The sequence below is a fragment of the Chenopodium quinoa genome, unplaced genomic scaffold (assembly GCF_001683475.1).
Source record: "Chenopodium quinoa cultivar QQ74 unplaced genomic scaffold, ASM168347v1, whole genome shotgun sequence".
NCBI lineage: Eukaryota > Viridiplantae > Streptophyta > Magnoliopsida > Caryophyllales > Amaranthaceae > Chenopodium > Chenopodium quinoa.
In genome coordinates this window covers 387,656-531,834 of record NW_018742733.1, presented here as the reverse complement: position 1 = coordinate 531,834, position 144,179 = coordinate 387,656, and the positions used below count along the sequence as shown (strand labels likewise).

At 34.7% G+C, this 144,179-nt stretch overlaps 10 protein-coding genes and 1 long non-coding RNA gene across 16 annotated transcripts; 8 read left to right on the top strand and 3 right to left on the bottom strand.

Annotated features, from left to right (window-relative positions):
* The first annotated feature begins 7,041 nt into the window (after positions 1-7,041).
* Positions 7,042-10,553, top strand: LOC110723704 (receptor-like protein kinase THESEUS 1). The gene has a single exon (XM_021903053.1). The coding sequence runs from the start codon at positions 7,707-7,709 to the stop codon at positions 10,227-10,229; it is 2,523 nt and encodes an 840-aa protein (XP_021758745.1). The 5' UTR covers positions 7,042-7,706; the 3' UTR covers positions 10,230-10,553.
* Positions 10,554-10,644: 91 nt separating this feature from the next.
* LOC110723705 lies at positions 10,645-12,358 on the bottom strand. The gene is made up of 2 exons (XM_021903054.1): positions 11,992-12,358; positions 10,645-11,577 (listed from the first exon to the last, which is right to left on the bottom strand). The coding sequence occupies exons 1-2, from the start codon at positions 12,248-12,250 to the stop codon at positions 10,781-10,783; spliced, it is 1,056 nt and encodes a 351-aa protein (XP_021758746.1). The 5' UTR covers positions 12,251-12,358; the 3' UTR covers positions 10,645-10,780.
* Positions 12,359-18,351: 5,993 nt separating this feature from the next.
* LOC110723703 (lysine-specific histone demethylase 1 homolog 2-like) lies at positions 18,352-23,339 on the top strand. Its single transcript, XM_021903052.1, has 2 exons — positions 18,352-20,603; positions 22,148-23,339. The coding sequence occupies exons 1-2, from the start codon at positions 19,070-19,072 to the stop codon at positions 22,888-22,890; spliced, it is 2,277 nt and encodes a 758-aa protein (XP_021758744.1). The 5' UTR covers positions 18,352-19,069; the 3' UTR covers positions 22,891-23,339.
* Positions 23,340-35,456: 12,117 nt separating this feature from the next.
* LOC110723476 (protein ULTRAPETALA 1-like) lies at positions 35,457-38,242 on the bottom strand. Its single transcript, XM_021902832.1, has 3 exons — positions 37,831-38,242; positions 36,542-36,869; positions 35,457-35,631 (listed from the first exon to the last, which is right to left on the bottom strand). Exons 1-3 carry the CDS (start codon positions 38,240-38,242, stop codon positions 35,457-35,459), a joined length of 915 nt encoding a protein of 304 aa, XP_021758524.1.
* A 15,090-nt stretch (positions 38,243-53,332) lies between these two features.
* LOC110723702 lies at positions 53,333-61,363 on the bottom strand. Of its 3 annotated transcripts, none has more exons than XM_021903049.1 (8): positions 61,243-61,363; positions 60,927-61,055; positions 59,551-59,603; positions 59,411-59,456; positions 57,732-57,809; positions 57,244-57,366; positions 55,285-55,352; positions 53,333-54,076 (listed from the first exon to the last, which is right to left on the bottom strand). In XM_021903049.1, exons 2-8 carry the CDS (start codon positions 61,032-61,034, stop codon positions 53,989-53,991), a joined length of 564 nt encoding a protein of 187 aa, XP_021758741.1. In that variant the 5' UTR covers positions 61,035-61,055; positions 61,243-61,363; the 3' UTR covers positions 53,333-53,988. The 3 variants fall into 3 exon arrangements, with proteins under 3 accessions (XP_021758741.1, XP_021758742.1, XP_021758743.1); XM_021903050.1 differs by having other exon boundaries at positions 60,927-61,020; positions 61,243-61,357; XM_021903051.1 differs by lacking the exons at positions 59,411-59,456; positions 59,551-59,603.
* Positions 61,364-62,797: 1,434 nt separating this feature from the next.
* LOC110723700 (uncharacterized protein At1g04910-like) lies at positions 62,798-67,366 on the top strand. The gene is made up of 6 exons (XM_021903048.1): positions 62,798-63,698; positions 63,816-63,984; positions 65,438-65,527; positions 65,614-65,897; positions 65,990-66,248; positions 66,684-67,366. The coding sequence occupies exons 1-6, from the start codon at positions 63,118-63,120 to the stop codon at positions 66,921-66,923; spliced, it is 1,623 nt and encodes a 540-aa protein (XP_021758740.1). The 5' UTR covers positions 62,798-63,117; the 3' UTR covers positions 66,924-67,366.
* A 1,984-nt stretch (positions 67,367-69,350) lies between these two features.
* LOC110723699 (uncharacterized protein YnbB-like) lies at positions 69,351-78,174 on the top strand. Of its 4 annotated transcripts, none has more exons than XR_002511748.1 (12): positions 69,351-69,664; positions 71,990-72,103; positions 72,732-72,980; positions 73,132-73,245; positions 73,376-73,525; positions 73,934-74,011; positions 74,082-74,303; positions 74,439-74,525; positions 75,176-75,295; positions 77,021-77,113; positions 77,260-77,679; positions 78,080-78,174. XR_002511748.1 is itself a non-coding variant. In XM_021903047.1 (12 exons), the coding sequence occupies exons 1-12, from the start codon at positions 69,515-69,517 to the stop codon at positions 77,320-77,322; spliced, it is 1,365 nt and encodes a 454-aa protein (XP_021758739.1). In that variant the 5' UTR covers positions 69,351-69,514; the 3' UTR covers positions 77,323-77,732. The 4 variants fall into 4 exon arrangements, 2 of the variants coding, with proteins under 2 accessions (XP_021758739.1, XP_021758738.1); XR_002511749.1 differs by lacking the exon at positions 78,080-78,174 and having other exon boundaries at positions 77,260-77,375; positions 77,455-77,732; XM_021903047.1 differs by lacking the exon at positions 78,080-78,174 and having other exon boundaries at positions 72,732-72,842; positions 72,918-72,980; positions 77,260-77,732.
* A 4,544-nt stretch (positions 78,175-82,718) lies between these two features.
* Positions 82,719-86,341, top strand: LOC110723475 (protein FAR1-RELATED SEQUENCE 5-like). Its single transcript, XM_021902831.1, has 3 exons — positions 82,719-82,812; positions 85,319-85,478; positions 85,597-86,341. Exons 1-3 carry the CDS (start codon positions 82,719-82,721, stop codon positions 86,339-86,341), a joined length of 999 nt encoding a protein of 332 aa, XP_021758523.1.
* A 3,322-nt stretch (positions 86,342-89,663) lies between these two features.
* Positions 89,664-90,660, top strand: LOC110723474 (protein FAR1-RELATED SEQUENCE 9-like). The gene is made up of 2 exons (XM_021902830.1): positions 89,664-90,360; positions 90,647-90,660. Exons 1-2 carry the CDS (start codon positions 89,664-89,666, stop codon positions 90,658-90,660), a joined length of 711 nt encoding a protein of 236 aa, XP_021758522.1.
* A 10,908-nt stretch (positions 90,661-101,568) lies between these two features.
* LOC110723697 lies at positions 101,569-110,867 on the top strand. Its single transcript, XM_021903045.1, has 7 exons — positions 101,569-102,124; positions 105,030-105,107; positions 106,186-106,220; positions 106,515-106,570; positions 108,574-108,675; positions 110,371-110,459; positions 110,590-110,867. The coding sequence occupies exons 1-6, from the start codon at positions 101,684-101,686 to the stop codon at positions 110,427-110,429; spliced, it is 771 nt and encodes a 256-aa protein (XP_021758737.1). The 5' UTR covers positions 101,569-101,683; the 3' UTR covers positions 110,430-110,459; positions 110,590-110,867.
* A 12,030-nt stretch (positions 110,868-122,897) lies between these two features.
* On the top strand, positions 122,898-126,022 carry LOC110723544. The gene is made up of 4 exons (XR_002511739.1): positions 122,898-123,302; positions 123,703-123,760; positions 124,625-124,717; positions 125,743-126,022. It is a non-coding gene; the product is annotated as an uncharacterized LOC110723544 (long non-coding RNA).
* The last annotated feature ends 18,157 nt before the right edge of the window (positions 126,023-144,179 follow it).

The window sequence follows — 144,179 nt, the reverse complement described above, 5'->3', positions numbered from 1 at the left end:
TATGTGAGCTACGATTTTTATGCTATTGGGCTCATTTTTGGCGTATTTCATTTTACGTGATTATAAATTATTCTGTGTATAAACTCCGTAAGGGTAGGTTTTTTAATATACAACTATAGGATAATTTATAAATTGTATTGGTCTCAAATTGGTATTATATATCTCTATGTAATAAAGAAATTGAATTAATCAATCTCTATCTATTCTAATATGTCTAATTGAATTGTTAACAATATGTTTATGTTTTTAATTATAAATTTGATGATTGATTTTGGATTATTCCTCACAACAACTGATAGAGATAAACAATTCTCATTAGGGTATGCAATCACATACAAGTACATAGTATGTACTCTGTACTTTGTATCATTTTTGACTTGATTGTGTATAATTATTTCAACTTGACTTGATTGTATTTTCCGTTGACTTAGAAGAAATCAAAGAATAAATTTCATAAAATTTGGAAAAGTAAGTTTCTAGTATGGCAAAAGTATACTAAAATATTTTCTATGATAAAAAGATTTGAAATTGTTTTTTTTTTCCAACCTTCGAAATCTTTTTTTTTTTTTAATATTGATCTTTTTATCTCATCTTATTTGTATCACTTGAACTATTCTACATTACTCCGTAAATTATAAAATTCTACAGAGTTTTGTTTTGTTTTGAAGTAATACAGAGTATCTTCTTAAGCCACATTATTCATTGGTCAATCATAATAAAGAGTACCAACATGTAATAAAATGCCGTAGTATAATCTATAAGAGGTGGGTACTAGTGGGATGAAGTACTTAATTATTATTTTTTTTTTTTAAAAAAAAGATATACTACTTTGTATCTTACAGATGATCATTTTATTATACACCGCTAAATATTTTTTTCAAGATCTGATACATTATATTTTTTTTTAAAAAAAGGAAAATTATAAACATATGGAGTAGTGTATAAAAAGTCAAAAAAAAAAAAAAAAAAAATTAAGGATAAATTAACGAGGTGTTGAGTGAAAATGAGAAATGGGGTGGAGTGCCAAGGAGCGAGAGGTGTATGGATGGGTCTAGGGAGGCTATTGATGTTACCCGAATGCGTGACTTGGGGTATAGAGGAAGTATTTATACATGGCAGCGAGGTGTTTCCCAATCCACTATCATTCGTGAAAGGTTGGATCGGTTCTTAGCCTCGGATCTGATCATGCTCCTCTTATTTTGCAAGCTGGCCAAAAGGTGGAGGAAAAAAAGGAAAAAGAAAATTTTCAGATTTGAGGCACTTTGGTTATCAAAACCGGAGTGTGAGGAGGTGATTAAGGGGACATGGAAGGATAATGTTGCTGCCCATGTAAAAATTGCTTTATGTGCAAATGCTTTGAGTAAATGGGTGGTGGTATTAAGAAGAAGATAAGAAATGCTGAAGAGAGTTTAAAGGCTGCCCAGATTGGTGTGATGGATAGTGTAGCACTAGAGCAATGTCGAGCAGCATCGGATGAGTTGGATGAGCTTCATATGATGGAAGAGTCGTATTGGTTTGCTAGAGCACGAACAAATGCACTGAGGGATGGAGATAAAAACACGTCATATTGCCACCATAAAGCAAGTCAACGTCAGAAACGCAATACTATTGCTGGGTTAGAGAATGAGGCAGGGGAATGGGTTTGTGATCCAAAGGGTGTACAGGAGTTAATCACAAATTATTTCACCAATTTGTTTTCATCAAATGCACCATCAGATTTTGAGGAAGCATTAAGTGAGGTGAGTAATGTGGTTACTGAAGAAATGAATGATGAGCTCCGGAAGAATCCAACTTCGGATGAAATTCGAGAAGCGCTATTTGATATGCACCCAAATAAAGCTCCCGGTACGGTATGCATGCTTTATTTTATCAAAAATTCTGGCATGTGATTGGGGATGACATTGTCAATTTTATTATGAACTGGTGGAATGGAAATGTTGATATCTCTGAAATTTGTAAGACTTGCATTGTTCTTATCCCAAAATGTGACGCCCCTCGGAAGATTACCGAGTTCCGGCCTATTAGTCTGTGCAATGTGATATATAAGATCATATCAAAAACCCTTGCAAATCGTTTGAAGCCGATGTTGAAACAAATTATCTCTCCGGAACAAATTATCGGGCGACTTATCACTGACAACGCGTTGGTGGCTTTTGAGGTTTTCCATTCAATGAAGAGAAGAGGTGAAGGGAAGGATGGTACGATTGCTTTAAAGTTGGATATGATGAAAGCCTACGATCGAGTTGAGTGGGAATTTCTAGAAAGGGTGATGCACAAGTTAGGATTTTGTGATGAATGGACACAAAAAATTATGGGGTGCCTTTCTTGCTTTTCTTTTTCTTTCAAGCTCAATGGTGAGATAGTTGGGAAGGTGGTACCGCATAGGGGCCTTCGACAGGGAGACCCAATCTCCCCGTACTTGTTCCTTCTAGTGGCGGATGCTTTTTCAGGACTACTTTCGAAAGCTGCAAAGGATAACATTATTCATGGTGCGAGGGTTTGTCAAGGAGCTCCTCGGATTTCACATCTTTTTTTCGCTGATGACAGCATTTTATTTGCTAGAGCAAATGCTACGGAGTGCTCAAAAATTGCGGATATTCTCCGTATTTATGAAAGAGCTTCAGGGCAAAAAATTAATTTTAGCAAATCGGAAGCAACTTTTAGTAAGATTGTCTCAGCGGATAGAAGGAAAAGCATTTGTGAGTCTCTTGGTGTTGAGGAGGTAAATCGTCATAAAAATATTTGGGGCTTCCTACAATAATTAGCAGATCAAAGAAGGCTACTTTTGCTGGACTTAAAGAGCGAATATGGAAGAAGCTCCAAGGTTGGAAGGAGAAGCTTCTTTCAAAACCGGGTAAAGAGGTATTGATCAAAGCGGTCACTCAAGCTATTCCACCCTCTTGTGTCTGACAGAATGTATTGGGGACACACTACGGATGGTATTTTTTCTGTAAAATCGGCTTGTTGGTTGGGCATTTTTGGTGTGAACAATGCTGCTAATAATATTGATGATGATTTGTGGAAATTAGTATGGAATATTGAGGGACCACCGAAGCTTTGTCATTTTCTTTGGAGAGTTTGTAGTGGGGCAATTGGAGTTAATGATGTACTGAGGCGCAGACATATAAGAGGGGATGGAATTTGTCCTGTTTGTGGGAATGCAGAGGAAACAATTATGCATGCCTTATTTAGATGCATATCACCGCTTTTGATCTGGAATTTAAGCTCATTTAAGAATTTTCTGGATGAGTGTGATGACTTGTCCTTCCAAGATTGTTTGAAAAGAATGGCTGGGAAACTAACAAAGCAAGAATTATCTACCTTTGTTGCGTTAGCGTGGGCTGCGTGGACAAGCAGAAACAAGCATATTCACGAGCAGGGGTCGCATGATGCTCGAATGCTGGCAGCTGGTTTCGTGAGGTATGTACATGACTATAATGTGTATTCTGCTAGAGTTTTTGGGAGGGTGGCCTGTGGTGGGTTAGGCTCTGCTGCAACGTGGATTAAACCCCCTGAAGGAGTGATAAAAATTAATGTTGATGCTGCCATCTTTAATGGAGTAGATGTGGGTTTAGGAGTGGTGGTGCGAGACTCAAATGGGAAGCTACTTGCCACTGCTGCTCGAAGACGCAAGGGTGGGTGGGACCCAAGCATTGCTGAAGCTGCTGCTATGAGTTTTGGGATCGAGATTGCTCATCGTCTTGGCTATACGAATATCTGGTTGGAGAGTGACGCTCTTGGAGTATTCCAGAAAATTAATAGGAAGCATGAAGGGTTAAGTCATATATACTTGTTCATTGATAAAGTCTGTAGTTCTATTTCTTCTAATTTCTTTCATATTAGTCATGTTAAAAGGGGAGGGAACACTGTGGCACATTCTGTAGCTAGATCGTGCCCCCACAATGTGGTGGAGCTTGTATCTTTTGAGCCATTCTCGCAAGTTGTCAGCACCCTTGCTGAGATGGATGTTTCTTGATCTTAATAAAAGTTCCTTCCTTCTTTCAAAAAAAAATTAATATTAATCACACTAATTTTTTTTTTTTTAGTTCATTACTTCCTTAGTCCTAATGAGTTCAGTCGCAGCTGAAACAAATCAATTCATTAATAAAAAGTCATCCGATATCTACAAATGAAATCTAAATTAACAAATACATAAAATTGAATCAAATTAGGTTTTCCTTCATTAGAGCTACGATCGTTGAAAAGATCTTGCACTGTGGTACATCTCACACATCGCTGGAATATACAGCCTTTTCGGAGAGATTGTCTAACAATTTGTTGTAGCTGTAAGGATGATTCTCATTTGATTCACCTGAACGCATTTGAAAATTTGACAACCATTGCGATCCCGAACAAATCTTTACCAAAGAACTGACAATAGGGCAAAAGATGATTACTTTTTTTATGAACCCTAACACACAAACAAACCCTAAACAAAAACAAACAACTAAACTAACGAAACTAACAACTCCACCATAGGGAGACACTCCACCATAGAGAGACGGACGAATATCTACTTGTGTAGATTTATTGAAATTCAAATTGCAAAACTAAATAAAATTGAAGGAAAAGGGTCGGAAATAATTAATTTCCGAAAAAATTAGACTATTTCCGACCTAAACGGTCAAGATTTTATTAATCACACTAATTTATGCATAATTTTATCATGAATTATCAACTTAATTTTATTTTAGAATGTATACTTAATGCGTATACATATCTCTGAGCACTAACATATATATTACCCTTAAAAAAAATGAAAATTTGTGCGGAGTAGGAAATTTATGGGAAACGCAAGGCTGAAGTAAGAGGACGTGAGCCCCAAGCCATGTGCTGAAATGCGGCGTAGGGATTCTACGACAATGCCAAATATTGTTAGAGAATAAAATGAGCTAATGAACGTCATCTTTAACGGTTTGTTTGGTAAACCATTGATAGCAAGTTATAACAAATTAAAGTAATGGTCTCTATTGACTTGATGACTAATGGGGATTGAGATGAGATTGGCTTACTAATTTCCTATTATTGCACTACAGTATTACTTCAGTGCTAATTTAGGGACTTCAATCAATTATCAACGACTAAAACTTTTAATTGAATTGATCATTTGATTGAGTTAAGGTTTTGACATAATGTATTGATATTAAGAGTCATAACATCACGCTAATCTAACACACAACCTTCACTACAATTGAGGTTTTTATTTTCACCAACAAACGATTGAGGTTTTTATTAAAATCATTAAACTAAAGTATCAATCAATTGGTTGTTGGTGTAGTTTGATCGGGGTTGCACTTGGTAGGGATGATTACATATTTGATCCACTACAACAATAATTGGGAGGGGCTGAAATCTAACCACCTATAAATAATCCCCAACCCTGATTAGCCTCAAAAGGCGAATTGGGTGGAACACCAAAAAAAAAAAAAATAACATTACTTCTTTCTATTCAGCACAACATATTTAGTATACTACGTCAAAGGGTTATTTGTGTGAGGCCCCCAAACAATGCAACTTTGAATAACTTTGGACTATGTGCGATTTCACAGTCGTTTGCATCGCCTAAAGGTCGGGCATGCAAACAAGTTGAGCCGTGCTATGGGTGGAAACAAGTTGAATCATGTATTATGAAAGCTTATGTGTTGAGCTAGAGATATTGCTTGAAACAAACTAAGAAAAATCTTTGTCATGTCAGGTTGAGCTCGTGTTGATAATTTATCAACAAAGCTCATGCACAACCCAATTCACATGTTGTTTTGACTCAAGTTCGTTTTACCATGCTAAGAAGCCTTTACAATAATGTTTCATACTTTTCCTTCTAGTATATTGCAATAAGGATGAACTTATGCATCCCAAAACATATTTTATATGTTAAACGTCTATAATTATATAAGAGCAAAGTTTATAAAAAGTTGACATGAACTATTCTGGCAATAATATACTTCGTATTACTGGCAATTCACACTCAAGTTCTGGCAATTATATAATTTGGTTGACATGAACCCAATTCACACTCAAGTTCGTTTTTTTTTTCCCTTCTTCTGGCAATAATATACTTCGTATATAATTTTTTTCTTATTACTGTTACACATTTATTAATCAGACTTTCTTTAATATACGGCTAGAAATATGATAGGCCTAGGTTTAAAGATTTTCTAGTTGTGAACTTATTTATTTAAATTTTTTCCAACTTGCCTGTTTCTTGATCTGTATTCAATATATTAAACTCATAAATTTTGTTCATACATTTATTGTTATGAAATTTTGCAATTAGATCTTATTTTAAACTGTTCAAAATATCTTTTATATCTATGTAAAATTAATTTATAAATAGAAGAATCTTATGACAACTAAACTAAAAATCAAAACTAGCAAATACAAAATAAATTGGATCAAAATAAGATTTTAATTGAGCAAAATCAAGATAATTGCTCAATATTGTATTTCACATCGCGGTTTAATATAACCTTTTACAAGGAAGTCTTTTGATCAATTGTAGTTTTAAAATTTAATGTAATTAATTCTAAATGTAGAATTGACCTCTTATACCTAGTTATGAATCTTATTATTATCTTATGAACAAATATACTACGGAGTAGTAATTAGAATTAATTAGACACAATTTATTGACATAGAAATATGGTCCAAATGTAACTAATGACATGAACTATTCTATACATAAGTAAATAGTTTAACATAAACTTTGTCACTAGATTACATAGTGAAGTGATATCAACTCAAACTTAGCATGCATGCACTTAAATGACCACGATCATGCCATAAGTGTTTTTAATGACCAAGTTCATGTTACATATATTTTAGTGATCAATTTATATTATTGAGTGTATCTAACCAGAAAGCTCTATCAGATTAATTATAAAGTCAAGTTCATGTCAATAGTTGTAATCGAAACATAGTTTCAATTCAGTAAGTAAAATTTCTTCTTAACACCGCGAAATCACATTAATGGACAAAAGATGGTTATGAACGGAGCATCCCTCGTACTAACCTCGCTCAACTTATCTAATCAATGGGGGCATCAAATCTTCTAATCACACCTAAATCCCAAAACATAAACAGCTGGTTTTGGTTCAAATAATGTCAATGTGATTTGGGTTTTGTAGTTTCACATCTTTTTCCTAAAATAAAGTGGGTCCTTTGCTCCTTTCTCTCTCTTCTTCTCTTCCTGAATAATGACAGCCTAATCAACAGCCTGGAAAGGGCTGGTAATTCTGGTTAGCTCAATTTCAGCTCACTTTACCTGAGTTTTCATGGTAGTTGGTACTTCTACTACTTGGTATTAGTATCCTTTCTTTCTTTCTTACTTGCTGCCATTGATGCTCTCTCTCTCACACTCTTTCTCTCTCCTCCATTGTTGGCTCAACTGAAACACAAAAAGAGGTAAAAGTTTTGTACTTCAATTGCATCAACTTTAGCTTAATTTAAATACCCATCTTTCTTATTCAATTTATACCTTGTTTTACCAATTTGGGTTGCTATCAATTTGTACATTCTTTGCTGTAAGCTCAGTAAGTTGGAACATTGTTTGATAGATCTGAAGGGTGTTCGACGAAATGCCTCAGTGAGTGTAAAAGTGCTGCCAGCTTGGGTTTGCACTATTTGGGTGTTATTGGGTATATTTTGTTTCTGGGTTTTGAATTGTTTTAGGCAATTGATTGATTAGTCCATTTTTTGGGGTTAAAAAGATGAAGATTATGAAATGGGTGCCTTTGTTTATGACTTTGATTTTATATGGGATGTTTGTTTGTAGCTCAAATGCAGCCTTTAAACCTGTTGATTCTTACTTATTAGCTTGTGGTTCTTCTAATAATGTCACTTTTCAAGGCCAAACTTATATTCCTGATTTAGAGCATTCCTCAGTTAAACTCAGTAGTCAAGCCAATTCTCTTGTTGCTACCACCAATTCTAGTGCTCCCTTCCCTATTTATCAATCTGCCCGAATATTCACCCGTAGTGTGTCTTACGAATTTGATATCAAACAGAAAGGCCATCATTGGGTTCGGCTTTATTTCTATCCGGTTTCGAGTGCAGGGCATGACTTGAAATCGGCTTCCCTTACTGTTGTTACTGAAAACTTTGTGCTCCTAAACAACTTCACATTTGAGAACTTTAAGGGTTCTTATATGTGGAGGGAGTTTGCCATCAATGTAGACTCGAAATCCTTGAGCCTTACTTTTATTCCTTCGAACAATTCAATTGCGTTTGTGAACGCGATTGAAGTTGTCTCAATCCCAGATGACTTGGTCCCTGACCAGGCTTTGTTCTTGCCATCAACCTCTATTAGTGGGATATCAGAGCTAGCACTTGAGACTGTGTACCGAGTAAATATGGGCGGTCCATTGCTTACTGCTCAAAATGATACTCTAGGAAGAATGTGGCAGAATGATGTGCAATATCTTCATGTGAATAGCTCTGCTACAAATGTTTCTGTTAGCCCTTCAACTATCAAGTATCCAGCTACAGTTACTCCTGATATAGCACCAAATTGGGTGTATGCCACTGCTGAAACTATGGGAGATCCGAATGTGGCCAATAGTAACTTCAACATGACCTGGGTTTTCAATGTTGATCCAGATTTCACCTACTTTTTAAGGGTTCATTTTTGTGATGTTGTCAGCCAGTCGCTGAATTCTCTTGTTTTCAACCTGTACATCAATTCCGATGTTTGGGCAAGTGTAGACCTTTCATCCTTAACTGGCGGTCTTGACGTGCCTTACTACAAGGATTTTGTTGCAAATTCTTCAGACTCAGGTGAGTTGACCATAAGTGTTGGTCCAGATCCTGTAGCTGATGATAGTAATGGTATTATGAATGGCCTGGAGATCATTAAGATGAGCAATGAAGCAAGAAGCTTGGATGGAGTTTCTCCTGTTGAACATCTTCTTCCTCCTTCAGCATCGAAAAAGAAACACTCTGCAATTATCATTGGTTCATCTGTAGGTGCAGTGGCTGCAGTAATGATGATTGCTCTCTTTTATTGCTGCTTTGTTTCTCACAAGTCGAAGACTCCTCAACAAGGAAATTCATGGTTGCCTTTGCCATTGTATGGTAACTCCTTGACGTTGACAAAAATGTCCACTGTTTCTCAAAAGAGTGGTACTGCTAGCTGCATTTCATTGACTTCCACCAATCTTGGTCGGTTCTTCTCTTTCCAAGAAATCATGGAAGCGACTAATAAGTTTGATGAGACCATGCTTCTTGGAGTTGGTGGTTTTGGAAGAGTTTACAAGGGAACACTTGAAGATGGGACTAATGTTGCTGTCAAAAGAGGAAATCCAAGGTCTGAACAAGGTATAGCTGAGTTTAGAACTGAAATTGAGATGTTGTCTAAGCTAAGACATCGTCATCTTGTCTCTCTCATTGGCTACTGTGATGAGAGATCTGAGATGATATTGGTCTATGAATACATGGCCAATGGACCACTTAGGAGCCATCTTTATGGTGCAGATCTTCCATCTCTGTCTTGGAAACAACGGCTTGAAATATGTATTGGGGCTGCGAGGGGATTGCATTATCTCCACACAGGTGCAACTCAGAGCATTATTCACCGAGATGTCAAGACAACAAATATTCTCTTGGATGAGAATTTTGTGGCTAAGGTAGCTGACTTTGGCCTCTCTAAAACCGGACCTTCTCTTGATCAGACCCATGTTAGCACTGCTGTTAAGGGAAGTTTTGGGTATCTTGATCCTGAGTACTTTAGGAGGCAACAATTGACTGAAAAGTCAGATGTATACTCATTTGGGGTAGTTTTGATGGAGGTTCTCTGCACTAGACCAGCTTTGAACCCTGTGCTCCCGAGGGAGCAAGTCAATATTGCAGAATGGGCAATGACTTGGCAAAAGAAAGGCATGCTTGATCAAATTATGGACTCAAACCTTGTGGGGAAGGTAAATTCTGCTTCACTAAAGAAATTTGGGGAGACTGCGGAGAAGTGCTTGGCAGAGTATGGGGTTGATAGGCCATCAATGGGAGATGTATTATGGAATCTTGAATATGCTCTTCAGCTGGAGGAGATGTCATCTGCTCTTGCGGAGCCTGAAGATAACAGCACAAATCATATTCAAGGTTTACCATTAACCTCTCTTGAGCAATTTGACAATAGTGTTAACATGATGAATGGAGCTAACTCTGGTACTGATGATGACGCGGAAGATGCTACAACAAGCGCCGTGTTTTCTCAATTAGTAAATCCCCGTGGAAGATGAGGGTGATGGTTTCTATTTAATACTGGTGAACATTGTTTGGGTGCCCCATCCAGAGATGTATCAGAAGGTTAAGTTAAGTTTGATTGCTTGTTGGCCTCATTGCTTGCTTATTTTGATTTGTAATATAGAGAAGAATGAATATAATGAAGTTCGTCCGATACTGTCCCCAAGATCGTTATAGGAAGCCCATTGTTTCCTTTTTGTTCTTATATAATTGGATTTTGCTTCCCATTTTGTATTACACTTCTTTAGGATAGTGATATATGTAATGGATTCACAAAACAATTGTTCAACAATGCAGAAAATAATGCACAGGTTCTGCAATTATTATCTTGCATATTGGTGTCCTTTTAAGATCACATTGATGTATTTTGCTTCCTATCCTATTTTTTCTGTTGACTTATGAAACCAAATACAAGAGAAAAGCATCTCTGTGCTAAAATTGGTTGCTAATATTAAAATACAAAGGCATAAATTTCTTATTCTACTCCTGGATAAAAAAAAATAAAAATTGTGAAAGCGATGAAAGAATGACAAAGAAGAAAGAGATTTCATGCATGAAATCTGCTAATGGATACAAATTCAATCTTTGTGCTGCCCCTGCAGTCTACAATGCCCAGATCCTTCATAAAAGCGAAATTCTGATGTAGTACTCCAATTGGAGAGAACAGGCAGGATTTGCAGTCTGTTGATAAAAGGGTTGAGGTTCTATATCTGTCTTCTCCGCCTACAACGGGCATAGCAACACCTGGCTTTGCCGGGTTCTTAAAGTCCGGCTGGTATGTCCTTCCGAGCACACCTTCAACTTTTGGTGAAAGTCCGAAAAATCGGAATTGCACTTCCAAGTGAGCAAAACAGTCATCTGGAGGTATTTGATAATTATGTATCCTGTTGTCTTTCTTTGTAACTGGAACCACATTGACTGATATCTCTGCGATTTCTTGTACAGTCACAATAACACTGTTTTTGCTTTCTGTTCTTTCTATTTTCAGGTCTTCATTAGCTGATGTCCAGCTTGATGAGTATCCTGTGGGTACATTTAGTTCCTGTCCATCATAAGAAAACTTCAAGTGCTCAACTTCTTCATCCCATGCTGCAGCAGGTGTGGCCTCAAGAGAGAGAGTGTGGGAGTCGAACATGATCCCTAGGGCTTGTATCCACGTGTAATCTCGCTTTCTTCCAGAAGGTCGGAGTCCAATGAAGCGGGCATTGACTTGGAGCTTAGGATCTGATACTAAACTAAAGTGCTCATTGCTCTTACCATGGAAGTAAAAAACTATTCCATCTCCACCAATGAAGCGAGGGTCCAAGCATGCTGCTCCCCGGCCACTGCAATTTGGCTTGCGATCTATGATTGTCACCAAACATATTTTGTGAGTATGCATAATATGATAATCTCATAATCAATACTTTGCATGTTATATAGCATAAGACAATTTGTTGTTCTTTAGAGTAAACTATAACATAGTGTTAGAAGATCTCTGCTGGTTCATCTTTTATAGTTTATAAAACCTTCAAAGGAGCATGTTTAACCATCTTACACTAAGTGTGAGACATTAAAAGTCTTTCCCAAAAGAAGTATGAGGTCACCCCTACGGTAAAAGAGTCAATTTAGCTTCACATAAAGTTATTAAGCCCATCTTTAACAAGACATTGCCTAGTGTAAGACAACCTAAGTTATGATTAAAGACGTAAATAAATGAGAGGAAAAAAAAATGTGGATGTGTAACTGTGCTATACATGGAGGATAAAATACACTCACTTCTGCATTCAGCCTTGCATATTGGTGAGTAGCAGTCTATATAGCAAACTTTAGCTTTAGGATCTTTCGGGTGTGATGTTGGGCACTGCCTTGGGCAGGTAATTCGCTTGAGGAAGCAAGGGCTTCTGCGACTGAAGCAAGTCCTGGTCTCTGTGTGTACTGGTATCACTTTTGTCGATGATTTTGAATGTGCTTGTGTTGAACTGGAGATAAAAACCAGAAAAAGGATCTGTAAGCAGTTGATTATAGACACCTTCATGGCTTACTCTCTATTATAAAGATCATACAATGACCCCTTAATTCCGAGTTTTGTTGTCTTAGGGTAATAAGCAATCGAGTCTTGGTTAATATAGTGTTTATCTCTGTTGATTCTGCACCCAATTTTTGTGAGTTTCAGGTATAATTCAACTCGAAGTGGAGTTCTAACTGTATAGAACATACAACTTTGGCATTTTAGCAAAATAAATGTTATATTAGGTCCACAAATTACAGGTGTTCTATGAAGTATTTGACTCTCAGAAGTCTTTTTGGCTATGCTGTGATCCAACCCAGTTGGCCCTTTTGCACTGCTGGAACGGAGACCTGCAGAGTAAACTATGTGGACAGTTGTGATGCCTAATGAATGTTTATATTACCGTCTTTTGGAGTAGCATGCTCAATGCCCAGTTACCTGACCCAATATCAAAAGTGTACTCGTAATTGCATGATTCAAATCAAAATTAACCCGACTTGAAAGTTAATTAAGATTAACAACTTTTATTTCTTCTCATGATTAAGTAACATGATAACAATTCTTTCAAAAAAAAAAAAAAAAAAGTAACATGATAACAATTATCACGGAGTTATGATAATATATCTCAAACAAAACTGATTAATACAAATCCGATTCGAATGACCTGATTTCCACCTACAACTCTACAAGTAAGAATAGCCACCATACACAATCAATATTATCTTAGATTCTTTGTTACTCCCATAATATGTTAGGCCTTTTGGTATTTCTTTTTTTTGACATTCATGTAAAATGGTTGACTTCCTAAATAAGAGAAGTCTAAGTGAACATGTAACTTTTGAGATGGAAAGTGTTGAGCAATTAGGTTTTGATGATTATAAACTAATGATGATTATCTATCTAACGTGTATGTTAAGTTGTGCATAGAAAAAGCAAATTATGCTTGGAACAGGATACAAGGAACCTGAGTAATGACAGGTATATATGTAAGGAACTTGAGCAATATAGGATAAGCAATAGAGGAACAAGAACAACGATAAGTGTTATGGTTGATAAGCATGATGATGGCTAAGGGACCATGAAGGTAACTATGTAAACATGTGTTTACATATGTTAGCTTCATAAGGTAAGTATCCTATACATATATAGGTTATGTATGTGTAGGAGTCTTTTAATTTAGTTTAGTTTTCTTTATTGTTTTTATAAATAAAAAACTAACCTTCTGTTTTACTTTGTTATTCTCAGAAGTTTGCTCAGTTCGTCATCATAAAAAAGGGACAACTTGTTGATCCTTATGAGGTTTTGATGATGATGTTAAGAATTGAGCAAACTTCCATTTAATAAGGATTTTCTAGTGTTGTGATGTTTGCAGGTTCAGTAAGCGTTGAGGGCTGAAGTAGGAATTGAAACAGAGGAACTTTAGAGGATCCATGAGGATACAAGTAAATTTAGAAGAAGAGTTCCAGAAATGGAACTTCCAGAAGTTTCTTAACAGGAACTTCAAAACGGGTTGTAACGACCTGGTTTCGGTGTAATGCTGGGGAAAACCCTAAGATCCAGAATATATCAAGACTACAGGATTCCAGAACAAGAGTTTCAGAGAAGCAACATGAAGACAGAGAAATAGAAGTATATTGCTCTAGGATTCATGTAAGTATGTTGGACATAAAAGTCGGTCTGGAACAAGTCTATATAGAACCAAGGTGAATTCCAAACAGTCAATGAAATTAGAGTAACTGACTTGTCAGGAACTCAGAGACTGTCAGAGTTCAGGAACCTAATAGGAACTTAAGTATGAACGTCGTTAAAAGTCGGTTTTAATGATATATATATTTACCTTATACGTGCATATCTTTTAGGGATTTGGTTTTACTGAATAAAGATATTTATCTTCTAATAAATCCCTTTTGGAAAAAGATAAGATTGTTTAAAAAGTATTTTAAACAAAAAGATAAGTTTTGAATAAAATCTGATTTTATGCTAAGTTTATCTTATTATTATTGACAGTTTTTATTCTTAACAAAAAGATATATTTTCGGAAAACTGATTTTTAGAAAATATCTTTTAAACTTATCTTTTCAGAAAATCTATCTTTTTCAAGATGAAATGAATAATTCGAGTGTACTATAAATATGCTCATATGCATTCATTCAAAGTTGAGGCTGACGAAGTGTAGTGGTCGTGCTTAATGGTTTTATCCTTCACCACGAAGCTAAGTCAGTCCTCCTGGTCAAAGTTCCTATCAGGTTTTTGGTTACAGTACGTCTAGTGAGTTCCAGACAGATCTTGAGTGTTCAACATATTAGTTTTATCTCTTTATTCATAGATATGTATTTAGGGATATTCGATGAGATCTTGTAATGGGAAAAAGGGTTTTGAGTGTTTTGTATTTTGGGGTGAGATTGTGAATTCTCTTAAATTCACGCTTGTGTATGAGTTTGAAATCTGGTAAAATTCGAGTGGTAGCTGTGAGTGCACAGTGAGTGAAAGGAACCTGAGAAGTGTCTTGGGTCACCTAGGAAGTTTCCTGGGTAAAGGGAGAAAAAGGGTCCTGAGAAGTGTCTTAGGTCTGGTAGGAAGTGTCCTATCATAGAGTCAAGTGTCCGTGGCGGAACTTGCAAAGCAAAGGTCTGTGTAATAGGTTGTACTAGGAGAGTTGCCTATTATAGTGGAATTTGTTTATAAGTCCCAATAGGGCCGAGGTTTTACTTCCAGTTAGGCACTGGATGGTTTCCTCGTAAAACTTGCTTTGTGCTTTAAGTTCCTTTACGTTTTGTTTTTAATTTCCGCATAAGTTTCGCGATTGGAACCTACTACCATTCACCCCCCCTCTTGTAGTAGTTCATCTAAAATAACAGAAAGATATGAATAAATGCATGAAGATCTAACTTTTACTTTATGGACTTTAAAAGTCATAACTCTTCCTGGCTTGCACATTATTGTGGACTGTGTTGGTTGGAATGGCGCGTAAATGATGTACAAATAATTGTATAGTCAAGTCAATTCTAAGTCTAATATTTTTTTTTTTTTTTGAAGAATTCAATTCTAAGTCTAATACGGAGTATTTATTCATCATCTTTGACTAATTTTGATTATTTTATTCTATACATTTCCATGCATAATGCACAAATTAAAGCTAATGATACTGATGAGTTTTTACCAAATTATTTGGTTCAATTTGTATCTACTTAATATATTCGTGACGTAATTGACAAATTTGAAATGGTGGCTTTAAAACGGCAAAAGAAGTAGTGCAAAAACATAAAGGTTACAAATTTACTACTTGTAAAACTCTAAAACGACTTATTTTCAACTTTTTAGCATTTTTGATATTGCAGAAAGGCAAATAGGAAAATGTAGTAAAAGGGAAAGGTTAAAAAAAAAATGTGTATCAAAACTTTAACTTCAGGAGTAACCGAGTAATATTTATTACATAGTATTATTTTGGTGATGAGTTGATTAGCTAGTTCATTCTATTAAATCAGTAGCCTTTTGGTATGTGAGGCGAGTTGTTAACAGTAAAATTAGAAAAATAAACTAAATAAGTAACGACCTTAATGTTATACAATTTTATTTTTTTTATTTTATTTTATTTTTTTAAGTAAACGATTTTTTTTTTTTTTTTTACAATAGCAAAACCAAACCAAACATCTATACTACGGGTAATCTGACAATGTCATCCGGCATTGCCTCCATGAGCCTTTTGAACCTGTTCTCTTTGAACTTTGATGATTGCACATTTCTTGAAGGTTGCCCCAACATTCTTGATTTCCTTTAGTGTCCAAATTGCCTACACTTTCTTGTAGGTTGTTGAGAAGCACCACCGAGTCGATCAATATAAGGACTCCTTCTTTTCCTTTTGACTTTGCCCAAGTAAGAGCTTCTAAACACGCCCATGCTTCACACTGCAAAGCTGAGCATGCAGCTCCATGTTCCCCCCCCCCCCCCCCCCCATCGAACATCTCAGATTGATCGTTGCTATTTACCATCCAACCGATCCCAGCCCTAGTAGACTTCTTTTCCCATGCTCCATCCACCTGTATAGTAAAAGCATCGCACCCATTCTTTTCTTTTCCTAGTTGTACATGATGGAAACCTGGGGGAAGAATGGGGTCTTCTCCAGTTTCATTTTCCATTCTCATTGCCTCCCTTGTTTGGTCCGCAAAAATTTCATGATCCTTCATTGCTATGCCCATGAATTCCTTCACTAAGTTTATAGTGCCACTAGCCCCATTGAAGCTTCTTTCATTTCTAGCCTTCCATAAACCCCATAAACAAGCTATGAAATTAACAATGCGGCCGCTCCTCTTACCATCCTCGCTATAAAAGAGCAGGATATAGTGTTGGATCCAATTGCTCAAAGAGCTGAACCCAGGAGAGTCAGAGCAAATCGATAGGGAGCCATCTTCCCATACCTCCTTTGCTAGATTACAGAACCGGAAGAGGTGTTGGCTGTCTTCCGTGTTCCCTCTACATAAATCACATGAGTCATCAATTTGAATTCCCCTCTTAGTTAAGTTTCCCTTAACTGCAATGCCATCATGGAAGAGTTTCCATAAAAATATCTTCCATTTGGGTTGGACATTCAACCTCCAAACAAGCTTCACAAATTCTTGTTCTCTGCTGCTCAGAGTAGACTTCTCTAGACTCTTTTCCTTCGACAGGAAATAATATCCTGTTTTAACTGTGTATCTTCCCGAGGGGTGTTGTTTCCAGTATAGATAGTCATCCTCTGACCTCGGGGGAAGCTCCATAGCCAAGATTGCTTTCGCACTATCCCAATCAAAGCAATCCCTTACCTTTCCTGCTTTCCACATAGAAGTCCCATTATCAATGAAATCACTAACCTTCCATTTTGTAGCCGCCCACAGAGTTTGTTGTGAATTAGCAACCGGAATCTCCCCTCGTACCCATGGCATGCTAATGGCAAAACCTTTTTTGAAGGTTGCAATGGTCTTCTGTAGACTGGTCTTTCCCATCGATGGGTTCCCTTTCCTCTTGTATGGCTTATCCATATTACAGATGCCGCAAGGTTGAAACCCCTTAAGCACCCTAGAAAGTAACAGCTGTGGATTAAGGTGCATCCGTGTTGCTTGTTTGAACAGTAAAGCATCATTTAGCATGGAGGTCCCTCGAATACCTAAACCTCCCATGCTTTTAGGAAGCTGGATGTTATTACGATTTACCCAGTGCATCCCATTTTTCCCATTGTTGGACCACCAAAATCTTGTGATCAATGAATCAATTTTATTTGCTATACTCTAGGGCAGCTTTAGACATTTCATGACATGTGCTGAAGTTTTGAAGAAGGGGAGGGATTGAACATTGAAACAAATAAATATATAAATGATATTAAGGGTATGTTCACTTTAGCTTAATTTCAATTCAGTTCAGCTCCAATCAGTTCAGTTCAGTTCAGTTCAATCCAGCTTCTAATTTCCTTCTCTTATAAAATATTCATTTCATCTCCGTTGAGTTTAATTCAGTTCAGTAAATGTGAACAGACTTTAAGTCAATAGGAATATAAAAAGATATAAATAGACATATTATTATTGAAGATAATCTATGGTCTTGCCAATGGTTTAACAGAGATATTAATAAAATACTTGAAAGTGGGAAAAAAAAAAAGTGAAAGATCAAAATGGGTAGGTAAATTGATAAGGGACTAAGGGTAGGTCTCACTAATGATTTCAGTTTATATATGTTTCGTAATAGATACGTATAGATAAATTAGATTAAGCATAAATATGGTAAATTTCTCTTTAACATTGAGATGAAATTTTAAAAAAGAAAAGTTAAATGAAACATGTTAATATGAATAGATTAATCGATAACAAATGATTAGTTTTGAATAAGATCACAAGAGCCAACTTGTGGTAAGCAAAAAGATTTTACTAATTTAGAGCCAACTTGTGGTAAGCAAAGAGATTTTACTAGTTTAGATATATAGAGCTATAGGGACTAATGTACAAAGTTTTTAAAGATATTCTTTTGTTTGAATTACAAAGTTAGTTCTTGCAATTCAAGTTAAGAACTTATTCATGTATGCATACTATGCCACAAAAACTTGCAAACATTAGGGGCAAATTTTAGAGAGCCAAAATTTGCAAGACCACCCCAACTAATTTGGACTAGCCCCATAAATATGGGAACCTTCATACCAAAGTCCAAATATATGATCCAATTAATTAAATTGGACCCACTTCAATTATTCACACTTCCCTCCAATCAAATTTTCTAATTTTTACTCTCACTTCCCACACACTTCGAGGTTCCCACTTACATCATCGTCATCATCACCATCACAATTGCAAGAACCCTAATTTCAAAATTAAAATCTTTCAACCGCTCCATCACTAAAAATTCAAATTACCCACCACCCCTTTTCAACTTCTCTTAACTACAGTTGGATTTAATTTCTAATTTTTTGATTCAAAATCATTTCAGTTCTTCCGAATTTTTTTTTTTTTACCCTTTTATTAATCCCTGTTTTCTCTCTCTTCACCCCTATTTCAATTTTCTCTAATTAAGGTATGCCCATGTTTTCCCTTTTCAATTAAAGGTTGAATTTACCCTTTTTTGAGCCATTTTGCATGGGGCGTTTTGGCCATTGTTGTAGGAAAGAATTGCGTTTTAAAATATTGGCTAGTGTTAATTTACTTTTGCTGTTTATAGTGTAGAAATGAATAAGATTAATGTGGGTATTATGTGATTTGATACGTTTATGACATTGGTTTAGTTTGATATGCATCTTGGTGTGATTGATGAAACATTTAGTTTTGTATAGTTGTTGTATTTAGCTTGTTATTGTGGTTAGTTTTCTGGGTTTTGTTTGTGGGGTTGAACATGGAAACCCCGGTTTCGGATGGGGTTGTTCCGAAAAGGTCTTTGAGGAGGAAAGTTAGTACCAAAAATTATGATGAGAAGTTGATGGATGATCTAATAGAGGAGCATTTAGGTGGCCCTTTAAAGAAAAGGAATAGAACTAGGGATGACTTGGAGAAAGAAACTGAAACTGAGGCTATGATAGCTATATCGCTCGGTTTCCCCATCGATGCGTTGCTCGATGAGGAGATTAGGGCGGGTGTGGTGGGGGACCTAGGTGGGAAAGAACAGAATGACTACATTGTTGTAAGGAACCATATTCTTGCAAGGTGGAGAGGCAATGTTCGAGTTTGGCTGTCTAAGGGGCAGGTTAGGGAAACCGTTAGTAGTGAGTGTGAGCATTTGATCTCCTCTGCTTATGATTTTCTTTTGTACAATGGGTACATTAATTTCGGTGTATCACCGGCTTTTACTTCTCAGATACCAGAGGAGGCATCTGAGGGGTCAGTTATTATAATTGGGGCAGGACTTGCCGGTCTTGCTGCAGCAAGGCAGTTGTTGTCGTTTGGCTTTAAGGTCATTGTCCTTGAAGGAAGAAACCGTCCTGGGGGTAGAGTCTATACGCAGAAGATGGGTAAAAAGGGTGAGTCTGCTGCAGTTGAATTAGGTGGAAGTGTTATAACCGGCATTCATGCTAATCCTTTGGGGGTTTTGGCTAGACAATTATCAATACCGTTGCATAAAGTGAGAGATAAATGTCCTTTGTACAAGCCAGATGGAACGCCAGTTGATCATAAGATAGATTCCAGTGTTGAATTTATTTTTAATCGTTTGTTGGATAAAGTAACTGAGCTGAGAAAAATCATGGGTGGATTTGCTAATGATATTTCTCTGGGTTCTGTGTTGGATACTCTTCAAGATCTTTATTCGGTGGTCAAAAGTAAAGATGAAATTCAACTCCTTGATTGGCACTATGCGAATTTGGAATATGCTAATGCCGGATGTTTATCAGAGCTTTCAGCCTCATATTGGGATCAGGATGATCCCTATGAGATGGGGGGTGATCATTGTTTCCTTGCCGGTGGTAACTGGAGGTTGATCAAGTCCTTGTGTGAAGGAGTTCCTATATTGTACGGGAAGACTGTTAACACTATTAGATATGGAAATAACGGTGCTGAGGTGATAGCCGGGGATCAAATCTTTCAAGCAGATGTTGTCTTGTGTACTGTGCCTCTTGGGGTGCTGAAGCGAAAGGCAATCACATTTGAGCCTGAGTTGCCCCAAAACAAGCTAGCGGCTATTAATCGATTGGGTTTTGGGTTGCTGAATAAAGTTGCAATGGTTTTTCCTCATGTATTTTGGGGAGAAGAACTTGACACATTTGGTTCTCTTAGAAATCATACACATGAACGAGGAGAGTATTTTCTATTCTATGGTTACCATACTGTTTCTGGTGGTGCAGTACTTGTAGCCTTAGTTGCAGGAGAAGCTGCCAAGGACTTTGAACGTACTGACCCATCCACTTTGTTGCATCGAGTTTTGAATCTGCTCAGAGGTATGTTTGCAGTTTCAATTACTATGCGCAGTATAAAAAGCTAACCTGAAGGTACCCTAGTTTTTAGTACTTCCCACATAATGACAAAACATGCTCTTTATGTTTGGGTGTGTGTGTGCATTTGAAAAGGACCATCCATGGTTTTTCTATTTCCAGATCGTAAGATTTTGCTGGAGGTTGTCCTTGATTTTTATTGAAATTATAATTTTTTTTATACCTTTTTTTTATACCATCGTCCGTTTGTTTGAATAATAACTATGAAATGTTAGGTTATTAATATGATTCTATCTTATTGCAATAATATAATATGATCCAACTTGTCTGGAAGTTAAAGGGTGTTATGTTTACTGGCCTACTGTTAATGATGTATTGATGATGAAGAATCTAAAAGATATTTTATATCTATAGTTGTAGACATCAAGATTGTAATGCTACTCGTATGAATACATAACCTCCTTTCATTGGATTATTGCCACCAGCTCCCATTTCTTTCTGTAAGAATCAATTGTATGATCCAAATTCCTTCTAGTTCTAAACATATATAATATTATAATCTGCTCGAGATCATTTTCTCCGGAGCACTGTAGTAGGATTGTGCTCCTTATAAAATTTTTAATGGGTCATTCAAGATCATATATGATTGTACTATGGGTGCATCACGTATGACAGTTCACAGATTTGTGTAGCTGTTGGTATCATTGAGATTTCACCCTTTTGGATGTCAATTCTCTCAAAAATCCTGACCATAACTATTTATCTAATCATTAATTGTGTGATGCAGAATCCGTAATCCTTTGTTTCCAAAATTTCAAACTACCCATTTATTCTAGGAAATTATTTACTACTTCCTCTGTTCTTTTTTACTTGACCTGTTTCTTTTATCACGCTTGCCAATGCAAAACTTTAACGATAAATAACTTTAATTCTCGATAAGCAAAAATTATAAAAGTTATATATTATGATAGTACTTGTTGAGACGAATTTAAAAATATCTTTCATGAATATGTTTTTCTTTAAATATTATTCACAAAAGGCGGTCAAAGGAGGAGTGGCGAATAGTGTAAAAGTCAAAGCGGGTCAAGTAAAAAAAAACGGAGGAAGTATGAAATAGTGTATATCGGTTGCAAAGTTATCAAAGGGTATTTAGAAACAGTATTTACTATTATTGCAATGGCAAGGCTGCTTGCATTTGGCCCCTTCTCCTTTGGTACCCCAGATTAGCTAGATCGATTTTTAGGCATTGTGGAAAAGTTGCTAATTGATGTCGATGTAACCTTTTTGCGAGAATTTTAATGCCTGATTAATTGATGAAAGACTCTAAATGACTGTAAATTCTTAGCCAATAAAACATGGGATTTACAACTGAGATTTTGAAAATAGGGGTGACTTGGTGCAAGTTGACACATATAAGAGGGGATTCGGACATATTTTCCTATTGTATATCCCTGTTACATCACAATTTCCTTTAATCGTTTCCATTCTCATTAACAGGCTTCTGATTCATATTGATCTTGTTTGTTTTACTTTTGTGGGTGGCTTAATAGGTATATACAATCCAAAAGGTGTTCAAGTGCCTGATCCTATACAGACAGTTTGCACAAGGTGGGGCACTGATCCTCTTTCCTATGGCTCATATTCTCACGTCCGAGTAGGTTCAACTGGTATAGACTATGATATCTTATCTGAAAGTGTTGAAAACCGATTGTTCTTTGCTGGTGAGGCTACAAGTAGGAAGTACCCAGCCACTATGCATGGTGCATTTTTGAGTGGCCTAAGAGAAGCTGGCCGCATTTATCGAGGCACTAGGAGTTTACAGTTGCATGGAAGGAAAAATGGGCAAAAAAATCTTGGACCGAGCTTTGATACCCTTCTTGATCTTTTTAGGAGGCCTGACTTAGAGGTTGGAAGGTTCTTATTTATTCTCGATCCGTTGACAGAAATTGGGAGCTCCCTCGGGCTTTTGAGGGTTGCTTTTGAGGACTTCAGCAGTGAACTATGTGATAATTGTAGTTGTTTAGTTGACCAGGGGACAAAATGTGCAAAACACAGTAGCCTTCCTTTGCAGCTTTACGCAGTAGTATCTCGTGAACAAGTAGAACAGCTGCAACAAGTAAATGGAGGAGACCGAGATAGGTTGTTGTATTTTTTCAACAATCTTGGGCTAAAGCTCACGGGACCGAGTGCTTTGGGTGCTCTAGGTAACACTGTGATCACTGCCATTCAAAATGCACGAAGAGGTAGAGGCAGGTACCGTTTTGGAAGTGGAACTCCTCAAGGAGTCATATAAATGCTGCTGGTCAGCATTGTCTGGTCGTGGTAGTGTTTGTAGATTACAAACTCAAGCTTAGAAGGTTGCTGTTTACTCTTGTTTCCAGCTAGTGGTAGATGTTGCAATGATGAAGTCGTGAAGCAGTCAATGTAATTTTTTTGTTTGGTGCTGTTTCCCACTGGTAAGAGCAACTAAAGCGAGTATGTATTTGTCAGGGAATAGGTTAAGTGTAGTCTGCGGTGGTAGCAACTAGCAAATGGGAGTGAGGAAATTGGGTGGTAGATGAGTAGACGACTAGTTGCTGCTGCTATAACATCTTTTGACTTCACAGTTACAGTTATGCTGGTATTCTTGGGCCCTTGCTCACTTAATGTAAATTTTGTGTACACTAAAATTTTTGATGCTTTGAAAATGCAACACTTCTGACCTTGTGACATACCAGTAGCAAGAAAAAAACCTTTTGTTCATGTTCTTTGCTAGTGAAAGTAGGAATGGCTGATAAATTAATGTGGCATTGTGGCATCAAATAGCAACACACAATCTTGGCACACCATTTGAGAAAGTCATTAGAATATTATCCATGGTAAAATTAATTCAAATAATTTTATAAGAGAAGGAAATTAGGAGTTGAAGCTAAAAAATTTTATAATTTTATATAGACGGATTAAAGCTAAAAAATTAAAAAATTTAAACATTAACAACTTAACAATAGTTTATTATCCATGGTAAAATTAATTCAAATAATTTATCCTGTTTACCTAGCTAGTCTGTAATATATATCTTCCTTGAAATGCATGTTAAAATGACGTGTTATAAGTAAATAAAAACAAAGAGAGTATGATCTAATATACGGAGTAAATATAGATGAAAAGAAACCCATTTTTATACTAAGGGTCTGTTCTCATTGACTGAACTGAACTGAGCCGAACTGAACTGAACTGAAATGAATATTTTATAAGAGAAGGAAATTAGGAGTTGAGTTGAACTGAGCTGAACTGAACTGAATTGAACTGAGCTGAGCTGAACTGAACTGAATTTCAACGTAAGAGAACAGGCCCTAACTCCGATTTTTATTATTTGGAACTTTAGAATATTTAATATCTCACAAATAATACCCCAAAGTTGCAATTAATAAAATTCGGAGGTAGTATTATTTACTTATTACGCATTAATACACATATATTGTGGTAGAAAGGAAGGAAATCTTTTATATAATTGCAGAGTCAGTTAACTACAATCCTCCAAAAGCCAAATTCTCAAATCTCATGCATTTTTTTTTTGCTATTTCCTTCGATATAATAACTTCCACTTCTCCAATTTTTTTAATAACATCCACTTCTCCATTATTTCTAATAACTTTCACATCTCCTATTGTTTTTCTTTCTAAATACACATGTTATGTATAAACCGTTCGTTAGCACGGATACACTCTAGCTACTAATAATGGTAGAGGTTACTTGTATCATTTGGAAAAACCAACCATTTTAAAAAAAAAAATTAAAAAAACTAAAATGTTACTATATTCTATTAATGTTTTGTTTAGCAATAGCGTTTATGATAGTGAGTAGCGTTTTGACCAAGTTAAAACACTAGTGGGTAAATAATAATTAAAAATTTAAATCGATTGAGGGAGACATGGAGTAATACAAATATACAATTACGCCTTGTTATTTCAGAATAAATAAGTTCAGATCACATCAGATCAGATCTGAAAAAATAATTTCAGATTAGATCAGAAAAAATAAGTTCAGATAAGAACATCATTTTATTTGCGGTTTTTTATCGCTAAATATCTTTGATTTCGTAATGAAAAAAATTGTGAAAATTACATATTAATAAAATACACATTATTACGAATCTAACAAGATTCCACTTGATATAATTTTACCTTATATATTATTGTACACTTAAGGTCAAAGTTTGATCAAATTAGACAATCATATCAGACTAAACCAGATTTGATCAGACCAAGTTTGATCTAATCAGCAAAAATAAGGTGAACCAAACAAGACCTTACTGTTACATACAAAAACTATTAAGCATGCATGCCATATTACTTATACTTAGGGCCCGTTCACATTTACTGAGTTGAATTGAACTGAATTGATTGGAGCTGAAATGAACTAAAATTAAACATAAGTGAACAAACCCTTAGTATATAGAGGGGGCCAGTGGGCCGGGTTGGACCCAGCCCACCCTAACTCGCACGGCTGGTGGGTCACGTGGGTCCGACCCGGTTTCAATCCGGCACAGCTCGGATTTAATCCGGGTTGTGTCGTGGGTCCAAAATTTTCGACACAACCCATTTCAACCCAGCTCAGTTTAACCCGTTTGATTCGACCCAAATCGCACAACCCGTTTTGACTCATTTAATTCGACACACCTAGCCCGTGAACCCACCTAACCCGACCCACCTGGCACAACCCAGCCCGCACGGCCCACCCGCACGAATGACCCACCCAACCCGCACGAGCCAACCCACCTAACCCGCACGCATGACCCACCCAACCCGCACGCATGACCCACCCAACCCGCACGCATGACCCACCCAACCCGCACGGCCCGCACAACCCGCACGGCCCGCACAGCCCGCACAATTCGCACGACCCGCACGGCCCGCACGGCCCGCACAACCCGCACAGCCCGCACAATTCGCACGACCCGCACGGCCTAACATCCATTTTTAAAAAAAAACGGCTAGTTTTTTGTATCTAACGGCTAGTTTTTTGTATCTAACGGCTAGTTTTTTAAGTGTATGATCATCCATTCTATTTTTCCTATAAATACCAATTCCATTTCACTCAAATTTCCACACAAATTCAAGCTTTCTTTCTCTCTTACTTAAAAATTCTTATTGTTCTCAAATTCTCAAGTGTTATATAGAGTTATATTTTTGTTAAAAAAAATCTCCTTAATATTATTATTAGTATTCTTAAGATTCTAAAAAAAAAAAAGTTCTTCTCCATATTATAATTAGTAATCATACAAAAAAAAAATGAGCTCAAGAGGAGGAATGGGAAGGAGTCAAAGTGGTGGTCGAAGTGGTAGCCAAAGGAGTGGTGGTGCAAATTTTTCGTATGAAATTAATACGGAAAATTTAAACCAATTTGTCAATGAATATGGAGATTATGGTTTAGGAGATAGGCAAAATATTCAAACGTCTCCACCACAACATTTCTCCCACGAGTCCCACCAATCATCAAGTTCAACTATGCCACCTCCATCGCAACCAACATCTCAACCTTCATCTCAAGGTAATTTCTAATTAAATTTTTATTGTTATGAATATTTAAAAAAACTATTATTAATGATTATAAAGTTAGTTTAGTTTCCAATTTTCTATGATTTACAATTAGTTAATTACCATGAAAAATGCGTTTAAATAAGTATAATTAAAATATTTAAAATTTAAAAGCTTATTTTCATGAATAGCATTTAAAAATTAATTTTAATAATTTGATTTATGAAAGGTGGTGGCGGTGAAAGTAGAGGTCGAGCACATTTTTCTTGGGTGTGGAAACATTTTGAACGAGTTGAGGTCACACCCCCGGGATGGCAACCTGGTCAACCAAAGAGGTTCACGTGTACATGCCTAGTTTGCAAGGCGCTAGGTGCAAATGTCAAGTCATATAATTGGAAAACGGGAGATGGAACCGGAACCTTGAGTCGGCATTTGCAAAATAAACACGACTTGTTCGAAAATGGCCCCCGTCCTTCGGGGGGTGGCGTCCAAACACAATTGGGTGGATACATGAACCAACCCGGCGGAGGTACACCTTTCATTTATAATAAAGATAGAATGATTGATGAAATGAGTACTTTAGTTATTGCTAATGAATACCCTTTTAGTTACGGTGAAAATGCAAACGTTGAGCATTTTAATAAAGTTGCATTACAACTTGCATTTACTCGTGTCCCCCGAAATACCCTAAGACGTTATACACAAACTTCTTATTATAAGTATAGGAGTGGTTTGATTGAATTATTTCGTACTTTTGATGGTCGTGTTAGTTTTACAAGTGATACATGGACTTCTAGTTTTGGCGAACCTTTTCTTTGCATTACTGCTCATTGGGTGGATGATGATTGGTTTATTCAAAAACGTATACTATGTTTTCAAGCTATGGAAGAAAGGCATACCGGTTTTAACATCAAAGTTCGTATTTTGGATTGTTTAAAAGAATTTCACTTGAATAATAAAGTTTTTTCTTTGTCTCTTGATAATGCAACTGCAAACACAAAGTGTATTGACTATTTGAAAAATGACTCCGAGTTGAATTTGTTGTTGGGTGGTAGTCTCTTGCATGTTAGATGTTGTGCTCATATTTTGAATTTGTCTGTTCAAGAGGGTCTCGCTGAGTTGCAACCATTGCTAAACCCAATTAGAACAGTTATAAAATAGATTAGGATTACTCAGTCAGTTAGAAGAAAGTACATAGCTATGTGTAAAGAGAGAGGTCTTAAGAAAAGACAATGGTCAATTGATACCCCTACCCGTTGGAATTCTACTTTCAAGTTGTTGAGTGATGCTATAAAGTATCGTGATATTTTGACCCAACTTTACAATGAGACTCGTGTTGATCCTACTGAGTTAATAACCGAAAGTCATTGGACTAATGCTTCTTTTGTTCGTGATGTTTTAAATGCTTTTGATAGTGCAACTCATATTTTCTCTTATATTTATGAGCCTAACGTTCATTTAGTCATAATTGAGTGTGTTAAAGTTGTTCACACCATTGAAGAGCATATGAAGATTGATGGACTTCGTCCCGTTCTTGATAGCATGAAACGTAAGTGGCATACTTATTTTAGTGAATTTCCAATCATTTATGGAATTGCTGCTATTCTTGACCCCGGTGTCAAAGCTGAAGGTTTGGAAAATCTTTTAGAATTTTATTATACAAGTTTAAGTATCGATTATGATGTTAGTGAATATATTAACAAATGCAAATCTGTTTTGGGAGACCTTTATGATCATTATGCATCTATTTATGGTTTTGATTTGGCAACACCAACTACTACTAGCACTTCCGATTCTAGATTTGGTTTTCTTGATAAAGTTATGAAAAAAAAACACAAAGCATCTACATCATTCTCATCATCATCTTCTTCAACACTTGCTATTAATGATTATTTGTCATATCAACATGAGACCAACAACAACTTTCAAATTATAAAATGGTGGCAAGAACATAAAAAAAGTTTTCCTATATTGGCGAGAATTGCAAAAGATATACTTGCAGTTCCCGCTTCATCTGTTGCTTCCGAGTCTGCTTTTAGTGCAGGTAGAAGAGTGTTAGATGAAAAAAGATCTCGCTTAACTCCGGAAAGCATTCAAATTTGTGTTTGTAAGAAAGATTGGGATCAAGCTGAAAGAAGAACTCAAGGTTTAAAGGAAGACGAAGACGATGAAGATGATCCTGTGATGATATTGGAGTCGTCAACGGATGATGCAGCTTCCGGGGATGATGATGCAACAAACATGGGTGGCTAGAAAAGTCTAAATCAGGTACGCTAAGAACTACGTGGGCTTTGATTCTTTCGGGATACGTAGGCAACTTATTTTTCGAAAATTACAATTTAATTGCAAAATTAAATTTTAGTTTTCTAAAGATAGGTCCAAGCCCCCCCCCCAAATTTCAAAAGAAGTACAATATAAGAACTACGCTGGCTTTGATTCCTTATTTTATAATATAAGGATACGTAGGCATCTTAATTAAGAGCAAGCCATCAAATTGTTAATTTTGTAAAAATTAAAACACCACACAACCCACCCGACCCTAACCCACGAACCCACCCGACCCTAACCCACAAACCCACCCGACCCTAACCCACCTAACCCACAAACCCACCCGACCCTAACCCACTAACCCACCCGACCCTAACCCACCTAACCCACAAACCCACCCGACCCTAACCCACTAACCCACCCTTCGACCCACCCTAACTCACTAACCCACCTTGACCCGTCTAACCCACGAACCTAGCTCGACCCACCCATGACCCGTCTAACCCACAAACCCAGCTCGACCCACCCACGATCCGTCTAACCCACAAACCCAGCTCGACCCACCCACGACTCGTCTAACCCACGAACCTAACCCTGGTGTGTCCAACTTCTCCGACCCAACCCACGACCCGGCCCACCCTACCCTACGTGTGTCGTGCCGTGTGTCATGAAACCCCAACCCGCGACCCACCTAACCCTAACCCAGCTCGCTCGACTCGCACGGTGGACACCTCTATTAGTATATAAGGATTTGTGATTAAAAAAAAGGATTTGTGATAATGGCACAAGTAAAGTCAGATGCATGAAATAATATTATATAAACTATAGGTAAGAGCACCTCCAATGGCAAGCTAATTTGACAATTAGCTTGCCATAAGAGCAACTCCAATGGTTGTTGTTTAGGGTAATTTTACCCCGCCACGTGGTCCAATCAGAGGATGACACGTGTCAGCCCCATGATGGTCCAAAGTGGACTTATCCCTGCTTGACACGTGTCACTCCAGAAACCAGGGGGAAAATGGCGGCCTTCAGGCCCAAATCCCGAGAAAGCCGCAATGCGGCGCAGCCCACCAATGATTAGGGTTCAGTGACCTAATTAGGGGCACAAATCCCGAGGACCCTATAAATAGGGAGATTCCCCTCTTTTGGAGGGCACGTTTTACCATTTATTACAAATTGTCCCTGTGATAGAGACATCTGAGCTTGGAATCCAAGCAGATACCCACCTAGATTTCCGCACCTTTTTCTCTCCCTTCAAGCTACTAACTTGTTCGTCGGAGGCGGAGCACCACCCAACCGTGTCTCCGTTTGTTTTGCAGGTACAGGCCGCACCGGACCAGTCTTTGTGTTGTAACTCTCCCGAGGGACAAAAATACCCAAAACATTTGGCGCCGTCTGTGGGGAGAGTACCTCGAAGATGGTTCAAGAGTCTGTACCACCTCCTAACCGTCTGGGCGATGACCTAGAAGTTTTTACAGACCAGGAGGATGAAGATCCTCAGGTCGAAACCTATATAGCCGACGATGGCTCTCTGATAACCAAGCGCATCCGGCGCAGAGAGACTCTGGAGCGGGGTGCCTCCCAGGCGGGTGCAAATCGACCCCCTGGGCAGCCGGAAGGGGAAACCCATACGGCAGCTGGATCAGCACCTGTCACCAAAGACGAATTCATGAGATTCATGACAAGTTTCAACGGTGAAATTAAAGACTTGATCACTAAGAGCCGGGCTGGCCCAAGTAGGGGTCAGACGGTCAAGAAGACTCCTCTGGATAGGGGGAAGTCAGTCAGAGATCGGCAGCCTACTCCTCATTCAAAGGAGAAGGCAGCCGGGACCATTGATTGGTCCAAAATTCTTCTACCTAAGAGGAATACCAACAATACCCGCCGGACCCAACAACCGGTAAGAAGTTCTAAAAAATCAACTCTTGATGCCCGGGAGATCATCAACCGGAAGAGAAACCAACAGTTGTCTGAGTCGGCTTCTACGTCGAATTTTCCAGACAACTTCAACAATACCTCTGCAGGGAATGCACTTTCCTTGCATGAGAGTCAGACAGGCGGTAATACCGTCCACTCTGGCCCTCAGATGATCGGGACTGCACCATATGTACCTTCTCAGGTCTACGGTTAGTACCCACCTTACTATATGCAGACGACTCTCTTCGGAGGTCAGGCGGCATATCACAATGTCCACCCACTGGACTGGCAGCTCCATCTGCTCCGCCTGGGTGAACAACCTTCTGCGTTCACCCGGGAAATAACCAAGGCGGCACAGTCGGCCAAGGTTAAGAATGTATTGGTCAGTACCTATGATGGTACCACCAACCCGGAAGATCACCTCATGGCTTACACCAACCTCATGTACTTACAGGGGTTGGATGATGCCACTTGGTGTCGATGCTTCCCGGCTACGTTGAAGGGCATTGCCCAAAAATGGTTTGGAAATTTGCCAGCCGGGTCCATTGATAGTTTCAGGAAGCTTGCCTTCCTGTTTGCTTCCAATTTCTCAATGAACATCCTTGCTAAGAAAACAAGCCTGGACTTGAGTACCATTAAGCAGGGGGAGAGAGAAGGATTGTGCTCCTATGTCAGGCAGTTCAATCTGATTAGAATTCAGATTCAAGGACTTTCTGATGAGGTAGCTTTTACAGACTTTTTCAAGGGTCTGAGAGACGGGTCAACTTTTAAGTTTGACCTAGTCAGAAAAGGGGCTTTCACTTTACAGGCGGGCCTGAGGGAGGCGGAAAGCTATATTCAAGCAACCGACCTCTACTCGCCTGGTAATCAGTCGGACTCCAAGAAGTCTGACAAACAGAAAGACAGCCGGCCTGCTTAGTCGGCCAAAAATAAAGAAGAGAGCAAGAAAAGAAAAGAAGTTTGGGCAGTTAGTGACTCTGACTAGAGAAGCTGAATCCAATGAAAAGTTCCATTCAATCAAGGAACAAAAACAAATTCTGCCAATACCATGAGGAAGTTGGCCATGACACCAACGACTACTTCAGCCTTCAACGGGCGTTGGACCGTCTGACTGACAAGGGGATGTTAAAGTCCTACATTTCTAAGTCCCCAGCCGGGGCAAAGAAGAAGAACAAGGGTCAATCCTCCAAGACTACCCCCAGCCTGCTAGTAGCTCGGATACCGACAAGGAGCCGGTCTACACAATAGCAGGCGGGTTCTCATGTGGTGGCCCTACCATCCGGGGCACCAAGAGCCATCTTCGAAAGATGGACAAAGATGATGATGAGCAGGCGTCTGCAAGCTCCTCCTTCCCAGACGTTCTGATCACTGAGAAGGACAGGGGCATCGTCCGCCGTCCGCATGATGACCCGGTCGTCATTGAATATAAGGTTGCCAACCAGCTGGTTGCACGGATCCTTATTGACACCGGCAGCTCATCAGACATCATCAGCCTCCGATGCCTGCAAAAGCTGAAATACGGTGTCAACAACATGCATCCGGTCACCCACCCCTTGGTTGGTTTTGGGGGTGGGATGGTCTACCTAGCCGGAAGGATTGATTTACCCATCCGGCTGGGAGAGAAAGGCCAAGGACGACATATTGTCGTCAGATTCTTGGTCGTTGAGGAGTTGACCACCTACAACATTATCCTTGGTTGGCCAACTCTCAACGAAGCCAAGGCGGTAATCATCCCGTCTCTCATGCTCATCAAGTATGAAAGGAATGAAGGCTATGTTGGTTCCTTGAATGGGGATCAGAAGACGGCCGAGAGTGCTATCTCTCAGCCGTTAAAGATACTGTGGCCCCAGGCAGTCAGGAACCAATAGACCTTGACAATGTCAAGGATGCCGACCCAGTACCTGTCCCACCAGCAGTCGGGAAGAAAAGAAAGGCACCTCTGCTGGTGGAGGTGAAGAAAGAGAAAAAATAGCAATCACTGACCGGTGAACGGTCAGACGAGCTCCGTCCCCAACTGGCTGGTGAAAACATTGATCTCGTTCTGGATGACAGTCGTCCAGAGCATACTGTAAAGGTTGGGACGGTTGCTCATGCTACTCTGGGTGCAAGCTTGCACCTTCTGCTGAAGGAATTCAAAGAAATTTTTGCCTTTGAAGTGGAAGAGATGCCAGGCGTCAGACCGGATCTCGCTGTCCACAAACTCACCGTGGACCCCAAAAAGAATCCCATCCGGCAAAAGAAAAGAAACCACGGCGAGGAAAGAAGTCAGGCGGCAGCTGCCGAAGTCAAAAAGCTGCTAGACGCCAGGTTCATTCGGCCTTGTAATTTCCCCGACTGGGTGGCCAATGTGGTCCTTGTTAAGAAACCGAATGGGACCTGGCACATGTGTGTTGATTACACAGACCTCAACAAGGCGTGTCCTAAGGACACTTACCCGCTTCCAAAGATCGACAGTCTGGTCGACTCTACAACCGATCACTCCTTGATGGGCTTTATGGATGCCTATTCTGGCTTTCATCAGATACCCCTCTGGAAGAAAGATCAAGAGAAGACGGCCTTCGTCACTGATTTGGGGTTATTATGTTATACTGTGATGCCATTTGCCTTGAAAAATGCGTCTGCCACTTTCCAACGGATGATTAATACGGTCTTCATTAGTCAAATTGGGAGGAATGTGGAGGTGTACATTGATGACATGATAGTCAAATCCAAGCAACAGGCGGATCACCTTGCTGATCTCCGAGAAACGTTCACCACCCTCAGGCGGCATAAAGTCATGTTAAACCCCAAGAAATGCGTCTTTGGTGTTGAGTCTGGGAAGTTTCTCGGATTCCTGATTGATCAAAGGGGGATAGAGGCTAACCCCGAAAAGATACAGGCGGTGATTGACATGAAGTCACCCCGTTCTGTCAAGGAATTTCAGAGACTCACTGGTTGCCTGGCCGCCTTGGGGAGGTTCCTCAGCCGGTTAGGCGACAAATGCCTTTACTTCTTCCAAACAATCAGGAAGAAGACCAGGTTTGAATGGGGAGACGATGCTGAGACGACATTCCAGATTTTAAAAGAGCACTTGCATTCTCTACCTAGGCTGGTCAGTCCTTTGAACTAAACTGAACTGAACTGAATTGAACTGAGCTGAGCTGAGCTGAGCTGAACTGAAATGAACTGAATTTCAACGTAAGAGAACAGACCCTAACTCCAATTTTTATTATTTAGAACTTTATAACATTTAATATCTCACAAATAATACCCCAAAGTTGCAATTAATAAAAATCGGAGGTAGTATTATTTACTTATTACGCATTAATAGACACATATATTGTGGTAGAAAGGAAGGAAATCTTTTATATAATTGCAGAGTCAGTTAACTACAATCCTCCAAAAGCCAAATTCTCAAATCTCATGCATTTTTTTTTTTGCTATTTCCTTCAATATAATAACTTCCACTTCTCCATTTTTTTTAATAACATCCACTTCTCCATTATTTCTAATAACTTTCACATCTCCTATTGTTTTTCTTTCTAAATACACATGTTATGTATAAACCGTTCGTTAGCACGGATACACTCTAGCTACTAATAATGGTAGAGGTTACTTGTATCATTTGGAAAAACCAACCTTTTTTAAAAAAAAAAAATTGAAAAAACTAAAATGTTACTATATTCTATTAATATTTTGTTTAGCAATAGCGTTTTGACCAAGTTAAAACACTAGTGGGTAAATAATAATTAAAAATTTAAATCGATTGAGGGAGACATGGAGTAATACAAATATACAATTAGGCCTTGTTATTTCAGAATAAATAAGTTCAGATCACATCAGATCAGATCTGAAAAAATAATTTCAGATTAGATCAGAAAAAATAAGTTCAGATAAGAACATCGTTTTATTTGCGGTTTTTTATCGCTAAATATCTTTGATTTCGTAATGAAAAAAATTGTGAAAATTACATATTAATAAAATACACATTATTACGAATCTAATAAGATTCCACTTGATATATTTTTACCTTATATATTATTGTACACTTAAGGTCAAAGTTTGATCAAATTAGACAATCATATCAGACTAAACCAGATTTGATCAGACCAAGTTTGATCTAATCAGCAAAAATAAGGTGAACCAAACAAGACCTTACTGTTACATACAAAAAATATTAAGCATGCATGCCATATTACTTATACTTAGGGCATGTTCACATTTACTGAGTTGAATTGAACTGAATTGATTGGATCTGAACTGAACTAAAATTAAACATAAGTGAACAGACCCTTAGTATATAAGGATTTGTGATTCAAAAAAAAAAGGATTTGTGATAATGGCACAAGTAAAGTCAGACGCATGAAATAATATTATATAAACTATAGGTAAGAGCACCTCCAATGGCAAGCTAATTTGTCAATTAGCTTGCCATAAGAGCAACTCCAATGGTTGTAGCTAGAGACTCGCTTGCAATTTTATTAATTCCCTAGCTACTAGATTGACCATTGGAGCTATAAAACTCAATTAGTTGGGCTAAGCAAATTAGGTTGGCCAAGCTAATTTGCTTGGGAATTAAACTTGCCAAAAGAAAAATGCTCATTGCACCAATTAAGCTCTTTCAATTCCATGTATTTTCTATCCAACAACTACTACTAAGCTAATAGCTAGCCATTGGAGCAAAAAGTAGCGAAAATGATAATTAGCTTAAAAGCTTATGTTGCATGGCAAGCTAATTGTCAAATTAGCTTGCCAATGGAGTTGCTCTAACACATAAGCTTTTAAGCTAATCATCATTTTAACTACTTTTTACTCTAATTGATACAATGAACATTTTATTTTGGCAAGTTTATTCCCAAGCAAATTAGCTTGGGTTAGCCAAACTAATTGAGTTTTGTAGCTCTAATGATTAAGCTAATAGCTAGGATTTTATTGAAATTATAAGCTAGTCCCTAGCTACAACCATTGGAGTTGCTCTTAGAATAATAAGAAAATTCTGTAGAATTTAATTTCAGCTCTTAAAAATAACAGAAAATGGACTTAAATAGTTTAGTACAGAAAATGGACTAAAATAGTTTTAGAATAAAACTTGAAAATAAAATCCAACCATGTAGATCAATTCTACGATTATTACATGGGTAAAGTTTGATCTTGATTCCTCAATAATCTCCAATTCAAATTAAACTTCAATATTGAGAATGTAATCCAGGCAAGTACGACAGTCGCAATCGTCGAATCGGCACATATCGCAACCAAAGCATACACATGATGAACAACCCTCGCATGTTGGTTTTAAAGGACATCCCCTTACTAGATTTTTAGCTCCCCTTCTTTCATCATCCTCACACCTTAAGCTACACATTACAATAAATCGATCTCATATTAGTTCGTATACATGTTACATGGATTACACTTCAAACAATCGATCATATATTATTAGTAAGACACAGCACTGGTCTCCAGGATGGTAATAATTAGCTGGTAGCAGATTAATTTAGATGGTTGTATTAGCTTATTTAACTAGCTGATTATATTGGCCCTGTTTGGGAGAAAGCTGAAAACTGAAGCTGATTGAGTTAGCTGATTTTGACTAGCTGATTTTATTAACTGATTTGACTAACTTATTGTATTAACTGATTATATAAAAGTGTTTGGTAAATAACTGATAGCTTAAAGGTGATTGAGTATGTGAAATGACCAATAAGCTAATTGTGGGGTAGGTAGTTTAGATAGGATTTTAAATTAAATGAGATTATAAGTGTCATTTCACAATAATTAATGAATAAGCTAATTGAAAAAGCTCCTTTTATGAGCTTTTTCAAAAATAGCTTATTTAGTGGAATAAGCTTACTACCAAACACTTGTATTAGCTTGTTTGACTAGTCAATCAACTAAAGTTAGTCAAATAAGCTAATATACCCCCAATAAGCTAACTACCAAACAGGGCCATTATTTAGTTTGACTAACTGGTTGTAAATAGCTGATTGTATAAATATTTAATAAATAGTTGTTTATTTTTAGCTATTTTAGTATATTTAATATTTAGACGGTCAAACTTCTAATAAGACAAAATAAGCTAAAAGCTCTCCAAAAATCTCTTTACTAAACAAGGTCAGAACGTATCTTTGATAGTGCTGTATTTTATCCAAAAGCATATAGAAATGTAGCATGTGTAAATATGCATGTATCGTGACATGTTGTACGCAAATATAATTTAGATTTAAGAACGTATGGAAGTGACGAGACATATGAAGATAGACTTACAATTTGTAAGGAAAGTCAGAGCAAGTCCAAGTAGCACTGTTTTTGGTAGCTTGGTGGTAGGCCTTACACTGGTCTTTGTTTCGACACATAAAGAGCCGGCGCTTGCCGCAAGCAGTGCATTTCATGAACTCATCACGGTGGACGGTTCGACTTCGAACCGGCTTAACTGGATCACAGCGGTCTTTAATTGATCCTTTGTAATACTTGAGCAGTTTTGTATCCCTTAGAGACTTTTTATGTACATCAACAAAAACCCATATATGTCCCCTCCAATTGCTCGCTCCAGTAAACCCTGCTTCCTTCTCGAATTCACTTGGACATATTTTGTCTGTGCACCAAGTAACGTAGGGCATCACTTGTTAGATTTTACACTACAGAGCATGATGTAAAAACATGTTCTAACATTACGGGTTAAACAGTCTGTCTACATAGGTTAACATTTGAGAGTAGAGGGGAAGATCATGTGATGTAACAGTACATTATTCTCAGGGATAATAAATTTACTACTTCTCCCGTGTTTTAATAAGTGTTATATTTTAACCGACACATAAGTTTAGACAATTTAATTGACTCAGATAAAATAAGAGTTAAATGGGGTAGTTAGAGTATTTAAAAATTATAAAAGAAAAATAGCGGGGTTAATAGTTTAAGTAATGAATGTGAGGTATATTACTTTTATATAAAAAAAAAGTAGTAGTGGCCTGGGTTTAGGTGGGGACTATAAGAGGAGAGAAATAATATCTAAATGTAATTTTTTTGGCAAAAAATAAAGTGTAATACTTATTATAATATGACCGAATTTAATTAGTGTAACACTTATTAAAACACAGAAGAAGTAATTAAGGTCAAATAGTTTCAAACAACTATACAATGAACTTGTTGTACAAAAACTATACAATGAACTTATAAATACATGCATATAGATTAATTACAAGAGATCCTGTTATCAATTAAAGAGAATTATTGGTGTCTACAATTAATGTCACACATCTAAGATAATTTCATAAATTATTGTTGGCTATTTATAGTATGAGTAATGATTTTCTTTTTCTTTCTTTTTTTTTTTTTATGAGTAATGATTTAGATTAAAATTTCAATATACATAACTAAAATTGATTGATTGAGAAAGTGCAAGAATGATCAAACTCTTACAAAAAAAAAAAATCATTCAGTACATCTGTATCATATCCATAACTATAAAGGGTTAGAAAAATGTGACAATTACAAATTGCGCAAATTCATGAAACGTCACATGTAACTTAATAGTAATGAAAATAACAAATGGCTTTAGGAAAAATAAAAATAAAATAAAATAAAATTGTATGTACCTTTTTTGCAGCCAGGATAGCAATCACAATCTATTTCAATTCTACCATCACGATAAATTGAAATCTTGCCAATAGAATCACCATACTTAGGATGGGTAATACCACATAGAAGTTTAATGACTTCGTTATTACTTTCTATCAAAGTCATTCCCTTCAATTCTTCAGGTTTCCAAAAGACATTAGATGAAATAATCTCAACTTCATCATCATTGTTAACATCATTCTTGCCATCATTATTAACATCATTCTTGCCATCATTATTAACATCATCATCATCATTGTTAACATCATCATTACTATCACCAATCACAATTACATCACGTTCGGGTTCTCTGTTTCTCTTCTTTCCCTTTGACGTCTCAATATCTTGCATCGTATTAATTTATATTAAAATAAAATATAAGCGGGTCAAACTCTTTGAAAGTGATTCGAGAATGACCGATTATTTAATAGTAAATCAACACAACAAAATTAAACTAGAAAGACTGGTACTTTTGTTCATATAAAATTATTATTGTGAATAAAATAGTGATTTTATTCACTTGAGCTGTGTAATAAAAAAAAATCTATAGGCTTAATATATAAGAGTACATATTTAAAAAGCAAAAAGTGAAAAAAGGTATTGAGATATGAAGAAAGCCTAAAACCTCAATTTTATCTCTTTTCTAATCAAGATTTGAAAGCAATTAAGAAACATAAAAGCAAGAGTTTTTTTAAAAAAAATACAAATAAAAAGAAATAAATGTATCATTTTCAAGAATATAACTTTATTTTTTAAAAAAATTAATCTATTACTTTGTAAAATTGTATAAAAGACGAAATTAATATTCAGGATTACGGAGAATGCCACATGTCGTATTATAACTTCCAATTTGAATTGAATTCAAACGAGTACAACTAATTGAGTTGTTTGAATAAATTTTACACACAAGAGTTATAGTGAATTAGTTAATGTTACACTCATGAAATGCATTTCTCACATTCATCAATAATGTTGTACAAAAATGAATAAAGAAACACTTAATAACTAATACAAAATGGCATGAACTTATCAAAGGATTAAATAAAATATAGAAGTGAAAATTTATCCTCATTCTTTTGTTTTTACCTCTGAATCTTACTTTGTTGGCATTCATTATCGATATCAAGTCTGGATAAAGGAGGAGAGTTGCGATAGGTATTTGGCAGCCAGCGTGCAAACCTAATCACATCTTATGAACATGAATCGAAAAGCCTCTATTTATTTTCTCCCTATGAATGTTACTTTGTGGGAGTTCACTCTTTTTTTTCCCCCTGTGATTTCAACAATTATTTCAGAACTTAAATAGGAGAGAAAAGGTGAAATAAAAATAATTGGTTGTTACAATAACCAAGATCATTATTATCCAGGCGCCTTTTTCAATTTTTAAATAAAATTGGATTTAATACGTCACTTAACATATGAAATGGGAGATCCGTTATGATTTATTACTTTCTTACAATATACTTACCTAAAAATTGAAATTGTCTCCTTATTTGTTTGGATTCTATGTCCAATATCTTACATGAATGATGAATGTATGTGATGAAATACATGATATATTTAACTTTTGAGAAGGACGCACAAGTTGTTTGGTGCGAGAGGCTTGGCTGATATATTTTACTTGTTGGCTGATATGTTTCATGTGTTGTCTGATATATTTCAGTTGTTGGTTGATATGGTTTTTGGGTTGGCTAATATATTCCTATCGTTGGCTAATATGTTTTTTTCCCTCTTTTGTTGGCTACTATTAGACATCATTTGGTTTATTATTTTTTTAGTTGGTTGGATATATTTATTTTGTCGACTGGTAAGTATATTTTAGGGAAATTCTCATTGGTAGCCTCGTACTTTTGCTTATTTCCATTGGTAGCCACTTTTTATATGAATTATCTTTGGTAGCCTCAAACTTTTAAAATTTTACTTCCGTAGCCATATTTAGCTGAAACTGTTAACTGACTGTTAACTTTAACTGAGATTAGTTTTATAACAATTAAAAAAATACTTAACTAAGGTTAGTTATATCTTAATTGAATTAATCTTACAAAAATAAAAATTAAAAACAACTTTCCCCTAACCAGCCCATCCGCCCCCTCCCGTCTCCACCTCCACTACCGACGACGGCGTCGGTGCCCAAGCTTCCCCTCTAGGGATGGCAATGGATCTTGACCCGACCCGGATCCGTGGATCCAGATCTGTTTTTCACGGATCTGGGTCTTCAAATTTTGGACCCGACGGATCCGGGTCGGATCCGGGTCCTGCTGACAAAAACGGATTTGGATCTAGGTCTGGGCCCTAGACCCGGATCAAGATCCGTGGACCCGTTTTTTTATTTTTCCTATTTAAAAAAACTAAAATTGTATGTTTCTTTATTAAAAATGTTGATAATGTTAGTAATGATAAAGATTAACCCTTTCAATAAATGTATTTTGGATGCTCATATTATATACATCATCGTTGTTTTTTCACTAGTTCATATGTAACATCGTATTTTTTTTTTGTTTATAATTTTAATTCAAAATATGAGTGTATAAGTTGGTTAATTTGGGGTTGAACTTAATAACCAACAACGTAAGTTTGAAATAAATTTTTTGACCCGAACATTACATATATTGCAAAAAATTAGGCAAAATATATTGGACCCGTTTTGGACCCGGATCCGGACCCGGATTCATTGGACCCGACGGATCCGGATCCGGGTCTTCATTTTCTAGACTCGAGGGATCCGGGTCGGATCTGGATCCTATATACAAAAACGGATCTGGATCCGGGTCCATCCGGACCCGGTCCAGATCCGACCCGTTGCCATCCCTATTCCACTCCCACCGGCGCCCAATTCACGACGAACCAACCCCAATTCCCGATACCCCAGCCCAAATTCTCGAAAACCCCATCCCCAATTCCCGAACACCTCAGCCCCTGCTCCCTCGCACAGTCGCACACGAAACCGGCAAACCCCTCAACACTAGCCGACAAGTAAACAACGAAGGTTTTTGATTTTTTTTTATGATAATGTTGACTGAGTGACTGATGGAGATGGTTGGTGAGGACAAATGGTGATGGTTGAATGGGGTAAGATCGTGAGTAGCAAAAGAAAGGAAAGAGGAACATGGTTGGTTGGTTTTAAGGGTTTTCATAGTAAGTGGGAAAGAGAAAAGATGTGATTTTGTGGTGTATTGGTGGTTGTGGTGGATTAAGGGGGACGGGAGGGACGACTGAGGGTGGGGAGGGTAGCGGCAGCGCTGGCAGAGGAGGATGGAGATGGGACCAGGTAAGGGAGGTGGATGGGGGCCTAGTGCGTGACTGCGTGGGGGAAAAGAGATGATTAAAAAAAATATTTTTTTAAAACAAAAAAAAAAATTAAAAGGGAAATTCTCAATGATGCTCATCAACTTTTTATTTTTCTCAATGGTAAACACTAGAATTTTCAATTATCTTTGGTAATCATAAATTCTTAATATATATTAAAAATAGCATTAATGATATATTTTAGGATATAATCTTTAACTAGGGTTAGTTTTATATTAATAGTTAAATAACTTTTTTTTTAAAAAAAAAACACCACCCATCCCCCACCAACCCAGCAGGCAGCCACCCCTCACGCCATCCGTCGACCCACCACCCAATACTTCACCGGCGCACCAAAACCCCTTTTCCTCAGCACCATCGCCGTGTTAAACCCCCTCCCCAATCGTATCTCCCTTCCAGAAACCCCCCTCCCTCTCCACGTATTCCCCTAAAACCATCACACCATCCCTTAAAAACCTTAACCGGACCTTCCCAGCCATGGCTAGGGTTCCGATTGGGGTTTTTTCGAGGGTTGGAGATGGTTTTTGGAGTATTTCGCGGGGATGGGAGGCCGCGCTGATGGGCTTCAAGATCCGGACCGACCGGCGTTGGGGTCTAGCGCGATAGACGCTGAGTGAGCCGCATCGGGGCTGGCCGTTTGGGCGTAGGTGGAGGCGGCGGGTTGGGGCGGTTGGGGTTATGAATTGGGGGAAGGGTTTCAATGGGGTTTCGGTGAGAGAAAGAGGGGGTTTGGGGGATGGGGCGTTGGTTTAGGGGAGGGACGACTGCTGGGAAGGCCGGCGCGCCGGCGAGGGTGGAGTCAAGGTCTGGGTGTCGGCAGATGTGGCGTCAATGGTGGCAAGGGTGGCACCATGGCAGGGAGGAAGGTTGGCAATTGGTGGTGGCTGACTTTTGTTTTTTTTTTTTTTTTTAACTTTTATTTGATTGTAAAAAATTAAAATAAACCTAACCATAGTTAACTTTTAATACAAAACTATCATTAATGTTATAAATAACTTTATGTAATAATTTCATGATTACCAAGGATAATTTATTTTTTTGCTGTTTACCATTGAGTAAAAGAAAAACCTCAAGAGCACCATTGAGAATTTCCCAAATTAAAATTACTTTATTTAGTTAAATTTTAACACCCACTTTACGGTTTATAGTAAATATGGCTACGGAAGTAAACTTTTAAAAGTTAGAGGATACCAAAAATAATTCATGTAAAAAGTGGCTACCAATGTAAATAAGCAAAAGTACGAGGCTACCGATGAGAATTTCCCTATATTTTATTTGTTGGCTTATATGTTTCATTTTGTTGGCTTACCCGTTGCTTTTGTTTGCTGATTTCATCCTATTGTTTGTTGATATGCTTTCTTTGTTGGCTAATATGTTCCTTATGTTGGCTAATAAGTTCCTCTCGTTGGCTGATATGTTTTTTTGTTGGCTGATATATTCCTTTTGTTAGCTAATACGTTTTTGTTAATGTCTAATATGTCCATAGTTTTAGCTAATATTAGACATTTATTAGCTGATATGTTGATTTTTTTGGCTTATATTATCTTATTCCACTTTCTCCTCTTCCTAAAGAACTCCACTCATGCAACTCCCTTGTTGAGTTGTTTCCCCAAAGAACTCCACTCACGTAACTCCACCGAACCCACCAACTGAACCACCATTCCTTACCTTCTTTCCACTGCCCCTGTCGCAGCCCCCACCCACCACCAACACAACCACCATTCCTTATTCCCTTCCTTCTCGCACTACTCACTCCCACCAATTGCAGGATTTCGAATTGCAGGTCGCAAATCGCAGGTTAAGGATGGTGGTCGAAGGTTATCGCAAATCGCATGTCGTAGGGAAGAAATTGCAAGTCGAAGGGTAGAGTTCGCAATTGCAGGCCACAAATCACACCATGATAGGTTATCGTCCACCTGTCAAAAATAAATTCCTAACAAAACCAACTAACAATGTAGTAGGGTAAGTAGGATCGAATCCACAGATAGATGGTTATTCAATCTAACTTCTAAGGTATGGAGAAACTAAACTATGTCACGAAATTGGGATAGAAAAATAGTCTAAATTAAAATAGAAATAAAACAATTAATAAAAAGACCTAGGGTTATGGTTCACCATGTTTATAGCTCTAAATCTATCAAATATCAAAAACAATTCAATCAATCAATTATCTAGAGCAATTGCTAAGCCTACGGTCGGGTCTTAACGCTCTCAATTCAACATATGCAGTACGGTCGCTAACATAATCAGAATTGCTAATTGTAGGGAAGCCTCTAAAAGTTAGATCTTTCAATTCAAACTCCTATTAACATGAATTAATCAAACAATTGATTAGGTTGCAAAATTAACAATAAAACACTATCAATTAGAGAAATTAATAACCAAAATATTAAAAACATCAATCAAGATTCATTGTATAAACATGGATTCCCAAACCCTAGAAATAAACTACTCTAGCATGAAATAAATAATAAAAACTAAATCTAATGTAGAAAGCATAATAAAAATAAAGAAATAAAATTACCTCTATAAATTAAAGTAAGCAATTCAAGAACAAATCCATGGAGGAATCCATGGAGTTGTCCATGAAAAACTAGGGCTAGAGAGAAAACTAAAACGGACGTAAAATAAAAAGTATAAAAAGGCATATGGGAAAAATAATATCCCTTGGAGTATTTATATTATCCTAAAACTAATCTAAAAATAATTATAGAAAAGAAATAAGAAAATAATAAATACATAAGTTGCATTACTATTGGGCGATAGATGATAACGTAGCACGAAGATGATCGATGCAATCGAGGAACGAGTGAAGATGTGCAGCGGCAAAGCCTCGTGGGCTGCTTTGGCTGCTCGGATGAACCTACGGCCGCAGGGTGGTGGCCGCGCCGTGGCAGTAGCAGCAGAGAGGATTGAGTGGGCGCGGGGTTTGGTCGCAGGGTACATAGCTCGAATTAAAACAGACATAACTTTTGTTCTAGAAATGTTCTCGGGGCGTGTGACCTGTCAATGGAAATCTATTCAAGTCTAGTTTCCAACACAATTTGAATCACTTCAATCCGATCTGAAAACTCAAGTTATGATCAAAAGAGTGAATAAGAGTCAGTTTTACCACTTTGTAAAACATTGTTTAACTTCGTTTCTAACTCAAATTCAATTCCGAAAAGTGCATAACGATCATTGTGGATGCTATTTTCATTTCTCATGCATAAAATCCTCATAGTCAACATCCACGAACATGAGATCTTCGATTAATAAGCTCAATTCATCGACTTCCATCCAAATATCATTCGAATCTACTCCAAACACTACGAAAGCGTCCAAATGACTATGAAATTACCTGAAATATTAAGAAAAACACAAACGGAACGTAATAGAGCACAAACAAACAACTTATGCATTTGCAACCTAAAAAGAGACAAAAAGACCTAAAAAGAAACTATAAAACTAGCATAAACGTGCCTATAAACTCTATATAAATGACTCATCACACCACCAAAATCGTAAATAGAAGTCTTTGATTCAATCGGCAAATCATCAATTTTGATTAATTTATGATTGTTTTATGCAATATAAATGATGTGAATTTCTGATTTTGATTTTAATTTTAATCTATTAAAAGAGGAGTAGAGGAGAAAGAAAGAGTAAGGTAGAGAAGAAGGAGAGAGAAAGAGTAGAGTTGTGCAGCAGCCGCACGAACTGCCCGCACCCAATAGTTTGTGTTAACTTTTTTAGTAGTGATGCACTCATTTAATTTGTTGATCGATTTAGTATGGGCCAAATTTTATTAGCCCAATAATTATATCTTACGGTTTCTCAATAATTCTAACATGTTAATTAACTTATCGGCAAAAAATTATGGAAGATACTAGAATGGTGATTGCTGAGTGTTCATAAAGTTAATTTCTAGATATATGTGACAAATTTTAAGAACATGTGTGCAAGTTTAGTTTTTGCACTAAAAAAATTTTCACAATTAATCCTAACTTTGCCTCGTCTGTCAATAATAATCCCTACTTTCGATTATTCACCATCACTCCCAACTTTATACCCTATTAGTTTCTATTGCACCCAACCAGTCATCCAACCTAATATTATAGTTACAAGGCACGTGTTAGCCTACAATTGACTTAATTTTTTTTTTTTTGTAAAAAAAAAACCCCAAAAACCACCCATGCCCAGCAGCTACCACCACACCCAGCCCCCACCCCTATCTAGGAAAAAACCACACCCCACCCCACCCCGTTGGAAAATCGGCCCCATCCCCGAAAACCCCTCCCCCGCTGTTGGAAAACGGCGCCCAGCCTTCCCCCTCCTTCGAAACCCACCCCTTCGCTTCCCTACCCCCGAAAACCCCTATCCCGCCGTCGAAAAACCGCGCCCAGCCCTCCCCTCCCTCGAAACCCACCCCTTCCCTTCCCCCACCTCCGAAAACCCCTCCCCCGCCGTCGAAAAACGACGCCCACCCCTCCCCCGCCCTCGCGAATTAAACCCACTCCTTTCCTTTCCCCCACCCTCGATTTCACCACTTTCCCCTACAATCAGCCACGAAAACCGACTGTGTGGGTGGTTTCGAGGGTCGGGGATGGGTGGTGGAGAATGGTCATTGGTTTTTGGTGGAAGTTGGAGGTTGGCCAACCGTTTTTCGGTGGAATTGAGGGTTGGGGTTAGGGTTCCGGCAAGATCGAGGGTGGTTGTGGGTTTTTTTTTAAAAATTTCTTGTTTATTTTAAAAAGTAAAACCTATATGATGTAGCATGTGTGCAACTAATCACAAGTCAGCAAAATTACCTCTTCAACTGGTTCCAAGTCATTTGGGTGCAATAGAAATTAATCCCGTACAAACTTAAGAGTGATGGTGAATAAAAGATAGTAGGGATTATTATTGGCGGACGAGGCAAAGTTAGGATTAATGGTGACAATTTTTCCTTTACACTATTCATCTACCCCATACGTTATTGAGAAATATGAGATATAAGGCGTCTATTAGGAGTGATCCACCACAACCCACCTACCTCATCATCAATATGATCCTTCGAAGTTCTAACCTCCCACATACTCCATGAGTGTTCCTTGTACACACAATCTCAAGTGTTTATTTAGGATTGATTCTTGTATTCTCCTATTTTCAAACTAAATCCTTTGTAATACCTACAACCCTTCTTTCAATATGATCAAAATTGAACTCCTCACAACCCTTTGTCATTCTTCTTCTAATCCAATGATCCTTATTTAAAATTTCCATCTTAACAAATTCAAGGTCAATAGACTCTCTCTCTGTGAAAAACCTATATAGCACTTGCACAACTAGATTACCAACCTATGTGCATGCTATATACTACATATTAATATATGTGACTTATGTGTGGCAATCTTTTATGCTCATGTCATGCACGCATGGAAATTTTTTTGCTCATGCTACAAGTAGCCAAGGTTGTCTAAATCCTAATCATAGAAACTAACCATAATAATCGGTTTTGAGATTAATAGTAATCGACATATAGATGTCTCAAAAGGAAAATGTAACTTTATAGTCAATCATAATAATAAGGAAAAATAAACTTTAATAATTCGAAGTATTGCAGATTTATTTTTAATAGTCTCAACTAAGGTTTTTTTTTTTTTTTTTTTTTTTAATAATCCTAACTATGACCCGAGTTTGCCTCTAATAGACCAAAATCCGATTACCTGATGACATGGTAAACTTTTTTTTATATTTGTTTTTAAACGCCACATGTCAGCAAATGATTGGCTTAATATTAAAAAAATAAAAAAAAGGGAAAAAAAATAACAATATAACAAGGGGGTGTTAAATACCGCCATCCAAAATGATCACAACCGCCAACATTTAGTGTAAATTGACAACCATACCCTTAGTACGTCACCACTATCTTCCCTCTTGCCACCAATCACTAACACCTTGACACCACCACCCCAATTGACGACTAACACCACCACCACACTGACCAAAAACGACGATCACCACCACCACAACCACCCTGACCGACGTTGACCACCACCACCACCCTGACCGGCGACCCACCACATTCTCCTTCAAAGATGATCCACCACCTTCCCTCTTTGGCGGGAAGGTGGTGGTTTTTTTTTTTACAACTGTACCAACCGGAGCTCAAAACCGGTTACCGGGCACGATAACCGATTTTGGGCATCGGTTACCATGGAATCGGTTAAGGTGCACGGTAACCGGAGACCAAAACCGGTTACCATGCTTGGTAACCGGAGACCAAAACCGGTTACTGTGCATGGTAACCGGAGCCCAAAACCGGTTACCGTGCGCGATGACCGGAGCCCAAAACCGGTTACCATGCACGGTAACCGGTTTTGGGCTCCGGTTAACGCGGTTACCTGGAATAAAAAATATATATATTAAACCACCATCTTCCCGCCGGCGAGGGAAGGTCGTGGGTCGTTATAGAGGAGGGTATGGTGGGTCGTCGATCAGGGTGGTGGTGGTCATGGCCGATCGGAAGGAATTATGGGTCTCCGGGAGGATAAGGGGTGGTGAAGAAATAAGGGTACGTGTAGACACCCATTTTTGTCTCCCCAAAACCAAACCCAGTGATGAGTACCTTTCACGTCGAATCATAATCGAATGAAGTGAAAGTGTGGAAAGTTTAGTGTTGCGGATAGTTTTAATTTCTTTTCTCTTCTCTCTGTTTTTGAAAACCTATTTTAAGAAAACAGCTAATCCAGTTTGGTTGGTCCATGATATGGGTCCAATAGTAGTGTAGTTGGATAGGGCTTGAAAAGAGCTTTTCGACGATATATTATAAGCCCAATTCCGATGAATATTGAGGAAGTTATGGCCAAATTACTGAACTGGGCCCGGTTTGAGCCTCATATGCGGCCCAATGATCTAGAGGAGGGCCTAATATAGATTTATCATTCCTAATTCAATTAGCATTGATAAATTGACTTTTGTTGATTTTTAGAGTTTTAATCAGAATAAAAGAATGTTTTTGAGGAAAATACGATTTTATCCTCCTGTACGGTAATTTCTATCTGATTTTTAGAAAACGCATTAAAAAGTTAATTAGCGCCAAACGCCAGCATTAGCGCCTGACGCTACGCTTGGCGCCTGGAGCTAACCCTCGTTTTACGCGTCAGAACTCTGTTTTGATTTTCTATCTTTTTGGCTGATTTTCTTTATAAATAGTCTCCTAAAAACCCCGTTTTCATTCACCAACTCTCATCAAGATTCTCTTGATTACTCTCTCTCTTTTCTAAACTAGCCTTTTCACAAATATAAAAATTCTGCATTCGCAAGACTTAGAAACACCTAGCCATATTCGAAGTTGCCTTCGCCCTAGACGTGAAAGGTTTAATTTCTGAGGGTTTGGTCCCAAATCTCTCTTTTAATTATTTTATTTAATTGTTGTTTAATTATTATTTTCCTTGAAGTTACTAACGCGTGTATTTTGTTATTAGAAAGAGGTACGAGGCATCCAAGTAAGTACTTTAATGATTTAATTGATATTATGATATAAAAATCATGCTTAGATTGCTATTATGATTCCTAGTATCATGACTAGGGTAACTTTAATATCAAGTATGGTTAAAAGTATGATGCTTTCTATTTTCTTTCTAATATTTATGATTGTTAGTATCATGTTAGGGTTTAAGATTTGATTTTTAATGTTTAGTGACATGCTAGGGTTTGTTATTAATCTTGTTAGTATCATGCCTATGATCTTGCTATTATTATTCTTTAACATAATTATTATGATAATTATAATTGTTATTATGATTATTATTATGTTGCTTGATGATTTTATTGTTATTGCTTGATCACACCTTTTATGCATGTTTAAAGGGAATTGGTACTTGTAATCACGCTTAATAAGATAATTAATAATCTTGTTTAGGGTTAATTTGATTATAACTAAAGTGATCGCCAATAATAGTTTGTTTGTGCATTAATATTCAACCAACATAGATAAACAGGTTTAGGGTTAAACCTATTGATTGCATGTTAGTCAGAAAGCGCACGTGAATACGATCAGAATAAAGTAAAGGCCTATTATTAGGGCAGGTTCAATCTCTTTTAGGTTGGAATTGTACCTTCATCCCCGAACCCTATTTGGTTCAATACCTTATGGAGTTGATGATCTCTTGGATCGTTAAGGGGTGTAACCTTCTCCCTATGAACGGTTTACAAGTTCCTAAAAAACTTGTTGGCGACTCTTTTGCTCTATCTTCTTTCCTTTTGGACGCCACCATACTTAAGTGTATGATCACAGTGGGGTTCAAGCTAGGGGTAACGCTTGAAATATTCCCTACAGTACGATTGTCCATTCACACCGAATGTTGGCGGTGTTTAGCAATTCACAATAACAAAAACCATCCCAACCAACCCCTCATCCCTTCACCCACCGTGAAACCCTAGGCCAACCCCCAAAAACCAGCCACCCCAATACCACCAACCGACACATCTCCATACCCCCAAAACCACCAGCCACCGATACAATAATTGATCCTCCCGCAGACTCACACCGCTAGCGACAGCCCTCCCAACCCCCAAAAGCACCAACCACGATCCACCCCCACCAACCCCTAATTACTCGCCGCTTAGTCGCAGCAATTCGACCTCAAATCACTAGTAGAATAAATGTAAAGAGAAGCTGTTCAAACCCCCCAATGGCAAGCGGTTTTAAACCGCTCGCTCTTGGGGGGCTTGCCATTGTCCATTTAAATGACAAGCGGTTCAAAACCGCTTGCCATTTGAAGAGAAAGTAAGGGCAGCGTTTTGACGCCAAACCGCTGCCCATTAGAGCTATAAAAAATAATTTTTTTTTCAACTGAAATTGATACACAAACAAAACAAATATAAAAATAACAATATTTTTAATTAATTAATGGAAAATTTGCCAATTACTACCGCAAGTTAATACTACTTTGTAAATTACTATCGCAAATTAAAATAGTTGTGAATTACTACTGCAAAAAATTTTAAGATGTGCAATTACTACCAAACCTCCATTAAACCCAACTATAACGTCATTATATCACTTTAATCCATGGTTAAAGCCCTTAACCATGACGTCATTATATCCCTAAACCATTTTCTTTTTTTTTGGGGGGGGGGGGGCTGGTTAAAGCCCTTAACCATTGTTAAACACGAGTTAAAGGGATATAATGACGTCATAGTTGGGTTTAATGGGGGTTTGGTAGTAATCGCATCATCTTAAAAAATTTTGCGGTAGTAATTCACAACTTTTTTAATTTGCGGTAGTAATTTACAAAGTAGTATTAACTTGCGGTAGTAATTGGCAAATTATCCTTAATTAATTGATGTAAGTATTACATTTTCACTCACACACACACACACATATATATAAATTAATACAACTAATTAAATTAATATAAGTTGTCTAAAAAAATAAAATAAAAGAGAAAGCTCTTTATCCACCACCAGCACCACCACCGTCCACGTGCACCACCACCACCACCATCCACGCGCACCACCACCACCAAGATCCACGTGCACCACGCCCCAGCACCACCACCATCCACCAGATCCCAGCCCACTTCGTCCACCACGAGTCCACGACCCCCACCAAAACCAAATCGGCGGCCTGAAAAAAACCAATTTAACCACCAAATCACCATAAAATTAAAAAAAAAAACTTAAAAAATAAAAATAAAAAAGGGAACATACATGAATTCCACCAAAACCTCGAATTTGGCTTAAAATTTGGGTTTTAAGGGTCAAATTCGACCATGAAAACTCTACATTTAGAGTTTTTATGGTCGAATTTGACCTAAAAAAATCAAAAACCCACATGCACCGGACTTCAAGGGTACTCGTCGGTCGTCGTGGTAAGGCCTGAGAAAAGTTGGTCGTCGTGCTTCAAAGGTACGTCGGTCTTTGTGCTTCAAGGGTTCGCTTGAGAAATGAGAGGAGAGAGAAAATGGAGGGAGGGGAGGAGAGAGAGCGTAAGAAAAATGAGGGGTAAGGGGAGGGGAGAGAGAGTGAGGGTCGTGAGATTGAGAGGTAATGGAGGGAGGGGAGGAGAGAGAGAGTGAATGTCGTGAATGGAGGGAGGGGAGGAGAGAGAGCGTGAGAATTGAGGGGTAAGGGGAGGAGAGAGAATATATAGATGGACCTTTTATTTTTTAGGGTTTCTCTAACAAATGGCAAGCGGTTCACCAAAACCGCTTGCCATTTGCTTATTTCAGGTTTTTTTTAAAAAAAATCGGGTTAATGAAAAGCGGATTTTTAAAACCGCTTGCCATTTGGGGCTTCCCACTACGTTTATTCTACAAGTGAATAACCACCCCTCTTTTCCCTCCCTCGCCTAAAATAAAAAAAAAAAAAACCTTGGTTGGGGAGTTTTGCTAGCAAGTCTAAGGGGTAAAGAAGATAAGGAGGGAGGTTGGGGTGGTTTAGCGAGAGGAGCTAGGCAGAAAAGGAGGGAGGTTGGGGTGGTTTCACGAGTGGGCAAGCAGGTGAGAGGGTGGTGATTTTGCAGATAATTGGAGGTTAGTTTATGGCAATTTCAAGGATGGGGGAAGGAATGGGGGCAGTTTCGGGGGTAGGGCTGGGGAAGGTGGTTATTTTGGTGGAGTGGAAGGGGAAAGGGGAGGTTTCCAGGGAGGAAGCAGCGGATTCCGGCTGAGCTAAGGGGATGGGGGTGGCTAGTATGGAGGAGAGGTTTTTTTTTATTTTAATTTTTTAGCTTTTTAATTTTTATTTATTAATATTTTTTTAACCACTCACGTGATACCACGTGTCAAAGCAACATGTTATATTAGATTGATTACCGATTGGGACTGCTAGTGGCAAACTGACATAAAAATTAGGATTATTAAAAAATAAACCTTACTTGGGATTATTAGAAATAAATTACTCATATTTTGGATTATTAATGTTTATTTTTCCTAATAATAAATAAAGGGAAATTCTCATTGGTACACCTGTTGTTTTGACTTTTCCCATTGATACACTCCTAAATTTTTGCCTTCCCATCGGTACACTTATGGTTTGGTCTTTTTCCCAACCGTGACAACACCGTTAAAAAATATTTCACTAAGTTAAAATAATTAAGGAAAAGACTATAATACCCCTTTTAAACATCTAATGTCTCGATTTGTGTGTCGAAAATTATTCGGTTAAAGTTTTGAGAGTCATGTTAGTTTATAATGATCCAAATTAACCTCAAATTAGCTTAAAAAAAATAACGCAAATGTCTCATATACGTGTCAAAAAATGTCTTGATTTGCGTGTCTTTACTATTTTGTGATAGTAATTGTTCGGTTAAGGTTTTAGGGGTTATTTTGACGGGTGTACCGATGGAAATAAATGAGAATTTGATTATCAAGCCCTTATAAAGATTCCACTTAGGGCCTATTTTTTTTAAGCTTAATTTCAGTTCAGTCTAGTTGAGCTCCAATTAGTTCAGCTTCTAATTTTCTTCTTCAGTTCAGTAAATTAGAACAGACCCTTAATAATTAATATAGTATATAAAGATATATTTTCAATTTCCATAAAACATAAGAATTTGATTACCAAGCCCTCCAATTCTGAAGATTTGCAAATGCCTTCATAACATCCAAACAAATTAAGCCATTTCTCAAGAAATTTGATATGGGATTTAATTTCAATGAACAACAAATGCATATTCCTCTGTAGATTCCTCCATCTAATAAAATACAAATGCTTTTGAAACTTTTATTCCTATGTGAATTGTGAACCAAACAATGCCTCACATTCCTTCATAGATGCAAACCTCTAACCCTCCAAAATAATACACTAAAGAATATTGAAAAATATTCATTAATACAATCACGTCTCTACTTCAACTCATAACCTTGTGCAGTTGTGCTAACGTGGCTCATGGAGGGCTTTTTTTTTTAGTCTTTATTTTCTAAGCCTAACCCATAAACACAAAATCGTACTCCTAAATTCAAGACAAATCCATGTTTGTGCGCTTGCAAAGATAAAGTCTTCATAAAAGAAAGATTATATATAACTACCTCCGATTTATTTTAGTTGCAACTTTGGAATATTTTATATCTCACAAATAATACCCCAAAGTTGCAACTAAAAAAAATTGGAGGTAGTATATGAAGAATTTAACATTGTATGAGAAAAAAAAAACATATTCAGAACAAATAGAGTGCAAATCTTTCCTAAATTTCATAATTGCATTATAATCTCATTTCTTTCTCTTAAAAATCAAGAACACTTTTTCGAGGGAAAACAAGATTTCCTTCATCTTTTCCTCCCATGGCATCTTTCTATCATATCACCTAAAGCTATATGACTATATCCCATGGTAAGTGGTCGAAGTATATATGGCACTTTTCCTCAAAAAAAAAAAAAAAAAAAAAAGTATATATGGCACTTGGAGTAGCTAGGATTGAAGGAATATTTATGCTAACTTAAATTTACAAGATGAATTAGAACGATAATTATGGGAGAAATTCCCAGCCTCTAATGCTCCTACCTCTGTACAAAATTACTGAAGATGAAAAATACAGCATTCTCATAATACAATCCGACTGCTAGAAAATCGCTTAATAAGTGATACTCCTATCAACTGCCAGATCAATGACTGATTGGAAATTTCCTAAGTAACTGTTTCAGGTGTGAAATAAGTCCTTCAGGAAATTAACAAGCAAGTAAAAATTTAAAGGATAGATGAATGGCTTTAGGTTCTCTGCTTCATCAAATACACTCAAAAGGGCAGATTTCATTTGCCAATAGATAATGCATGATAACAGCAGACCTGGTATAGCATTGAATTGAATCATGGACCATTGATTGTATCATTCCTGCATATTTCTGTTAGGAGGAAGAAGAAGAGCAAGCCTACTTTTGTATCTGTCAATTCGTTGCGATCTTTCTTCTCTAAATCTGCAAAGAGGTGCAAAAGTTTGACAAAGTTAATCCATATTTTACCGGGATATCACCTAATACATTGAAGCACTGACAACTGGAAACTCCAACCACATTAGCTTGATGTATACCCACAAAAGCAAACAAAACAGAGAGGAGATTTTTCTACGGTATAGAGGAGATTAAAATTTAATTATCATTTTTTCACATTCCACTAGAAGTTTTTTTATTGAGATAGGAGGGCTAGAGTGGTTTTTCGTCGAATCTCACCAAGCTCGTTCTCGGAGGTCACTTTTCCTAAAATTCCCCCTCCTACGATAGGCCTTCTCCTTACCATTTTTTTCTTTAAAAATAAAATGAATTAAAAAACCACAAAAAATAAAATAAAAATAAAGTTTCTCATTAATTAGGTCACATAGCTGAAAAAACTGTTCAAATTTCTATTATACCTTAGGGGAATGAAAGTTATAATCAAGCCTATCTAGAAGGAAGACCAAATTGTTATAATTATGATGTAAAAATCAGTTCAAAAAAAATTACTACGTATAAACGGGAGTTAAAAATACTTTTTAAAACAGTGAAGCTATCTAGAATCTCTTCATGGTTGCAGTTGTGGTTTTTAATTGTTGATAAGGCTTCAACGTGGTGATTGTCTGGTTGAGAGGTTGTGCATTCCAAAAGGAGTTGGCTGTGGTTTGCGGCAGATAGGTGACTAGGATTTTGATGTTGAGTTACATTGTGAGGCGGTGGTGACCAATGTTTTAAGTGGTGGCGATGGTAGGCAGGAAGATGGTCGTGGCTGCCTGGCTGGTACATGTAGTCATGAAGCTGTGATGAGGTTGGAGGGGGGTGGAAAGTGGGGGTGGTTGGCAGGTACAACAGGGCGGTGGTTGGTGTTGTCACATTAATTATTAAGTTGGCTGGGGTAGTGGGGTTATTCTAGTTATTTGGATTTTAATTATGTCTGTTGAGGTGGTCGGGTTGTTTTTATCTTTTGGTTTATGAAAGGGATAATTTAGAAACAGGTATCTAAGATTTCAGAATGTTTCAGTGATGCAATTATTTTAAGACGTCCAATAACATTAAGTGTTGCAATAATCTACAAATCGAGAACGCATGTGATTCAGAGATGGCATTTGATGCAGAAAGTCAACTTGAGTTTTCAATCATGGCTAATAAATAAACCATTTAAGCCACACAGAATCACGAGGGATATTCGGATATACCTAGCTCGAATTCTTTTAGCTCGCTTAATATGCCTGGTTAGCAGCACTTCAGCACATGGAATCTCAACCTGCATGCAGAAAGAGGGAAGTGGGATGAACACAATTGAAAAATGTCACACCATGAGAATCTTCTTATCCACTTTGTTTTTAATAATATAATTAAGAAAGTTTTTTTAGAAAAATAAATAAAGAAAAGAAACTAAGGAAAGACGATAAACAGGCTCTAAACATAGAAGCCCCTCCCCTCATATTATAATTAAAAAAAATACACAAAACCACTACAGGTTGAGTAGCCTGGCCAAATCCACTTGTCTTTTATTCAATTCCCAATCAAAAAAGAGTAGCTCCAACGAGACCCATCCTCAAACCAAAATAATTGTTTTTTTGCATAATAATGGACTAGACACAGCCCAATGCCCAAAAGATTCACATCACAGAGTTAAGTCAGCTACTTAGGTCCTACACAGCTAGTAGACACCAGTCGGCCAACAGAGCACAGAGAAAGTAATCAACAACTCCAGACAGAAAAGAGGGAACCATCAAGCAATTTTAATACAACAACAATACCAAAGCTTAATTTCAATACAATGGGGTCAGTTGTATGAACAAAGATTTTACCTCTAGTGATCATCGACATAGATCCTCTCCTATTCCCCTTTAATTAAGTGCAATTGTCATAGAATAGGAATAACATTCAATAAAATAGAAAATGTAAGGAAATCGACAGATTGTTGTATTATTGATGCAAGTAAATAACCAGGGACTTAATACAACCAAGGCCTCAAAGTAGCTAATTGATCTACAAGGACGAAAGAAAGAATTACTGAATATATCAGATAATTCTCCCTTTTAACTGTCCTCTTTATATTAATACAACCAGTCCAATTTGTTGGCCTAATAGACCAACTTGGCCTGAGAAACACGCATATTTGACCCAACTTTGGCCCAATCCGACATATGATCAGCTCTAAACCAACTCCTATTATTCATTAAATCCTTCCAACTTCATGGGCAAGGCAATAACAGGATTCCTAACAACACCAATCTGCATTCCCCAAATGGTCATTCTGCTTATGTCTTCCACACGTTAACTGAATTGGAAGTCTATAGTAAGTAGGTTGATTTACTTAAACCAAATTTCTTCTGATCATATTTAACCCCTATATCCAAGACATATAAAGCCTCCTTACTCCCCACTTTCCTTTATGTTGCAACTCCACTTAATACATTGACTGATTGACTCACCTCGTCTCCTGTTCCTTCACATGGAAGCTTTCACCGTTGCTTACCATCCGATTAACAGAGCTAGAGAATTCCCTCAAACCCCAAATTTAAAAGTCACCAGTTCCACCATTTTCAATTCTCTCTCTTTCTTTTCCCCTTTATTCACACCTCCACACTACTAACACTAGCTATAAATGGATGGTCACCCCATAGTTATTTCCAAGTTCTCTGAATTATCTCAGCATTAAAACTCAAGGTGCCTACTAGAATATTCCAATTCTATTGAATATAAAAGAATGCTACAGTCATGTCAAAAACAGAAATGAATTAATTCTACACACTACAATACTAAATTATTTTGAGTAATCTAATGTTATTCAAGATCTATCATGGATACTCATACAATATCCAAATAATATGATTAATTCTTCAACAACATCCAAAACTCGTCATGAATGCTCTAAAGGCATCCAAAAATAGCTACTGATTAGCTTGCTAACTGAATTGCACTTACCAACATATAATGAATTATTAAGTTAAACCATCTTCAATCTTCCACAATCATAAAGTAGTTACTATCTTGCACAAAAGAAAACTGTAAAATAAAATATCAATATGACAGGTATTGGAAGATAGAATGCAAGAATACCCCTATGCAGGTTCAAACTTTATGATAATATTTAAGATAACAGATATGCAGTATAGTTATAATATGATAGTCCAAGAAGAACCAACCTCATCAACTTCTGATTCATATTCATCATCTCTATCCTTTCTCTTAGGCGAGGAAGATTCATACAGACGCAGAGGCACAGGCAAGGGCTTCGGAAGAGACATTGAAACATCACCATATTGTGGCTGCAAGTATTAAAACAATTTAGTAAATGGAGATGGAAAATATAGATGAACTATAAACAAGAAAACAGCATACAAAATCTTCAGTACTTCAAAATCCAACAAAATACTCCACAGCCAAGGATTGATAGAGATTATAACTACTAGCTATTTGGCATATCCTAATAACAACCTCCCCCAATTTAATCTCCAGGACTAAAATATGGTTTTGGTCAAACAAACAATTGCTTAGAGATATATAGATAAATGGGAATCAGTTGCATATGCTCTGCATAGATTAAAAAAGGTCCACAGATCAAACTCATTATACACTCATCACTCAATAATAAGAACAGTATAAATGAGTAATATGACCAACGTTTGCGTACTTGATTATCTTTTACGTATCCATTTCTCAACCAAGATCGACAGAGCGCATATAATGAAGCCTCATCTGAAATCCTGACCTGCAAAAAGTAGCCAAAACAGACTTAGTATAGAAATTTGATGGAAGATAAAAAAATGATTCGGTTTCAAGTTATAATTGCACAGGAAAATGTCCAGACCAAGATTTTCAGGAAATTAGAAAGTAGAGGCTGCGACATCAAGACAATTATCCCCATGACCCCCATTTGTACAGCAATAACAACAAAATTTGAGAAAATTTCTAAAAGAGTGCTAGCAGGATATAAAAAAAGAGAGGAAATACATATAATATATTTGAAAGAGCCTTAACAAAGGAAATAAATAGTTTGAAAAACACAAGTTTAGGCACAAAATTAAATAAGTATATAATATAAATTACATGAGTACACACATTAAGTCATGACATGCTCTCGACATGCATTTTCTCCCTCTACTCCACCCCACACAATGTCATATTGCCCTCAATTCCCAAAAAATTCATATCAGTATAAACCACCCCCTTCCAAGTTTTCTCAAGTCTTCCTCAACCCCTCACGATCCCATCATTTGCCACTCTTCAAGACTCCTTATTGGAACCTCGCTTGATCTCCATCTTACATGGCCAAACCACTTTAGACGGTTCTCCCTCATCTTGTTCTCAATAGATGTAACTTGTACCTTCTTCCTAATCATCTCGTTTCTCAATAAATCTTTTCTTGTATGGCCACACATCCAACACAACATACAAATCTCTTCCACATGTCCCACATTCATCCTATGAAAGTGACAATGCTTCACACCCCAACTTTCCGTACATTATACAATGCAAGCATGATTGTCATACGGTGAATTTACCCTTCAATGAGTTCAATCTGATATGCCGAAATCACATAAAAACCTTGTATCACTCTTCCACTTCAACCAACTTGCTTTGATTAATAAATCAAAGAAATCAAAACCTTGAACAATCCTCCCACCTAAGGTAAATTTGCCCCTAGCTCCCTAATTCTAACTCAGCTAAACTTTACATTTCAAATATACCATCTTACTTCTACTAGCCTTAAGCCTTAGGTTCCAAAGTTCGTCTCCACAATTCCAACTTACTTCCTACTCCTTCATTCATCTTATCAATCAACACAATATCATCGGCAAACATCATGCACCATGGTATATCATCTGTGAATTGAACTCGTCAATTTGTCCATGACTATGGAAAAAAGAAAAAGGCTAAGTGTAGAACCTTGATGTACTCCAATTGTAATAGCGAACTCTTTTGTCTTCTGTCTTCCCAACACTAGTCCGTACAATCTTGTTAAGTCCCTCACACGTGTCCTTAATGCAGAAATATAATCCTAAATATAATAGGACTAATAAAGTAATAATAACTATTCCTAGTTGCAAAAGACTATGCAAACTGATAAGCATCTTTTAATCTTAATGTATAGACTCAAACACCTAACTGCATAAGCTAAAATGCCAAGTGGATAAGTCAAACACAAGAAACATACGTAGTATAATAAAACAAAAACCTAAACACCTTCCCCAACCTGCATTAACTGAAAATAACTAACTTATTCCCACATGAAGAGTCAAAACAATTCTTTATTGTTCTGGGGCTGATTATCACATACACATCATTCATAAAAAGAAAAATATACCCAACCTTTCGATCTCTAAGAGTGACCAAAGTATCATCTTTGTCTTTGTCTCTGCATAAGTCAAAGCATTAATCATGGCTACCGGTCTACAACCTTAAAACTAAAGCTCACACGAGCAAAGAGCTAGGCCAGAAGAGATTCTCACATAGGATCTTTAGGAGCATCATTATGAGGAGCAGAGAAGGAAAATGAACCAGCCTGAACAAAGAAGCTTTCGATAAGAATTAAAAAAAAAAGAAAAAAAGAAAAAAAGAAAGAAAGTTAAAAAAAAACTACGAGTTAAATAGAAGCATTCAAATGCAATAATGCAAAGCACGTTAATCATAGAATACCAAGTAACAAAAGAGCACAAGTATGTAATTCTGCAAGGCACATCTACCATAAACGACCAAATAACCACCTCTCGGTTGGCAGAAACGCCGAGGCCCTGAGTATGGAAATTTTCAAAGCAACTTTATCATAAGCAACCAAGACAAAATTGTCCCATGATATGAAAAATAAGATGGAGAAAAAAAGAACAAATTAAAAAGTTTTGGTCAGTCCTCAATAAGCAATGCATAGTTTGTTACTTTCAAGTCTTATCTCAAGCACAACCTGAGACTATTGATGAGCAGTTGCAATGTAGCTTTACTTAGTAATAACTCAACCTACACTTCTATACTTGGGCCTACTAATTTTGAACATAGCATTGTACTCCCTCCATCCTAATTTAATAGATATATATATATATATGTATATATATATATATATATATATATATATATATGTATATATATATATATATGTATGTATATATATATATATATATATATGTATGTATATATATATATATATGTATATATATATATATATATATATATATGTATATATGTATATATGTATATATAATTGAATGAGTGGAGGGATTTTATAATTGAATGAGAGGGATTTTGAGACCCTAACTTTAGGTAATCGCAAGAGAGAAGTAATAAATTACTGGTAAGTCCATAAATTAGAGGAAATGGGACAAAGAAATTAGATTGGGTGTAAATGGAAAGTCTGATAATTAGATTGGGACTGAAAGAGCATAAAAGAACCTATTGAAACTCCTTCATTTTGCTCTAATACCCGAAAAATGTTCCATAATCTTACAAGTCATTTTGAGAGTGTTAGAATTTTCCTAGAATCTAATTATCTTTTTCAAATCCCTTACAACAACCTTCAAAATTTCATGCAAATATTTGTACAAATACCACATGGAAGGGAACCTAGATGTACTACTTTTGCAACTAAACCGACCCGTTCAAGATCATTAAATCACAATCTCAACGGGGCGAACGAGACAACTTAATTATGTAACACCCACAAACTTTAGCCAGGTAAGACACAAATCCCACCTAAATCAAAAGTGATGACTTCATAAAATCTAAAATACTAAGTAAAAAAGCAGCAACATTGATTCAATACTTCACTAAACATACCCTATATCTTAGCAATTAAGAAAATCCAACAAAGAAATACATAAAAAGGAACAGATTAAACCTTTGATTGAGCAATATTGTTCAAGGTAACGCCTTTAGCAGTAGCAGGGATTGGAACAGATGACATATGAACATCAGAAGGATGCAAATTAGGACTGCGAACAAACATTAAAGGATTATAAACACAATCCTGCAACAAATAGCAACCAATTTTGATTTAATTATCAAATTAGACTCGAAAATCAAATGTAAATCTTCTTGCAAAATTGATTCGATTACCATTTATCAACAGTTTATCAATTTATTTTAGAAGAACCCTAAATTACTAATAGTTAAATCATGATTATTTTATTTTTTTTAAAAAAAGAACATCTTACCTCAGAAGCTTCAACAATGGAGGAGAGAAAGCTGGGAAGCCAGTTCAATGTATACGCGCTTCTACGGAAGGGATTCTAAAGAATTTCCTCCTCCCGCTGTACTGAATAGAATTTAAATTATTTATTTATTTAATTCAAAATACCAAAAAAATAAATAAATAAAAAATAAAAAAAAAATTTGTCGAAATAGAAAAGTAAAGCAAGTATTTAAAAACGCATGGAATATTATTTGTGAATTTTTTTTTCAAGGTAAGAAAAAGGACATTGACCGTGCCTCAACTCTCACGGTTTATTTGGTCTAGTACACTGACCCATACACGATTACCTAACCAAATCTTGAAATTACTTGGCTCAATTCTTATACAGAGTATGATACAGACTATCCTCACTTGACTTAAACTAACTTGATAATTAAAGTTTTTATAATGATTATTTTTTTATAAATAAATTATGTATTTAATTAATAGAATAAAAAAATGACCCATAAAACTTAAATCAACTCGAATGATTCATACCGAAAATGACTTTTTCTAATTAACTTGATTGCCAACTCTTGTAGTGAATGAGTGTAAGATTTAGATGGATAAAGTAAGAGAAAGTGGATGAAAAAAGCGTAAATACATTTTACGAGGATATGACCAAAAATTAAAAAAGAAACACAGGAGTATATTATTAGAGCATCTCTGATGATTGTAATCAGAGGCTTGATTGCAAATTTTAGAATTATCTAGTCAACTATTAGCTTGATGATTATGAGAAACTAGCTTGGAAAACAAGAAAACATAATAGTCAAATCATTTATAAGTGATCATGATCCATTTAGATAGCAATCAAGTAGCTATCTATTGAGATACAAACTTAACTACTAATGAAATTATAGCTTCAAATTTTTTGTAAAACAAGAAACCTACTTTAACAATCAATTAACTTGTTATTAAAGATTTTATAACATATAGTTAAAGATAATCATCACTTATACATCTCCCACACTATCTAAATTCAAATAATACACTTTCTTACTTCGATTTATTTTAAGTGCACCATCTTCTAAATTGACTTTTATTATTTAAGTGCATCACTTCTAAACCGGTTATTTTTAATTTTACCTTATTCAACTCACCTTCTTAGAAACTCAATATAAAAGCAAACTGATACACTTAAAAAAGAACAATGTGTTTTTTCATGTAGTTGATCACATTATGTGTCCAATTGATACACACCAAAATATTGACTGTGCAACCTCAGACCGACCGAGTAACCTTTAACCAAATAATCCCGGCCACATATAAAGGATAAAGTAATTCAAAATAAAAGGAACACTTTAATAGACTACTCTAAGCAAACAAATAATAATAACATAATAATCATCAATCAAAACTCACCCTCAATAATGCATTGGTTCATTGGTTGTAATATTATAATATAGACAAGAAAAAAGCGAAACTTAAAATGAAAGACACAAAATGATGGGGACAACACCCCACTTTTCCCCCCAGTTATTAGGCCATACCATTATATCAGACTATACCATATGTTATATCAGTCCACTTTTCTTCCCTAGGGACGCGTATAACTTGCTCTATCCATCTTCTCTGTGTTCCCGCCGCCAGCTTTCCCTTTTTTTTTTTTTTTTTGTATTCTTCTCTCTTTCATCTCTGTTTCCAGCTTGGATATTACAGTATTACAAAATTATTACCATAATAATATTTCTCAATTTGTTTGTTCAACTGAAATTCTTTCCATTCTACTTTTTGTGTTTTACATTACAAGCAAACTCAACATCTTCTTAAGAAAGGAAGAAAATTAGAAAAAGTGAAGTAAAGGGTAGTAGTATATTGTAGAGTTAAGTTTGAACAAAGAAAGAAACAAAGAAAAATGGTGAAGAACAACAAGAAGCTACAACAACAACAATCTTACATTGCTGTTTCTTCTGAAATCATAAATTCTCTCTCTTCTTCTTCTTTACAATCTCTTCTTGTAACCCATCATCAACCCCAGATTAAAAGATGTTCAAATAAGCCAAAGAAATGGGTAAAAAACCCAATGTTTTTGCTGATTTTTACTATCGTCTTGTTGGGGTTTCTGGGTATGGTTACGCTTTACTTCCTCAATCTCCCGAATGCGTGTAACCAGCATCAGTTGCGAGACGAGGAAGTTGTAGAGTTTAAAAGTAAAATGACAATATTGCCAAATATGGTCGATTCGAGTGAAGATTTCTGGAATCAGACGAATGGGTTCGGACTCGGGTATCGGCCGTGTTTGGAGTTCAGCCAAGAGTATAGACAGACGAGTGAGGAGATAGCCAAGGATAGGACTAATTATTTGATGGTGGTTGTTAGTGGTGGGATGAATCAGCAGAGGAATCAGATTGTTGATGCTGTTGTTATTGCTAGAATTCTTGGAGCTGCTCTTGTTGTTCCTGTTTTTCAAGTAAATGTTATATGGGGAGATGAAAGGTAATTTGTTTTGTACTCGTTGCTCGTATTGTATTGTGTCGTGTTTTCTGGGGTTTATTATTTTAGGGTTGCAGTTGTTTTTATCAATGTTTGTTGGTTTGTTTGATGATTGTTCAGTGAGTTTTCGGATATTTTCGATTTGGAACACTTCAAAAGGGTGCTTGCTGATGATGTAAAGATAGTTTCGTCTCTACCATCAACGTTGTTGAGGATTAAACCAGTTGAAGAGAGTCAAACTCCCTTTCATGCCACTCCTCATTGGATCCGCCATCACTACCTTGGAAAGGTAACATTACTAATATAGTAATATTACTTATTGATACTCAGCAAATTTCAATTGGAATTCTTTTAGTTGATGTTATTGTATATGAATTTAACTATTTAAGCATTACTCGAGTACGCGGCTTTTACATGTGACATGTTTTTGTACTATACACGAGTATGTTTCAACACTTGAATGTATAATTAGTAGTTTTGAATGAGATTATTTGTGCTGCTTGGATAAGGTTGAAATTTTAGCATTGTAAGGAATTTAAATATGGTATCTTTCCCCCCTTCGACTCGATATTACAAATTCTGTTAATTTAGATGTGAGTGAGTGGTGCTCATCTCTGATGAGTTTGCTCAAAGTGAAGGAATGGGGTGACTTATTTTGGGTTATTGCGCGGGGTAAGGCGAAATAGATGGGTTTTTGAGAATCAGAAAAGGGGAGTGGAAGAGGTTATTCACAAGGCCATTGACCTTATCAGGGAGTATGCTTTAGTTATGGAAGCGAGCAGTACTTGTGTGGTGAGCAAACAAAGCATAAGACTACCTGCGAAGCCCCAGTACCAGGCTTGCTGAAATTGGCTTGCTGAAAATCCACTCCGATTTTGCTTCTATCAGTGGCTCAATTTCTGGAGTTGGAGGGATCGTGAGGGACTCAACGGGTGATATAGTTGTTTCGGTGTGATTGAAAATTCATGGTAGGCTTCCTGTAGATGTAGGGGAAGCGTCAGCTTTGCGTTTTGTGTTGTCTATTGCCATCGAAGCTGGCTTTCGCAGGTTTGTCTTGGAGACTGACAATTTGAAGCTTTTCCACCATTTGAAGAAAGGTCTTGTTTTGCCTACTCCCTTTGGTCATGTGGTTAGGCCGTTAGGGACATTATCCTTCTAGCTAACTCTTGTAATCATGTTTCTTTTTCTTCTGTTAAAAAGGGTGGAAATATAGTTGCTCATGACTTAGCTCAACTAAGTAGTAGTTCCAATGAGACATGAGACTAGTGTGGCTTGAGGAGTATCCTCAAGAAATTTGTAGTACTGTTTTGGCAGATTGGAGTCTTTAGCTCCATAATAATATGAGTTTGCATCCCGTCAAAAAAATAAAATAGAAATGGATGCCTAGACATTTAGCTACTGCTCTATTAACATCAATAAGATCAAATTAAAATTGTAATGAAATTGACAGAAAATTCAATCACATTTGCCTGGTTTGATTAGTTATTATAGCTCTTCCAATGCTAAACTAAGTTGCAGCAATCATCTGGAGCCTTTAGTAGTTTGTGAGCTAAAAATCATTGTCTCAGTGATACTAGTAGCCAGTAGTAGACTAGTAGCTACAACAAATTTTCTACTGGCAGCCTGGCATACATCGAAGTTTTAGTAATTTGTAATTTGCATCAGATGAGTCACGTGAATCATTATTTCCAAGAAAGTCTTGTATCTAATAGTAGGTGTTATTCTGTTTGTTTTCCTTGCAGCTGAAAAAGTATAACGTTTTGTTGCTGCGTGGTCTGGACTCCAGGCTCTCTAAGGATCTCCCATCTGATCTTCAGAAGCTCCGTTGTAAGGTATCATATATGTCTTACCATGATAATCTGTTACTGTATTACTTGCAGTGAATTTTTTTCTTACCAAATTTCTTTTGCTTGCAAAGGTTGCATTTCAGGCACTCAAGTTTGCTCCTCACATTATACAATTTGGTAACAAAATTGCTGAGAGGATGAGCAGTAAAGGCCCTTATGTTGCTCTTCATCTGCGAATGGAAAAGGATGTGTGGATAAGAACTGGATGTTCACCTGGCTTGAGCCCAGAGTACGATGACATGATAAACAATGAGAGAAAGCGTCGCCCTAAGCTTCTTACTGGCAAGTCCAACATGACCTCCCATGACAGAAAGCTTGCAGGACTTTGCCCCTTAAATGCCTTTGAGGTTGCTCGGTAAGGAATTATTTGACATTACTTTGTACTTAGATCCGTTTTTGGCATGGATGTTTTGTCTCTTACGCTTAATTCTATTATTATGCTTTCAGATTGCTCAAAGCTCTTGGTGCTCCAAAAAGTGCTAGAATATACTGGGCTGGAGGACAACCACTTGGTGGCCAAGATGCCTTGCTTCCTCTCATTAAAGAATTCCCTTACTTTTACAACAAAGAAGATCTTGCACTGCCTGGTGAACTGGAACCGTTTGCAAACAGAGCCTCGTTCATGGCTGCCATCGACTATATAGTCTGTGAGAAGAGTGATGTGTTCATGGCATCTCATGGTGGAAACATGGGACATGCTCTCCAGGTACCTTCATCAACAAATTTCAGTTTTTTTTTTTTTTTTTTTTTAATTTTTTATTTTATAATATGGAATTGACATGAACACTTCGGAATTTATTGTCACATGATAGATGTCTCCTTGGCATTTTGTCTATACCACTCCATTTCACTGTAGATGACCTTGATGTCTATGGAAATCTTAATATTGTACATAATTAATCTATTTCCACCTTAGGAAATGTAACAGTCTTAACAGAAGACTTGCCTAATTGTTGTATACCTTCACTTTTCATCTTAAGAAATGTAACAATTTCTTTTTGGGCATTTGATAATGTTACAATCAAACATAAACAAAAGGTTCAGAAGATGAGAAACTCTTGCTAAACCGAAATGCAATCATAAACGGCAATCTGTGGCTTGGATCAGTTTCTGACTATTCGGATTTTTTTTTTTTATACAGGGACAGAGGGCTTATGCAGGACACAAGAAGCATATAACTCCCAATAAGAGACACATGCTGCCCTACTTCATGAATTCTTCTCTGCCTGAAACCGAGTTTAACAAAATCGTGAAGGAACTCCACCACGACTCTTTAGAGCAGCCAGATTTAAGGACAGACAAGCCAGGAAGAGATGTTACCAAGTATCCTATCCCAGAGTGCATGTGCAATACTTCTTCAAACAGTCATTCCTCTTCTTGAAAACTCACACTTAATTCGTTTCCTCATCACGTATACTTGTCAACTCTTAGGAATGGGACATGGAATAATCGCTCGAAGAGAGCTAAGCCAAGGCAAATGTTACAGCAAGTATAACCGGATGATATTCATACTAACAGAATCAGTCTTACACCCTAAAAGCGCAATCTTTGGTGCACTTCAGTGCAAGGTTATTCCTTTATTCTTTCCATTCTTTTATAGATTTTGTTTAGCTTATACACCCAGTAACTTTGTAAATTTTTTTGTTTTATCACATCCTATACTTGTATATATGTACAGATAGCAACACAATCAAGATTACACGTTTATTTATTTCCTTTTCGATGTAGAACATGCGATATTGTAATGCAAGAATCAATATCAATATTATTATACAAAAGTTGTATGTAGTAGTAGATGATTACTGCAGCATAATTCTTCAAGTATTATTCAGCTCAAACTTTACAGCACAAAAAATAATGGAATTCAATAATAGATACAGTAGTTAGGTGTTCTTATCTTTATTATTGTCCACAATTTACAATTGTTTAGAAGTATGTAGTCTAAGAGAAAGTCAATAATGAAATAATGATGAATGTCTATTATATAGAAGTAGGTGAGAACAGAATTAGAACATGGCATGTTCAATTTTCATTTCAAGTTGATTTATATACCGGTAGATGGGTCACTCGTTTAACAAAAATTAATGACCTCTAGTTTTAGGATAAGTCCGAGTCGAACTTACATAAACCAATTGGTTAAGGGTTTGTTCACTTTAACTTAATTTCAGTATAGTTCAATTTAGCTCAAATCAGTTCAGTTCAGTTCAGTTCAGTTCAATTCAATTTAGCTCAAATCAGTACAGTTCAATTCAGTTCAGCTCTTAATGTCATTTTCTCATAAAATATTCATTTCAATTATATTCAGTCCAGTTCAATTCAGCTCCACATCAGTTCAGTTCAATTTAGTTCAACTCCTAATGTCCTTTTCTCATAAAATATTCATTTCAGCCATATTCAATTCAGTTCAGCTACAAATCAGTTCAGTTCAGTTTAGCTCCAATCATTTTAGTTCAACTCAGTTCAGTAAATGTGAACATGCCCTAAATTAATTATATAGACTTCTTTAAATACATATAAATCCTCACTAATATGCGCTAATAAGACATCTTAATTAAGACTCCTGCTAAACAACAAGTATTTGTGCAAGCATATTAACACAAAAACATTTGTGCAAATCCTCCAAATCTAGCTTGGCCAAGCATGAAATCAATTAGGCAAGCTAGCATCACAACTCTTCATAAAGTCATCTCCTCTTATCCATTGGTTTCCAAATGTATTTTTTTTTTCTTCTTACCACTATAAAAATAACAAAAAATTATCCATTGGTTCAATAAACGTCAATAAGTGTCCAATAATTCAAATACCGAGTATAAAGTTATAAATTATAGTAACTCTCTATGAAATTGAGACAAATATGCCTTGTGGCAAAATTCAAATCATTGACAAATTAAAAATGTTCACCCTTTATCCCTTAGTAATTACCCCATTCTTCTTTTAATATCATCTTTTAAGGTTACCTCATTTAACAACTTATTCTAAAAAATATCACATTTAGGGCATGTTCTCTTACGTTGAAATTCAGTTCATTTCAATTAAGTTCAGTTCAGCTCAGTTCAGTTCAGTTCAGCTCCTAATTTCCTTCTCTTATAAAATATTCATTTCAGTTCAGTTCAGTTCAGTTCAGTCAGCTCAATTCAATTCAGTTCAGTTTAGTTCAGCTGAGTTCAGTCAATGAGAACAGGCCCTTAACCTCCACATTTTTCTCTTTCATCAATTTCTTTCAACCAAATTCACTTAGTACAAAGTAAAGAGTAAGTTTCCTAGAAAAAAAAATACAAAGTTAGACCTTGTTCCTTTACCTTAAAAAAATTATATTAAGTAAAAATAATTTCAATTCAGTAAAAATAAACTGAGTTCAGTAAAAAGTAATTTTAGTTCAGTAAAAATAAGTTCAGCTAAGTAAAATTCAGTAATTATAAAGAAGAAATATAATAGAAAATCAATAGAAGTAGGGCATGTTCTCATTGACTGAACTCAGCTGAACTGAGCTGAAATGAACTGAACTGAACTGAACTGAACTGAACTGAACTGAATTGAATTTCAACGTAAGAGAACAGACCCGTGATTTCACTTCAATTAAAAAAAAATAATTCAAAATCAGTAAAAATAATTTAAATGCGACAAAAATAATTTCAGTTTAGTAAAAATGATTTTAGCTAAGTAAAAATAATTTAACTTCAACAAAAGTAATTCTAGTTTAGTAAAAATAATTTCACTTCAACAAAAATAAGATAAAGTAAAACTAAATTGAAATAAATATTAGGAGTATATGATAGAAGAAAATTAAAAACTGAATTTTGTCTCAAATAAAAAAATTAAAACTGAATTAAACTAAACTGAACTGAACTAAAAAAAATAAATATTATAAGATACTACGAAGTACTTCGTACTCTATATGTCGTAAGTTGTTTAACTCACTCCTCCTCTTTGGCCTTGACAACATTACAACAAGAGCAAATCCTTTGTTGAGAGATGATGATGTTGGGTTTGTCAGGTGCACCATTTTCTTATCCCCTGAAATTCTACAGACCCAATAAAGCCATAACCTCAAATTCTTCAGAATTTTCTCTCTCCTCCGCTGTTACTCCTCGTTATCATCTTAACAGCCCATTTGTTCCCGAGGTATGTCTCACAATTCCCCACCTTTGTTTCTTTCTGATGAACTCATGCAATTTTTTTTCAAAGGGTTCAAATTTATCTAGTTTGCCCAGAAAATGCAATAATTATTTTGGGTTTTGGATGAATTAAACAAATTTTGGTACTATATGTGTAGTTTTTGTACTATTGATGAAGCTTCAAGTAAGGAAATAATTTATTATTGTTGCATTTTGTTATTTGTTATTTGTTATTTGTTATTTGTTATTGTATAATATGGTGAAGAAATTAAACTTTGCTGAATTTATGAGTTTATGTGATTTCAATGGAATGAATGGATTGACTCAAGTAACCAAGTACCCCAAATTGGTGTTTAGCATTTTTCAATGGTTTTATTTGCAGTCTTGAAATCAGGAATTTAGTATCATGTCGGATTTAACTTGGCATTTTTATGTGGGAGGGATGTCGAGTTTATAACGGTTATGACTTGAGAAGTTGAGAATGTATGTCCGCTAATAACTGGGACATTTGGAAGAGTTAAGGAAAATGGGGGATGTTTTTGGGAAGTTTGGTACACAGACATATATTGTACCCACTCTTTTATACAAGGTAGGAATTCGAATGACTAAACTTGGGACTTTGCCTTGCTTGGACTTTGTTTCAATAAAATGTTAAATTGTATGGCCCTAGGAAGGATTTAGCTACAACTTTAGGGGGTGTTTAGTTCGCAAAACAGTATGGGTTTGGAATTGGGAATCAAACTAGGATGGTATGGGTTTGAAACGTGATTCTTAATACCATGTGTTTGGTTTTGTTCGAGAATGAACATTTGTCTTTTGTTTGATACCTGAAAGTATGGTATAAGCCATACTCACCTCCCCTCTTGGGTTTTGAAACTCTATACCCTGTGGGTTTTAGATATAGGTTTTTATCGATTCTAAATCCATACTTCATTCCCAAATTATGTGAACCGAACACCCCTTAGGGGATTTGTCTCTTTTTTTTTTTTTACCTTAACACTCTAGCCTTTGGATCTAAATGTTGGCATTTGTTCTAGTTTTGTTTTTTGAGTTTGTTAATACTAGTATATAATTTTGTTACTAGTTATCATTTCCCTAATTTTAAGAATTATCCATGACAAAGGTGTGGTAACTTTATAGTGAAGTTTTATTAAGTGTGTTAAACTGTTAATAAAACCATAAGTTTAATAAACCTCATTAAAACCTTTCCATGACATACACCTACTATTATTAACAACAACGGTTTTAATAACCATGAGAAAGTTTTGCGTCAGGGCTTAGTTTGCTGACAAAGGTTTATTAAAACCATGACAAAGGTTTTAATAACCATGACAAAGTTTTGCATCAGGGCTTAGTTTGCTGACAAAGGTTTATTAAAACCATGACAAAGGTTTTAATAACCATGACAAAGTTTTGCATCAGGGCTTAGTTTGCTGACAAAGGTTTATTAAAACCATGACAAAGGTGTGGTAATTTTTATTAAAACTTCAAAAGTTGTCCATGACAAAGGTTTTAATAAAACTAGCTGACCATTATATGTGAAGCATAAAGTGGGTTGTCATCCTAAGTCCTGTAGTTTAACTGTTTCTATTTCCTGCTTCAGTGTTTATACATAACTGAATAATATTTGTATCTCAATCCTTGCTGTAATTTAAGTTATAAAAAGTTTATAAATGCTCATTATTAAATAGATGAGCTGAGCTTGAATAAGTTTAAGAGCTTGTTCAATTAATGAGCTTGAACACAAACAAAGTTACACTCTTTCAAATTAGTTCATGAACAACTTGTTTAATTAAGTTTGTGAAACTAATTTATCTGTGGTCATGAACAAGTTCATTCATAATCACTATAAAACCCTTAAGTAAAAGTTCACTTGTTGCCTTGATTATAACTAATCATCGAACATTATTCTATGATTTTAACTTAAATTATTTGTCTATATATTGAGATCTTCAAATGTTGAAAGCACAAATCTTTATATTCCATCTGAAAACCTGTTTATGAGAAAAGCTCGTGTATTAATGGAAACATGTTTATGAATTCAGCATGATTAATAAACAAGTAGTTCACAAACACTAGAACCTTACCAACAAGCCGAGAACAGATTATAAGCTCGGTTAAAAGCGTGGGCATGTGCTTGAGCTTGCCTAAATGAACATGTCCATGGACAAGGCAGAAGCTGTTATTCGAGCCCTGTCTGTCCCGATGGATACTGGGGTCAGCTCAGTTACAACCCTATGTAAAGGCTTATGCAAATCCCTTTTTTTTTTTCTTTTTTCTTTTGTGACTAGTAATAATGACGTTTAATCCTCTTTTGATGTCAATAATCCAGGTTGATTATGCAGTGGCTTCATTACACTCAGAGTTCAGGGACATCGACAATTTGGTAGCACACAATACTTCACGTGTTCTAAAGGCCTTTCAGAATGCTCGAGTTGGATCTCATGTGAGTGGATCTGGAAACTCTATATACTGTATAGGATAGTGTTTAAAGGCTTCTTTGTTAGATACTTAGATGGAGGTAATTGAGCTTGTTAGGTATGTATTGTCTAGAGTCCTCTAGACAGCATGTTGGCAAAGTAAGTCTACCTTATTGGGCATGCACTTGGATCTTTGCATCTGTCTGATTGCACCTGAAATGTTATCAGTCAATATAATTGTACAGGTCTCACTATCTTGTCAAAAGACAAAGGTGAAGTATGAACGAATTCGACTATTGTTCCAAATTTAGGATTAGTTCAGAGGTAGGCATTAAAATTATTCATTTTAACTTTTGGATAAATTTTTATGTTTACAGCTACAAGGCTACCAAGCAAAAATATTTCATATTTTTTTCTTTCTTGGGTAACTGAGGCAGGAATGACATTTGATGTTGTCAGGAAGGATTTATGTTATATTGCTATGAAGTTATTGATCTGTGTTGATTTTTTCCATTAGTCCAACTATGTGCCTCCTTTGTTGCCCTGCCATTTAATTTTGCAGTGTTAAATATGCAGTTTTCTTTTTCTTATAAGATAATACGTATCAATGATCTCAAGATTCCTCAACAGAGATCTCTGATCCACTTTGTGTAGTTTTTTGCTGGATGCACTGGTTATGGCCATGACGAAGCTGGAGGACGTGAGGGTTTAGACCAAGCATTTGCCGATATATTTGGTGCTGAGTCTGCTATTGTCCGTTCACATGTAATTTGTTCCCCCGTTTTCTCTCTGCAGTCTTTGCTTTTTGTTCCTATTGCTATGTCTCATTGTTCACTTCAGTTTTTTTCAGGCACCCATGCTATTACTTGTGCCTTGTTTGCTATGTTGAGGCCAGGTGACGAGGTTAGTTATTTTTCCGGTATACTTCTACTTGGACATTTGTTACCTAACTGCTCTACCTGCACTAGATTATTGAGATCTTTACTTTGTTTTCTCTAAGGTTTTAGCTATTTCTTTTCTAGAACTGTGTCTTGTAGACTTATTAGTTTTCCAGCTTCTGGCAGTTGCTGGTGCTCCATACGACACTTTGGAGGAAGTCATTGGAAAGCGTGACTGTGATGGGATTGGATCTCTAAAAGATTTTGGAATCAAATATCGAGAACTTGCAGTAATCTGTCTTTGCATTTCTTTGCTCTTTTCTTTAGTTTAGTTTTATCATATTTTCTCCTCCCAATAATGGGAATTGAAGCATTCAGGTGACAAGCTGCAGAACACTTATGGCTTAGATGCTATTTCAGCTTGCTGAGGATGGTGGACTTGACTGGGATGGATTGATAAGTGCTGTCACTCCTCAAACAAGGTGTGCACTCATACAAAGATCATGTGGTTATTCATGGCGTTGCAGTTTAAGTGTCAATGAGATAGGGAGAGCAATAAAAATGATAAAGGTAATTCTGAGGCACTAATATTATTAAACTACTTCCTTATCCTCAGCTAGTTTTATTAAAAGTTGGACTACAAGTAATTGTAAAATGATAAAGGATCGTAGTTATCGTGCTGTAAAAAATTCAATATAATCTTACTTTATACTCCAGTAATTGTAACCTTGATGCTCTAAAGTTGGCCTAATTTTAAAATAAAGATGAATATTTCAAGTACCATGTCTTTGATTGTTTGTTTATGAAGCTTTTCCTAAATCTTCTCTCTCTAAATTTTCTGAACATTTCTTCTGTTAACTGATCTTAGATGAGTATTTTATTATCTTATATCTTGTGTTTATAGTTTGTACTTGATATATCTCTCTGCAAAGAAGTTTATTTAAAAATCCCATCTGCTAAAGTTGATAAAACATGCAGGTGCAGAATCCAAACTGTTTGGTCATGGTGGATAACTGCTATGGTGAATTTGTGAATGCAATTGAACCCCCAATGGTGGTATGTTTCTAACTTTATTTGTAATATTAGTGCACTGGAGAAGGAACAAGAACTAATTAGTTATTGACAGGGTGCAGATTTAATTGCTGGAAGTTTGATAAAAAATCCAGGAGGGACTATTTCACCATGTGGAGGTTATGTTGCTGGGAAAGAAAAGTGGGTGAAAGCAGCAGCGGCTCGCTTGTCTGCTCCAGGACTTGGAATTGATTGTGGCTCAACTCCTGGTGATATCATGCGGACTTTCTATCAGGGATTGTACCTTGCACCTCAGATGGTTGGGGAAGCCATCAAGGTATTGTATGCTAGACTCGACCCCACTTTTGGGATTAAGGCTTTGATTGATTGATTAGAAGTCTGATAATTATCTTCTTAGTTTATTCAGTAACTACATCCCTGGAACAATTCTGTAATTATATTTTTTGAACAGGGTTCATTATTAATTGCTGAGGTTATGTCTTTGAAAGGGTTCAAAGTTCAGCCACGTCCCCGAGTTCCAAGGAATGACACAGTGCAGGTCAATTAAAACTTAGCTTCATAATATTATTAGTTGGATAATGGATGCTGTTTATACATTTTGTAATAAATTATCTTTACTGTGATGTTTAAATCATGTTGTGCTGGTAAATTTACTTCTTTATTATTTTGTCTGTAGCAATATATATGTGGCATTTCTTTGACAAGATGATGAATCTAATTGGAAAATCTATTAGACTATACCAACATTGGTGTATATAAGTTGACGTTACTGTGATGTTTCACCTGTGTTATGCTGGACAAAATTTCTTCTTTATTATGTTGTAGTCTGGATCATTATCGGCATCATTATGACAGTTGCCTACTAGGCTCTGCTGCTTTAGTTCTAGACTTTTGCCTTAATGTCCTTGTGAGATGGTATTTTTTGTTGCCTACATAATTAGCTAGCTAGTTCAACTATTTGCGACTTACTTGAAGCCAATTGAGTGTCTTTTCTGTGAAGGTATTTCTGTGGGTAGTTATTTTTTACGTAAAAGGAATCTCAAGGTAGTGTTTTTCTGTGATTTTGCACCATAGAGGCTAGAGCAGCTACAAAACACTTATTTTTCTGAGATAATAGTTGATATTATTTCACACTTTTTTTTTGAAGTAAAAGGATGAAATCTGATTATATTAGTCATATTAATTCAGGCTGTCGAGCTAGGGAATCGAGAACGCCTTATTGCTTTTTGTGAGGCGGTGCAGAGAAGCTCCCTTGTTAGCTCGTTTACAAAACCAGTGCCTGGAGCAACTGCTGGATATGCGTCAGAGGTGTGGTTAACTATACCCTTTTATTATTACATTGTGCGTGATGCGTAATTTGTTTGGACAAAAAGCCATTTCATGATGGCTTGCTTGCTGAAAAATTCCTGGGAACAATCCAACTAATAATATTACGAAGCTAAGTTTTAATCATAATTTGTGTGATGCGTAATTTGTTTGGATAAAAAGCCGTTTCGCAAGTGCTAGATTTGATTGAATTGTTTTATATATTTAAAGTCTGATTTTTTTGTTCTTTGTGAATCAGCTCAGTGAATGCTCACACACACACACACACACACACACACAGAGAGATCTTCTAGTTCTTAGTGAATCATTGAATTCTCTCTCTCTGTCTTTCTCTGGAGACCGTTGGGGTGTTGTATGGGGTTTTATAACAAGATGATCAAATTCTAATGGTTTGGTACAACTTTTATATATTGCATATCTCATAGCAGGTTAATACAGAATATGTATTGAACATTTCTATGCTTTCCTTCCTCAATTCAGACTAACATGAGCTCAAGCTTGGTCTTTAATCAAGATGATTGTTTTGAATTTTATGTCTGCTTGTTACATTCATTAGAATAAGTTTATATTGCTTTGTATGTTTCAACGTGGCCTAGTGTGTTGCTAAGAATCAATCTAAGAGGAGGGGCACTTTAGGTAGTAGGCTTGTAGCATAATCATACAATTTTTATTAAGGAATAAGATAGTTATTAAATCAGGGTAAAAACTTTATATGTAGAGAATATTAGAGAGAGGAAAGCATTTGGAGTATTAAGGAGAGTTTTCTGTTGATTGTTTTACACTTTTGTTGAGAAAAGACCTCTCCATTGCTTGAAAGAGTTGGAAATATCTTCTATTATTGTTGTATTTTCTAGATATTGGTAGTTTACGCTTCATCTTTTTCCATTAATCTCCATATGCCATTCCTTATTTCTTTCAGCTACTAAGTTGATTCTTAACATCGTTACACTCCTGCATTTTATCACCTGGCAAAAAAAAAGGTGAGACAATGCTAGGCAAGGAGGTTCAGCTATTATGATTTATGAGTAGACTTTCAGCATCTCATAGGGAGGGTATCTGTCATTTTTTTGATGATGTAGTTATTGTGGCTCACTTGTTTGTTGTATTACATCTTAGCGTTCTTGCTACCACAATCTGTAGGAACTAGATAAAGTTTTACTTTTACTTTTGGAATTTGGAAATATCCTCTTACTTGTTTCACCTTCACAAATTTTTGTTAATTTTGTTTTTCCCTAAAAAGGACCTTTTGTTCTGAGCTTCTGACTAGTTTATCTACTGGTAATGTTGTGTGCATCTACACCTACAAGAAGTGCAGTTATTTCCTGACCCTGAAATCTGCCATATAGGGTATTATTGTAGTTAGTGTCTAGGAAATACATCCAATTTTACCATTTCAAAATGTGACTGTCCCTCTCTGAGCTCTGACTCTCCAAGGCTTCCTCGTCTCCCGTAACATGAAAATGAGGGTGAGAGTCAAATGAATTATTGTCTCAAGTTATTGAATTATGCATGTTCTTTCCTACAAGATCAAGAACCGACTAGGCGCTCATTTGATTTTGTGTTTGAACTATCTCTTATTCTCATCTGATTAACCGGAAATGCTTGCTAATTGCCACTAATTCTTTTTAGAAAAATATAAATAAAATAAAATAAAATGGAATCGCTTGCTTCAGAAATGAATTGATTATAAGGTCTATGATGATTCAGGTGATCTTTGCTGATGGAACCTTCATTGATGGTAGTACCAGTGAGCTGTCATGTGATGGACCACTGAGGGAGCCGTTTGCCGTATTCTGTCAGGTCTTTACTTATAATCCAACTTTTGGATCCATCTCACATCGCTTGTTTTTCTTATTGCAACAGTGAACAAAATTATGCAGTTCTCTATTCATATGGGGTGTTTGAAGTCATGTTAAATTAAATTGGGATGCCTGAATTTGATGCAGGGTGGTACTCACTGGACTCAGTGGGGATTGGTTTTGGGAGAGGTTCTTAAATCCATGAGTTAGAGCAGAGAAGGCGTTAGCATTTTTCTTCCAGAAGTATTATTCTTGTAGCCGAGGTAAAGAGAATCCTGGTGGCACTTTAAATCTGTAGCACTAGCTAAAGGGTTTATATTGACACCCGTGTATCATGGACAGTTTTGTCAACATTTAAGTACATGGATCTTCATACAACTGATACAAGTGCAATATAGTACAAGGAAGAACTACTCTTGCAGTGAGAATGGGAAAAAGCGACAACCTAATTTTGTTAATTGTTTGAAGCAAATGATGTGTGATTTGTGAAAGGCTCTTACAGCTTCCCTTGCCTTGGTTAAGGAAAAAAGGCTGATGCTGCCTCAAGACTGACTGCTTCTATCTTAAGTTAGTATATTTATCAGTTAATAATAATAATTTTCATATATTTTGCTCATTCAGGAAGAAAGAGTTCTTTTCTTATCTTGATATCATCCGTTTAATTAGGAGGCAAATGCATCTCCTAGACCTACCATACGGTCCATAACTTGTTACCCTGGAAACTCTAGTAACTTGTTTGAGTTCTCTAGCATGATTTCCGTCTGCTCACAACAAACCTTTGTAAAATATCCCTGGATTTTGAAATGAAATTAAATAATGTGTTCAAATTCATATGTTGTGATTATGTGGGTTGTTATGCTAACCATCATTGTGTTCATGATGCAAAACGCTCTGCTCTTCCGCTTCATATATATGTGCTTGAGTTCTAATATGGAGGTTAGCATTGTTTGGTTCTCTTTTGCTGCAGGAAACCTTAAATCAAGTCTTTGCTTTGTTCAGGGGCCAAAGAAATGATGCAGTCATGCCTAAATGTCTGAACAACTTTGATGTAAACAGTTGATCTTCAACGAATCAAAAACCAGCTTCTTTTGACTTGATTCTCATTAAACACTGATCATATATTTTTTGAGGCTTTGAAGCCTGAACATTATTACTGTCTAGAATTATCATGAAAAAACAGATTTTTGTACAAATTTTGTTTAGATTTTTATAGAAGGGATTTGAGGATAACAGTAGAAGGTAATAGAAAATGATAGTTAATTGTATTGAATATTAGAAAAAGTAAGAGGGAGAAAGGGATAGCTCAAGTGGTTAGAGCTTTTCTCCCGATTTGCAGGAGATTCCAGGATCGATAAAAGGGAAGGAAAAATTAAATTAAAAAATCTCATAATAATCCAAGTTATAAATAGACTGTCTAAAGGTTTAGGGGATTTGATAATCATACAAAGGCATGGAGAAAATAGGAAAAAAATGTACAAGTCAGCGAAATTTGACTAATAAGGATCTGAACTAATTTGTTAAGAATTTAAGATAGTGGACTGATAATGATATAAAAAGTGCATAGTGTCAATAAATATTCGAATTAACTCGATTGAAAGATTCAAAATACAAAGGTAATTTTATATTTAATTAGGGGAGCCAACGCGCGTGATGCGCGTGGTATGGCTAGACAATGTCTAAAAATTATATTGACTTTTCTTTACACCTTAGGTATGTGTTTGATTTAGTTACATGTATAAATTATTTTGGTAGTTTGTAGTCTTGTACATTGTACACAGTTACGAACATGAAATGATATATGGAATCTTAAGGACATTTAAACTATTAAACTTCAGTGTAGTGATCCTTAAGAAAAAAAAATGTATATAGAAAAGAAGGTCAATGGTAGAAATTGCATCATATATGAGTAAATAATATTATTAATATATCTAGCAATCTCGACTCTCCAGCATATGAGAAAATATACAAGTATAATAAATCAAGAAAGCTTGACATAGAGTACACAACGTGTTTGTCTACTATGCTACTTGAATGCATCAAGCCATGCAGAAAAGTGAAGAAAGTGCTTCAAGTTGGGTATTTGGTATTCTACGAAGTATTTTCTAACATTACAGAGACTATGGCCATGATTGATGATTGTATCCTGCCATGAAGCAAAAATCATTATAAATATTAAAACAATTTAAAACAAGAAAATCAACCGTCAGTCTGCCACCATTATATTAGTAGACATGTAAATTTGGGACATTTAACTCAAATTAAACAAAATCATAAACACTTAGACTTTCAATTACATAAATAAAGGGTAATTAAATGAGCATACTCAAGTAGTTAAGTGAAAATCCTCTTCCTTCTACAACCTATTGAGAGTTGAGACCATAAAGACCAGATGAGAAATCCTCTATAAAACAAGCAGAGTAGAGCATAGAAATAAAAAAAAAAAATGAACGAATAAAAAGGTCACTTGTAGACAATATAATCACAAACCATTAAAACAATCAAATCTAAATCAATTACAATTGCAAAATTAAACCCATATAAAAATACCCATGTAGATCTTACTAACACAAATCACACCCAAAAAACTCAACAAGACAACAAATTCACCAAATCATAGATTAAATGAAGTCATAGATTAAATTTTTCCTATACAACATATAATTAGCTTAAAAACATATATACTGACAAATTATAAGGTTTCATGATTTCAATTGAAGAATGGAGTTAAAAAGGTGAGCCTTGTCATAGTTTATATAAGACTTATTTGGGGAGCTCGTTAATGTATTGTGTCTCGTAACAACCATAGACCTAGCTCGCAAGATATAGAACGGGAAATCAGAGCAATATTCACAAGGTTGGGGAAAAGATGACTTACAAGCAAGTAACATGAGCCCATGGTAAATCCATCTTGATTGCTCGCTGGTCGTGGCTATTGAGAATTGCATAAAGCCACCAACCACATACAATAACCTTGCCAATAAAAAGGGAATGTTGACGCTCTTGCAATATTTCTATATGCCCACAGCTCTTTCGTAGAATGAATTGTGTATTTTGGTTTGTTAAAATAACCATGATAATCAAATAAAAATTTAAGCTAATGGAGTAAATAATCAAACCACGACTACGTTGAAGCCATGCCTATTCATCTTAAATTGTTAAGTCACTCAATCAATCTTCAAACAAAAACACACACATTGACACATACATATATCAAATCATGTGACAATTTAAAATAATGATATTACCCAAATTGTAAAATTGATATTCAATAATTTAGTCAAAAAATTAACGATATACCCAAATTGTCCAATTGATATTCAATCATTTAATTACCTCACCTCAAAAACTGCTTCAATGGAGGAGAAAAAGCCAGCTAGGTGATTTATTGGAGAGCTAATAATTTGTTTAAAGAGAGGAGGAAGGAGAGGAAGAAACGCTTAGGAGGAGAAAAGAGGAAAGGTCGAAAAGTCGAAAAGCACAACACATAGAGACTAACATATACCTCATCCGTTCTATTAATATTGTAACAATGGATTTTTTCCACTATTCATCACTCTTGTTTGACCATATAATATGATTTATACGTTAAGCTAAATATAGTCATGTGGGATCTTGTTGGATTCGTCTCATAAAATACTTTCACAATATCAACTTTTTTTATGATTTTTACTCTTACACAATTATAGATATTTAGTATATAAAATGTGATTTGGGATGCGTAATTTTCTCCTTGTTGCAATATTAATAGAACGGAGGAAGTACTAATTAACATTCACACCGAGGGAAGACACATAGAGACTAACAGATACTAATTAACATTAATGACTATGGCTATATTGGTAAATTAACATTTTAAGGGGTATATATGTCCTAACACTATTCATAAGAGTTTTTTTCCACTTTTTATAAGGTAGGGATGTTGAATAAAATACAACTAGTTTTTGGCCCGGGCGATGCCTCGGATCATTTTGTATATTAAAAATTATAACAAAATAAAGTGAAATATATTGGCGGTTTTATAAAAATAATATAGTATCATTTTCAAAAAAATTTAAATATAATTGAACAATTGCTACAAATATACTACTCCGTACTAAATTATGAGGACCGTATTTTGCCTAAACTCGACTCCCTCCTTTTAAAACTTGTAACTCTCTTTAGTCTTTAGACTACAAGTCTACATGAAAAAGAAAAATACTGTACTAGTATTAATGGTTGGTACAGTATACTCGACAAACATACTAATATAAGTATATACATAAACAGAAACATACTAGTATATAGAGGTGATTATTGGACAGGGTAGTCCAATGACAAAGGGGCAGGTCACATATTAAAGGGTCTTGATCCTTTAACTTTTGAATGGACATGGTTATTATTGGACTTTATGTTATAGGGTCATTGTAGGGTTTTTATTGGCAGCCCACTAACTTTAATTGATGCAATAATAACTATTATAGGGTCAGCCGGTCAACATAAAATTTTCTTGTTCAGTTGCTCAATTCATTTCCTTCTCTCTCCTCTTTGTATCCCACCCCAAGTTTTTTTTTTTTTTTTTTTTTTTTAAATTTTAATTTTTCTATAATTTTTTATAGGGAAAATTCATTGAAGAATTACCTTTTGGGGGTGTTTAGTTAGTGGGAATAGAAGATGGTAATGAGAATTTAATCCCATTTATCATAAAATTCCATGTTTGTTTGATGGGAATGAGGTTGTGACTTGTGAGGCGGGAATGAGATTGGAAATAAAAGGGTTGAATTCCCATCAAAATACAAAGCGTTTTGCGTGAGACTGGACTCACGTGAGTCCGGGCCTTATTTAAAAAGGCGCGGGCCTTCGGGATCCTTATTTAAAAAGGCGCGGGCCTAATCAACCCGACCAAAGCCCGCGCGCCATTTTATACAGTGTCTGAATTTTCGATTTCGTTTACATCATTTTTATAAAATTTCGTGCGCCGTCATTTTCTGAAATTTCATTTCGTCCAATTTCAACCACTTCATTTCCTCAAATTTCAGAGAATTCAAATCTTCAAATTTCATAAAAAAATGGAGAAATCAAATAATAAAATGATGATAGAAGGACATTCTGATTCACCTATTGAATCAATTTCTAGCTCAATTACTGCTGAAAAAGGTACAATTTAGTTCATAATTTTGATTTTATGCAATTTCGAATCATATTTAACAATTTTAAAATTATATAGTTAATGATTTCAGATTGTATTTCAAAATTATAAAGTTCTTGAATTTGAAATATGAATTTCTACTTATAAATCGCATGCAAGCCAAATTGAATTTCAGATCGTAGTAAATTTTGATTTAATATCAGATCATATTTAAATTCGAGTTAATTTCGACTTATTATAAGCAATCAATGCCAATCGAATTTCAGATCGTAGTTAATTTTGACTTATTTGAAAATCAGGCTTAATTTATATTCCAATCGAATTTGAAATCAGGATTAATTTATATTCCAATCGAATTTGAAATCAGGATTAATTTATATTTCACAAATTGTTTATATTACATGTCGCAGAAAAATAAATTTTAATTTGAATCCAGTTTTTTTTTATAATTTTAGAATTAAATCCAAATATACTAACACTAATGATGAATGCAGCAGATAATGTAATTTTAGGAGACAATATAAATGAAGAAAGAGATGATGAAGAAAGAGATGAAGATGCTGCAAGTATAATAGGTATACTATGTTATGTAAATTTATTAAATGCATTGTAATTTATTGTTGCAGACAATATAATTCCTGACTAATATTATATGAATCCTGACTGAATTAATTTTATTCCTATGGAAACCTATTTCCTAATAAAAATTAGTAAAAATAATGTAAACCTAACTATAATTATTTTAAAACTGACTATTACTAACTTAAACCTGATTATCATTTTCTATTTCCTGTTTAATATTATTTCTTTTCTTTCCAATTCCTATAATTAATAATTATCATTATCTATTTCCTGACTAAAATAATATATTTCCTGATTAATATATTGTAATTTCTAACTAGAAAAAAATTTCTGATTTGATAAAAGAAATAAAATTTCTATATGCTATGATATATCTGAATATTATTATCCTAAAACTGACTATCTTTATCAGCTTTTTGAACAACATTATCTAATTCCTGACTAACATTTCTTAATTCCTGAGTATTATAAATTTAAAAACATTTAATTACTATATATATATATCTGATAATAAAATTACTGACTATTATTATCTGTTTCCTGACTAATATTATCTTAAACCTGAAAGAGTTAATTTTATTCCTGACTAATATATTGTAATACCTGATCTAAAATATCTAATTCCTGACTAAGATATGTTAATTCCTGAGTATTATAAACTTCAAAAAACATATAATAATTTAATAACGTCATACAAAACAAATACTAAAATAAAATCATTAAAATTTAAAAATAAATTACATATTACTGAAATGTTATGTTTATTAATTCAAATATAATAATCTGTAAAACATTGAACATAAACTACTAATTACATCATCTATTTTTATTATTTTTTCCTCTCTTCCTGGTTGGATTGCCTCTTCTCTTTTTTTTTTTTTATTCTTGTTGGCTTCTTCTTCCTCAAAAATTAAACGTAATCCATCAAGAAATTCAGCCCAGTCTTGCACAATTCCATTGTGAAAACCAATATTATGCCTCATAATGTCATATGCAACCCACCATTCATTTGAATTTTGATTTCTTCTTACTATTTCTGGAATCCAAAATTTGTAATACCATAATTCATTATAATATTTACATGTACAATTAATCATTGCCTGCGCTTTGAAGGTGCACCTAGGAAAAATATGCATGCATAATATCTCTTCAACAGCTAATGTTGGATGTGCATCTTCTAAGGCATCAACTGGGTGTGGAATATGATTAGCCATCTAACCACAAAAAAAAATAAACACATAAATCATAACAAAACAAAATAAAATAAACTAACAAATGTAAGATCATAGAATGAAAAAAAATATACCTTTTGTAATAGCAGTAGTTCGCAGTAGTTATATTCTTATAAAAATGATTAAAATTCAAACTGAAGCAATTTATATTTTTATATGAATTTTTTTTCCCTTAATATAGTTTCTTGTACACTGTGGTATCTTATATATAGTGTTTAGAGCGCGAATTAGTGCAGAGTTTAGGAAGAGGGAAGGTCATGCCTTTTCAAATATGTGTTTTTCATTTATAATTAACCTCGGTTCTAGTAAATACATTTAATTTTATTCAATTAATTTTATGTCTTTTAAATGATTTTACGTGTTTTTTGAGTGTTTTGAGTGTTGATGTTTTAGAAGAGGGAAGGTCATGACTTTTCAAATTCTAATTCTTGTGTGCAATAATTTTTTTTTTTATTTCTGAATATAATTTCTTAAACCTGACTATCATTTATGTCCTGAGTATTTTATCATCTATTTCCTGACTTAGACAATTTTATTCCTGACTATTATAATCTAATTTCTAATTCAAACAATTTTTTAACTATTTTTTGAGTAATGTTTTATTACTAAAATAACAATATAATATCTGATATTCTCAAATTAATTCCTAATCAAAACATTTTTATACCTGACATACAGAATTTAATTCCTGACAAAACAAATCTAATAAATGACAAAAATAATTTAATTCCTGAAGATAATTAACATTGAACAACATATAATCAGATACAAATATTATTATTTCTGAATAATATAACTTTATTACTGACCAATATTACCTATTTCCTGATTAATATAATCCTAAAAAAGACTGAGATGATTTATTTCCTAACTAGTATTTAGTAATTCCTGATTTAAATAATCTATTTTCTGATCAAGACATGGTAATTCATAATTAATATAAATTTTATTCCTGACTACTATAATCTAATTTCTAATATAAACAATTTTTTGACTTTTTTTTAGTAATATTTTGACTATTTTTTGTCACTAAAATTAAATTAATAAAATTGTTCAATTTAATTTCTGATTTAAACAATTTTATTACTGAAATATACAATATAATATCTGATATACTCAAATTAATTCCTAATCAAAACATTTTTACACCTGACATACAGAATTTAATTCCTGACAAAACAAATCTAATAAATGACAAAAATAATCTAATTCCTGAAGATAATTACAAATATGAAGATAAATGACAACTTGTATACTTTTGTTGCAGATTATTACAAATATGACAAGGATGAAAACATAAGTAAATGTCTAGCAAGTTATACAGTATCAAACTACAATGAGGGATATGTGTTATACAAAGCTCATTCAAGATCTGTTGGTTTCAGTGTCAGAAAATCAACAAAGAGAAGAGATTCCAATGATAAAATGTATGAGTTTTATTTTAGATGTTCTAAGGAAGGACATACAAAGGGTAAAATGAAGATAGCAGCTGAACAAAATACTGTGGAAATACCCTTATTGGGTAAAACTGATGCAAAAAAAAAGAAAATATAGGGAGGTAAATGAGACAAGAACTGGATGTAAAGCCCATATTCGTTTCAAGAAAAACAAAGAAGGAAATTTCGAAGTTGTTACACATGAGTTGGAGCATAATCATGAATTGGTTATAGCAGTTCAACGACATCATCTAAGATCAGAAAGGCAAATATCAACGCCAATGTGTGAACTAATTGAGAACATGATTGAGAGTGGTATTAAACCAATGGATGCTTATAATTATATAAGCAATGAAGCTGGAGGAGAAGAATGTGTAGGTCATACTAAGAGAGATCACCTTAATTATGTATCAAGGGTGAAAATGAGTATGGTTGAAGGTGGAGACATGCAGAATGTGTTAGACACTCTTCAAGAAAGAGCAGATCAAGATCCCTCATTCTTTTATAGATTGAAATTTGGAGAAGAAAATAATGTTGTGAGCTATTTTTGGCGTGACTCCCAAATGCTTGAAGATTTCAAAGCTTTTTGTGATGTTTTAATCTTCGATACAACATACAGAACAAACAAATATGGGTTGATATGTGCTCCATTTGTTGGTATAAACAATCATTGGAAAACAGCAATGTTTGGATGTGCATTCATAACCGATGAAAAGACCGATACATTTGTTTGGCTGCTTTCAATCTTCAAAAAGTCAATGTGTGGAATTGAACCAAAAACAATCTTCACTGATCAAGATCTTGCAATGAGCAACGCCATACCAGGGGTAAGCAGTTTCTGTATTTTATATTAGGATATGTTTAGTATCAAATAAAATAATCTGACTTTAACTCTTTAATACCTGACATAAATAAGTCAATTACTGCCATGATATATATAATATCTGACTGTAAAATGAAATTATTTGATTTCTGTCTAAGTAATGACTATAACTTTACTAATATCAAATAAATATCATGTAATATCTGATGAAAATAATATTAAAACTGATGAAGAAAATAAATTTTATAATTGATATTATATATTTAATATGTAATTAAAACACTTTAATTACTGACTAACAAATTGTTATGCTTGACAAATATTGATTAATAACTGATATGATATATAAAATAGTTGACTTTGACTCTTTAATACCTGACAAAAATATATTAATTACTGCAATTACTTATTTAATATCTGACTATAAGAAGAAAGTATTTGAATATCATTTCTTCCTTATGAATTTCATGTAATTTTTGATCAAAATAATCTAAAAACTGTCTAAAATATTATTATTCCTGACAAAATGAGATTAATAACTGAAATTAAATAACACTAATTTAATTCTGAAAATATTTAATTCCTGTCCAAAATAAAGAAATATCTGTCTGTAATCATTTTATATCCGACTTTAACATAATAATAGCTGAATAAAATTTTATCATTCTTTAGAAAAACACAACAAAATGATTTTCTGAGAGATATAATTTATTTCCTGCACTTAATAATATAATACCTGAGTAAAAATATAATAATCGTGAAAGAAATAATAATATTTCTGATTTTTAATACAATGGAATAACTTAAATCACGTTAATTCCTATTATATGAAACTATTAATCTATTATCTGACTATAATACTTTAAATGCTGACTAGTATAATATTATGCATGACAAAAAATACAAGAATAACTAACGTTAAATATATAATATCTGACTGTTACTCATTAATTCCTGACTAAAATATTATTATGACTAACATAAATCAACCAATCCAAAAATGTAACAACTGACTAATAAAACTTAATTCCTGTCTAAGTTAAGCTTATTTCTGAGTTAAAAATATTACTATGCATCAAAATAATTTCCGAGTTAAAAATTTCATGTAATTTCTGATCAAAATAATCTAAAAACTGACTAAAATATTATTATTCCTGACAAAAAGAGATTACTTTAAATGCTGACTAATATTATAATGCATAAGAAAAAAATAATCCAAAAATGTAACAACTGACTAATAAAAACTAATTCCTGTCTAACTTAAGCTTATAAATGAGTTAAAAATATTACTATGCATCAACGTTATTTCTGAGTGAAAAATTTCATGTAATTTCTGATCAAAATAATTTAAAAACTGACTAAAATATTATTAATTCTGACAAGAAGAGATTAATAACTGATAAATCAAATAGCACTAATTAAATTCTGAAAATATTTAATTCCTGTCTAAAATATAGAAATATCTGTGTATAATCATTTTATATCTGACTTTAATATAATAATAGCTGAATTAACAAAAACAAAAGCATAAGTCCAACGTAATAATATTAAAATTATTGAAAAAAAATAACCTATTATATGAAAATTTAAATATACTAATATTTGTCCAACAAGTATTTTACTAAAAAAAATAAAGGCAATACATGAGAAACCAAAATAAAATCAAAGTACATTACTGAAATATACTTGATTTCATATACTATTTTGAAAAATATAATATATCAAAAAAAAAAAAAAAAAAAAAAAAACAAAACCCTAGAATCTTAATCATCTTTTAGAGATTTTAAACTTGTTTTTTCATTTGATCTTCTTTTTCTTCTTCTTGTTTCTTCTTCTGTTGATCGTCTTCTTTCTTTTTTTTGTTTTGTTCTTCCTGGAATTTTTCTTCAACCCTCTTTCTCTTACTCAGTTCTTCGCTTTTGTTCTTCTCAAAATTTTCATACAGCTTCATCAACCCATTTTTCACTCTGTCTCTTCTCTCAAGTAGATAATTTAATATCTTTTCAAAGTTATCAAAAACATTTTCTTCTGGGTCGTTTGATGAAGTAGAAGACTGAGAATTGTTTTCCATAATTGAGGAAAAAAGAAAAAGAGTATGTTTTAGGAGAGAGAATATACAGGAACACAAACATGCAAAATGTATGAACAATTCTTGGTTTTATAGACAAATATAAGAGATTAAAAAAATAATTTACTTTTAGAATAATTTTCTACGAATAATTCTTATTTTTACATTTTTGTCATCTTTATCCAAAAGAGTTGGTAAATATCTTCATGTTAAATATCTTTATTTTAAATATCTTTATCCAAACCACAAAGTACTGAGAGCAACTCTAAGTAAAGTCAAACACTAGTAAATTTTTGCTTGATATAAGTTGTCTAATATGTGAACAAAATGTGCTAATTTCTGTATTAAAATGTTATGCCTGAAAAAAATTTATTTATTACTGCCATTATATATCTAATATCTGACTATATAATGAAATTATTTGATTTATGTTGTCTAAGAAATGACTATAACTTTGCTAATTCCTAATAAATATAATGTAATTCCTGATAAATATTTTCTAAAAACTCATTAAAATAAATCAAATTGTTCTATAATTGTTGAAGAAAATAAATATATAATTGACATTATTTGTTTATAAGTTATCTAATATATGAACAAAATGTACTAATTTCTGTATTAAAAAATATTTTCCCTGAAGAAACTTCTACAATACTTGATTTATTTTATCTAGTATCTCACTAAACCACTTTAAATCCTGACTAATAAATTGTTATGCCTGACAAAAATAAATTAATAACTGACTAGAGTTATGTAATATATAACTTTGACTCTTTAATACCTGACAAAAATTTATTGATTACTGCTACTATATATCTAATAACTGACTATATAATGAAATTATTTGACTTATGTTGTCTAAAAAATGACTATAACTTTCCTAATTCCTAATGAATATCAGGTAATTCCTGATAAATATAATCTAAACACTGATAAAAATATATCAAATTCTTCTATAATTATTGCAGAAAATAAATATATATTTGATATTATTTGTTTAATATGTGATTAAAACACTTTAATTCCTGAATAGTAAATTGTTATGCCTGACAAAAATAGATTAATAACTAACTTGAGTTATATAATATCTAACGTTGACTCTTTAATTCCTGACAAAGTTTTATTAATTTCTTCCATTATTTTTCTAATATCTGACTATAAAATGAAATTATTTGATTGTTACAGGTTTATCCAAATTCAAGACATAGGCTATGTCTATGGCATTTGCAAAAGAATTTTGTATCACACTTTGGAACTTTAAAAAAACAACCCTGAATTCAAGAATATGTTTCACAAGTGCTTAAGTGGGTGTGATTCAGAATCAGAATTCGAAGATGTATGGAACAAGATGGTTCAAAAATATGGATTAGAAAAAAAAGAATGGTTTGATAGGTTGTTCGGGCTACGAGAAAAATGGTGCAGTGCTTTGAGCAAGGATATTTTCTCTACGGGAATCCTTTCATCTCAAAGAGTAGAAGTAACAAACAGAGCAATTTCATTTAAGGCTAACATAATCACTAAGCTTTTGGAGTTCTTCCATATATTTGAAGCTACTGTTAGAAGATGGAGAAGCACTGAAAAGAGTGACAACTTCAGATGTACTACTGAGAAACCAAAAACAAAAACAAAAATCTTGAACCATGCTGCTGAAGTTTATACTCTGAACTTATACAAGGATTTTAAGTTGGAATTTGAGACCAGCCTAGGAGCATATGCAAAGGAAAAGCCAACTTCAATGCAATACGCCAAATTCTTTGATGTTTCTCTTGATGAAGATTATATGCACACCTATCAAGTCATATATCACTGTCAAAACAATGAATTTATGTGTTCTTGTATGTGCTTCATAGAGACTGGATTGCTATGCTTTCACATTATCAAGATAATGCAAATGTACAACATACATTCTATACCAGAGAGATACATTCTGAAACGTTGGACCAAGCTTGCTAAATCAAGGATATGGGATGAGAATGAATCAGGTACGTACATACTTTGTTATTTTAAATTTTTTACTTTCCTATTTAGTATAAAATAAAAATATCTTTATTCCTGAACTAAATATTTTAATTACTAACATAAATAATTTACTGACATAGAAATGCAACAGCTAACTTAAATAGTATAATACCTGTCCTAGGTAATCTTATTCTTGATATATTAAATCTAATTTCTGATTGAAACAATTTTTTTCCTGAAATATACAATCAAATTCCTGAAATATTCAGCTTAATTCCTGATTAAAATATTTTAATATCTGACATACAGAATTTAATTCATAACAAAACAAATCTAATAAATGACAAAAATAATCTAATTCATGAAGATAATTTACAATGAACAACATATTATAATCAGATTCTTATATTATTATTTCTGGTAATCATAGTTTAATATCTGATACAGATATTATTATTTCTGATATAAAATCAGATTTATTACAAACATAATCTTAATATTAAAAAACTTAAACATTGCTACCATTTTCTTCTTCATTAGGAAGCTTTTCAGTACCATCAGCATTAAAAATTCTAATGTAAATGGTATCACGATCATGGTAAATATCAAGTCTGTCTCCAGGAACTATGTTGTTAGTAGCTACAAAGTTTTCCCATTCACGATCAACCAACATACCACCATACCCTGTATCTTGTGGTATGCTTATGACTCTTACTTCCCAAAATCTATCTTCTCTGCCATTATTTCCAGGATAGACTCTAACATGATGCCTGAATCTTAGAAGAAATAACTTCCATTCTGCAGGAAGTGGCTGAAATTAAAAAAAAAAAATGAAATCATTAAGTTTTTACTAAAACACAAAACAAATTTATAAATTTAAAACTTAATGTAAAATATATTTACCATACTAAGGCAATGAATTGTCTTGAAAGTAATAGTGCATTTTTCTTTATTTGCGTAGAAATCAGCCATTATGTTAGAACTCTTGATTAGATGAAGAAAATATAACTTATTGTTACAAAACTGCACCTTTTATAGAAACAATGTATATATTAATATAACTCTTTTAATAGAAAAAACTTGATTTAGAACAGGCTTTAAATAGAGAAGATTTATGTATGAACAACAATAATTAATCTGTAATTTAACAGAAAAAATTATAATCTCAGTAAAATTTAAATGACTTTTTAATGATGCAATAAATTACTTTTTATAGATTAGAATGACTTTTCAATGATGCAATAAATTACTTTTCAGATTTATAGAACTTTTTCATGACTTTATTAAATTTTGTATGACTTTTTTTAAGAAATGCAACAAATTTTGTCAGAAAACATATGACTCAAACAGAAAAAAAAATATCATGGCATAGCTTATTGATGACTTTTCTGATACTATAATATTGTTTTAGCAGAAAATTATAACATTATTCTTGAGTAAAATTTTTTTATTACTGACAAAAATGTAGTAATCCGTTTTTTTTTGTTTTTGGTTAGGAAATTCAACTACAGATCATTCATTAATAAACACTCCTTGGAGGCAATCAATAACAAAGAATTTTTACAACCTTGTGACAATATGTCAAGGGAATGAAGAAGCATCAAAAATATGTGATGATGCTTTGGAACAAATGTACAAATTTGTAAGGAAAGTGTTCCAAACAAATGAAGAAAAAAATCGTGAACTTGATGAAGAAGAAGAGAGAAGAAATACAGTAAAAGATCCTAAACGACCAAAAACAAAGGGAAGGCCAAAGAAGAACAAAAGAATTAGAGGATATTTTGAAAGAAGAAGAACAGCAACAAGAGATCCAAATGAGTTTGGAACAATAACTCCTAATCCACAACTCATTTCATTCATCCCTATTGCTGCATTCTTCTATCATAAAGCCAATCTTCAAATTTTTTATTTTATTATTTAAGATAATTGTAAACAATACTATATTTTGGCATTTTAAGGTTTGATTACTTCTGAAAAAAAATTATTTTATTTTCTGATTAGATCAATATTATTCCTGACTAACCTTACTTTATTACTGACTTTAAAAGTCTTATTGCTGAGTAACTGAAGTTTATTCCTGACAATCAAAATTTTATTCCTGACTAAACTAATTTTAATCCTGATTTAGACAATTTCATGCCTGATTTAATATCTGATAACTCAATTTTATTACTGACTATTACATTTTAATTTCTGATAACAGAGTTTTAATTCCTGAGTTAATTCTTGACTTCTAGAATCTTATTCTTAAGTAAACTAATTGTATTACTAACTAACACAATATCATTCCTGACTTTAAAAATCTTATTCCTGATTAACTCAAGTTTATTCCTTACTTACTCAAGTTTATTCCTGTCTAAATGAAGTTTATTCCTGATTAAATCAAGTTTTTTCCTGACTAACAAAATTTTTTTCTTCACCAAAAGAATTTAATTGCTAACATAAATAAAATAATTCCTGAGAAGAGTAATTTAATTTATGACAAACATATTCTTCATTTTAAGTTTGATATTTAAAATTTTTAAAATTAACATTTGATATTAATTTCTGACACAAGTACTTTAATATCTGACTAATATATAGATGTATGATTAATAGAAATTGGATTTAATAGAAAATATATACATATATAAACCAAATTTATAAGTATCTATACAAAAGAAAACTAATGTCTAACTACAAAAAAACTTAATGATATGTACATGTATGATTAATTGTTTAAAAAAAAAAAAAATCTAATCTTCCTCTTCATTTTGCTGAAGCTGTTGATCAATTTCCAATTGCTGCTGCTCTTTTTCTAGTTGTTTTTGCATCAACTTCCACTGCCTCTCTTTTTCCTTTTGAATGGCTTCCTTTTCTTTCTCATATTGGGCCTCTAGCTTCTTTCTTGCAGGTTGAGCTTTCCAAATTTTGTGCTTGTTAATTGAAAACTCAATGCAATCATTCCACAATTTCTTCCGCAAAAAATTCTCTTCTCTAGTAGCCATCTGATAAGCAAGTTGGCATCTATATATCTTCCGATTTTGCTTCTACAAATTTATATAAAAAACAAAATAAGAACACTAAAAAACAATAGGTATAAATCCAAAAACAAAGGAGAAAAAATACTTACATATTTTAAGTCAACAAGACCTCCAGTTATACCATTGTAATTTTTCATACACATTAATGCAAAAAGGCCACAATCCTCATTTTCATGGGTTGTTTGCCATGTAAACTTAGGTTCATGCCATTCCAATTGTTCCAAATTTGTGTCACCATGTCGATGTTCATTCTTTTTCAAAAAAATACCAACAGCTCTAATCTATAATTATAAATATATAAATTTTAAAATTTAAAAGCATCTAAAAGTATAATTTTCACAAATTTAATTTAAAATTATCTTACCAGCACTCTGTCTATTCCATTTAATTTATCTCAATCAATATCAGTCCTGTTATTTATCCAATCTATTCTTGGACCAATACAATCAATGAAATTGAAAACCAGCAGAGTATGATGATTATCGAACGCAATGGGAAAGATTAGCTGCAAAATAAATAAAACATAATTTTCACAATATCTAACACATTTATTAACTGACTAAAAGAAGCAAATATCGGATTAAAAGATCATAATATCTGAGTAAAAAATTTATATTCCCGACTTACAGAATTTTATTACTGACTAACACAATTTATTTCCTGACTAAAACAATTTTATTCCTGGCTAAAACAATATTATTCCTGACTAAAACAATTTAATTCCTTACTATACAATTTTTTTCCTGACTAACACAGTTTAATTACTAACATAAATAAGTTATTTCCTGATTAAAGTAATATAATTCCTGATTTAAAATAATATAAAATCTGACTAATAAAATCTTGTATCATACTAGGTTTAGCTTATTCCTGAATATACAATATAAAAAGAAGAAATAAAGTTAAAAATTTACCAAATCGGCTTCGGCTACGTTGAATGAAGGAAAACGCTTAACCCACTTGCAAATGCTGTCATAAATGTCCTCACCTTTATGCATATTCAATTGACAATCCATCTCCATTTTTACCTATTCCTCTTTACACTTATTATACTCTACTGAGTTATTTTTCAAAGTTTTCAAAATTGCCTCCTTTTTCTTTATGTTAGCAACTTCTTTTCTGTAAGTTGCCCTTTTTTCTAAGTATCTCCATGTAAGATTCTGCAAAACAAAAAAATATATTAAATACAGTATATTATAAATAAAATTTATTTCTGAGTGAAGTAAAGAAAGAAAAAAAAACTTACAGCAACTTCAGTTTGAAAAACAAATCTTTTATATTGAAAAACTCCTCTGTCAGTTTTTTTACTCTCTTCAATGTTGAGCACAGTAGCCCAAGTATCATGAATAGCAGAATTAACCTACTCAGACAGACGTAGGGAACATAACTCCTCCTTTACCAAAATAAGATCACTTTGTTCAGGATCTTCAGTGCGAAACTGACAGATAACAGTACCTATATCTTGTACGTAAAGACTGTTGTTACGCCTCTTAACTCCCTCATCTTCACCAGTAGGATCTAACTCAAGCTGCTCAAAATAGTGCATAAAAAACAAGTAATCACACATGCATAATTCATGTTCAATCAATCTTTTTAGATACAAAGGCTTGTTTTCTTGCAAATTCCTACACACAATCTTGTCTTTATTTTGAATTGGAATCTTGTGAATAGGTGGTAGAACCCAACCTAAACCACCAGCTGCTACCAATTTCTCCTCCTGCCTTTGTCTTAATTCATGAATTCTCTTCTCTTTTTTTCCAGAATATTTATCAGCTGCTATCATAGTAGATTCACCAGGAACATCTGTAGAACTAGGAATTTTATCAACATCAATTAACTCAATGTGTGTTTTGGGAGGCTGTTTTTCTGATACTATAAACTCATCATCATCAATACTAGGAGGAGCAGGAGTTTTATCTACTAAAATAATGTCACCAGTAGCAGCAGTAGGAGAATCCAAAGGAATAGAATCAATAGGAATAGGAATAGATTCAGTAGCAACAGTTTTGTTCCTCAGCAATTCTAAAACATCACATGCATCTCTAGGCTGAGGTTGTTCTTCCTACAAGGAAAAAAAAATATAATTATCAAACAAAAGTCTTCTAAATCATGACAATAATAATCTATACTACATAATATAAATTACTGACTAACACAATCTAATTAATAACAGTGACTAGTTTATTCCTGATGAACTCAATATAATTCCTGAATACAACAAGTTTATTTCTGACTAACTCAATCAAATTTCTAACATAAAGAATTAATTCCTGATATAAGTAATTTAATTCCTGACAATGACAATTTTATTCCTGACTTACTCAATCTTATTCTAATTCACTCAGTATTCCTTAGAAAAATATATAATTTTTGACAAAATCCATTACCTGATGACCTTGATAAATAGCTTAAGCGAGTTCCTTTGTAGCTTTAGACTGAATAACATCATCAGATTTAGTAAAAACCTGAAAGCATATGAATAATACAAATAAAAATAAATACAATAATATAGAATAATAAACAAATTTATTTATATAAAATATGATAGTTAAATGTAATAACTATTAAAATAAATTATTGAGTTAAAATACAAATATTACACCTTAGATGTGCTGTCATCTTCCTTGTTTTTATCATTTTCTTTTTCAGAAGTTTCTTGAACTTCTTTTTCAGTAACTTGTGCATTTTCTTCTTGGGATACTGGTGTATCTTGAGAAGTAGGAGGAGTAGGAGTAATTAAATGAAATCTAGGCAAAGAAGTATCTCCCTTGAGGAAATTCCTCCCTTCTTGCACAAGCCTAGCCTGATTCTCATTCATAGCAGATGAATAAATCTCATTGAGTCCCTTGGGTTTCTTTGGTGTTCTTGGAGGTGATGTGGAACTAAGTAGACCTTCATTACTAACTGAATGCACCTCTTTTTCTGATGGTGTTGTGCCTTCAACTAATTCTGGTTCTGCGATTGTGTCTTCAACATCACTTCCTTGAACATTATTCAAACCAAGATCATCTACCTCATTCTCTGGTTCTGTGCTTCCTTGGTTTGCATCCTCTAAATTTTGCTCTGCATCTTCAATTAGATCTTTTTCCAAACCAAGATCAGAAATAACATCATTCACCTATACAAAATAAAGAATAATATCAAATATATATCTAATATGATTTTAATAAGTATAAAAAAAATTATAATAAATGTAATCAAACTTACAATTGCATCAGCCTTAAGTTTTATTTTATCAAACTGATCCAAATCAGTAGCTAAAGTTTTAGTCTGCATTGCAACTTCAACTATTGCATCAATTTTTGCTAAAAAATCATCATTAGAATAGAAATCATCCTCTCCTTGAGATTGAGATTCTTGTGAATATGATTTTGCTTCATCCTTCAAATCAATAGCAAAGTCTATTTGGTTCTCTGATACAATCTTCAAGTCTCGACCAAATTTCATCATTTTCTTCTTCACAGGCTAATCAACAAATAAAATAAAAAATGAATAAGTAAAATGTAAGAAAGCAACATAATTGTTATTCCTGACTAATAGTTTCTTATTAGTAAAATGTAAGAAAATAGCATAATTCTTATTGCTGATAATAGTAATCTAATTTCTTAGAGTGTTTATCTTATTCCTGACTAATAGTTTTTTATTCCTGACAAACAACTTAATTTCTGATAAAAGGAATTTAAATCCTGAACAGATACTAATCAAAATAAAATAATAGATGTAAGAATAATATTAGATAATGCTAATTTTTGATAGAAAAAGTATAATTCCTGATAATATGGTAGAAAATCCTGACAATAATAATGTATTCCCAAATTACAACAATGTAAATAAATCAACAATAACCTTAATATATTAATTTCATTTCCTGACCAAATTTACCATATTCTTGACTTATAGTATCATATTACCGACTAATAGTTTCTTATTGCTGACAAGTACAACTTAATTTCTAATTACTGATAATTCCTGACAAACATATACTATAATCCAAATAAAATATTAGAAAATGCTAATTACTGATAGAAAGTACATAATTCCTGATAATATAATGTTAAATCCTGACAATAATAATACATTATCAAATCAACAACTTTAATATATTAATTTAATTTCCTGACAAAATTTACCATATTCCTGAATAACAGTTTATTATTCCTGATAAAAGTATTCTAATTTCTAACTAAAATTATTAATGTTGAATAGCCTGATAACAGTTTATTATTCCTGATAAAAGTATTCTAATATCTAATTAAAGCAAATTATACAAATCTTAAAATATAATAAAAAGATAGCAGTTTTAACTTACATCGATATCCATATTATCAATTTCAGCATCAGTAGGAAACTCTTTAGGAATCTTGTACATTACATATCTAGATTTGTCATCTATATCCTTCAATTCAAAGCTAGTAGATTGTACAACCAGATCTTCCTTCTTTCTTTCTTTTTTTTATCCAAATATTCATCTTCATCACTGTCTTCAATTTTAAACTCAATACTGTCCAGCCTTAAACTTTTAAGAAGAGCCTGTTCAGATTTGCCAGCATATTGTTTTGGTGAGGCAGCAGGGTACAGTTTCACAGTACCATAATCCATATTTTCAGCAACAGACTTAATCCTCTGGTTCAAACTCTCACAGGTCCAGTTCAAAATAAACGACTTGCGATGTAAAGTTGTCCCAAACTCAAAGTTTTGTAAAAATGCAATTACAAAAGCAACTAAACAGCCATTTACTTGTTTAGATTTTGTTTTCAACTCCTTCCCTTCCTTTTTTTTCAAAACAAAGGCTTGGAAATCTGCTATTGACGCACATAAGAAGTCCATAACACAACCAGCCCAGTTGAAAGCCTTAATGAAACGCACATCTTCTAAAGATTTGATGATATTAAAATTAGGAGACTTATCACCAATTGGAGCAAAAAATGTAGACACAGCAAACATAACAAACAACTTTTTAAAATCAGCACCACCATCTCTATATTTCTCAAACATCATCTTATAAGTAATAATATTCACATATGTCTTCTTCTTCTTCCTACCCTGAACAACTTTTTCTTCTGTTTTCCTCTTCTTTTGCTTCTGTGCTTCACCTTCATTTCCCTGTTCAGAGTCATCCTCTATATCCAAACCCAAGAACCTCCTCCACTCTATCTTCAAATATTCATCAGGATTGATTGATTTCTTTATTTTAGAAATCTCTTTCACAGGTATATCAGTAAAAGGAATACCCAACACATCAGCAATATTAGAACTATCAATATGAATTGCATGTTCATTTTTACCAACAATAAGATTTCTAGCATGAGGATTAAAATGAGTTACTATATAGTTGTACAGCTGATGATTGATATTGTCCTGCAAATTCATTTGAAGCAATCCACCAAAACCAATGTCTATAACATCCTTTTTTTGCTCATCACTAAAATCTTCCATAATTGTACAAAGATAACTAGGACCAGATTTAGTACCAATTTCAAGGTCTGAAATATCATCTTCAGTAAGAGCACTGAAAAATAAAAAACATGAATAAGACACACTTATTCCTGAAAAAAATTATGTTATCCCTGATAACAGTAAACTTATTTCTTAGCATAATTATCTTTTAAAACATTTAATTCCTGACTATTATAAATTTTAAAACATATAATTATTGTATGTAATACTGATATTACAATTCCTGAGTATAATTATCTATTTTCTGACTAATATTATCTTAAACCTGACTGAGTTATAATATATGTGAATATTATTATCCTAAAACTGACTATCCATATCTATTTTCTGACAATAACTATCTAATTCCTGACTAATATATGCTAATTCCTGAATGTTATAAATTTTAAAACATTTAATTACTGTATCCAAAATTGATATTACAATTCCTGAGTATTATTATCTATTTTCTGACTAATATTATCTTAAACCTGACATTGTTATAATATATGTGAATATTATTATCCTAAAACTGACTATCCATAACTATTTTCTGACAATAACTATCTAATTCCTGACTAATATATGCTAATTCCTGAATGTTATAAATTTTAAAACATTTAATTACTGTATCCAAAATTGATATTACAATTCCTGAGTATTATTATCTATTTTCTGACTAATATTATCTTAAACCTGACTGAGTTATAATGTATCTATATATTATTATCCTTAACTGACTTTCCATATCAATTTTCTGACAAAAACTATCTAATTCCTGACTAATATAATCTAATTCCTGGGTATTATAAATCTAAAACATTTAATTACTGCACATTATATTGGTATTACAATTCCTGACTATTATTATCTGTTTTCTGACTAATATAATCTTAAAACTGACTGATTTAATTTTATTCCTGAATAATATATCATAATACCTGATCAAAAAAATCTAATTCCTGTTTAAGATATGCTAATTCCTGAGTATGATAAATTTGAATACAGACAACAACAACTTAATTTCTGATGAAAAACATCTAAATACTTAAAAACATATACTATTATCAAAATAAAATAATACAATTAAAGATAATATAATAAAATGCTTATTTCTGATATAAATAATATAATTCCTGACTATATAATAGTCAATCCTCAAAACAATCAAAATTAAAACTAATGTAATTACATCAAAAATAACATAATCCTACACAAGAATATTCAAAGTAAAAACAACAATTTACATTTCATCGAACACCTGGTGTGCATCTGAATATACAAAACAATATTTTTCCGAATTTAAAAGAATTTATTTCGAATATCACACCTCACAGATCGACTTCTTTTAGAACCTTGTTTAGGACCACGCTTCTTAGGATGCTGTGAATCATCCCTACAAAACAAGAACAAGAATAAAAAAAAATTACTGACAATTTTTTTAAAAAAACGAATAAGCAAAAAATAACTAAAAAATTTATTAACCTTTCTAGAATTTCAACTATCTTCGGAGGCTGTTTTGATGATCGTTTAGTTCGTTTCATATAAACTTTTAAAGGAGAATCATCAACAGGAGGAAGGCCAGCCATTAATGTAGGTGAGGAAGACGGAATTTAGGGTTTATGTAAAAAAAATAAAAATTAAGTACATGCAAGTAAAATATAAGCTAGAAAATGAAGGAGTGATGCGAAATTTTAGGGAAAATGTAGTTAAGTTGAGAGTAATGGAGTGTAACTGCAGAAAACGTGGGGAAGAAGAAGGAGGAGAAAGGCGGAACGTTGGAAGACGTTTTTTTTTTAAAAAAAAAAAATCAAAAAATGATTGATAATTAATAGTCGGGCCGCTCGCGGGCCGAACTATTAAAAAACAGGCCGCGCGCGGGCCTGTAAGTAGAACGGACTCACATGAGTCCGTTCTACACAATATTTTTCGATCAAAATAATACTTGGTAGGGGGTGGTATTAAGGGATGGAAATTGGAAATTGATAAAATGACAAAATTGCCATTAATGAAAAGGGGTGTGAAAGATATATTACTAAGGATATTTAGTAGATTTATTATTTATTCCCTACATATTCTCACTTTGCTACCAAACAAGTTAATTGACATATTTTACCAATTTCCAACCACCAATTCCCAATCCCATTCCCACTCTTTAGAGCATCTCCAATGGTATACAAATAGGGACTTGCTTGCAAATTAATTAAAATTACAAGCATGTAGTTTACCATTGGAGTGGAAAATTGATGTAGCTAGATTAAGCAACGTTGCTCAAACAAGCAACATTGCTTGATTTTTCAATGATAATATCACCCATTAAACATATGACATGTGTATAATAAAAACTATTTTAATTATTTATATTTATTCCAAGCTACAATATGTTACAATTAACCATTGGAGCACTTTGTAGCTACAAAATATATTAGCTCCAATATTTGATGTGGCAAGATATTGTAGCTTACCATTGAAGATGCTCTTATTCCCCCAATTCCCATTCCCACATGCCAAACGCCCCGTTTTAGTTTCCTACAAATGTTTCCACTCTGCAAGTTCATCGAAAAATTGATGTTCATTACTGGGCAAATTCTTCGATTGGAGAAGAATTGATGTTCTGCTGAAAATTTTCTAGTACCATATTTTGCTGATGGTGGTATATGGAGCCCAATTATTACCCTTTTAATTAATCCCTGACCCGACCCGCCCCTAACCCGCATAACCCTAGCCCTGACCCTATCCACTGATAATTTATAATTTATAAACAAAATCTTTCCCCACCTCAAATTAGTCCGTTTGATTATTATTTGTTCCCATTAATTCGTGTCTTCAAAGAGTTCAACTTTAAACCCACAAATTTATTTGCTACTCTGTAATTAATGATTTTCCAATGACAACACTTTCCCTTGTATCCTTCACCACTTCAACCTATTTTTGCCATAATCCAACAAATATTTTTCTTCCAAAATCATCTAAACCCATCAAATTTCACTATCTAAAAAGCAACAAAAACGTTAGTTTTCATCAAAATTGCTTGAATATTGAGCTATGTGCTTATAGAAGAAAAGGATTTTTGCATGATATGAGAATTAGTGAAAATGGGGTTTTATGGGGAAATGAGAAGAAGTTGAGGTCGCAAAAAAGGGTTGTATTGGTTAAATTTAATCAATTTCCTGATAATTTTAATGGTGGGAGTGGTGGTGGAGGTGATAAGAGAGATGATGGTACTACTACAAGAGTGTTGGTTAATCTTGCTTTAGCTGTGGGATTGACTTATCTTACTATGACTGGCCAACTTGGTTGGGTTCTTGATACTATTGTATCCCTTTGGGTAACTCTTATCTACTCTACTTGTTTCAATCAATTATGTTTATGTTTGTCTATTAAATTAGTTATGGAGTTGTTTATTTGGATATTAATTTGTCTTGTGAGTGTTTGCTAGTTTGTGGGAGTTAAGAGTTATCGGGTTTATTGTTCGTGTTTGTGAGATTGATCAATATCGGATATTAGCTCATGGTGACATGCTCATTTTGAGTCTCAGCATGTTTGTTTAAAGTTTTGGACTTTAGGATTATTGGGTGTGTGGGAAATTTTTGGTGGAGGTATTCTAATGCTTAAATTGTAAATTGTATTGTTTTTTTGAGGTTTTGAGTTGGGCATTGTGTTGTTTGAATTGGGGTTTTGTGTAAGAACTTTTGGGTTATTTGGTATGTGAAAATTTGGGAAATTTAAGTTTGAACTTTTGGTTAATAATGTGTATTGTATAAACTAGAGCTATGAGGTCATTGGTTGGCCAAGAAACTTGAATTGGTTGGTTACTTTTTGGCTTCGATAAGATGTCGAATGCTCGTTTTTTACGTTTCAGATGAAGAATGAGCTGTTTTTTAAAATGTGTGGTTTGTAGTCTTTGTACCGTTTACCAACATCAAATAATTGAGAAATTGGGAAATTTAAGTTTGAACTATTGTTAATGTGTGAGGGTTTCAATTGGTATTTGATGGCTAGACACTTGTAATAAATTTGTGGTTTGATTCATACCAACATCAAGTAAATATGGGATATGCTGCTGTTATTGATAAGTTGCTATGTAGAACTGTTGTTCATTGTTGAGAGAGTGAGTGGAAATTTGATATCTGCATGGAAAATACTTTACTCTCTTTGATAATGCCAGATGGCCTGATCACTTGGAGATAGCTTGTCAATTCGGGTGGTTATTCATTCATGGTCAATAAAACTGCACAATAATATGTTTCTGTTTTTTAAATAGTTAAGGAAATAGTTTATTGCTGTTTGTTACTAGGACTGGTATATGCATAACAGGGGACTGAAACAAAAGAGGATTGCTTGGTATTGTTTGGGAGGAGAAATTTTTGGGTGGTAGGCATCCCTTGGTTGTGGGGTTAAGAGAAAGAGACGCATGGGAGGGAGAGAGAGTGAAGAAGTTTATTGAGGTATAGGAGGAGATTAATTGAAGAGAGAGCAAGTGGTGATTTGGGAGGAATGCTAGTATAGCTTTTATCTAAATATGGTCAATGTTTATCGATGAATTGTTATAATTTTGATGTTTGGTAAATGCAGATGACTTTGTAATTGCATTGCCTGTATATACTGTCAAATTTCTCTTTCTCTCTCTCTCTCTCTCTCTCTCTATATATATATATATATATATATATATATATATTTTTTTTTTTTAAATTTTTTTTCCTTTTTTTCATAAGCTTATACTTGTATGTTGATAAAAGACTTATTATGTGCACTTTAGAATGTTTACCTAAGCTTTGTAAGTTCCACTTTGCATGCCAGCTCCATTTATTCTTGTTTCGCAGCTGGGGGCTTATGCATAACTCCTTGCCCATACAGCCAGACTGGAATAAACGGTAGAAGGTTTCAAAGAATCTCTATTATGTTATAACCTGTTGCTCATTTCAACATCTTAGCTCTCACAGCTAGGGATGGTTCTGGGACAAAGAGACAGGTGTAGGGAAGGGGTCCCCATAGTACCTGCCTAGGATTTTCTCCACCCTTATCCACCCCATGCCACCATTCTTAATATTGTCTACCATTTTGACCTGGCTGGTAAAACCTTCTAACCCATGCTCACATGGATATCCATTGCCGGCTTAACCTGTCTGCATTACCTGCTTCAACTGAATACTTTTTAATCCATTCAAAGACAGAAAAAGTAACATTAAAGGTCTGTATTCCAAAAATTAATCAGCAGTAAAGGATGATCTAGCATCATAAGGAGAAAACATAAAATAATCTTTGATCTGTCAGCAAAAGAAAATAATGGATATGGGTAGAGAAAAACTAAAGTTTTCTTAAAAATCATTACATCATGAAATTCAAGATATAAAACAGATACAGTTGAAATCTTCATGGTGCATTACTGCCATGTTAACATAGTTCATAGTGATTAGATTATGAAGATTTTAATAAAGATACGAGAGACCTAACTGTCAGCCCAAACTTATCACAACAGGCTAATATTCTAAATTTGTAATGAATGGTGTCTTTATTAGAGTTTGACCTAATATAGAAACAAAATTTTCCAAGATCTCAAATCACCGATAGCAAGGCCTTCCAAGATATTTTGCAATTTGATAGCAGTGAAGCAAAAATGGAAGCTAGGAATTCATGAGAGAAAGCTCTGTTATTCGAACTTGGGTACCCAGGTTTTTATCTTCATTTTGTTGTTTGTATTGGGTGTTGTTGCGAATTTGCTCCTTTGAAAATGATTGTCTATTGAATATTTCTCTTGTTGTTCATAGCAATACATGTTTTCATCCCTTCATGTAACAATCATGTAGTGGCTTCAATGCATGAATTTATTGTTGTCAATCTTGTCATTATTCATAAATTACTCTTTTGAAAATGGAATAATCTGGAAGATGGTTGATTGGTATAGGGTTAGAATCCCTAATTTCAATTTCGGCTATTTCGCCTTTTGCCATTCACATAATCATTGCATTAATTTTTTTGTCATTAGTGAACTTTATCAAGCTTATAAGAAATTGTCCTATGTTGTCATTTTGGTGCTGTGGCTGTGTTGCGCATGCTAAGTATCGTATACAACATGTAATCACTTTTCTTATGTTTGTCGTCGTCATGCTAATCTACATTTAGGCATTTGACTTTGCTCGATCAATATTGTATGAAAGCTGCCGTATTTAAAAAATGTATTGCTAAAAGGGAAACTTTTACCTTTGCTGACTTTCCACATTGTGCTTATGCAGCTGCTGGCAATAATTATACCTGTAGTTGGCTTAGGAGTGTTCCTATGGTGGGCAGGAAGAGACATAATTCAAGACAGTGTGAGATATTATAAATTAACTTACTTTTCTGCTTTTGCTATGATATGTAAAGCTTTTCTTGCCTAATAATCCTATATATAATGTTGGAGTGTGGTAGCTCTCTTTGGAAGATCAAGGAACTTTTTTTTAAGCAGGGTTTCTTGACCAGTTTAGCTTATTTATGGCAATTGCTGAATTGCGGTTCCTGTGAGTGAAAAGAAAATTCACTTTTTCATACTAGTCATTTTATGTTTGGTCCTTCTTCATATTTTCTTCCCAAGTCCCACCTAGACTCCTATATATAGTGAATTAAATCCTGACCAGATTTTAAAGGTTTCGAGCTACCATGACCATAATATCATGTAGTGAGAACTGCGTACACTCTGCATCACCTGAGAAAATGAATCCTTGACCAATAGTGTGATTGTCATTGCATTTTTTATTTATATAAAATTCTGCGTTCAGCTCCTTCCATTCTTCTATACATACCCTTTCAAAATCTAATACCAATATGCTTCTATCTCTTCATCTTTTATATGATACCTTTCTTGATCAATAGCATGTAAATCAGTAAATGGTTATAGTTATATGAATCTTTGGAAGAACTGCATTGCTGAGTGAGCTTGCCAAGATGTGTTGAAAGTTCGGAACATATGAACAGTAATGAGCATACCAGAAGCTCAGACGTGCTTGTGTTTCTATTGATTTAGCTAAATTTTAGGTGGTTTCTGTAAGTAAAGTTGTAAGCGATCTCCTAATTGTGTTAGCAATATAATTATGGATGGAAATAAGCAGGAATTCTAATGAATGTTTGTCATTCCTTTTATAGATGATCTTATTGTATTAGTCGTTGAATGGAATGGCTTTTAAGAAGTAATTTCATTATTAGTTTCCCATACCAAGCTGTCAAGCACAAATTATGTATACAGGTTAGCTAAGCACAATATCACATTATGTAGGAAGTGTTTACATTGCCTTTTCCTCCATTATGTCAATATGCTAAATGTGCAATTCTTGGTCTTGAATAAAAATTACTGGTCTACAGCTATATGTTGCTTTCTTTGACTAATGAGTATCTGTATGGTGTATATATATGCAGTGTCCAAACTGTGGTAATGCTTTTCAGGTTTTCAAGTAAGAAACCGCTCAATTGCTTAACAAATATGATTATTGCTATTGCTATTGCTATTGCTATTATTATTATTATTATTATTATTATTATTATTATTATTATTATTATTATTATTATTATTATTATTATTATTATTATTATTATTATTATTATTATTATTATTATTATTATTATTATTATTATTATTATTATTATTATTATTTATTATTATTATTATTATTATTATTATTATTATTATTATTATTATTATTATTATTATTTTATTTTTTTGATTTACTAATGGTGTCTAATGTCAGATCAACTCTAAATGATGAGCCTCAGCTATGCCCATATTGCGCTCAACCCTTCTCAGGTAAATAATGTTAGTTTTAATTTGTTGTAGATTGTTGAGTAGCTATCTAAATTCCAGTAATTGTATTACAATCAGATCAAAATTCTTTGGAAGATTCTTTGGTATACCGTCACCATGTCATATATATACTCTACGTAGACTGACTGAATGCATAAAGCCTTTCACTGACAGTGCTCAATTCACCACAACTGCAGCACCCAACATTTTTTATATGATTTCTCGTTACTCGTGCTAGCATTCTCACTTCTGATATCTCCAAGTATTGTCCTTCCAAACCGATCAGAGTTCAGGCTGTAATGAAAGGTTATTTCATTTTGAAAAAAGAAATAAAAAGCAACACTAGTTTTCACGCTTTACAAAGACTTCAAAAATATTTGTTTATTTTTGGCTATATTATCAAGAATACACATTCAAAGCTTACAAACTTCATGCTAGTAACAGTTAATGTTGCATTGATCTGAAACATAGGGAGTGTTATAATTGCAAGAATACATTTGATTATAATTTATAGATGCATATAGTTTTATGGAGGAAGAGATTGTTTTGGGTGTGAGCTTACGTAAACTTATCTGAGCTATAAGAACTTACTAAGTTCTTTAGTACTACTGTAGTTGTGAATTGAACTTAAATTGCTCTTATCAACCCTTATCAAAACTTATTGGCATCACATGAAGGATTAATGTCTAATTTTATTTAGATCTACCAATCTCCAAGATTTTTTTTTTTGCGTAGAAGCAGTCAGACCCTACATGAACCTTGACCAGAATATACTCATTGTCTTTCTAAAATTAACTGCTCACTAATTCTCAAAATATTCTGCCAGTCTGCCTTGGTTCTTTTTATTTCTACAGTGGTCAGAGTCTTCTTCTTTCTTTAAGCAGCTCTGAATTGAGATAGTGTTTTCTTATTTACTTCTATGCTTAAAACTTTCTCTTCATTGTTCAAAAATCTTTTCTATGTGGTTGCAGTTTTTTTTTTTTTTTTTTTTTTTTTTTTTTTTTTTTTTTTTTTTTATAACAATGTTCTGTAATCTATAAAAATTTGCTGATATGAAATGAAGAGGAATATTAAAAAGACATGCAAAAGAAGGTATGGTATGCAGGTGTACAAAGAGGGTCAGGACTTTGGAGTTGTCATGCCCTTAAGCTATGATTTATGATTCCATCTATAGATCAATAAAAGCCAAGTGCCTCATAATGTAATACCTGACTCCAAAACGATTCCCGTGTAACAAAATTCTGCTCGAAAATCATCATTTCCTTATCCTCCAGTGCATCAACATTTGAAACAGAGTCATCTTTCACACTTACTGATCTTCCCCCTTTTCTTTCTTCCTTCCACGAATCCACACCACTAAAACTTTTCTGCCCTTACTAGATGTACTGATGATGACCAGTTTTCTTTGGAGGTTGTCTCGTCTCTCCTCCTCACAAGTTTATGTGTTGGATAAATTCTCAGCTTACATTCAATTTATCATGGCATTATGGCTCTCAATAAAATTACATCTCTTATTAATATTCTGGAGATTGAGTGGTCTTTTAGCTTATTTCTGGATTACTCATATATGCTTAGGGGTTGATGTGGAGGATGGGGTCTCCATAGCTGGGAAAACGCTCCCCTCACCCCCCCTTCCCTCGTTCCCTGTCCTGGGTTCATGAGAATGTTCTGAACTTCTTAAGACACCTTTGTCTTCTAAAGCTTTATGCTTTCTCTATAGTTTTTACAACAACAATAAAAAGTGAACTTATAACAATCAGTTCTCTTGTTAGGAGTTGCAATGTGTTTTTGGTTTTCTGCTATATCTAGGTTGTCTCTTTGAGGATTATAATGCATTGGTTGTAATAAGCTGAATGACATATTCTTTTTTATGGAGGCTGCAATATTCACCTCACTATTTGCTAAGTTTTCTTCTGCAAAATTATAATGCATTGGTTTATGTAAAACTTTTCTAATTGGAAAAACTTCTCATTGCATGTATCAATGGACTTGTTGAAATATATCAGTGGAAGGGAATAAGTATGTCAAAGAACCTATTAACTTTTCCTCCAAGCGTTCAACTCCATTTGGACAAATATTTGATGACTTCTCACCTTGGTCTAGAGAAGGTATGATCCTGGATTTCAGATTCTTATGCATGTATTTTTCCTTTCTATTTGGTTCCTTCGTTCCAAATTAGATCCTGGTTCCTTCGTTCCAAATTAGATGACATGTTTTGAATTTCGACACCATTCAAAAAAATTACTTAGTCTAAATTTTATGATTTATATATAAGGAAAAGCATAGTCATACGAGATTTTGTATCAACTTTTTATAATTTTTACTTATTGATAATTGGAGATATTTAATGTTTTGAATTTATGCATTGGCAAACGTGATAAAAGAAATGTGTCAATGTATCATATTTTTGGAACGGGGGGATTATATCTTTTACACTTTGTTTATATTGAAGGAAATGGAGGGAAAGGAAAGGAAGGGAAGGGAAATGGAGGGATGGAGTATATTTCATGTGGATATTAAATGGGGAAGGAAGGGAATTGGAGGGGAGAGAAATGGAGGGATTAAATCCTAAAAATTGATCTCTCCAACAATGGGAACATTTGGAAGGAAAACTCTTTCCCTTCCCTCTTCCGCCCTCCCCTTCTTTTCTTTCCCCTTTCTTTATCCAAACACCCTGATAGTCATTTCCGTGGATATTAAGGTGTCTTGTCATATTATAGTATTTATAATTAATTATTACAAAATGCAAATGTGTGTCTTTTTAAAAAAATTTGCACTTTACTATCTTGAAATAGATGTACTTTTCCTTAGCTTTACAATTTTCCTTCTTGAAGCTTTCTCAAAATGTTGTTTGGCTTTGTACTACTTTTAATTAGACATGCCTGCCTTGTGAGTATAAACTTCGCATACTTTCATCTGGAATCTTGATCTCATCTGGATATTTAGTTTTTTTTGTACTTGTCATTAGCTTCTTTTGATCATTGTTCTGGCAAGTGCTGAGTGATGCCGCTTTTTCTCTATTGCTTGGATACTTGGAAGTTCCTTTATTTTTCTTCTAATCATCTTTTTGAAAGTTTATAAAATATTTGAGCACTAGAAATTGCATGAAGGAAAAGAGATGATATTCCTTGGTAGCTCAGTAAGCTTGACCAGAGGAGTAAATTATTGGCTTAAAACCCTGCTATCTTATTTTATAGAACATCAGTAGTTATTAGGAGGATGCTTATGGGCTTATGAGTTATGGCTATGAATAACAAGATCCTGACTCCTGAGAGAACTGTGAAACCCTTTTATATTCTATATCATTCGAGGGGGGAGGAAGACAATAAAGTGAAGGACAAGTTGATGTGTGAATTGGGTATTTCTAGGTGTGAACAGGGTATTTATAGGTGTACACAGATTTTCTGATCCTTTTTCCTACATTTTTCACCAGTGAAAACTGAAGAAATTTTGTTTGTTAATCCGTCACTGCTAGAAGCCTTAATGTTTCCATTTCTCGACAGTGCTGGCAAAATTGAGACTAGAGATTTTTTTTCTCCTATTTTCTGATTAGTCGACCTGTTTTTTCCCTACAGTGGCTTATCAAGTTGAAATGCTGGATGTCAAGTGTTTCTATTTTGATTATCTCTCGTGCAGACTTGTTTTACATAGCTACCGAATTTTGTTATACAATATAAATGCTTAGATATGAAAATCGAATTTAGACTTGCTATAATTGGTACTAGGCAGTTAGATAATTTGCTAGAATGCTTTAGTAATGTATTCTTGTAGGTGACAACTGACAAGTAAATTTCTATTTGCAGAAAAGAGTGCTTCATCATCTGTAGTTGATGTTGAAGCCGAAGTGAAAGATGCAGAATGAAAGCTCACATAATCTTGTTCCTGGTTGAAGGTAATGCTTTGTTACAACATCTCATCCTATGATTGACATGTCCAAATTATAGGCCATGTTTATATTTAAGTTTCGAGATAATAGGTCATTTTTTCAATTTTATTAACTTTAAACTTTTTTATATTCTCAGTAATCAGGCTTGGTCTTTGGTGTAGCAAAATCCAGTTTTGAAGTTGCAAATATAGAAGGGATGTAGATATGTATATATACAATCTTATTGTCAGGTTATTCGAATTGGTTATGTAATTCATCATGTAGTGTAGCTATTTCTCTAGGATGAGCTTGATGAGAGTTGGCCTCACGCTAGAATGTAAAAGCTTGGCATACTGCTCCATGCCACTACTTTTCATGTAATGTAACTTACATTCTAATAGAATTGTTTGTACATGTTGTAATTGTTATCTTAAATCCTGTTACCAAATTTTGTTAGTCATGCAACTTATATGTGTTATTACTTTCTTTTAGGGTTGTGCAAAATCTTTTCCAGTTTACCTATTAATATGTGAGCCTAAACCATAACTCCATAAGTGGAAATTCAGTCATTTAGATAAGAACATCATTTAGAGAACTTAGAATTTCTTAAATGTGTTATTAACAATGCTTAATTACATTCTAAAGAGAGAAGGGAAACAAAAGGAGGCACCATCATCCATTGTTTGGAACTAGAAGGATCAATTTTCATTTCTCTTTTAATAAACGAAATCCCTTATTGTTGGAGAGACTTGGAAGGAAAATGGAAATTCACCTTCTCCCTCCCCTCACCTCACCTCACCTAGTCACTTCCCTTTTCCCTCAGTATTGTTATCCAATTATAGTGTAAGAGTAAATTCTATGAATGAGTTTAAAAAAAAAAAAAAGGGGGGGGGGGGGGGGGGGGTTGTTAATTCATCACGCTTTAAAGAAAAATCTTATTCATAAGAGCACTTAAATCACCTTCGTGAAGAGGCGCACTCCGATACCATTGATGTCCAATAGCTTTGATAGTAATGGCTGGATCTACTACTAACTCGTCCATTGAGTATAACAGAGCAAATGATGGTATAGCAATGAACATCAGGATGATACTGGGAAATATGGTCCGAATAATCTTGATAGTAGTTCCATGAACAATCCTTTGCGGGATTGGATTTTTTTGATAGTGGAAGATTTCATAGCACACACAAAATCAAGATGTAAAGAATTTGATCATGTTCAATTCACCTTATTTATGCTGAATTGAAATTATTTTTACTAGGCTGAAATTATTTTTACTGAATTTTCTATTATATATATTTTTTTTAAAAAGTTACTAAATAATTGAAGTTATTTTTAATGAACTGAAATTAGTTTTACTAAATACTTTGTATTATTTTTGTAAGGTGAAGGTTTTTTTTTTTTTTTTTTTTTTTTTTTTTTTTTTTTTTTTTTTTGTATGTAAAAAAACAAAGGTAACAAGTCCTTTCTTAAAAAAAAATCATTAATTTTAGTTCAAATTACCTTAGTTTAATCCTCGGGTGTAATCTAGTGGAAAGGAGGTTTGCTACTCCCTCTATTTCATATAAATTACAACACTTTCTTTTTACATCTGTTTCATAATAATTGCAACACTTTCTTATGTAACAACGACCCACCATTATTTTGTTATTATTTCTCACCCCTACTTACACTATTTTTCTCTCCCACTAACAATTAAATATAATTTCATTAACTATACTTTATATTACTACATATAAAATTCTTCTTTTGATCTCATCCTATAACTTTCCTATAAATTTTGTTATAATTTATATTATTACTTATAAAATTTTTCTTTTGATCCCATCCTATAACTTTCCTAAAATTTTATGTAACCTATTGTGAGATCAAACCAACTGGAGGTATTTTGAGTTTGTCATTTTTGAAAAATACTCCATTCATTTCTTATTAGTTAATATACTAGGTTAGAACCCGTGCGATGCACGGTTTATATAAAACCTATTTTTAATTTGTACATTTTAAAAATAAATCGCTATTATACATGAATATAAATAAGAATTACGTATATTTTGTAATTTTTAAATTTTTTATTTTCATCATAATTATGATATAGTATCCGTACAACGTTGTCTAATTTTTAGTTCAATGTAGGAGGTCATTTATTAGTGTGATATTTAAAACTGTTTCAATTTCCTACAATAAATTGATAGGTTTTAGTTGTAATGTAGAGGTTTTTAATATTTAAATTTCAAAAATGTTAAATATGATAGCTCTTAAAAAAAATAACAACATCATTACATTTAGATGGAAATTTTTTATTGAGAAAGCGACAAGTAGGCAATGGTGACACCAATCATTTTGTTTTAGTAAAAGTTAATAGATTTCTTGTTGACTTTGCATTCATTGTTTCTTTTCCCTTCCCGAAACCTATTTATTTGTAAATTTAGAACCCTTGAGAAATATTTTTAAATTGGATTTTTTTCCCTCTCCTCCATTGAAGCACCTACCTGAGGAGTAATGCACGGTAATGTTTTTTTTACTACCTCCAAATCTAAATTGACGCAGTTGACTTTTTTGGCTTTACATATACTAACTTTGACCATTGGTTTTTGGTAATGTATTATAAACAAATTAAATTTTATGATGGAATATATTGTTAAATACGTATATATATATATATATAAACCATAAATTAGTTAGGTTTTTTATATCATAAATTTTAAATAACTTGTTCCAAAATTTTAACTTATATGTTCTAAATTTTAAAATGTGTGTTCTCAGATTTTTAATTATATGTTCCAAATTTTAAAGCATATGTTCTATTTTTTTATTCGTTCGTTCTAAATTTTTTACTCACACTTTCTATATTTCTATATCTGTTTGTTCTAAATTTTTATTCACATGTTCATAATCTTAAATCAGATGTTATAAATTTTAATCATATGTTTAAAATTTCACAAAGTAGATTTTATAAATTTTTAATCACTTGTTCTAATTCTTAAATCAAATGTTCTAAACATATTACTCACATAGATGTTCTAAATTATTAAGCAGATGTTCTAAATTATTATTCGGATGTTCTAAATTTTAATTTCAAACACATGTTCTAAATTTTTACTCGTATGTTCTAAACTTTTTACTCACATGTTCTAAATTTAAAATCAGTTCTCATATAAGTATGAATTCTCACATATGAACTTATTCTCACCGGATCCCTCCCTTATATATATATATATATATATATATATATATATATATATATGTATGTATTATCAACTTTTTTTTTTTTTTTGCATTTTTTTACTAATATTTAATCATATATATTTAAGGTCAAACTAATTAACACTAATAATTATAAAAACTAAAAATGTCTAATAAAAAATACCAAAATATAATTATTTTGTTATTAATTTATGTATTTATTAAATTAATAAATGGATTATTATGAAAGAACCTAGTAGCCAAAGCAGCTCATTTCACATAGTATCTCTATTATATATTTATATTGACAAAATAGCCTCTTATTACACTTATAAAGTAACCCCTAAAACACTAACAGATTAACCCTTATATTACTAAGTAACCCCTAAAACACTAATAGAAAACATTGTCTTCTTTATAAGGGAACGGAGCTAACTAAAATGCACTGGTCTTTTGTTGATAGAATTATCGAAAATAATTCGAATGGACCGGAACAGTTCCATTAGGCGCGTCCCCCCCCCCCCCTCTCCGACATCCTAGAAACCCAATGTCTGAAACATTGGATCAGGGTAAAGAGGAAATATGTTTTCCCATGAGTACGAGATCCCTATTGCAGTTGTAGATCAATCTCATGGAGATGATGTAAGGAATCTCAAATGTGTCACAATTGATATTGATTATATGGTGGCCCTATATCATTTGATGGAGGATCCCAGAACCACAAAAAAGTTCCTAGAACTGATATCAAGAGATGGAATAGTTTCCGAGAAGGATTACACCACTTTGAAGAAATGTGTAAAAATAGGAGCCACCTAGTACTGCATTGATTGGGTTGGTTTCGTTAGTACTGGGAAGGATTTTGACAACCTTAATAGTCGCATCAAAGAATTTAAATACATAGAATACAAGCAACTTAACTAGGTTAGTTAAAGTGAACATAATAAATAAACTAATTATTTACATAATCTAATAAGAATATATGTCCACTTACAATCCTCTTTTCCCGAATTATTCTAAGAATGAATCAATTTGAGCGAAATAGATACATATAAAAATGATAATTCCTAACTAATAACGTCAAATTGGAACAAGAACGATAATTTTAAAAATATCTATAAATTTCAATTACACCAATTTTGCCGAGACAAGCATTTTTTGTACAAGAGTAAATTTTTATTCATCTTAATCATAAAAAAAAATATATATGTATAATTGCGTAATAACTCCATCTCATTTTATACAACTAATTACATAAAAATTATTTACGTATTAACAAATTACATGGAGTACATGTAAGTTTTTATATTATACCTAGGTTTTTGTGTGAAGAAAATATAGGAGTAAGTTATCTACAAGTAAGAGAAATTGTGATGAAAATTTTGATTTTTTTTTACTAATCAAATTAATGGCAGAATGACTACAGTTGAGAGAAGTAAGTTACCTACAAGTAACAGAAATTGTGATGAAAATTTTATGTTTTTTTTACTAATCAAAGTAATTGATATGACTTGATTGCATTATTTAAATTTATGTTTTTGTGCAATGCAGAATATTCTAAGTAATTTTTGTGGTGTTTGTTTTTGAGAATTCTGAAGGGGGATTGTACGTTGACATGTATTCTTTCCTTGCATTTGCGAAAGAATATGTTTTAAGGCATTATGAGAAAAACAAAAATCTCGTCTACCTTCATATTCAGAAGACAGTGGCTTGCATTGTTGTTCTCCCGGATTTTGTCACATGTTATTTGGATGAATCCCCAGAGAAGGTCTTTTTTAGTTCTTTATTAAACTTTTCTATTTTATTTTTATTTTAACAAATGGTCTGATATGGTATATAATGTTTTACTTTTAGGTACGGTTGTCTGCGAATGCTATTTGTTTGGTGACAAGACTTACAACAACCATTCTTTTGAGAATGCAGCAGATGCAGTAGGTAGTATTGTCATATATTTGCTAGAGGCCCCATATTTGCTATACTATTGTTTAAATCTGTTGTTCACACTGTCTTTTTATAAGAATTGAAGCATAGCTTGGAATGAAATTAGTTCAATTAACGCTATGTTTGGATAGAGGGAAATGGAGGGAAAGGAAGAGAAGAGAAATGGAGGGATGCATCCTCCCTTGTTTAGATATCTAATACAAGGAGGAATAGGGAGATAATTGGAAAGATCCATTTTCCTTCCACTTTTAATGAATCAAATCACTCCATTCTTGGAGAGATTTGGAAGGAAAATGAATGGTCTACTTCTCCCTTCCCTCTCCTCACCTCCCTTTCCCTTCCCTCTTTTTTCGTTCCCCTCCCTTTCCCTTCACTATTGTTATCCAAACATAGTGTAATTGTTCAACATTATATGTTGAAATCAGTTTAATCATACCGTCATACATGTGTAGACATCTACTTTTGGCCTCCTGTCTTGACAGGAAGTGTAATGATGATAAATAAAACCATCTTCGTGTTGGATCGAAGTGAAGAATGCTTATGGATGACTGGCTAAACCGCAAAGACACAAAAAGACTAGCCTAACCTAAAACAAATACAAAACAAGGTCCAATTAACTAAACCCGATCATAATTAGGCTTAAGCCCGTGCTTAAGACCCAATAATGACGGATTTAGAGGCGCCTAGGTTAAATTTAATAATGTTGTCGCAGAAAAATCCGCGCGCATCTCAATGAGTTGCGCTGGTCTGGCGCGTGCAAATAATTCAGTTGCGCGCAACACCCAGCGTAACCTCTTAAGATGCACTCGCGGAAGATTTAGAATTCTGTAAAAATATATAATCGAATCTTACCATAATGACGCGCGCAAGACATTTTGTTATAGCAGCGCAACTAAATCACTTGTGCTGGGATGCCGCGCGCAACTCATCTAGATGCGCGCGACACCTGCTGCGGCAGATTGCTTAAAATCCTAATTGCAACTATTCCCTATAAATAGGGGCTTAATACGAGGCTTAAACACACATAAATTAACCCAAAATCCTGGCAGAAACTCTTGTGAACTTGTGCTACCAAACCCTCTTGTCCTAAACACTCACCCCTCGTAATCTTTGTTACTACGGTGGAGGTTCCCAAACAAGGAGTCCATAAGTGTTCTAAACGGAGATCTAGCAAAGAGAAGTGGTAAATTCCCGAGCACTTAAATAAATCACATCTACTTTTCTTGTTTAAAAGAACCTTAATCAATAAAGAAGTGTTGTTTGACCATTTTAAAAAGAATATTTAATTAATTAATTCCACATAGTATCTTGTGTTAAATAAGATTAGAATTGAATAATTAATTTATTGATTGATCACTTAAGCCAAGACGAATCTTGTTTACTTTTGAACCTTTCACGAATTTAAATTAAATAAAGAATAACGACTTTGCAATGTAATTCCTACGTGATTAACGCTTGTAAATAAAATCAACTAACTTAGTTTAGGCATCGCGTTGCATATATTGTTCGGTGATAAAATTGTAAAAAAAGAAAGAGCTAGTAGAGGCCACACTAGGGCTAGAATAGCGATTCTCCTTTAAAGGGAACGTTATTTTAGTACCCTCGCTCCCGAACTCTTTTCTGGTTTACGTAGACCAATTTGGGCATGGGTGAACTTACGATTTTTGCTAATTATACCATGAACTCCACATGGGAAAGGCATTGACGAGGTTTATAGGTTTTCCCAAAACTAATTGGCGACTCCTACTTGTTTCTTACAAAAAAGAGTGATGATAGAATCAATTATAATTTAAGGTCCCCCAAATAGTTAGGAATTCAAATCCTAATACACCCTAACAAGTGTAAAGTCCTAGGCTTCTAAATGGCTATGGGAATTTAAGGAAGGATCTCCTACGATGGGAACACCCTCCTTACGGGAGCGACTCCACTAGGGACTTAGAGGTTACAAGATTAGTTCTTAGTTATGGTTCAAGGTTTCCAACAGGTTGCCTATGGGTTGTAACGGGAATTAACTTGGATAATTTCTAGTTAGAGAGAGAGACTTGAACGCATAATAATATCTTCCTTTTGCACAAAAGTAAAAACCAAACAAGCAACATTGCATCATGCATAATCATAACACACTTTAACCTTTGGGGATTGGCTCATTGACTAAGGGTTGACAACACTAGGCTTCTATCCCGAAATTAATAACAATTATCCCACCCATATCGTCAACAAAATGTTGAGAGAGCGATGTCATTAGTCAACACGTTAAGTGATTGATTTGTGCATTGTTTCTTAAGATATGGTACCCTTGGACACCCAAGCCTTTGACCTTAGAATGTCATCATGTGTATCTTGGCTTAGGGTATGCTTATGTGATTACGTGACTATATGCGACGTGTTAGGATAGCTTTCTTTTTCTTTAGTTTTGGTTTATGTTCCCAATTACGAAGTTGTCTCTTCGTAATTTTGAGTCATATTCAAAGGGTAACATAAAAAAAATCGAAAAAAATGATGGAAAATAAAAAAAATGCTCGAATTAAAAAAAAATATTACGAGCAGGTGGCGCGCTCAACTCAATGAGTTGCGCGACCCCAGCTAGCGTAAGTGATTCGGATGCGCGCGCAGCCTAGTCACTTATGCGCGCCTACTGTTACGAGCCATTTTGATTTTTGCGAAAACAAATTGGCTCATTCAAACAATATCTTCATTGAACAATTGTTTAAAGGTGATGTTATCCGTTCGAATATATCTTGTGTCCTTTCCCCTTATTTTTTCCTAAAACAAGCGTATCAATTTACTTATCCTTTCGTACTTCTTTTAAGGCTGATTTTCAAGCTTGGGAACAAAGACTCCCGAGCGCTCATATTCTACGTTTACCATCAAACAATCCACCCGTTTCAAACCATCTTCCCACGACAACTAGTTCTAGTCCAACAACAATGTCGACCATTGAGCAACTTCAAGAAGAGATTGCTCTCTTAAGAGAAGAAACGGCTCAAGAGGCCGAGGAAAGAAGAATTAAGAAACTTGAAAAGGCTGAAATGAAAAATGTCGAGACTCTAGCCTTACAACAAAAGATGGAACAATTATCCGGCAAAGAAAAGTCGTTGGAGAATCTTGTTCTTCGTTCTATAATGGGGAACAAGTACTTCGACGCAGAAAAGTTTGCTCCTCCCACAGGACTTGCTTTACCGAAAAAGTTCGTAGCTACGGACTTGCCAGTATTTAAGGTGACCAATAATCCACAAAACCACTTAATGTGTTTTACTAGCACCATGGCATTAAAGGGAGTTGATCCTAAGCTTTATGCTTTGACTTTCCCTTTATCTCTAGACCCAACCGTGAGAGAGTGGTACTATGGGCTAGGTCCAAAATTCAAAACAACATGGGAAGATGTAGTTTTGGCTTTCATTACCCAATATGAGAGTAACATAGAGTTCAAATCAACTCTTCGTGAACTCAAAATGCTTAAGCAAGGCGACAATGAAGGTTTCCTTGCTTTCTATGGTTGATGGCGAGAAAAGGCGGCTCACCTTGCCCAAAAGACCACCTAAACTCGAGTTAGTACAAAAATTCATTGACAATTGTCACGAAAAGTACAAAAAGCATCTACGTTACCTTGGTTTAGACACTTTTCAAAAGGTCTATTATGTGGCTACTAGGATTGAAGATGATCTTGATAAAGAAAAAGCAAACAAACCTTATCATCATCAACCTAGGAATAATTACAAAAAGGGGAATGATAATACTTCATCCTCTATTGATGTATTTGCGACTTCCACGCAATATAATAATACGAATCAATATAACAGTAATTATCCTCGGAGAAGATGGACAAAAGAAAGAAAATTTACACCATTTCCTGTAAGGTATAAAGAATTATTAAAAAAAATTGAGCAAAAAAGGTATACTTGCACTAACAGGGCAAACACCACCCACTCCACCAGAAAGAAGGCACGCTCAATGGGATGGTAGTGCTTATCATAGGGGCGTTGGGAATGATATCGAACGTTGCTATGTCCTAAAACACAAAGTACAAGATCTAGTAGACAATGGGAGAATTTCCACGCCTAAACCTAATAACAATGTATCCCCACTAGGGGCATTTCACATTGATGAGGACCATATTGGAAGTGATACGTTCAATCCTTTGGACTATATCACACCTATAGGAAAACCTCTAACCACAACACTCATAGGGGCAACTAATGAAGTGTGTGGGTTATGGGACGACGAATTTCAAGACTTATATGTCTCTAAGTACGCCGCCGTCCCACCTCCATCTTGTCTTCAAAATGAGACAAATGGAGAGCTTGATTGGGATCATTTCTTGGGGAAGTCACTAGACTTAAATCTCTCCTTGGATGAACAATGGCATCAAGCACAACTCATGGAACATCTTGAAATGGAGGCACGTTCAAAGCCTCTAGAAGAAAGTTGGTTCACGAGTCCTATAACTAACCCAAATGAGATAGATCATCTAACTCGTTCTGGACGAGTTTACCTAGCATCACCAAATGGATCTTCGACCACACAAAATCAAACTCAAGGTCAAGTACAAAACCTAATACCACCTCCACTTGAGGTGGAAGATTCGTTGGTCAAACAACTTCGCCAATTCAAGGCGAATGTTAGCATTTGAGAACTCCTAAGTACTTCTACAGAACATAGGAATTCTCTTATGAATGCTCCAACAACTTTGTCTGTAAGTACAGACACAACCCCCCAAGATCTCGTTAGCTTGCTTACTAGCGAGAAATCCGACAAATCAATCATTTTCACTAATGATGATTTTCCTTCAAAAGAGACTACCCACAACAATGCATTATACTTAACTGTGGAGTGCAAAGGGTACAATATCCCTCTCACTTTAGTAGACAATGGGTCAACTTTAAATGTGTGCCTATTACGAATAGCAAAATATCTAGGCCTTAACCCAGAAAAAGATTTTCAATCAACAACACAAAGCATTAGAGCCTTTAACAACTCGAGGAGATCGGTGTGTGGAACTGTTAAGATACCAATTACCACGGGCCCAAATTCAAAAGATGGTTTAATTCCATGTCATGAATATTAAACCCACATTCAACCTTCTACTTGGACGTCCTTGGATACATGAGCTTGGTGCAATATGATTGCCATCCTTTTATTAACATCTCTTATCCATGCTTTTTAAGCATTTGGCAAGATTAAACTTCGTACGAATATAAACAATAGTGATTACACTATCCTTGTTAAGTCCTTGATGTAACTATACCTTACACCAATATACCTCAACTCACCATTTTACCCTTGGTTATATGCCTTAGCCAAAAATTACATTGTTATCACAATTCATCACTATTAATGATATTGGCTTTTGCAACAAAGTAATGCAACGAACTCCAATGTCTTATAGAATCTGTGATGCAAGCACTAGTAGAAAAATACAATAAGGCATCCCCATAAAGGCACCGGTTCAGGCCAAACCGGTGTCATAAACCGGCCCAAAATTGGGTGCAATTTTATACAAATAGAAAAGGCATCGGTTCAGCCCAAACCGATGCCAAAAATAAAAAGGGCACCGGTTTGAACCGGTGCCAATTGAACCGGTGCCTTATTTTAAAAAAAAAAATGTGCCCTATACTTTCTTTCTTCTTCCTTCTCTCTTTCATTCACTGTTTCATTCATTCGAGCCCTAAGCTATATACTTTCTTACTGCACTGTCGTTCTCCATTTTCCCACCACCATTACCGCTGCCACTGTCGCCGGCCACCAGCCCCATCCTTCTCTTTCTCCCCTGACCGGGTTTTCCCCCTGTTCCTTCTCTTTCTCTGTTCAATTTCAAGAGGGTTGTCTAGGTGTAGAAGCTAAGCCGCGCCACCACCTGCTCGCCGCGGCGTAGTGCTTCTACTGCATTGTGGTCGCCGCGCCGTGCCCTCCTCCACCACCTGCTGCTGCCCTCCTCCACCATAGAGGTAATTCCCTCACTATTTCAAGGTTTTTCCTTTTTTTTTATTTCACAATTATTTTCTAATTATGTACTTATATTATTGTGTTTTGCATGTTGAATCATTGTTTGCAAATTAAAATTTAGGTTTGAATATAATTATACTCTAATTTTTCTCAATTTTAGGTTGTTGTATTGGGAATTTGTGAAAATATTAGTGATTTTTCTCAATTAGTTTGATTTTATTATATTTTAATGGTTAATTTTATGTGTTTTGGTGGATAATTTTGAAATAGTTATAGAATATATATTAACCTTGGTACTTAAATAGGTGAAATTTGGTATGTTACTTGGTTAATTTGAAGTTGTTTTGATGGATTATTTTGAATAAGTTAGAGATTAGTGAACTTTGTTATTAAATTAGTTGAATTTTGGAATGTTTAAATGGTTAATATTAAGTTGTTTTGATGGGTATATTTGAATAAATTTGAGATTAGTAACCTTGCTTGTTACTAATGTAAAGTAGATGAATTTTGGATCGCACTACAAAAATAATGAGAATAGGCAACACCTAAAATTGCAACACTAAAAAAACTATTACCCTTGATAACCTAAGGCAACAATTTTAAAATGTTACTATGAACCAAAATAATAAGACTAGATCCTTGTGCAACAATTAAAAAAGTGTTGCTATAGATCACTAAAGACAACAATCATTTAAAGTGTTGCTTTTCTCTTGGCTAAGGCAACATGTTTAGAAAATATTGCTAGAAAAGATAACGACATTATAATTGTTACCTAACAATATGTCACTTATTATCTATGACATCAATTCATTGAATACACATCGTTAGTCAGTGTGTTTCCAACTATATGATGTTTAATCTAATTAAATGTTTAAACGAAAATCATGGGTTACCCCATTATATATTTATTTTTCTTATGTATTTCAAGGTAAATGAAGAAAAAATATTTCTTAGAGCACTAGTAGAAAAAACCTCAATAGTAACGTCCCATTATTAATAGCTAACATATAATATTACGTCAGTTATTATATAAGAGTATAAGTACCTGACATGACCAATGTAGGTTACAAATAAATTAGCACTAGTAACGGGCATAGCCAAGGCCAATTACCAAAAACTCAGTTAAAGAGAGTGTGACAAAATATTATTTGTTTTTTTTTAATTTATTTTTTATTTATTTAGAAAGACACAGGAGCAAGTGATGAAAATCGATCCCAATATCCCGTGGAACCGGATGGGAAGCCCTAACCATCTAGCTCTTACTCAAACCATCTAAGCAATCCCTCACTTTAACCAAATATTAGTAGCTGGAGCCTAGCGTAGAAAAGGCCCGCTACAAATATGTGGTCAAACCTTATTGACCTTAACGGGCTCAAGAAAAGCCAGTTACTGTGATGCCGCTTAGAGTCTTAGTTCTAAAAACACGCTCGCCTAGCCTTTTCGGTTCTATTCATCCTCTTTAATTTGTAGACCATCTCATTTTATCTTCTTCAACAATTCGTATGAACAAATCAAATTTCGAAAAAAACCCTTGTCGGCCTTACCACCCATGTCAAAGTCACCAATTGCATCAGCGTTGATCTGATGTGGAGATCACCGGAGTTACAATTTTTCTCGGCTGATTAAATCAATCGAGGTGGTTGTTTTTCGAAGGATCCTAATGTAATAATAATCGGCGTTGATCTGATAATCACCAAAGCTACTCCTTCCATGCATGATTTCAATCATAATTGCTATTTGTAATTTGATTAATTTTGAATTGGATTGAATTCAACAAAAGTACTTTCCATCGAGGTTCAAGGTGAGGTATGTAAATTTTCGAATTAAATCCCTTGTAAATATCCCTTTTCTTAATTAAAAAAAATCCCTAAAAATTGAATTGAATTTTGTTGTTGTCAGTTACTTGATTTGTTTGAATTAAAAATGCATGATTAAAAAACCTAATAAAAACCAATAAAATTAGGTTTCATGAATAATTTCAAATTAATTAAAGAAAAATTGAATGCGTTGGGGATTTTGTGGTGCTGTTTTGTTTTTACAATCTTATACAGGAGTATAAACATTAATTATTACACATACTTGTATTTTATTAGCAATCAGTAACCTAAATTCCCCATAGATTGCATTGTATATTGAATTCGAATTCATATTGTCATTAATAATTAAAGTTCATTTCTTATTTCTGCATTATTTTCCTGAATTACAGGCAGAATATCTTCCATCTCAACAAGGTCAAGGGTCAAATAAAATTTCAAATTTTACAGGTAAAATTTTCAATTTTCTTACTTTATTTAAGAATTATATTGGAAAAATATTTAACTTCTTACTCCGTAGTATTTAGTGTTTGACTGCTATATTTTTGTTGCTGTTGTGGTGCGGTTGTGTGCGAGTGTTATGTGTGTCAGTATATTAGTACGCTCGAACCAGAAAATTGTGCTACAACAATAAATAATAATAAAAAAAAACTGATACATTGTTGTCATTCTCCTGCCTTTTTGCTTCAGTTGTAAGTACTAGCCTTTTCATGGTTACCTTTTCACAATGAAGGATTAAAGGATTAAGTTGCTGAGTTGTATGTACTATATCTAAGTGTTGTTAAATACTTGGTATGTAATAGAGTAGCAGCTGGGAATCTAGAGTTCTAGGCCTTGTGATAGGGTGTTACTCATACTTCTATATAATTTTCTGATGTTGTTTCAGCAGTTGGGAAACTAGACCTTGTGATAGTGTGATACTAACACCTTTGACATTATTTTTAAGTTGTTTTTTCCTCCCTGTTGCTATGTTCCAAGTAGTCAAGTAGTTGCAACAAGATTAGCTGTGTTGATTTTATAGTGTATCTATTGATTTTGAGTTCTGATCTTGCAAGTAAGATTCATGTGAATAATGTTTTTCGTGGTCTAGTTTGTGATTGTATAACTTTCAATTTGAGGGTAGGGGTACTATAACCTGGTCCTGTAACCCTATTAAGTACCAAAAAAAACTATTGGATCAACCGAAATTTTATGTGATTATCGCAAAAAACTAGACCAAGGTAAATCTGAATGGCAATTAATCTTGTAGAATGTAAGGTTGATTACTTCAAAAGTTTTTTTTTTCTTGATTGTTTGTGTTTCTTGCTTTTTCAGAAACCAAAAATCAATGGGCTTGTGATGATCCTTCTCCTCTTGTTATCTACAACCTTCTGTTATAGTAGCTTCGATTATGGCCTATTGAGCAGCGTAAGTCTCAAAGACTCTAACTTCTACTTTTCTTTTTCATTCAATTGTTTTATGCAAAACGATATTAGCAATCTTATGAAAATTATTGTTGATAGATTTAAAACATAAGTCCACTTTCCACTTTGGCTTTCAAGAGTAGAATACATGCACTATCTTTGGTTTGCTCTTCTTAAATAAAAATTTTAGAAAAATATTGATGTAGGTTACTTTGTCGTGTTTGCTTCCAAAGAATAATTGCTTAGAGTATTTACTTTCCTAATAGAAGTACCTCATTCATGAAAATATTGAGAATGTAATTAATTTGGTTATGTTTTTTAATTTGGGGTGTCTAATTGGAGCTTTGGACACTAAAGTCCATATTATGTGAGCGTCCCGCGCCTCTCTTTGCTGCGCCCCCCCCCCCCACCCCTCCAAAAAAGTAACTTACATTTTATCTTACAATGAAACCTTGACTTAATTAAGTTATCTCAAGTTAAATAAATTCCTCACGTTAGATGATTAATGAAAATATTATATCTTGCAGTTTTTCCTTGTCATGATGCTTTCATTTTTTAGAGTTAAAGATGCTTTCATATCATTCTATTGTTGTATTATGTTGTTATATCGAAGAGGTTGATTCTTCAGTTTGGTGCTTGTTCAAGAGAGATGATAATATCCCTATTTCTCTAGATTTAAACTATATCAAGAGTGAGGCAAAAATATTGTCCATATCCTACGCCTCAAGGGTTTTTATTAACCACTCGTGATTTGATCTTGTGTTGCACATTTATCATTAGATTCTCAATACCGGTATTTTTTTTCTTATAAAGTTTTGTAGCAATTTCCTAGCAGGAACCTCTAGCCACAAGCCGAAGCATATTGGAGTAATTTAATTTCTAGCTTAACTCGGATAAATATATGCTGAATTCTTTTACTACATTGTGAAATTTATGTCATGCTTTATCTTTGTTAAGAATTTGAATTATTTAAAATAATTTTTGATAACTATATTATTCTTTAACTTTGTTATTTAATTGGTATTACAGGGTGTAAAGTACATGGAAGTGAAATATATATTGAAGACAAAGACAAAGAGTTGCTCTATTCTTTGGACGTTACAACCCCTTCCTCTTGTACTGTAATAGATACAAACAATTAGTAGTACTAATAATGTACTAAATTGTGAATCCATTTAGGATCTTAAGGGTATAGACTATAGATACATGATGTAGTGATATTTCATTATATAATGTTTATGGGATTTAGATGAGTTTACATGTGCTATGTTATAAAATTAAATTACATCTATATTGATGTTCGGCTTACCTTTAGACTTATTGTTGTCTATTGTTGAGTTCACATGTTGATTCATTTTAACTTTTACCATGTTACTCTTTGAGATATTTGGCAACACATTTATATTATTACTAACAAATATAATAGGTTGTTATATATTATAACATAAGGAGATAGTTTTGAATTGTTTCCTAAGGTTGCAACAATTTTTACTTGTTGCCTTTGTACAATTGTTGCCTAAGCTGTCATTTAACCTTGGCTTTAGAATTGTTGATTTTGAATAAAAATGTGTTGCCTTATGAATAGACAACGGGGGCATAAACTACACCTCATATGTGATGCCTTAGCTACAAGGCAACACTTTTTTTTATATTAGGCAATGGTTTTTCAGTGTTCCCTTTGCTTAATTTTGTTGTAGTGGGAATGGGTTACTTTTAAGTTGTTTTGATGGGTAATTTTGAAAAAATTAGTGATTAGTAATCTTGTTAGTTTAGCAATTTTGAATAAATTAGATGAATTAAAGTAGTGAATACATTGTTTAGAAATTGTTAGTTCGATGAATGATGTGTTTTAGCTTATAAAATAAATTAGTGAATTGACATGTTATGAGAAAGAAATAGTACATACCTTTTATTTAACCTAATTTTTGTTTATTGTTTTAAATTAATAGATTTGTGAATTGAAGCACGAGTTTAGTTTGAGGACTACATATTGAGCTCAAGTGGGTAGTTGCTATATTGGTATGACTTATAAACTTTACTTAGCTATATTTCTTTCTATTTATCCATTTAATAAAAGTTTATTCATGAAATTGCAATTTGTGTATTGTTTAATTGCAAATAAATACAACAATATATAGAATACTTGCATCATCATATGCCTAGATATCTGTTCAAGGCTTTCTCATTAGGAGAAAGTCTTGAATAGTCCCCGGTTGGGACTGTTCTTGAATGTGTACTCTCACTTAGGTGGTGAATGTATGTTTTCTTTTCGATTTTAAGGAACATCTTGGCTTACCATTTCCTCACTATGTTCTCTGGGTACATATGTGGGTAATTAATTATCTACATCGTGTACTTGGAGAACTAGGGGAAATGCTGCCGAATTTTCCTTAAAATTGGAAAGTTGACATACATTCACTAGTGAGAGTAGACATTCAAGGATGAGTTAGGTTGGAGTGATAAGGACCCTTTGGAAACATGCATTTTTTCACTATATGAATGGTATATTCACGTTTTATACTTGAATTTGATTTACATAAAATATGTAGCAATTACACATTATTCATTATATGTTGCTATATATGTTTAGAGATAATTTACTAAATGGAGAAGGATCGTGGTTGGATGTATGGTAGACGCGATACATTGGAATTTTGGAATGGGGTTCAAGAGTTTTGCGAGAGGGCTTTAGCTTATCAACGCAAACTGGGTGGCAAAGGCCTTTATTGTCCTTGTATTGATTGTAATAATGTGAATGTGGTCGATAATGTTGAAATCATTAGAGATCATGTATTATGTCGTGGGTTTAGGCATTTATACCATGTGTGGATTTGGCACGGAGAAAGTGGAGAGTACAGTGGGGATCTTGATTGGAATGATGTGCGTGCTAGAAGCAATGAGATTCATGTGGACGAGGAATACGAGAATGATGACTATATTGTTGATAATGGTGAGGATGGAGCCGATGATGATCAGGCGGATGAGGTCGAGGATGAACAAGTGGATGAGATGTTGCATGGTGTTGAAGGTGGAGTGTTTGAGTTATTATCGGAGACTTCCAAAAAGCCTTTGTATCCCGAGTGCAAAAAATACTCCAAACTATCGGCCGTGCTAACACTTTTCAACATTAAGTCGAAGCATGGGTGGATGGACATCAGTTTTACTTCTTTGTTGACCGCATTAAGTGATATGTTTCCTGATGGTAATGAAATTCCTAAGTCTTACTATAACGCAAAGAAGCTCATGTGTCTCTTTGGTTTGGAGTATAAGAAGATACATGCATGTCCTAATGACTGTATTCTGTATCAAAATGAGTATGAACAACTGCAGGAGTGTCCACGATGCAAGTGGTCGCGGTACAAGCGCATGAGTTGCAATCCTGGCACGGAGGGACCTCCTGCTAAGGTGTTGTGGTATCTTCCCATTATTCCAAGGTTTAAGCGTCTGTTCTCAATACCAAAAGATGCTAAAAACTTGAGGTGGCATGCAGAGGGAAGAAAGAAAAATAGAATGCTGAAGCATCCAGCTGACTCTCCACAGTGGAGGAACATTGATTTGAAGTTTGAGGAATTTGGTAATGAAGTCAGAAATTTAAGGCTTGGGTTGTGCACGGACGGGATGAATCCATTTGGCACTCTTAGTACCCAACACAGCACATGGCCGGTACTTTTAGTGATTTATAATTTGCCTCCTTGGCTGTGCATGAAACGTAAGTATGTAATGTTTTCATTGCTAATAACTGGTCCTAAGCAACCTGGAAACGACATAGATGTTTACCTTGAGCCGCTTATTGACGACTTGAGAAAGATGTGGGACGAAGGGGTTTCTGTTTTCGATGCTCATCAAAAAGAGATGTTCACATTGCGTGCAGCCCTTATGTGGACCATGAATGACTTCCCTGCATATGGAAACTTGTGTGGGTACAAGGTCAAAGGGAAAAAAGCATGCCCCATATGTATTGATGACACATCAAGCGTATACCTGACTCATTCTCACAAAGATGTCTACCTATGGACTCGAAGGTTCCTTAGGTGTGATCACCCGTACCGTAGGCAGAAAAAGGCTTTCGATGGAACCGTGGAAGAGGATACTGCGCCTAGAGCATTGACTGGTGCTGATATTAGTGCTCGGGTGAAAGGGATACGAACGGTGTTTGGAAAATCAGAAAAAACTGTGGTCTCAGCTGCTCTGTTTAAGAAAGAATCAATCTTTTGGAAGCTTCCGTACTGGAGAGAACATGACGTTAGGCATTGTCTTGATGTGATGCATATAGAGAAGAATGTGTGTGATGCTCTTTTGGGGACGCTTATGAATATCCCAGGCAAAACAAAGGACGGAAAGGGTGCACGGTTAGATTTGAAAGAGATGGGGATTCGTCCAGAATTGTGGCCTCAAGAAAAGGTTAGAAAGGGGAAGGAGCCGAGAATATAAGATGAAAATGTTTCAAAAAAAGGGAAGGAGAAGATCAAGGGAAAGGGAAAGGCGAAAGATGCGTCAAAGAAGAAAGTTAAAGGTAAAGGGAAGGATGAAAAGAATTATTTACCCCCGGCTTGCTATACATTGTCAAGGGTAGAGAAACGTATGTTTTGTGCATGTCTGTACGACATTAAGGTTCCATCAGGGTACTCATCTAACATGAAAAGATTTGTAACCTTAAATAGAGAATTGAAGCTGACAAGTATGAAATCCCATGATTGTCACATTATGATGCAAGTATTCCTACCGATTGCAATCCGTGGTATTCTACCGAAACACGTGAGGGAAGTGATTACAAGCCTTTGTTCTTTTTTCAATACAATTTGTAGAAAAGTTCTTGATCCTTGTACACTAGATGCTTTGCAAGCAGATGTGGTTGTGACTTTGTGCAAATTTGAGATGTATTTCCCACCCTCATTTTTTGACATAATGGTTCATCTGGTTCTTCATTTGGTGCGTGAGATTAAGTTGTGCGGTCCAGTGTTCATAAGGTGGTGATACCCTTTTGAAAGACACATGGGTACATTACAAGATAAAGTACGGAACCGGGCTCACCATGAAGGAAGTATGATGCAAGGGACCGTGGGTGAGGAGATAGGTAACTTTGTGGCGGACTACATAGCCCTTGCTCAACCTATTGGTCTTCCTACTTCTCGACATGAAGGTAGACTTGATGGTCATGGCGCAATTGGGTCGAAACGAATGTCACCAGACCGAGATCAGTTCTTACAAGCACACCTTTATGTGTTGCACTGTGTTTCAGATGTGCACCCATATTTAGACGAGGACATGGCTAGTTTGCGTGACGAATTTCCATCCAAAGGTGAAAAGGAACTTATGCAGCTGCATAATAAGAGGTTTGTTAATTGGTTTCGTGATCGAGTAATGAGTGGATTAAATGATACTAATGCGACCGATATAGTACGGTGGCTTGCGTACGGTCCTAGGGATGATGTCCGTTCATTTGAGGGATATGACATCAATGGGTACACTTTTTGGACCGAGGGTCGTGATTTGAAATATTCCTCCACCCAAAACAGTGGTGTAACTCTTGTGGCATCGTCAAGGGAGTTTGCAAGTTCTAAGGATAAATCACCTGTCGATGCAGAGCTGTCATACTATGGTCGAATTCAAGAAATATGGGAGCTTGATTATTGTGACTTCACGGTTGCTCTTTTTAAGTGTAAATGGGTTGATAATATCAGGCGTAATGTCAAATATGAGGACTTTACTCTTGTAGATCTTGGCCACTTGAATGATAGTGCGGAACCATTTATCCTTGCATCTCAAGCTAAGCAAGTGTTCTACGTAACTGACCCAATGGATTCAAAATGGTCTATAGTGCTAGCTGGCAAAAGAAGAATCCTAGGCATTGTAGATGTTGAGGATGAGGAAGAATATGATGCGTTTGATGATTCAGCACCTTTCACTGTTCCTAGACCTGTTGTACTAAATGACATAGACAACGAAGCAGGTTATATGCGAACAGACCACAACGAAGGAATTTCAGATTGAGGTAGTTTGATTAAAAGTTAGTAATGGTTTCATTGCAAATATAGTTTAGTTATCATGTATATAGGAGCATAAGTAGGCGAAAATGACATATTTGTAGTTTAAAATTGCCTAAGTGTACTCATTATCATGCATATACAAGGTTATAGACCATAAGTAGGTGAAAATGGCTTAAATAGCTTCTACTTAACCCAATTCTTTTGTTTTGTGTATGAACTAACATTTATTCATTCTAACAACCTATATTCATTATAACAACCTATATTCATTATATTTAACATTTTTTGTAGTTTGAAATTGCCTAAGTGTACTCATTATCATGCATATACAAGGTTATAGGACCATAAGTAGGTGAAAATGGCTTAAATAGCTTCTACTTAACCCAACTCCTTTGTTTTGTGTATGAACTAACATTTATTCATTTTAACAACCTATATTCATTATATTTAACATGTTTGTAGTTTGAAATTGCCTAAGTGTACTCATTATCATGCATATACAAGGTTATAGGACCATAAGTAGGTGAAAATGGCGAAAATGGCTTCTACTTAACCCAACTCCTTTGTTTTGTGTATGAACTATCATGTATATACTTTACTATACACTAATATTGTTTTATGATTGCTTTGACAGGTGCTTATATCTCATGGAGGACGATCATGATCCTCATTGTGTAGAGGACATTGACGATGATGAGTATGAGGACGAGTACGAGGATGAGGATGAGGACGATGATGAGCCTTATGATGTGAATAAGGAGGATGACTTGGGTGAGCCAGAGGATCAGGCTCAAGATGAGTTCGAGAGTAGGCTTGAAGAATTTGAAATTTCAGCTGAACGTGCACCGCCTATTGAAAATACAACACGTGATATTGTTGGTGAGAACCCGACTCCTGAAACTCATGGCCAAGGACAAGATCAAAACAACACAGGTGGTGGGGGGGGGGGGGGAAGGCACCGGCTCAAAGAAAAAGAAGGGGTCCGACGATAAGCTTTAAGAAACCGGACGGTCCCATGGTCTTGGAGTATGACAACAAATGCCAACCCAGGCCCAAATGGCGTCGACAATATGCTAATCAAGTTGGCATATGTGCGCGGAAAATCCCCATTACACTTGTAATGCGGCAAGTACCTCCGGGTTTGATTCAAACATTTTGGGATGATACAAGGGTAAGTTGTTTTTGGCACATTTAGACAATTTAAGATACCTTAACCTATGGTTGTTACTAAATAGAAACTAATAATCGGTTTTAATTTGTGCTTGCAGAGGCTGTTTTCTATTCCTAATGATCCCGAGAAGAGAAGGGTGTTTGAATCTTTATTAGAGGAAAGATTCAGAGGCTTTAAGACCAACTTGACTAATGGGTGGATCTACAAGAAGAAGAAGAAATCAAAGAAGAAGAAAGCTGATGAGGATGACCTTCTCCCGTGGCAAATATGGTCGACCGTGTCAAAAGATGATTGGGAAGAGTTCGTTAGAATAAAGACTCAAAAGAAAGCCATTGTAAGTTTGTGTAAATCTGATCTCAATTGAATAATAGCTTGACTCTTTTTGTAGCAATGATACTAACATTTTTAGTTTTGTAGGAACTTCGAGAGCAAAATAAAAATAATGCAGAAAAGAAGGAATACGTCCATCGTATGGGTCCTAAGACTTTTGGTGAAAAGAGACCTGAGTGGGTCGATTCGGGTTTATACCCTAAATCGCTTCTAGTGGCATCGAAGGAACCCTCTAGTTCTACGATCACTACATTGGTGAGTCGTGCCGGTGATTTCTTTTGTTCTCTCCATACGTTTGATAAGGAAACCGGAAAATGGGTCATCAAGGGTCCGGAAGCCAAAAAACTGGCAGATAAACTTGTAAGTTACCTATGAATTGTTGAATTTAAGTCACTTTTGCATCTAAATCACTGTACAAACCATTAACTGTTTTACTGACCTCATTTTTCCTTATGCTATAGCTTGAGCACACTCAAGAGCTAGTGGAGGGCAAATTTGAACCAAGTGTGGAGAATGACCCTTTCACCATGGCTTTGGGAAGGCCATACCATCCAGGACGAGTAGTAGGTTCGGGAGGGTCATTGCTTGGATGGAAAAAGGTGATGGGTCCCAAATACACAAAATCGGATAGATCTCGAGCCAATGTTAACTCACCGGGGGAGTTGGATGCCAAGGTGGCATCAATTAAGGAACAAGTACGCAACGAGTTAGTTGGTGAATTTAATGCTTGGGCGAAGCAGATGAACTTACCGACTTTGCCGTTCCTCACGAGTACCCCGGTCGACTCATGTTCTCAACCAAAAGGACAAGGAAAAGGTGATAGACATGGAGGAGATGAGATACGTGGTGAAGATGTGCCACCTGAGGTAAAATCAATTGGGTTATTAAAAGTTTTAAAATACTGAGTTAATTGAGATTTGAGGTGCAATGATTGATGTACTGTTGCAGATTCCTACTCCTACACATGCGGACTCGAGGGAGCTTGAAAATCCAACACCGCATGAATTTCCAGAGTTACAGGTGATTTGTAGCCCTCTACCTTAATGAATTTTGTTATATTATCTATGTTGTTGTAAAAGTCCTATTTAACTATCTTCTTTTTATATATATATACTTGTGTAGGAAGACACCCGATGTGCACTTCTAGCCCCAGGGCATGCAAATAGTACGACGTTGAGTTGGGTGGCGTATGGTAGTGCCCAACCGACGATGGGTGCTACGGCGGGGCCACGTCATTACTCGGTTGGGATCGATTCAGTGGTTGCGGGGTTCGAAGACATCCCACTACCCGTACCGATAGAGGAGGTTGAGATAACAAAGCTTTGGCAAGCTATAGGTAGCTTCGTTGATTGGCCACGTGCAAGGGTCAAGTTGATTAATAAGGAGGTAAATTATTTATTTCTCAATTTTTGTAAGTGTTAAATAACCGTTAGGCACTCTAAAAATAAAATCGCCAAAATAACATGACTCCCCGACCCCCATCTCCGATGTCGAGGCAGCGGCGGCCTCGGCTGGTGCTCTCCGTGCTGCTCCGGCATTCGGAGCGGCTGCCCGGGCACCTCAGACCTCAGGAGCCGCTGCCCGGGCAGCTCCGGACTCGGCAGCCGCTGTCAGGGCTGCTCAGGCATTGAAATCACGCAGCCCCGGGAGCGGCTGCAGTGGCTAAAGCAGCCTCGGCAGGCGGATGCCTTGGCTGCAGTAGCCCCAGCAGCGGCTGCCTAGGGTGCAGCAGTCCTGGCAGCGGCTTCCTGTGCTGCTGCAGCAGCCGCTGCCGAGGCTGCTGCAGGCCAGGCAACCGCTGCCGGAGCTGCTGTAGCCCAGGCAGGTGGCTGCCATGGCTGCTGCAGCCTCGGCAGCAGCCTGCCGAGGCTGCTACAGCCTTGGCAGGCGGATGCCGGGGTTGCTGTGGCCTAGGCGCGGGCTGCCTTCGCTGTTCCGGCAGAGGGGGCGGCTCCCTCGGGTGTTCCGGTTTGGCGGAACTTGCATATTTTTTTTTAAAAAAAAAGATTGAGCAATTTTTTTTTTTTTTAAAATAAACTCTGCGGAATGGCTTTTTGCATGCCTATTTTCTTCAGTTCTGAACTTATAAACTCCTTGCATAAAAAAAGATCTCATAATTACATATGTATAAGTGATTGTGAGTTGAAATTGCATAAAAGAAGCAAAGTTCTAAGTTTTTTGGCGCATTTCATCAAAATAAAGCCATTTTGAGCCGAAATGGCTACTCACTTGCCTATTTTCTTCATTTATCAACTTATAAACTCCTTGCATCTCAAAACATCTCATAACCACATATTTATAAGTGGTTGTCAGTTGAAATTACATAAAAATCGCTAAGTTCTAAGGTTTTGGGTCCAATTCATCAAAATAAAGTCATTTTGAGCCGAAATGGCTTCTCACTTACCTATTTTCTTCATTTCTCAACTTGAAAACTTATTCATTCTCAAACCATATCATAATTACATATGTATAAGTGATTGTGAGTTGAAATTGCATAAAAGAAGCAAAGTTCTAAGTTTTTTTGGCGCATTTCATCAAAATAAAGCCATTTTGAGCCGAAATGGCTACTCACTTGCCTATTTTCTTCATTTCTCAACTTATGAACTTATACATTCTCAAACCATATCATAATTACATATTTATAAGTGATTGTGTGTTGAAATTACATAAAAGAAGCAAATTTCTAAAGTTTTTGGGCCCATTTCATCAAAATAAAGCCATTTTCTTCATTTCTCAACTTATAAACTTATTCTTTCTCAAACTATTTCAGATTTCGCGTGGAAGCAAAACTTCAAAGAGAAAGAGGGTGGAAAAACCTAAAAGCATTTATCAACCTGAGAAAAAGCTAAGTGAACAAAGGTCCAAGAGTGAACAAGCGTCAAAGTTGCACTCTTCGAAAGGTTCACCCATGCAACCTACTCCACTAGTTGAAGACATTGTTCTTCAATCGCTCTCTGCTGACATGACCTTTATTCACAACCGTGCTTGTCATTTGGTCGATCCCATGGAAGTTGCACTTCCTAAGGCAATGTTCCACTATGATGAGGATGCAGTTGCATGGATTAGCAAAGAAGATGTGAAGGAATTTCTACGTGGTGCAAAGCTTAACATTTCCCTCATTCAAACATTCATGAGGTACTTCAATGCCCACATAATCTACACTTTTTTCCAAGTTATTCAAATTGATGGTGATTATCCTACATCTGATTAATTATTCAATGTTCATGCACGCAGAGCACTACATGAGCACTTAACTGAAACTGATTCTCCTTGTAAAGTTGGGTGGTTATTCCCCGAGCAGTTATCCACTACTAGAATCATAGGCAACCCTCATGACGTGTTGTACTATGTTGAACAGAGTATTAGGGAATCAGTGCGGCGAGAGACAAGTTCATATTCGCCCCATGTTATAGAGAGTAAGTCTAACCATGTCAAATTCAATCGATTTGGCCTCATTATATGTTGTCTCCTAAATATTAATTTGCTTGTCTATTGTGAACTTATATAGGGAGCATTGGGGCCTCATGGTGATTTTTAATTCCAATAACACAATTTATCACCTTGATTCAGCTCGATCATCGGAGAAGTGGCTCGTGAAGTCTATATTGCAAAAGTAAATATATATAGCTACCTAGTGATGATTATTGCTAATAATAACTAATTTATTAGTCATACGACTAATCAAATTTGAATGTACTTTTTTTACTACAGTGTTATGAAAAAGCTACATTGTCGTGCTCCAAAGGGTCCAACATGGAAGTCACCGTTGGTAATTTACATGATATTGTGATTATCTTCAAAATCTATGTTAGTAAATATTTGCTAATTTCCTTTGCATGTTTCACTGATGTGATTTGTTTGTCATATGCTAGTGCGCACAACAAGAGAATGGACTTGATTGTGCTTTGTATGTGATGAGATTCATGCTTGACATTGTGACTCATTGTACGGACACTCAACAGCTTGATGAGGTAAGTCCTAAAACTTAATGAAATGCTATATTAATGTGATTTTTAGCCTTAGACACCTAATATTACCCAACACTGACATGTTATGAGAATTAAAAAGGTGATTTGACAAGAAAGGTAGAAAATGGGCTGAAAGAAGTCATATGGGCCATATTTGGGCCATTTTGTTTTAATATGCTCTTTTGATGTGATTTATTTCCTTATACACCTATAACTAGATAATATTGAGATGTTATGAGATAAATAAAGTTCATTTAATAAGAAATGTAGGAAATGGGCAAAGTAAAGTCATATAGGCCATATTCGGGCCATTTTGAGTAAAAAGCGTCAAAAACCTTATTAAAATGCTCTTTTGATTCAATTTTAGAGCTAAGACACATACAACTACCCAACATTGACATGTTATGAGAAAGAAATAGTTCATTTGATAAGTAATGTAGGAAATGGGCTACATAAAAGTCATATAGGCCCTATTTGGGCCATGTTGAGTAAAATGCGTTGTTAAACTTATTGAAATGCTATATTGATGTGATTTCTAGCCTTAGACACCTAATATTACCCAAAAATGACATTTTATGAGAAACAAAAAGGTCATTTGACAAGAAAGGTAGAAAATGGGCTGAATAGAAGTCATATGGGCCATATTTGGGTCATTTTGTGTTAATATGCTTTTTTGATGTGATTTCTTTCCTTATACACCTATAAATAGATAATATTAACATGTTATGAGATAAATAAAGTTCATTTAATAAGAAATTTAGGAAATGGGCAAAGTAAAGTCATATAGGCCATATTCGGGCCATTTTGAGTAAAAAGCGTCATAAACCTTAATAAAATGCTCTTTTGATTCAATTTTAGGGCTTACACACATACAAATACCCAACATTGACATGTTATGAGAAAGAAATAGTTCATTTGATAAGTAATGTAGGAAATGGGCTACATAGAAGTCATATAGGTAATATTTGATAAAATACATATTGTTTTGCCTAATTAATTAATTTTAACATAATGTTTTTGTATTTCAAGTTTTGCAAGGTCCAAAAGCTAGGATGGTCCGTTGACAATCAAGGAGCTTAATGAAGTTCGTGACATGTTGGCGTCTTTTATCACCTTCAACATGTATATGGCATTGTAATTGTAAATTATTTATGTTAACTTTTGAACTATATATATTATTATTCATTATATATTTACATACTATTATTTGTATATATATGTAAGCAACTTTTTTTTTAATGTATTGCGTTTGGGAATATTTATATCTATATATATAATTGAATTCTTGTTTTTAATATTAATTTTGTATCTTATTGTAATAATTAATAATATTATTATTATTAGTAATTATAATAATAATATTAATTATTTTATTTAATATAATTGCTGGAATTACAAGTTATTATTATTTCTAGAAACAGGTTTTTTTTTTAAAAAAATATTATTGCACGAAAATTGGAAAAATAAAATAAAATAAAAAATTATTGGGTAGATAGGCACCGGTTAACCGGTGCCTAAGATAGCGACCACCCAAAAAAAATGGCGGGAGAGCAGTCAAAGGCACCGGTTAACCGGTGCCTAAGTGGGTATATGGCACCGGTTTTGAACCGGTGCTAAAAAGGGGGGGTATTTGGCACCCCCCACATAGGCAGCGGTTCAAACAGGGCCTTAGACCGTGTTTAAACCGCTGCCAAAGCAGTTTTTTCACCTAGTGAAGTTAATTTGCTTCTTAGATGCCCATGAAATGACACTTCCCCCATATGGTAATACCCATCCACTTGTGGATGAAGGTACAAATCCAACCTAAAAGAGATTAAACTTGCCCAAATAATAGGCCTCTACTTTATTCTGATCGTATTCACGTGCGCTTTCTGACTAACATGCAATCAATAGGTTTACCCTAAACCTATTTAATCTATGTTGGTTGAATATTAATGCAAAAATAAATCTATTATTGGCGATCACTTGAATTATAATCATATTAACCCTAAACAAGATTATTAATTATCTAATTAAGCATGATTACAAGTACCAAATCCCTTTAAACATGCATAAAAGGCGTGATCAAGCAATAACAATAAATATAAAGCAACATAATAATAATCATAATAATTATTATAACAATTATAATCATAATTAACATAATCATGTTAAAGCGTAATAATAATAGCAAGATCCTATGCATGATACTAACAGGATTAATAACAAACCGTAGCATGTCACTAAACATTAAAAAATCAAAGCTTTAGCCCTAACATGATACTAACATGAATATTAGGAAAGAAAATAGGAAGCATTGCAGGAATTATAATTGATTTAAGAAACTTATTTTTTACCCTAGACATGATACTAGGAAGATCAAAACACCCTAACATGACATTAGGAATTATAATAACAACCTAGACATGATTTCTAAATCATAATATCAATTAAACAATTAAAGCACTTACTTGGATGCCTCGTACCTCTTTCTAATAACAAAATACACGCGTTAGTAACTTCAAGAAAAATATAAAATCAAACAATTAAATTAAATAGTTGAAATAGAGATTTGGGACCAAACCCTCAGAAATTAAAACCTTTCACGTCTAGGGAAAAGGAAACTTCGAACAATGCTAGGTGCGTCTAGTGCTAATGTATGAGGAATTGTGTTTGTAAAAAGGGTTGGTTTAGAAAGAGAGAGAGAGAGAGAGAGAGATAGAGAGAGAGAGAGAGAGAGTAATCAAGAATTTCTTGATGAGAGTTGATGAGAAGAATTGATGGAAATTGATGATTGTAGATGATTGAAAACAGAGTTTTTAGGATGCTATTTATAGAGAAAATCAGCCAAAAAGATAGAAAATCGAATTAGAGTTCTGACGTGAAAAAACAGAGTTATCGCCAGGCGCCAAGCTTAACGCAAGGCGCTAATCAAGTTTTTGACGCGTTTTCTAAAATCAGATAAAAATTAACCGTACAGGAGGATAAAATCGTATTTTCCTCAAAAAACACTCTTTTATTCTGATTAAAACTCTAAAAAGTCAACAAAAGTCAATTTATCAATGCTAATTGAATTAGGAATGAAAAGAACCTTCTAGAAGAATCTAGAAGACTAAAACCATTCCTAATTGCATTAGGAATGATAAATTCATATTAGGCCCTCCCTAGATCATTGGGCTGCATATAATGTTCAAACTGGGCCCAGTTTAGTAATTTGACCATAACTTCCTCAATATTCATCAGAATTGGGCTTATAATATATAGTTGGAAAGCTCTTTTCAATCCCTATCCAACTACACTACTATTGGACCCATATCATGGACAAACCAAACTGGATTGGCTGTTTTCTTAAAATAGATTTTCAAAAACAGAGAGAAAAGAAAAGAAATTAAAACTATCCGCATCACTAGACTTTCCACACCTTCACTTCATTCGATTATGATTCGACGTGAAAGGTACTCATCACCAGGTTTGGTTTTGGGGAGACACAAATGGGTTTCTACAGAAGCCCCCACTTTGACTGAGTTTGGACAAACGCAAGTTTCGAAAACAAAAGTCAAAGTATCGTTAGGGACGGAGAATGATTCAGAACGTTCTTCGATCCTAAATCATTCTTGTAACGCCGATACCTGCAAACTAGCGTTAGTTAAACAGATAAAAGTGTTAAGAAACGCGTATCTTTCACCGTCGAGCACACGTCTCTGTAGGTGACCAATTTCTTGTGACAATCTTCCGCAAGCTAGAGAATACCACCTGAAGACTGCAACGCCTGTAACTGCCTCCAATTTCCGCTGTGATAGTTTTCAAAAAGATCACTGCTTGTTGATCCTTAATGCTGCTATGTCAGTACGTCGGCGCTTTGCTGCTTGTGAACCAGTATGTCGGTGCTTTTGCTGTGATGAAAATCCTCTTTTCTTTGGGAATAGTTTCCAACACAACTCTTGTATGATGTATGACAATCCGATTTAGGGAAAGTTGTCAATTCTTCGTAACAATCCATCCTTGGAAATGTTGCCACGATGAAGCGACAATCCGTATCTCGGAAAATTTGCCAAAATCCAATTTTTGGGAAAAGTTGCCAATGCTTCATAACAATTTTTCATAAGAATTTTTCTATGATCGACAATCCACATCTTGGAATATAACTCTTGAAAGCAAACCACCTTGGAAATTTTCCAATGCTATGCGACAATCCTTTTAGGAAAATATTGCCGCAATTGACAATCCGCGTCTTGGAACATTTGCAAAAAAGAGTCGACCGACAATCCACTTCGGGAAAATTTGCCACTTACTGAAATGAATGACAATCCACGTTGAGGAACCTTTGCCGAAATTTATGATGAATAGAGACCTACGACAATCCTTTGGGAAATTTTTCCAAAGGGAATTGGGTGTATGACAATCCAATCTTGGAAAACTTGCCAGCGATGACAATCCTAACTTGGAAAAAATTGCCAAACAGAGAAGGAGCACGACAATCCACGGTTGGAAACTTTGCCATAGATGACAATCCAATCTTGGAAAAATTGTCGTTGAAGAAGATGCACGACAATCCATTTTTGGAAATATTGTCAGTTGGGGATGACAATCCAATTTTTGGAAAAATTGTCGCTTAAAAAGAATGCGCGACAATCCATATTTGGAAATATTGTCGTTTAAGAAGAATGCGCGACAATCCATATTTGGAAATATTGTCGTTTAAGTGCTTGCTTTTAAACCGATACGTTGGTGCTTGTAATGAGCCAGTGTTTTAGGCGCTTAAGCTAAGTAAGATGATTTTTTGTCAGGTCAATCACTTACTACGATTGTAATCGAGCCGACTACTAATCATGTCAAATTGCTTATAGGGGCTAACTGGCGTACCAAGGAACCCGAAATTGCTGTATGAAGTCAAAATAACCGTTCTGAGAGGCTTCGAGTTCTTTCGCTGCTGAAATATCTCTAGCGTTAAGAATTGGCTCTATCGCCAGACGATGGGATCTAGCGCCAGGCGCTGAAATTTGTTGTCAGACGCCAGATGTTGTTGCCAAACGACAGCCTTGTCATCTGGTGCTGGAGTCGAGTCTTCCCTACTCTGGTCTTGTTGTCGTTGTTGCTTGGTTTTGCTCCGAAATTTGAGCTTGGTCGTTTCCTTTCAACCAAATCCGCTCAAATCTTTTGTAAATTAAAGCTCTTCATCTCTTATTTACTGATCTATGTAACTCCTCTTATCTTGGAGGAATCTCCTGTGTATATTCGCGGTTTTTTTCGAAAAAAAAAATCCGGGAATTTCCTTGGTTGCTGGGATGCACCTTCATTTATATCTTTGACCATAGGACTTTGCTTATCTTTCTTTAGGGTTGACCTAAGACTTAGTGTTGCTTGACTCATTGACTTGACACGACTCAAGGTATAAACTTGACTCACTATGATTGACTGACTCGAGGTTGACTCGACACGATGTGACTCGTGTGTGCGTAGTGTTGACTCATGAAACTCGATATGTACATGACTCAAAATGCAGAAAAACAAAAATTTCCGTCATTTTTGTGGAGGGTACCGACTTTCTCCCGAAAAAGAATCGAAGTGAAGTTTTTTTAATATGCATGTTGAATGAGCTTAATCAAATGTTGTCTCTCACAGTATAAGGATTGTAACATCTTAGACTATCCTAGTTGACTCGATAATGAAAGTATTTTAGGTAACTCAGGCGCGGAGGCTAAGTACTTCATACTTTGTGATGTTATGATGATTATGATTAATGAGTGATTTTGTTATGACGAAGGCATGCTTCAACGTTGTGTTAAGATTTCATGACAAAGGGTTCCTAAGGGAAGGACTTAGTTATGTATCTGTACGGTGTGTGAAAGTGACACTAAGGTTAGGCCGCAAGAGCTAAGTGTGTGGAAAGATATTAATTTTTGAGAAGAGTCAAATGATGGTCACTCTTTAGGCTAGGTAAGCTAATGATGCAAGGATCAAGCCCCCAAATCTAGCTCTAAGTGAAAAGGGATGAGCACAGGAGATCCCCTTGATATGATCATGATGTGTGAATGTAAATATGAATGTAATTTTATTACGGCCGCACCTCGATGTGAGGTTGCCTACGTATCCGTTAGGAATCAGGCCGAACGTAGCTCTAGCCGAACCTCACACAAGTGTGTGTGTATACCTCAAAAAGGTCTTTTTAAGGGTTGTAACGTGGTTAGGCTAAAGGTTATAGAAGAAGGAGATAAAGGCTCAAGACCCTCGATAAGCCCCCAAGGTGTGCAACCTTGCTTTTGAATCTTTATATTTTTATGCTTGAGGTGTGCTTCTCTTTTCTCTTTTTTTTTTTTTTTTTTTTTTTTGCTTTAGCATTTATTTTTATTTTTATGAGTGTGGGCAATCCCGATCATGCTGTCTATCACTCACTTGGCATTCATGTTTCTCAAGCACGGTACCGAGCACTAGATAAGAGACGCAATCTGAGACGTGTTCATATCAAAGACATGTTTATGTCAAAGACATTGGAACACTTGCCCTTTTGTACACTTTTATTATTTTCTATTTCTTTTTTTATTTATTTTGATCTTTTGAAATCACTCAAGCTTTTTATGATATTGAAAACTGCATAAGTTGCACACTATCCCATCCTAAGGTTAGGTAGATGTAGGTTGAAGAAAGAAAGATCTATCGTTAGACAAGGCTCAAAGTGGTTTATCAAAAAAGGATTGCATATTTGAAGGGTGAAAGGTATTATGATGTGGATACAAGGGGTGCCTTAAATCATTGATATACCTTGTGCTTAGTTTGACGTGGTTTTTTTTTTTTAATGCAATGTAATGAAATGATCATATGCAAGGAAATAAATGCTCATTTTATTAAAAGGGAAAAAGAAAGATTCTACAAAATGCCTATGCTAAACTTATTGGGGGAAAGGGTAAAAAATAAAGAAATAGAAAAAAGAGGTCATGAAATCTCGTTGTTGAAGCTCGCCTCTATCTTGTGTCGTTTGCTTCATCATCACCCAGTCTTCTCGTTAGCTAGAGGTAATGGGATCTTATTTGCTTCTATGAGATCTTGAATGAGATTTTGAAACCTGTAGCATTCATCAGTGGTATGACCGTTTCCTCGATGTTACTTGCAATAAGAGTTGGGATTCCATCTCGAAGATCGATTTTCTGGCGTTGGATCCTCGGTAGGGCCAATAGGTTTGATTAACCCTCGATCGTAGAAAGCAGCATCGTAGGTCATTCCAATGGGTGTGAGTTCTCTCCTGGGTTTCTTTTTAGATCCTTGATTGTCCATGGCTAAGACACCATTATGGTCAAAGGTACTAACATTATTACTAGAGTGGGTGTTTTCGGAAGAAGAAGGATTGTCGTTCTTCTTTCCTTTCCAGCCACTGTGGTTACAATTGTTAGTAGCTTTTTGTTTTGCGAGGTCATCTTCGATTTCAATTCCGATGTCATAAACAGCCTTGAAAGTATTCAGATTGTGTTGATATTTTAAATGCTTCGAATACTTCTCTTGGAGATTCTTGATAAACATCCTCATAGATTCTTTTTTAGTGGGCACCTCAATCATCTTAGCGGAAATTTCCCTCCACTTATTAAAGAAAGAAGTAAAGCCTTTATTCTCTTTATGTCTTAGCATCTCAAGTTGTCTATAATCGGTTTCAACTTGAGTATTGAACTTGTACCTATCAATGAAAGCGTTTACTATCGATTTCCAGGTAGAGATTTTCTCCTTGTGAAGGGAGAAGAACCATTGTTGGTAAACGGTTTCAAGAGATAGAGAAAATATAGAGGGAAACACTTTCTTATCAATACCCTTAACACTCATTATTTTTTCAAAAGCTCTTAGTGAAAATAAGGGTTGTCAGTGGCCTTGAATTTCGGGATGTCGTTGGCATTGAACTTATGCGGAAGAAGTTCTTTATCCACCAAGACCCCTTGTGAACTAATGCCCTGAAATTTATAGTCACTAGATAGCTTTCTCAAGCTTTCTTGCATGAGGTTCATTTGTTGTTGCTTCACCAGGGTCATCAATTTTGAGGGTTAAAGCCTT

Coding starts and splice junctions, on each gene's coding strand:
- LOC110723704 (XM_021903053.1), top strand. CDS start 7,707: ATGAAGATTATGAAATGGGTGCCTTTGTTTATGACTTTGATTTTATAT.
- LOC110723705 (XM_021903054.1), bottom strand. CDS start 12,250: ATGAAGGTGTCTATAATCAACTGCTTACAGATCCTTTTTCTGGTTTTT. Junction 11,578..11,991: donor ATGCAAGGCTGAATGCAGAA/GTGAGTGTATTT, acceptor TGACAATCATAG/ATCGCAAGCCAAATTGCAGT.
- LOC110723703 (XM_021903052.1), top strand. CDS start 19,070: ATGGAAACCCCGGTTTCGGATGGGGTTGTTCCGAAAAGGTCTTTGAGG. Junction 20,604..22,147: donor AGTTTTGAATCTGCTCAGAG/GTATGTTTGCAG, acceptor GTGGCTTAATAG/GTATATACAATCCAAAAGGT.
- LOC110723476 (XM_021902832.1), bottom strand. CDS start 38,242: ATGCAAGATATTGAGACGTCAAAGGGAAAGAAGAGAAACAGAGAACCC. Junction 36,870..37,830: donor ATTTTATTTTTATTTTTCCT/AAAGCCATTTGT, acceptor CTTGGTGCACAG/ACAAAATATGTCCAAGTGAA. Junction 35,632..36,541: donor TCTGACTTTCCTTACAAATT/GTAAGTCTATCT, acceptor TGTAATGTGTAG/CTTAAGGTGTGAGGATGATG.
- LOC110723702 (XM_021903049.1), bottom strand. CDS start 61,034: ATGTTTGTTCGCAGTCCTAATTTGCATCCTTCTGATGTTCATATGTCA. Junction 59,457..59,550: donor GATGCTCCTAAAGATCCTAT/GTGAGAATCTCT, acceptor TGACTTATGCAG/AGACAAAGACAAAGATGATA. Junction 57,367..57,731: donor GATACGTAAAAGATAATCAA/GTACGCAAACGT, acceptor TAATACTTGCAG/CCACAATATGGTGATGTTTC.
- LOC110723700 (XM_021903048.1), top strand. CDS start 63,118: ATGGTGAAGAACAACAAGAAGCTACAACAACAACAATCTTACATTGCT. Junction 63,699..63,815: donor GTTATATGGGGAGATGAAAG/GTAATTTGTTTT, acceptor ATGATTGTTCAG/TGAGTTTTCGGATATTTTCG. Junction 66,249..66,683: donor ACATGGGACATGCTCTCCAG/GTACCTTCATCA, acceptor TTTTTTATACAG/GGACAGAGGGCTTATGCAGG.
- LOC110723699 (XM_021903046.1), top strand. CDS start 69,515: ATGATGATGTTGGGTTTGTCAGGTGCACCATTTTCTTATCCCCTGAAA. Junction 72,981..73,131: donor TGTTGAGGCCAGGTGACGAG/GTTAGTTATTTT, acceptor TTAGTTTTCCAG/CTTCTGGCAGTTGCTGGTGC. Junction 74,304..74,438: donor TGGTTGGGGAAGCCATCAAG/GTATTGTATGCT, acceptor TTTTTTGAACAG/GGTTCATTATTAATTGCTGA.
- LOC110723475 (XM_021902831.1), top strand. CDS start 82,719: ATGATGAATGCAGCAGATAATGTAATTTTAGGAGACAATATAAATGAA. Junction 82,813..85,318: donor AGATGCTGCAAGTATAATAG/GTATACTATGTT, acceptor CTTTTGTTGCAG/ATTATTACAAATATGACAAG. Junction 85,479..85,596: donor AGAGATTCCAATGATAAAAT/GTATGAGTTTTA, acceptor GCAAAAAAAAAG/AAAATATAGGGAGGTAAATG.
- LOC110723474 (XM_021902830.1), top strand. CDS start 89,664: ATGTTTCACAAGTGCTTAAGTGGGTGTGATTCAGAATCAGAATTCGAA.
- LOC110723697 (XM_021903045.1), top strand. CDS start 101,684: ATGACAACACTTTCCCTTGTATCCTTCACCACTTCAACCTATTTTTGC. Junction 102,125..105,029: donor ATACTATTGTATCCCTTTGG/GTAACTCTTATC, acceptor GTGCTTATGCAG/CTGCTGGCAATAATTATACC. Junction 108,676..110,370: donor CTCACCTTGGTCTAGAGAAG/GTATGATCCTGG, acceptor TTCTATTTGCAG/AAAAGAGTGCTTCATCATCT.